We start from the raw sequence: 127,426 nt of genomic DNA, 5'->3' as shown, positions 1-127,426 counted from the left end.
TCTTTGGAGGTGTCTAAAGGAAAACACGAAGTGTGTTGAGCGTACGCGGTAGTGTCACAGTGTGCACTAAATCGCAAGTTACAAAAAAAAAATACAAGGTGGAGAAACATCACGGCGATAAATGAGAGCGTGCAATGTCGCGCGCGTGCGCCTCTACCGAGACGTCACAATCATCAGAATTTATGCTATCGCATATTAAGGCTGCTAACGGTGCTGTGTTCTTGCCAAGTTATCCTTTTTTCCAACACTATGTTGGGTCCGCATCTTCCTTTCGAATTGCTTTGCTAGCCTTTCTTTTCATCGTGTCATTACTAAAGTGCATTCATATATCGGCATGGTGTCCGTGACATTCTCTTCGTTTCGTAGATTTTGGGAAGTGGGGAGATCAACATTCATTCCGGCTGCTTCTCCAACAAAAAAAAAAGAAAAGAGAGCACAACACTTCCAACGGCTTTCTTCTCTTCTTTATTTATGCCCGCCGCGGGTATTCGTGCTCGACAATATGAGGCGTACTGTCTCTATTACGCCACGCCCGGCGAACTGAATATACTGCCTCTCGCTTGCCTAAACCATCTCGCCGTTTCACTTCCGCCTAAATATCGCGGGGGTTACGGTTACTGCCTGGCCGACTGACTGCCGCCTGACGACCTCCGCCACATCTTTAAGCCGTCCCGGCACCGCTGTCTAGGGGCAAAATGCACTCAACGGGACATTCATGAGCCCTTTCTGGTTCCTGTTGGAATCATATTGCCTTACGAGGAATATATGACTGCAGTTACGTGGTAACTTGGGTCGGTTGGTACATGTCTGAAAAGAACCACTAACAGCGCAAACAACGGCATGTGACTTGAGACAGACGAAGAAGCGCTTCGTCTGCCTCAGTCACGTCCCGTCGTCTGCGCCGTTAATCCTTCTCTTCAAAATATATTGCACTTATTCACGGTCCGCGACTGGGGTACTGCGTAGGAAGAAGAAACAAGAACGAACAGAGCGCTAAGTCAAAGCTTAGCGCCTGTCCGGTCTCTCGCATTTGTGATGCTGAACATGGATAGAACAGAAAAAACGATGACGCACGGTGTTGTCGTTGATTAGTTTCTCTTTGCGGTTTTTTTATTATCTTAGTACTCGCGCCCAGCTAGCCGAACAGCATGTACGATACTGTCAACATTCCCCCTCTTTAGTATGGGGTAGTTAACTAGAAATATCATCTGGTTAACGTTTCCATTTTTCCTATCTTCACCTTTCTTTAATTTAATCTCTCTCTCTCTCTCTCTCTCTCTCTATCTACCTCGTTTCGTTTGCGTAAGGTGGCTGTAGTAAATCCGGGCCGCGCAGTCAACACGTTCACGTCCCCGCTAACGTAAGGCTATGCCACTTCGTTATCCTTGTCACGCCGCTACGAGACGCGGAACACTAACGTGCTCCTGCGAGATTAGTATACATATAAAAAAAGGGCACAAGCGTGAAACTACCAGATAAGTACAGTTTGGTGTCGGAAGCATGCGCAGGAAATGGGCAATATTTATGAGCCATAGAAATGGCGCCCGTTTCCGCTTTGCTCCAGGACGATATGACTGATAAACCGTGGCCTTTCTTGTTGTTGTCGTTGTTGTTGCCTCAAAACATGGCTCGTGCCGACGAGAGGCATCGGCCACACTATGTAGAATGAAACATTTCTTGTGAATAATGTCAACGTGACGGAAACTAAGAAGAAGAAAAACCGTCCTGCCAAAAGATGAAATGAAAATCGCTAAAGTAAACAGCACTGGCAAAGAAAAAAAGAACCCTGTCTTTTCTGCATTTTTTTTTTACTCTCTCAACGTCATTTACCGTTCTTATCGTGCATATGGGATATGAGGCAACAACATCCTCTTCTTGTGTTTTAATTTTGTACTGCGAAAGCAGTTTATAGCTCGAAACTGGAATGGGTTTGTTCAACCATAAGTTCGACCATAACGTTATAACCGCACTCGAGCAGTCGACGTTGCTCTGCACATCGACGTCGTCGCCGCGCCGTCGCTTAAGTTGTCATTGAACAGAGTCGAGGTCCTTGCGCAGGGTCGCTCCAGCTTTGCGCAAAGATTGGAACGTTGGGGAAAGACGAGGGAGTAAATTCTGTCGGCAGTAAATGTGTTCGGAATCAGGCACGTCGACGAAACCTCTTTGTTTGATTTATTTCTTCCTTTCTTCCTTCCTTTCCTTCTTTTCTCTTTCCTTTCTTCCTTCCTTCTTTCCTTCTTTCTTTCCTTCCTTCTTTCCTTCCTTCCTTCATTCCTTCCTTCCTTTCTTCCATTCTTCCCTCCTTCCTTTCTTCCTTCCTTCCTTTCTTCCTTTCTTTCTTTATTTCTTTCTTTCTTTCTTATTCTTCTTCTTCTTCTTCTTCTTCTTCTTTGTTTTTGTTTTTGCTCGTTTGGCTGCACGAATGGTGAACTGAAAGGACGGCAGGATTCTTTTTGCTAACAGATTCCGTTTATGCAACAAAAGCACGTCACCACAACCTGAAATTTCAATTTTCGTTTGCAGTATTCCTCTTCTCTAATGGGGACCTAGGAGCTAGTTGCCTGAACCGCTTGGGGGAAATTTGCATTCGTTTTATCTTCAAGAAACTTCACTCAATTCTGCGCGCTGGTTTACGAACATAAAGCGTTTGTGCGTTTATACAGATTGTATACAAAAGTTGAATGGAAATTGATTCCCACATGACACTTTTTGAATTATTTTTTACACGAGAAAGCACTTAGCAGACAGCAAGAAAAAAACAACGATCATGATTCCAAGTGCAGAACAATTAGGGGATTTACACCCGTGTGCTTAGATTTAGGCGCATGTTAAAGAACCCCAGGTGGACGAAATTTCCGGAGTCCCCCACTACGGCGTGCCTCATAATCAGAAAGTGGTTTTTGCACGTAAAACCCCATAATTTAATTTAAATTTTACTTAGGGGATTTGATCAGTGCAAGAAGTCTAATGAAAGTGCCAAAATGCAAGGACGCCCGCAGGCCAAATATAATAAATTATGATCAGTACCGTATATTCACGGAAGTTTTGATATATTACCATAAGTTGACCTATCGTGACTTCTACCTGCCACTATACGAAGCCAGTACCATGCGGAATTCAGCTCGTGCGACAAGCCTCTTTGCATACTGATTGCGTAGCAACTCCTGCGTCGGCTACTTCTGGTATGCGCTTCATTAACGGGGCGCCGAGGTGAATCTGATTACTTCGGCAGTTTTAAGTATGCTTGAGTGGCTCGAGTATCAACAACGCCCTCGGCTACGCAAATTTTCCGCGCAGGAGTGTGTATGTCTCTGAGCAACACTCCCAAAACGCGTTAGGAGAAACTGAAAGAAATTCTGAATTTAAAATAAAATTGCATGCGTTTAAAGGGCATGTTCTTGTGTGCAGAGATTGTAACCGGTAAAAAAAACGGAGACCTACTTACGAATATTACAAGCTATGCGGTCAATACAATTTGTGTGGTCTCTAACACAAATTAATCTGTTGAACGGGCAGTTTGCGCATCGAAGTTAGAATGTAGATTTGATGCCGCATCTTGTTCAGTGAACCGTATAGGCGCCAATTAATTATGTATGTGTAAATATTGTTTCAACATAGAGTGATCGTATATTCAGCATATCCAAATACATGAAGCAGCACAACAGATTTGGGATCTTGTGTTTTTCCTCGAGTTTTATTGCGTCCCCAGATGTTGACTTCCCGCCTGAACTCTCAAAGATGTTTGAGGTGCGGAAGCGATATATCAGCTATTTCAGGTCAAGTCAAGTCGAGACGTGCAGAAAGTAGTGTTGAAGACCACCCTCGGAAACAAAAGTTCTAAGAATACAGTAGGTAAGCTATAATGGAAAGATAGAGGTTGTAGAGCCTGCGCGATTTTATGAAACTGAAAATTCTACCATTACCACAAAGTAAAAACAACGAAACTTCAATGTTGGTTAAATAATAGGGGGCTAAAAATTTTGTATTCGGAGTTTAAATCTCATTGAGCCTCACAGAAAATCCTGGTTAGCAGCGCTAACCTTCCCGTCGCAATGCCTAAGTGTAGAGGCACCCAAAGAAAGCACACATTGAATGGTTAAATCTAATCCAAGACTGCGGAGTGGTGTTTCTAGGGTTCGTTTTCTCAAGCTAATTAGTAGTTTCTCAGACGTGTTCTATCTAAGGACGAAGAAGGAGCACGCGCTGCCACATCACCGACCACGCACCGTCACGGGGGAACTATCTCGCCCCGCTTTCACCAGGTGGCAGCGCCCACAACAGCGTCAATTAAGGCACTCGAACCCAACACCTTTGGTGGGAGAAAACAAGTATTAAGAAGTAGCATTACATTCGAACGAGAATGTCAAGTAGTTAGTATCTCTTAAGCCCGCAGGCTTTCGCCTTCCCCCTCTTTTGCGTGTGCTAAAGGTTGTGTCAACATTTTTTCGGGACAGTTCTCACCCTATATGCAGTTCGAGATTTCTTGCAGATCAGTATGGTTCGTATTTTACCTAACCTTGTGGTTTCATCAAGTTTTCCTTTGCGACCATGTCTTTGGGGATTTACGCGTGAAGTGTATTTCTCGGTTCGTTTTATAACAGTAAGGTTTTCAAATTAATATTTGCCCTGTGTATTAAGAACCAAAATAACCTTTGCAGAACTTTCATATCGATGTTGCTCCCTCCACCACTTTACCGCGCAAAATACATCGGCCTGCCATTACAGGATGCACTAGCTTGTGAGCGTAATATGCGTCTGCCTCCATCTTCAAAAATGTTCTTCTTTTAAGTTATGTTCTGAAGTCTTGCCTCTCAGGACTTGGGGCACTCTAAAGCAAAACTGTTCCATTCTGTTTCTATTCTGTCTGCACCTACCTCTCCACGATTGCTGAAAAAATGTTTGGGGTTAGCCCCACTTGTCTGTCTACCACGCGACGTCAGAAAAACCGACGATATCCGCGATCTGATATGACGTGTGCAAACCGGTTATACGTGATTAGGCTGAAGAAAAGAAATTATTCATTTCCGATTTTGCACCTCTTCCTCTGTTAGCTATTGGTCAAACATTTTCAGACTTCGCCAACTTCGCCCGTCTGTCGCTCGACGCCACAAAGCCGCAAAAGCTCACACCTCGAAGTGAGGTGTATGCGCTAAAGATGCATTAATATGAGGAACAGAACTGAATTTTTTGTTTTCGAGATCGACGAGGAGTGTCCCGTTTCGAAAAGAGTAAAACGTGACTGTCCGCCGATCGCTCTGGCACTGGCTACTCGAAGCTGTTGGACAGAATGGATTTCTCTGCGTATAATAAAAATGCCAGCGTAGAAATATAACGTCGTCGAGCCCTTTCGGCACACATGACAACTTTTCTTCACTGAGAATCCGCCTCGGCAACATTTCTTTAATCTTTTCCTTGCGCGCCGCCGCGATTTTCGGCCAAGCAGCCCAAGCTAAGCAAGAGAAAGCGGACCAATCGTTGATGACGACGCCGAGCATGAGCGGATGTCTGTCTGCGGCGGTTGCAGTGAATCGCGCCCACGCGTCAATCACGTGTCACCCTCGCGCCGCCTCTCGCGATCTCTCAATTAGCGAGACAGTCACACCACACATCGTTCCGTTTGCAACGTGCCGTACGCGACACATTGTCCGCGTCAGCCAATATATCGCGAAATGTAAACACGTTTACAGCTGCGCTCAAATTGCGCATTAGCAAGCATCGCAATGGTCGGTGAATTTTTTCTCTCTCGCTCCCTCTTTGTTAATAGGTGAAATGTGCACTGGCTTTTGAAAGCAAATGCATAGTGAACCGGTGGATAGGAGCCTGTACATTTGTTTCTTTCTTTTTTGACCTTCTGGTGACATTTTCTTTTTTTTTCACGTCACTGGTCAAAGCTGTTGCAATATTTATTTGTCCATTGAGAATTTCCTCTTTTGCTTTTATCTGCGTTTCTGTTCATCTGACTCGTTTCATTGTACAATTACGCATTAGTGACAAATTTATTGGCGCTTTTCATGATATCATTTTATTAACTCCTCCTATTCTCTCAAGTGAAAGCAGCAGTATTGAAAATAAATTTAAATTATGGAGTTTTACGTGCCAAAACCACTTTCTGATTATGAGGCGCGCCGTAGTGGGGGACTCCGGAAATTTCAACCACCTGGGGTTCTTTAACGTGCACCTAAATCTAAGTGCACGGATGTTTTCGCATTTCGCCCCCATCGAAATGCGGCCGCCGTGGCCGGGATTCGATTTCGCGACCTCGTTCTTAGCAGCCCAACACCATAGGAAAATAAATAAATAAAGGGTTTATTCCACATCACTCCGTTGACAAAGCTATATGTGATCGCATACTGGTACGCCTGGCCTGCGCAGGGGTATTAACTAGTAGCACTGCAGACTTACCAAGTTTGAGACACAACAGTATTCTCCTCGCCACCAGATCATGGATAGTGCAAAGAAATCACGAAAACAAAATTTCCATATGCAAAATCTTTCCCAATTTTGTAGTAGAGTAATTCTTATTTCGTCAAATTAGGTTTGGGAAAGGGATGTATGATGCTTGTGACTGTTTCTCTTGTATGAAGTACGAGAATAATAAAAACCGAGAGGCTCAGCTTTTTTTCTTTTTTTTTAATTACCAACTACCTCAAACCAACCGGCTCCCAACAGCGACAAGTTATCTTTTCGCCCACTTCTTTAAGCCTAGTAAACTTCCTGTATGATTGGTTTACTGTGAGCCGAATTCATGTATTCGCCTCTGATGTCAAGACAATTCGGTAGCGTCGTACGGGCTTAGTCGATTATTTTTTACATCTGATAAAGCAAACCAGTCGGGAGCGGCGACGCTAGTTTAGTTGCTTTGTGTCACCTAAACAAACACCACCTAAACTCAGCGACGATCCCTATGCCTTTCCGTATCACCACGTTCATCGCAACAACGATGGCTGAAACTGAAGTGCGCCCTTTTATTCTTTTGAAAGCTTGCACGTGGCACAACTCGGTGCGGCAACAACGCGGCATAGGTATTCGCAATGTTGCAGGCTTTTTCTGATCGCTGCCATCACTAGTACGCAAAAAAAAAAAACGTGAACGAAAAGGAAGCTCGGAAATGCCGTGACAGCCCGGCTCCGCCACTGCAGAGTGAGCTCCTCGCCCAACGAGAAATGAAATACGTGTGCGATAAGGGTTTAAAAAGAAAGTAAGGCGGCGGGCGAGTAAGGCCCTGAGGTTCACTCCAAACGAGCGCCGTTCACTGACGCGAGGAATTTAGGGGGTCGTTAAGTCGACAGCTTGAAGACCTATATAGGTCAGGCAGGCTAGCTCCTGCGAAGACGCGCTCTGAGCGCGTACCCACGTGCCACAGCAATTGGTCATTAGGCCACCACGGTCTCCCTAAGGAGGAAGGCATGACGCGAGGAATCCCGAGAGCCACGTGACGTGAGGAATACCCTACGCCGGCTAACGCTCGAGGAGGTCGACTCTCGGCACCATTGATGTACAAAGTATTTTATTTATTTATTTATTTATTTATTTATTGATACATACTGCAGCGCAATTTGCGCTATAGCAGGAGTGGGTTAAGAAAATGTACAGAAAATGCATTGGAGTATACAGCGGTAAACACAAGTGAACACTATTAAAGAGCACAGATGAAAAGGAAAATACACAAAAATACAAGTGAACACTTTTACAAAAGAGCACTGGTGAAAGAATACACAAGTTATACAAATGCTGCCAGGCATACCCATGCCTGATTATGCCCATACCCATACCCATGATTATGCATCTGGGATAGCGGTTGCAAAGGAGGGGAAAAGTAGCGAAGCGCAAGAGTAGCACGGCTGGAAGGTCTAACTTGGGCATGGCACGTGCCTTTAAAGGTCGTCCTCTAAACGCTCTTCTTCCTGACAAGCTGCATGGAAGCTACAACGTCATGTAAAAGAGCAAATACTGTTAGAAACTCACTTTTCGAAAGTTCGCGCAGGTAAAAAGCCCGCGGAGGAAGGCAACGCGCTATTTCGCAAGCTGGTAGGGCGCCGTAACCGCGAGCGAAATTCTAGCTGACCCAACTGAGGCAGTCGGGAACGACTAATGCTTGTTCGCTAAACCTGGAATTATAGGCTGCCGACGATCATTCGGCTCCTTCGTCATTTTATAAAACGCAGAATCGCTGCGTGACCAGCTCAATAACTGGGTTTTGTTTGCGAAGCCCGGTTTCCCTCAATAGCGCTTACAAACCCATCCCCCTCAAAGCATAGACTCAGTCTAATTACCTTATGTTGCAGAAGCATCTCTCATAGTTTTTGAAATAAAAACAATTCGTTCAATCAGTTACACACGCAATAAATCGCTCACTGAATTAATGAAACGTGAGAGTAATTTACAACAGTATCTCGCGTTATATTGCGCAATGCGCAAATATGTTTTATTTTTCTTTCAATGTCAATAATAGTAAACTTGAAAGTGTTTAATAAGTTTCGCTACTTCGAAGAAGTTTAGATCAAATACCTTGTGCTGGTGAGTATTTTTATGAATTGACTAGACGTGTTAACTAATACGCGTTCGCTAATTAATAGCAAGTCCTACGTAAGCCACTTTCATCAATTTATACCTGAGGAAGGTCTTGGCGCTTTTATTTAAATACGAATATACTCCACAGGGCAAGCTGATCGAAAAAATAAGACTGCTCTTACCTGCAATACTTAGGTGAAGTATGTTGTGGTTGTCGAACGAAAGCACTGAAAATTGTGCCGGCTGTTCAAATTAGTTTTTTTTTTTTCAGCGTCATCACCCTTGCTTTGCTTTGTTTTAGAGAAAACTTCTCTACCGCAGCGGTAGGGTTACGACACATTCTGTTTAATGAGTGTGCATGTTAGTGTATTCTCTCTATCTATCTATCTATCTATCTATCTATCTATCTATCTATCTATCTATCTATCTATCTATCTATCTATCTATCTATCTATCTATCTATCTATCTATCTATCTATCTATCTATCTATCTATCTAACTCTCTATCTATCTCCCTCTCCCTCTCTCTCTCTCTCTCTCTCTCTGTGCGCCTGCTTTCCCCTTCTTTCTTTTTTTTCTTTTCTTACCCTTTCCCCAGTGCAGGGTAGAAAACTGGATGTTTGTCCTCCGAATAACCTGCCAGCCTTTTGTGGTTCATTTCTCTCTCTCTCTCTCTCTCTCTCTCTCTCTCTCTCTCTCTCTCTCTCTCTCTCTCTCTCTCTGTACGACACGTGGAACACGCACCACCGGTTTCTACGTGATTAGAAAAGCTAGCAGCCAAATGTATTCGCGAAACACACCTACATCCATCGAGTACAAGCGGGAAGGTCATGCTAAAAGCAAGGCGAGAAGCACCTCGTCATCAACATCGCCGCCGTTTCACGTTTCGGCAACCCACCGAGAGCAAGAGAAACGGGCGACGCAGCCGAATTGAGATGCACCGGACTCGCCGACTTGGCCCGACTCTCGTTAGTCCGGACGGAGACCACGCGTGCAGCAACGGTACAGAGGGTTTATATTTAGACAGCGCCGATCAATACTGCTCTATAGGCGACAGTGATGGAGACCCCCATGCTGGAAAGATGATAAGCTGATTTGCAACACGTCCCTTCGAAATACCGAGCACATGTTTATTTATTTCCTTTTTGCTTCTTTTAGGTGGCACGAGGTAATCCGAGCTGAACACGACGAAGACTTACTCGACAGAAATGAGGATGGAAATAACGAACTATACGAGCTAAAACAACCGCCGAAAGCTTGCTTTTCCACTGTTTCTTTCTCTTCGTTCGCGAAACACGCACTCTGCTATACAAAAGCGCGCCCGCTTCCCTCATCGCGCAGCGAACGAAGCTTCAGGAACTGCTGGTTGGTGTAGCAGTATAACGACATGTGTCAGCAATCTTTACCCAGCGAAAAAGGGAACCTTCAAAGAAACATTTTTGACCGGCGCATTGTTTACTTTCGTATCGCCGCTGACGTGTACCGGCACGTGGAATTAGAGCGGCTGTGACCTGCGGTGCTCAATACCCGCGAAAGTTTCCCGTATTGAACACGGCACGGCGCATTAAATTGAATTTAACTATCGTGTTTAACGTCAACACCGTATACAGTATAGGTGGATGGGGTAGCGGAGCGGGCTTAACCCTAATTTTGGCTGCCTTAATGGTCAGGTATGTAACAAGAATTCCTATTGCCCGATTCAATTCTTTCTTACCATCCGCCGTTCCTTGTCGGCCGATCTCAGCGGTAATATATCCAGAGGGGCGCTCGAACCACTGACCTCATTTCATCGTCGTCGCTGCGTCGACGTCATACGATCGTAGTCATGTCCCTACTCTCATGACAAACCCTGGCCAGCAAGTGCCGTAGCAAAGCGGGAACGGTGCCGAAGCAAAATAGAAGTCTCACAATGATCACGCCAGACGTTAAATAAACGTTAATTCAGAAATACGCTGTGTCGCTACATTGCTCGAATGCTAATCGCACTACCATTGGCAGTCATCACGAGATGGCTTATTCTGTATTTTATTTCTTTTTTGCTTCTATTTATTTATTTATTTTTTTCTGTTATGCAACCGCCGTGGCCGGGAATCGAACCAGTGACATTGCGTTGCCGTGGCAACTGATCTACTGAGGCTGGTCTAGTACAGACGCTCACATCGCGAAATCAATAAACTTCGGGGTACTTTCCTTGTGTTAATTAGGTTTGAAAAACGGCAAAACGCAGTATATGTATATATACGGTATACCACAATAGTCTGCGTAGGTAACTGCCCTTTACCACCGCAGGCGGTGGAAACTACTATAGCTGGCTTCGCACGTGGAGCCGGTTAAACACGACATCAGAAACACAGATTACAAATTGCTGGCTAAAAAAAAAAATAATAATAAACCGCGCAAAGAATGTGCTTTGTGTTCCTGTGAAAAGTACGCAAGGTAACTTTTATTCATAGTCAATTATAATTACCATTATTTAAAGCAAAAATTGGGAACTCCGACTTATAAGCTGCGTTGCTGATTTTTACCTGGCGCTCCACCAGCATACGAGTATATACATGCCGCCGCACGAAAATAATGGCTGCGGAACTGTCAATAACAGCTTCGCTTTCAAAGAAAGAAAACAAAAGCCATGTGTATATAAAGGAACACGTGTTCCATTGAGGTTTATCGCCGCAAGTGACCACGTAATTTTGTTGAATTCACGGCGATTCTCACTTGTGAATACAGCGCTGTATTCCATACCTACAACTTGTTGCTCCAGGCCGCCTTGTAGTTAGATTAAGCGGGCGTACGATCGTACACTCTACTCTACATATGAGCATCGACGTTTAATAAAGCCAACGTCGTGCACCGCATGTTCATGCGAAATGATTAGTCATACATAATTTAGGCTGCACGTCGCAGTTTCAAGTACCGCACTCTGATTTTTTTTATTTGTCTTACCTTCATTTCGGCTTAGACAAGAAAATTTAACCGTGTAAAAACCCCCAAAAAAGAATATCGCATTATTTGTGACCATCACATGTGTTCATCACAGCCTACCATGTTCAGCCTATTGCCTCCAAAAGATAACCTCAAACCAGCAGTTTTGCCTATATATACTTTCAGCTTTTAAAGGCTAAAGAATGTGCACATACATAAACACGTCAGTCTGGTCAGAGCTGAGCGCGCATGGTTGATGTTTCTTTGTTGGTCATTTCCATTTCAATTTCTAAAGTTCTGTTGCACGTGCTATACCTGGCTAAATTTTTATTGTTGTTCTCTTCCTAAGTCTCATTGAACTGTTATTATTCAGCGGTTTGTCATGTACAAGCACGTATTCTCTGTACTTTGAACGTGTGTATTACGTGTATATGTACTTTGAACGTGTGTATTACGCGTGTATATTACGTGAACGTGTATGTAACTGCGCCCGCATGTTAGTGGTATTTGATAGACAACCCCCACGCAGAAATTCACAATTTCTTTTTTCTTTTTTAACCGCGCACGCCCAACTGCCTTTATTTGAGGTGCCGCTAGGGGCGTTCGTCTGTCATCCTGCAAATACGTCCGATCTTGCACGGGGCTGATAAGACTAACTCGACAGCGTATCGCGAACCCATCTTTTTTCAGCCCGTGAGAGGTGATGTGTACATATGGGACAACTGGCGCACGTTTCTTCTTTTCTAACCCCTTTTTTTTTTTGGTCCCGCTCTTTACCTATTTGCAGCAACTTTTCGCATACTAATGAAGTGGCAAACCTCGGGAATCCCACGCTCGTGTTTGTCCTTCTCCTGCAATTCCTTCGTTCTTTTTCACCTTTCTCTCCGCACTTAGAGGCTTCGCGCTGCAGAAATCACACCATGCCTCATCGGGTATTCATCTGTGGAGTCTCGACGCGACGCTTTCGTACACTTTTCGCATTTGCTTCATTTTAACATTTTTCTTTTCGAGCAACATAGCCAGCTACAAGATAAGTGCGGTGGGAGTCGTTGCGTTTTTTGTGTGTTTGCCCATAATATGTGTGCGTTTAACCGTAACAAATCGACAAAGTCTAGTCGCAAAGTTTGGCCACAACAGAAACTGGAAGGAAAGGAAAAACAAGGAACACAACCCAACGCTCGCCGCCGTTGCTCCAATACACAGCGGCGGGCGCCTTACGGCGAACGTGCTGGCAGTGTTACCATCAGCGCTGACCTCTGGGCAGGAGCTAGGGGCGCGTAAAGAATAAAACACTTTGGCGTTTGGTTCTGAAAGGGTGTGCTTGTCGTCTCGCATGCTCCACTCCTTCGTGGCCTGCCAGCGCGTCCTGACAGGAACGCCACGCGACAACGTCCAAGCTGCTACGTGCATTCAACCTCGCGCAGTCATGAAAACTGCTCCACGCGGCACGTTCTCTGTCCCCCGCGTTGCTCCAACCTCAAAGTTCGATAGTCAAATCATATATCTGTCAGTCATTACTCGCGGCAAAAGTTCGAAACTCGCGACTGCCATCTCGCCTTTCCTGCCTTTGCCCTCGCACTTATTTTTCTCCTTCTTTTTATCCGCTAGTTCAATGTCTTTAAGTATTACGAATGCGAAAGTTTGACTGCGTTCATTGACGCTTGCGATATCGAAATTCAGCAATGAAGGCACTCAGCGAAAACTGCCCGCATGCGGGTACAATCTATGTGTAACTAATTAATGGAATAGTATTGATCTCTTCGCGTATTCGTCTCTTTGCGCGATACTACAAGACGTCATGCCAACTTGATCTATCTATCTATCTATCTATCTATCTATCTATCTATCTATCTATCTATCTATCTATCTATCTATCTATCTATCTATCTATCTATCTATCTATCTATCTATCTATCTATCTATCTGTCTGTCTGTCTGTCTGTCTGTCTGTCTGTCTGTCTGTCTGTCTGTCTGTCTGTCTGTCTGTCTGTCTGTCTGTCTGTCTGTCTCTCTGTCTGTCTGTCTGTCTGTCTGTCTGTCTGTCTGTCTGTCTGTCTGTCTGTCTGTCTGTCTGTCTGTCTGTCTGTCTGTCTGTCTGTCTGTCTGTCTGTCTGTCTGTCTGTCTGTCTATCTATCTATCTATCTATCTATCTATCTATCTATCTATCTATCTATCTATCTATCTATCTATCTATCTATCTCCTTCACGCAATTCTGGATCCAAATTCGTTTGTAACTGTTCGTCGTCATCGGCCGGCAACGCTTGCGACTAATATAGCCTACATCCCGATTGGCTAGCACGCGCTCTTACGAACAGCACCAGCGCAAGAACCTTCTTGTGAATGCGTGGCAACACTTATTGCGCTTTCAGCGAGAACTGATTCACCGTATTGGTGGGGTTGCCTTTCTTAGCTCTTGGACAAAGACATGAGGCTCTTGCATAAAACACAATGATCCCCCTTTAAATGGTCTGATTTAGGCACCCACTCTGTTGGTCCAAGCGAACGAGAGCGAAAGCTACCACATATATGTGAGAACTCTCGCGTAGGAGCCCCTGCCTCTCGATAAAGAACTATAGTTCTTTAGCGAGAGGCAGGGACTATAAGTTCTTTAGCCAAAAGGAAACAATGTGACGCCGGTGAATGTGAAATTTATGCGCATGTTACGAAATAAGAAACACTGCAGAAAGCCAAGTTGAAGTGGCTAGACGCAGTGGAACGCTTTGCGGAACTCTCCAAGAAATACAGCTCTTTTTTTTTCTTTAACCTTGCTCGCTCAATCGCCTCACCGTTTTCACGCGCATAGCGGCCAGTATTTTCTCCCCGCACCATTTCTTGATTTTTTTTTTGCACGCTAGCGTAAGGTAAAAAGGGAACCCGGCAATCATTGCGGAAAAAAAAGTAACTAAGAGATGGCAAAACGTGGGTGACTATTGCATCGTCTGAAAGAAACTGCCCTGCTTTTCAGGACGCCGTTCCTGGCTCTACTGGGCCTGCAGAGCGGTTCTTAAGAAATGGGGAAAAGGAGACTTTCTCTCTCTTAATGAAGTTACATATGCTTTCGTTCGAATTTTGTCGTGCTTTAGGAGTCAAGTGTCGCCGCCAGGGACACATGGTACCTTTTTCTATGCCTTGAGCCATCGATCCGAATAGCGATGTAAATGCGTGCAGCGTTGAAAATCCTGCAGAGTCGACTCACTCGCACGCAGTGAGGCACCAAGCATAAGCACTCTATCTTCTCCATTGCGTGCAGCACGGCGAAAGCTACGAGTCGCTTCAACCGACCACAAAAAAGAACAAAAAAATGGCTGATGGTTTTGGCTCTGGCTGAACGAACTACGAACGTACTGAACGAAATCATTAAAGCTATAGTTAGCGTTAACCCTGGCGTTGTCGCCGTTCGGGAGTTTGGTTAGCCCGCGCGTTTCTCGTGGCCTTGGCATCAGCGTCGAAACGACTTCACCGAGCGCACCTGCTCTGACAGCATTAGGTATAGTTCCATAAATAAGACCTTGCAACCACCACCACTTTTCTCCGAACTTCACCGTAAGAACCAAGCCTTTCCGAAGCACTATAGTAAATGATTCTACTCTCCCCGAATTCGCTTCCTGTTAGGCATTAAAAATGTATTTCTACATTCCCGAAACGAACGTTTCGCGTGGGCGCGGGGCTGTTTGAAGAGGCTTCGTACAGGCAGAGGCGAAATACAAGTTGGTAGGCGACTCTGTCTCGTGCGATGCACTGCAAACGGAACGAAGAGTGGCGCGACTACCTCGCTAATCGGGAGGTTGCGAGAGGCGGCGCGTGGGTGAGGCGTGGGCGCGATTCACAGCAGCCGTTGCCGACAGACCTCAGCTCATACAGTGCTTTGTTACCATGTATGGTATCGGTGGCCACGCTTGCCGCTTGCCATCGGTGAACAGACGACGACAGTGCGCTACTCTGGCGCCATCTCGTAGCGCTCGTCGCCGCAGAGCCCATCTTGCGCGGCATTATGCTTTTCTTTTTTACCCTCTCGCCATACTCTCCTCCTCCACTTTTCTCCTCGCGCCCTTTTAGCTATCGCCGCCTTTCATGCTCCGCGTTCGCTCCTTCTTCTTTCGCTATGCTCGTTCCGTCGCTTACCAGGAGTGCCGAGGCACACCGACTGTAAATGCAGCAACGAGCGCCTAAGAGCTACGCTCTAAAAACGGGCTTCTCCATAATCCCCCTCAGATCACCGTCCACGTCAATTTTTAGTAAAATATTGACGGACCAAATCAAGAATTCGAAACCAACAGTCACTAGATGTTATGTTTTCCTTTTAAATGCATCAAACGTCGTCAAATTTGGTGCAGTGGTTCCCAAGAAAAACGAATTCTCCTCTTACATGTATTTTGATAGGAGCACCCGAGCTGAAGCTTCCTCTTAACACTGCCTCTTCTCATGACCATCCTTGGAAGCCACATAATCCCCACAATAGATCCATTGCTGAGCTGATGATGGAAGGTGAAAACATGTAACAAGGACATCGGAGGAATACCTGCTGGACGTCCTATTACAAACAACGTCCGTTTTGGCGTGTAGCTATCACAAGCTAAAAAAAAAGTAAAAAATAAAAGCCAATGGTCTTCAATACCTTTGTTATAGAACAGCAACCTGCAAAAAAAGAGATGACACAAGTTTTAACAACCTTTATTTTACGTTCTTCACATTAATCTAAACGAAGTACTTTCCGATAGAATGTCTAATAATGTAGCAGAAAGCAAGCAAGGAAGATTCGAGCTCTCACGTCCTTATCATTCCATTACAGAGTTTAAGCGACGGCTGTATTCTCGCAATTTACTGTTACTCACATTCCTTCTGCCTGCAGAAAGTAGTGATTTTATTTAAAGTCGCGAGAGCTAATCTTCCACCGCCAACTCGTCTCATAATAGCTCGCCTATAAACGACCACACGGGCCGAATGCTTTCCCGCGCATTTCCTATGAGCGTAGTCTAAGCGAACGACCGTACACCCCTACTTCAGCATCCACAGCCAATCTCATCAGCCCCTTGCAGCACGGAGAAATCTATGGGTTGCGTCAGCCAACCAGAAAAGAGAACTATAGAAGCAGGGCTTCCTTTCCACTGTCCGTCGCTGATCGCCCTCCTCGCCAGGGCGGCTGAATGGAAGCGTCACGGCAGGATTAGTAGCGTACAATGGGCGAGTTCTCCTACGTTCCCTGGAACTCGCAGTCTCGACTCTCACTAGTGACGGGCTGACACGAGGCCTACAGTCTCTGCTGCACTGCACAACGCCATGGTGTCGGTGAGAGGGCGCACATATAACCGTTCTGGCTCGTTCGCGGAAGCCATTTCTGCGGCGCAATTAAACGCGTCGTAATTCACGCCATTCCACCGGCGCGTCGACGCTTTCATCACGCCGATTCTGATAGTTCCAATGTCAGTACCCGGCTTTTTCCGCCACGCTCCGTTCGCAATGATTGCTATAGCACCGCCAACTCTATCCAGAAAAAAAAAGAAAGACATTGTTCCGTTGTTATCGCGAACTGCTGGCTTCAATGATTTCGACGAAATCGTTCTAGCAACCCTTCCTTTCACTGCTTAATACTAGACTGCTTAGACGTGTCGCATTCCTATTACGGGAGAAATGAAATTTCTTCGGAGCTAGTAAATTTCCTCTAAAGCGCTGTCGGTCCGAGTAGACTGGAGCAATCTAAGAGACACTGTAAATAAAGCTTGGCTGGGTCCGCAGACAATGTCATCAAAGGAGACATGGTGGGTCGATGACACTACCACTGCACGATATGCCTCCTTGGAAGTGTTCTATGTGGTTTGTAGTGCGGGCCAGCACTACAGGCAGTGAAGCGTCGCAGACCCCACACGCCTCATATCATTTAGCCAGTAGAGCTAGCCAACAAGTATCCCCAGCAGCATATCTCAGCAGGTTAGCGGGGAGCTATCGCTTGACTTTGATAATCATCCTCCGAAGGTTACATGCTGCGCAGGTTTTCTTTTTACCCATACTACACTGGGAAGTGACAGCGTCATTTGCTGTAGTGTACACATAGATGTATGTATGTATGTATGTATGTATGTATGTATGTATGTATGTATGTATGTATGTATGTATGTATGTATGTATGTATGTATGTATGTATGTATGTATGTATGTATGTATGTATGTATGTATGTATGCATGCATGCATGCATGCATGCATGCATGCATGTATGTATGTATGTATGTATGTATGTATGTATGTATGTATGTATGTATGTATGTATGTATGTATGTATGTATGTATGTATGTATGTATGTATGTATGTATGTGTAGATACGTACCTATACGTACTTATGTATGTATGTACATAGAGAGCAGAGAAGTTGTTAAGAAGTGGGCAACACTACAATGATTGCATGATACCATCAAACGCAGGGAGACGATTTGGAACTTAAGGTAACTTAATTTCTCCTGAAGACGCTTAGCTCTCGTGGCTTTCTAATGGATGCCAGGTATGTCTGTAAGGCATGCCAGGCAAACGTAGTCAGCATCTCACAAGGGGTATTTCTTTCTCTTTTTTTTATGGGTCTAGATAAACGGCTCTTCATCTCATAGAAAGACACGTCGTAGTATTTTTTCCCTTGATAATTTCTCTTTCACTGCGCAAGCCTGCCGTTGTAGCATGGCCGAGACAACTTTCCTCTCGAAGTAATTACCGCTTTAACAAGAAACGAACACGCGCGAGCGAAGCAGAATTCGTGTTGGGCGTCTCCCAGAACAAATGCGGCCAGCGCGAAGGAACTGAAATGGCCGTGTTCAACCATCGACGCACCGAGCTTATAGCGCAATCCTTTCCGGGTCTGTCAGATCAATAAACGTCCCTGGCACATTTGCTGCCCACGAGGCTTCGAGCTAAACTTAAAGAGTGGGAGGCTTGTAAGTGGAATACATTTGCGCGTGTGCGTAAGTGGCAAGGGGACTGGGTGGTGCCTCTAATGCATTTTTCATTTAAGCTTTATGGTAGCCATTTGCGGGTATACTCTCAGCGTGCGGTCGCGAAGAGTGGTAATCGTGTTGAGCCCAGGCGCTAAAGTAGGAGGCGCCGTTACCACAGAGGCCAAGCCCACTTCGAGAGTCGAGGAGATGAAAAAAAAATCAGGCCCTTCATTCTCACATTTATCACACACGTGCCGATTCCTTTTGCTTCTTTGCCGATGCGGTTAGAGAGAGCAAATGGGAAGGGCGAATTTTGACTTTTGGTTTAGGTTGATCATTCAAGACGGCAAAAATCGCAACCATGGATAGTGTACGCGACAACGCCTGATTGTTTAGCGCTTCGATGTGTGCTGATGGAGTTGGCGCTTTGTTTGATCAATGTTCTTCATAAATAGCACTAGCCATACAAGCTCTTTCATTTCGTTTATTTTCGGTGGTAAAATTTTATTAAGTGTACTTTATTAAGTTTATTAAGTGTACTATTAAGTCTTTCTTTTAACTACATACGAAAATCATCATTATAAGTTAGCCAGGCAGGAAAAGACCCGTAACCACTTTATATTTAAAGAGTAAGAAAAAGCAGAAGATGGGATGCATGCCTGGTACATAGCGCAACAAAGCAGCGCTCCCCAGTAATTCTCGGCGATATTTAAATTTTCCAATAAGCTTGCCTAGTTTCACGGAGCCAATGGGGTGTAGCTGAATATTAAGACACCGTACGCAGACCTCCAAAGTTTCAGTGATCGATGTAGCACCTTTTCGAAGTGTGTCTAACTGAGCATGGTCTTCGACTTCGGAGGCCTCGGCCCGAACCTCCAGCGTCCTGCCACGTAGGCTGTCACAATATAGCTAGATTTCGGGGGCAAATTTTTAAGGCCCATCTACTCATGAACAGTTCGACACAGCATGAAATCCTTCTTGAAAGTGCTCAGCTTACCTGTACGTGTCTTTGTGGATGGACTGCAATGTGACATCATCAGAATAGATTAAGGACTTCCCGTGCGAGTGCCGCTGTACTTGGCAAGCTACGGGGCCATGAACGTAAGGTTGACGCGGAGCCGAAAGCGAATTTTGGGGTACTCCTTTTATTGGGTATGAGACAGCCTTCTTGTTTCCCGTCTATTCGAATCGCAAAAGTTATGCTACAAAAAATGTTGTTATTGTTGTTGTTGTTGTTGTTGTTGTCGTCGTCGTCGTCGTCGTTGTAACTTGGTAATGCCAGTAAACCAGCTTGCTGTATTGCTGTTGCTAACGGGTGAGCAACACTTTAGCTTGCTGCTTCGGAAGAAGCTTTGTGCGGTACCCGAGCATCAATCACTTCCGACGTCTGCATGGAACTGCCTGGCCTGGCACCGAACTCACAGAAGGCTTATGCGAGAACAAATCTCACACATGAAAAACTGACTATTTCGAACACAATAAAAGCAAAAATTCGGGAAACCGGAGAACGCGAGAAACAAAAGTGGCTCCGGCACATGGCAGTTGCAGACGTTCCCACGCAACCTATGTGACGCTTAGAGTAGGCTATAACGCGTTTCTCGTGTTTTCGCCGGTGCTTAGAGCTCAAGGGTTTGTATGCAGATTGTTGTGTATAGCTGCCAGCAGGATCCTTCTTTTTCTGTTATTAATATAGTTTTGATCGGCATCTTCATCACAGCTCCCTCTCATTTCGCTCACTCTTGCCGATCGATATCGCTTTCGAGTGAACGGCGCGAAGACGCCGATACCTCGTTCTAATGCTATTTTCAAAATTCCGTCGTTCCTTTCTTCCTTTCTGCGCGCGTTTATGTAATAGGTGTCGTCAAGTTGCCCACGTTTCTCTGCTCCGCTCAGCACGATGAAAAGAATCAGCCGGCAGCCTTCAGCGATTCCTCCAGCGCTAAAATTATTTTCTGCGATAGCGGCACTGTGAACACGGCCATTTTCTCAGGAACAACATTTTGGCGCAGTCACCGTCACCGGCGCGAAAAACATAGAACCGCAAATAGACCGACACACACAAAGCGCCACGTCCTACAAGTTCATTGGGAGAAAACAAAAACGGAATCTATTTGTTGAAGAGGAGCTGCCACAGCGCGTTGGAAGTGGCCTTCGTGTGCGTGTCGGTGTGCCTACGCGTCGTCGTTATCGTGCATTTTACCTAAAGATGCAAAACTAATGTACAACTAGAATGTCCCTCCTTGCGTCTACTTCGTATTCTGTGGCCTCCGAGATGCATGTACAGACGCCACGACTCAAGAGCCAATCTCTAAAGCGCGTAGTTTGTGCTTGGGAAAACTTTCTGAAACTATGAAACATGAGCCCCACAGCTCCCAATCTCCTGATGCTGTGCGGCTGCGTACTGTGCGTATAGGTGGTGTCCAAAGCCATACTTCATAAGGTGGCGCCCTCTGGATCTTAAGTGAGGATCTCAAAGGTTATGCTTTTGCTAGTTGAATGCGTCGGAAGCGATTCCGAGAGCCGGAAACACGTCATAGACGTCGGGTTTCGGACACCACCCATTGAAACCTTGTCCAAATTGAGCGTGTTCAAACTTAAACTATTTCGTTCTTCGACCACACACAGCTAGGGAACTTGACAAATTTCTACGGTGATCAGCTAATGCGTTTCCATGAAACACGCGTGTTCGAACTCGAAAGCTGAAACTGTTTGTACCCTACAAATTGCATCTGCTTCATTTTAATTTCAGTCTTCATAAGTGTATGTTATTTGGTTAAACGTAATCTTGTCTACATTTAATCCTATAGCTAAGAAGAGGGAACTAGCCGGCAGACAAGATTCTTCTATTCTAGCATGCACGTTTAACAAGGGGATGAAGAGCACACCATCAAGTCACTCCTGGAGTGCGCTCACCTACTACGTCACGAGAACCGCTAGGCCTAACGTGAGCCCCGTGGAAGGATCTATTCATAATTATTGCTGCTTTTTGTCGGAACTTTACAATACATTTAATTTTTAGTCGCTTTAATTTCGCTGCCGTTGCACACATCAGTCTACCATCACTGCGTCTCCTGATTTTCTTCTTGTTCGGCTAATTAAATCCTGGCTAATTCACGAGACGAGATTAAATGCCCCGCGACGACTAATTAGGCACGCTCCAATAAACCGAACTCCTAATTTTAATCCATTTGACTTCGTGCGACGTCGCTCTCTTTTCATTATAAAAAACGCATCCAAGACTGATTAGAGCACGTAATTAAATGCTGCCTGCACACTTCCTCGTTGCTAATTAGCCTAGCAAGTTAGACTATATTATTAGGCATACCCCTAAATACGGTGGGAGCTTGAAAACTTCAAAAACGTCCTTATATTACCTTTTTTTGTTTTTTGTTTTTCTGAACAAGGGAGTGAAAGCAATAATTTTGGTTGTGATAGAAGCTCTAAGTATACATACACCGCTATTTCTAGCTGCTATATAGACATCTCACACTGTATAATTAGCCGCGTTACACGGACTTCTTTAGGGTGGAAGTAAAGCTGGATATAAAAATATATGTGGGAGCAGATGAGATGCCCAATGCCTTCCTAAAACGGTATGCAGAATGGCGTGCAAAATATTTTTTTTTTGTATTACACACTAGATCTCTGAACGAAGGCACGTTAGCCGAGGACTGGAGGATTGCCAGGATTAATCCCCTACACAAAGCAGGTTAGAAAAGACAAATTGAAAATTACCAACCTTGTTTCGCTAACCTCAATAACCCGCAAAATGTTAGAACATATATTTCACAAACACATTGCTTCATTTATTGAAGGACACACCGTACTAACAAGTTCACAGCATGAGTTTCGACGTGGATATACAATCAGCTTGCTGAAACCATCCACGATTTTGCTACAGCATTGAATGAAGAAAAGCAGGTAGATGCCATTTTTATGGACATTGAAAAGGCTTTTGATAAAGTTTCGCACATATACTTGATCAACTGGAATACTTTCTAAAATATTCAAAAATGCCATCATGGATACGCGCCTACCTTGATAATCGACAATGTGTTTCCCTAAATGAAAACCGTTCTCGTGAAATCCCTGTTTATTCCGGCATCCCCCAGGGCTCCGTCCTCGGACCGCTATTGTTTCTGTTACTTATTAATGATATTGTCACCGACCTTTTTCTAAATGTGAAGCTGTATGCTGACGACTGTGTATTGTACACGAAAATATCCTCAGCTGAGAATCAGATAAGGCTCAATAATCAATTTGGCAAGGTCATTACTTGCTGAAAGGAACGGCAAATGGAAATTAATCACCATAGAACAATTTACATGAAAAAATACACTGAAAAGAAACATTCTATGTTATCAGCACAACATTAATAACGTCTCTCTAACAGAAACTACAGAATACAAATATCTTGAATCACTGATAACAAATGACCTAACTTGGAACACGCGTATTGACATAATTACGGGAAACTATTATCGTACACTTCGTAAGCGTATGCGTAAAACACTTATTCATCCAAGTTTATATATGCAGTGGTATAATGGGATACTTTCATTAAGCGTAACATTAAGAAGGAAAAGAAAAGTACAAAAGAAAGCCTTCCTATTTATCTATATACCTCTTGCCGCCGGACGTTAGTAGCTGAGCTGTTGACAAGTAGAGGCCGGCAATCTATTATGGATAGAAACCGTATTTATCGCCTAAAGTTTTCCTTCCAATTATTGAATGGACATTTACGTGTTAACACCTCGGGTATTCTTGCGTATTCTTCGGGTTGCGGCACTCGCAAGCGAGACAGTAAGATGATAACTCATCTGACTTCACAGATTAAGTGTTATAAGCGCTTTTTATTCCCCGAACTGTTATTGACTAGAATAATCTTTCTAATAGTGTTGTATCACATAGCACATCGTCATTCTTTGAAAGCAGCCTCACTTGACCCTCACTAAACATTTCACTGCATAATACGTTACACTGTAGTTATTGTATATAGTATTATTGTAGTTTCCTTCTTATCTATTCTTCCATTTCCCCCTCCCCAAGTGTAGGATAGCCAACCGGGCACGTCATTGGTTAATCTCCCCATCTTCCCCTCTTAGTTTCTCTCTCTCAAGTTTTTTTAACTTTCTGTCATTTGTGTTATTGTATATTGCATTGTAATTAAAGTTTTATTGTATCTTCCTCCTTCCTTTATGCTTGCATCTTTCGTAGTTTTCTGTACCCACCCTGTCATGATTAAGAAAGATCGCAGTATTCACCAAATAAATAAAATATAAAATAAATGTTTAAGAAAAGTTGTAAGGTGCCTAAATGCGCGCTACTGCGGCAATGGCTTCCTCTGCGCCTTCGACCTGCATTATTGCGCACTTTTACTTTCCCACTCTCACAACTAGAGAATTTCAACACATATGAAATTTCAAACCACCACGTCAGTTCAGTGGCTACAATATTGGCGTGGCGCGGTCGAGCTGGAGGTCGGGGGTTCAATCCTGATCGTGGACGCCACACTCCGATGGAAGTAGACAGCAAACGCTCCCGTGTACCGTGCTCGTGGGTGCACGCTATAGAAACCCAGGGGACCAATTATTCCATAGCTCCCACTACGGCGCGCCACATATTCAGACCTTGGTTATGGGACGTAAAATCCCAGAATTTACATTTTTGTGATTTTATTTATTTATTTATTTTGTTGCAAGATTTTTGACAATGGTCTTATTTATCCTAGATATAAGCAGAATACCATAAGTGACGAACGCATTCGTGCGAGCCAACAAGAAGATCTCAGTCGTCACCAATTCTTCACACAAACCATGTGGGCTAATGAAACGTTTGTTTCACAACCATTCCCGTTTCTGTATATGCTTCCCAGAACGGGAAGCATATAGCTTTCTACGAAGCAAATAGGGGTTTTAATAAACACGAGGAAACACGAGTTCGAGTGTCCGGCCCAGGGAATTTTGTTCTAACGAAGGTCGATAGTTGATATTGGACAAATTCTCGCCAATGGTTTACTCTCTTCCAACAACCATTCCCCCTTTCTTCAGTGCTGAGTAGCCGGTCAGAACTTCGATTCACCGAGAACGAGCTTCGGTGTTATATTGAATTAAACACGAGCAAAATGCAAAAATAAAACTCTCGTGTAACTTGGAGTTAGGTGCACGATAAAGAAAGAAACCGAGAAGGCCAAAATTAATCCATTGCCCTCCACTACTGCGTCGCTCTTAACTCACTTTGTAGTTAGAGTTAGGGAACGTTAATTATTCACACCAAAAGGAAAATTAATTTAGAACTTCGGATTGAGTCCCTTTCCGTCATAACAAACACCTCCCCCTTTTTTTTCGCCGTGTCTCTCACTCTGCTCCGCGTACGTTCTGCATCCGTCACGATCGTGGACACGTGATAAACCGCGAATTTTCCACACACCTTTATTATTCGAGAGCAGTCAGACGTTACGGGATTCAACGATGCCGTAACTAAACTCGCAGTACGGCTTTCCGCGTTTTCTCTCCAGCCTAGCGCAATGCTAACTCGACGTCCCATTTCCGCATCCCACGCGCCGAACGGGCCGCATTATTTTAACGATGTGCTTTGTTACGAAAGCCCGTCGCATCTTTGTCTGGCGGAAGTTGTGCCGTTAACCAGCGCGATTGCCCATCGGCCATAATCTAAGATCTAAAACGGTGAGTCTGCGAAGCAACGAACAACCAAGAAACTCAAAGGTAGTCAGGGTGTCGCGACAGGGGATTCTGCAACGTCGTGCCTAATTTATTAGAATGAGGTAATAACTGCGACATCACCGAAGTTTGTCCCCTGTACCGGTTCAAAAGATATCTGCCTCCAGTGCTTCCGTTCGACGCGCCAGACTTTGAGAAATTTATCCACGCATTACCGGCAGCCTTTATATTACACGTTTGTGAAAGTGCAAAAAACATAACTAGACTGCCAAGTTAGTCTTCGCTAACTACTTCCTGCACAACGCTGTCTAACTATTAGCGTGGTAACTCAAAGCTGGTGTATACAAAGCGATCGGAGCTCGAAGTTTCACTGGTTCATGCTTGCGCTGACGAACGTGTGCTAATATGGGTTTTGGAGGTTCGCGCTTTTCACTGATTACAGATATTACTTATCAGCAGGCTAACCCAGTAGCAGCACTTCTCTTTTTTTTCAAAAGTATAGAAAGAAACTTCCTCATTTTTAGTTAGGCTAGTTGGTCCGTAACTAAAGCGAGTTTAGAGAAAAAGACTCTAGTGGGAACTCCATGCAGACACTAGCTTAACCATATATGCATTGCGCAGTACTCAAGAAAAGTTAAATAGCAGAAATTAGAAATTAGGCTGTTAAATGAGCTTCTCTTATACATTTTTTATTGCGATTGCTTAAAATACATGTTCCGGGCCTGCTTCCAAGCCGTATTGCCGGGAACCCGAAGGAAAAAGAAATAAACAAATGTTCTATTCCACTGAGCACGAATTGTTGGCATGAGAATTTCAAACGTCTGTTCCTTTGTGTCGTTGCGAGCTGGCAGGGATTAGTGCTAAGTTTGCTTACTCCGCAGTCTTGTGGGAATCTCGCGCAAAGCACAACCATTTAGTAATTTACATATACGCGTGCAGAACTTTCGTATAGAACCCTGTCTAGGAGAAGCGGAAGAATGGCCGGCACTGTAGTCACTAAACAAAAGCATCGCGCGGACCAATCGTTACACTCACTAAGCCCTCAAAAAGTACCGGAGCAAAGCGATGGAAATGGCAGCGTTCACCTATCAGAGAACCGAGCAAACAGCGATCATAGCTTGTCCGATCAAACCACAGTTTGCGTTCTTTGGCCAGCTTATGTCTGTGCGCCCTATAAGCAACACGACGCAAATGGTCATACGTAAAGGCGTTTCGTTGCGAAAGCATTCACCGACTCTTTGAGAGGCACTTAGCGAATATAATTGCTGGAGCTTTCAGTCACCTAAGAGTGTGAGAGAATGTGGTCTTATTCCGTGCGGACATAGATAGCGACGACATGCTCAAAACTGCGGGATCACAGTTCTCGCGCATGAATTGTTGCATTTTTTTCCGTTTCACGTTTCCACGGGCAACAATCGACAGTAAATAATCTGAAGGTTTGGTTTACCTCTCGCGTTGAAAATGACTACAATCGCGACCACACATGCTAGTACGGAGGTGTGACGTCTTACTTTCAGAAAAGAGCCGATACGACTGGCGAAATATATCTCCACATCTCTTTACTTCACGATTGTTGTTTTCTTGTGCTGTTATAGGAGCATCTTCGTCTGCACAATGTTTGAAATGCGACAACAACTATTGTGAGACTCATGTCGAAATCCGTTGGAAATCTCATGCGTCAACAAAAAATAATGCGCATAATAAAAGTTACGTTATACCGAACTTGGACAACACGAGACGACTGTCAACTGAATCAATGTTTCAAGCGTGAAATTAAGTTAGGCGACAATTACACTTGTTTGTTTACAGCCTGAACAAGCATGTTTCTTAAACCGTACGAGAGTAAAGGGTGGAGAAGGCGCACTCTGCACAGTTCTGATGAGCAAGAAACAAGAAACCGTTAAATTGATCAACGAAAAGCAGGCGCGCATATAACACTGCTGCCAAGAGCGGCCTCCCATTTGCAGACGTTCCCACGCGGGTTGTCTTTCCTAACAGAGTGGAACAAAGTACTGTCCCGTGTTTGCATCTCGCTTGAAGGACGAGTGAATCAACATCTGTCCTGTCACACCATTGTTTTCTTTTTTCTTGTTTATTTCGTTTCATCCGTTCTAACTGGGACAACTAGTATTTTCTGTGCATTTTTCTCTATTTACTTCTTGCACAATTTTGTACAAATGCTATTATAGCGGCTATGCACACAATCTCAATAGAAACTCAGAGTGGATTTTGAGAGTGCACTCAGATTGTCTGTTGACCTGAAATTTGTGCCTTCTTTTTTTACCACATTCCTGCATATATATTTGTACTTCAGCAGGGAGAGTTCATGGTAAATATTCTTTCTAAAACATACTGGGTGCATAAGTAGCCCTCGAGTTGCCTACGACAACAGTTCCAACCAACTAATACTTCAGTAACGACAACTGGCACCCTTTATTATAAATACCATATCTTTTCATTAGGAGGCCACGCTATAACAGAACACTGCGCATAACTCGTTGTTCCAGCCTCAGAATATCAAAAAGACTATAATTAAACATTTTAGCCTCCTAAAACAATGCACAGCTTGTGTTTAAAAGAATAGAAATAACGGGAATGGCTTGCAACTTACTAACCGAGAAAAAGCAACTCCAAAAAATGATTAAAGCACGGAATAATGGAGTAAGTGAAGGTGCCTGCGTCGCTCCGAATTTTTCCAGTGCTAACTATGGAGTGATTTTTTATATATTTTTTTAGCTGAACGTCTACAGTGTTCTTAGCTAAGACTGCTGTACGCTAGCGATGCGCGTACAACCGCTTAACGTGAACGCTAGTGCTCAGGCGCACAACGCTTACAACGCTTACGTCGGTACATAGAACGCTTTACGCGGTCGAACGACCGGAGGGGGAGGGTTTCGTCCAACTTGGCATCCTGGTCATTGTGCAGCCAAGTTAGGCCAAGCCTAAGACGCTCCTACTAAAATAATGCAAAATCAGCGCACTTCCGCGCAGGACCTTCGAGCGCGTGAAATCTGAGCACAGCGCGAGCTACGCTCGATCTGCTAAGACTGTCTGTCAACAAACTATTTGCTGAGGAAACTCCGCGTCTCGTGGAAAATGTGTGGCGAACGAAACGAAACGAAACGTACGGCGACTACTCTGTCAGACGAGACGCAAGACACATGGCCACTCGCCATTTTCAGACTTCAATTACTTCACATAGCAGGGAGCACAAACGTTCAAGCTAGTGTGAATTTACTAAATGCAAGCCACTTGAAAACCAAACTTCATATGAGAACGTGCATGCATACGGGCATAGCGTCGGAAAATGCACATAAAAAAAATTCTATGTGAATATAAAAACGCTATTAAAAGGTTCTCCGAGTAATATATTCGAGAGCTGGGCCTTAATTGAAGCATTCGTTTCGTTTCACTCTGCGGAGATCTTACCGCGCAAATTGCGATGCGTTATGAGAATGAGCATATATCTGCGCCTGGAGAGCTCGGAGGCTGTAATTGGATATTAAACGAGCTGGAAGCACTGCTGAGCAAATGCGGCTCGCACGAGAAGTAATTCTAGAAGATAAAATCCGCCTCGGAGCTCGAGCGACACGTTGAAAAGCGATCCAGACAGCAGGTTCATTTTTGCGTTTTTACCGGCTGTGCGAGCTTTCCTTGACATTTGCAGTGCGATGCCAGCGGGGTTGCAATTAGAAAGGGCGGTTAGCGCCTCCCCCCCCCCCTCCCTCCTTTCACGCCCCCGACGTACCCGACACATGGTCCGACAAAATGGCAAAGAAAAAGGTAATGAATTTTCTGAAATCATATGAATCAGACGAATAAAAATATCTCCTCAGTTATTTGTGGTGCCTTTGTAAACATGAACCATTCTCTTCAATCCCTTATACCTTTCGATATGGTCGAACCACCAGTCTAACTCATCTCTGTTCCTACAAATTTTTCTTTGCTGCTTACCGCCTCGGTAACTTAGCGGCTGTGGCTTTGCGTTGCTGAGCTTAAGATCACGGGTTCGATCCTGGCCGCGGCGACCGCATTTCGATGTGGGAGAAATGCAGGAATGCTCGTGTTCTCCGAGTTAGGTGCACGTAAAGAGCCGCAAGGGATCCAAATTAATCGGGAGTCCCCCACAATTGCATGCGTCATAATCATATTGTAAATTTGGCGTGTAAAACTCCATAATCTATATTTAATCGTTGTTTGTTTCTTGATCAATCGTATTTTCAAACTACATATATATATATATATATATATATATATATATATAGCATGAGAAGAAAGAGGGTTAAACAGGGGGGGGGGCGATTTTTTTTTAATCATGTCATTAGAAGCCAACAAACAGACGCCCAAGACAATACAGGGGAAATTACTTGCGCTTACAGATTGAATTAAAGAAATGAAAAAGTAATGAAATTAAAAGTGGCTGAAACAACAGCTTGCCGCAGGTGAGGAACGGTTACGCGTGTTTGCATTACGCGTGCGATGCTCTACCAATTGAGCCACCGCGGCGCCGTTTTCCCAACTACTTTTCTGGGGTATTTATGTGTCACTACAAGAACTAGCCCCAGGGCTAGCTATACGCACCATCTTACATGCCAGTTGGAATTTCCTAGCAGTTTTTACTCTGCGAGTTGGGGTCAAAGCGTTGCAAACTTTGGTTCCGTACGATAGAAAAATTTCTCGCTGCACCCTTTCCAACAATTTAAAAAAGAAGCTTACGTCTATGTATAACTGCTCATTCTAATACTCTGTGCGTGTTTGAGCGGGAATCCTTAAAGGTGAGCCCGCATGACAATGCGGGTTCCTTACGAAATCCTTATTTCCAATTCAATGGATGAAAGTAAAAAGAAATGGGAGTTATGTTGTGCTCCCAAATATACAGCTTAACCTGCGCGCGGTGTGTAATGGTGTGATACCGGCTCTTACTAACATTGTCTTTCTTTTTTCTTTAAGCACAGGGCGAAACATATTGAACTCGGATCGCGTTTAGAAAGTATCTCTCGTGCTTTGTTTTGCATGTTCACTAGCGTACTACATTACCTTAGCAATCAAATAGAGCGCCCTTAGGACGCTACGAACCGCCACTGAAAGGAGCACGACTCCGGTCTGCTTTAAAGAGGAGAAGGTAGGCACTGCATAAAGAGGAAGCGTGGAAGTAAGCACTGTGATCAGTTTATTCGTTCAAAGCATGCAGTGTGGCTTCTCCGTAATAGGGGTCCTTGCAGGGTGAAGCCAGCTTCACTCGTTCAGTCACATCTACGTGCGTTCGACGTCCCGAATATCAGAGGCACGGTTTTCATCTAATAACGCTGAACCGATGTTCAAACATTCAACCTTGCACATAAGCCTAATAAGCGAGCTGCAAAACAATGAACTGGCACACAAACAAACGCGGAACTGACACACAGAGACAGTGTATGAGACCACTGTCCATTAAGTCGACGAAATGCCCTGACGGCAAGGGAGGCCTCTGCTTCTCAGGGCGGCTATCACTGATAGGAGGCTAACAGGAAACAACAACAACAACAACCACTACTACTACTACTGCCACTGCTACTACTACTATTACTACTACTGCAGCTACTACTACTACTGCAGCTACTACTACTGCTGCTACTACTACTGCTGCTACTGCTGCTGCTGCTACTACTACTACTACTACTACTATTACTACTACTACTACTACTACTACTACTACTACTACCACTACTACTACTACTACTACTACTACTACTACTACTACTACTACTACTACTACTTATGTTTAAAAAAAACTGCAACGCAGACGAGCATCAAACGTAGAATGGTCAAATGTGCACCGACAGCGATTGCGCATGACATGTCTGTTTCTTTCGGGAAACGTTTCGGGAACCTGGCCGCTTTTAGTCAAAGTAGCCGTGCGATAAAACCGTATTTCCTACGGCGTTACTACGGTTGGCGCGCTCGCCATGGTAGGGCTTTGCGGGCAGCTTCAGGTCGCAGAAGCTCCGTCGTAAAATCGAGCTCTTAGCCTCGAGAGAAAGTCGTTGCGTAAAAAACCCACTTTCCTCCAAACGCACCCTACTTCGCTCTGAGTTAGGAAACGAAACGAGGTATTGAACCTAACGTGAACCTCGAGAGCCTCTCTCCTGCCTCGGCCCTTCTGTCCTCGAGAATTCCCACTCAACTTATGCATGCAGCACGCAAAATAGCGAGACCCTGTTGGGTCGCATACGAAATGTTCTCGTGTAGCGTATAAGGGTGCGCACCTTTTCGCTGAAAGGTGGAAAGTTCAAATTTCCGGACAGTATAAGCATGCTATTACGTTAGTTTTTCTGGCTTACATGTGACGAGCCTTCTTTCTCGAAGCAAACAAACAGCCGTGTAGAAATATATTACGATCTTGCAAGCAGATTGGACGAGCAGCGGCAAGGCATACCGTGTTGCAGCTGCATAGAACTATCTGACCACCGTACTAGCACGTCAGACGCAGCTTCTCGTCCTTCTGCCCAGATTGAAGTGTGCAGGGGGAAACCGAAGTCATTCGACTTTCGAACTTTGCAGCGAAATAAAGTATAATTGTGCATGTACTTGACATTTCAAGTACGGGCGGGCTTCGTTTCTAGAAACATCGCGCACCACTTTCTGCGTGAGAGCTTTTTAAAAAGTCATGCTTGCCTGAATTTACCTGGGCTTGCGTGCGTGGCCCTACAGACACGATAAAGAACGTGCTCTCAATGTTAAAGCGATGCCATCAAAATACGCAAAAGAGGAAAAAAAGAAAACAGGGCAGCATTCGCAAAGCGTTTCGTTCGTAAGTGTTGTTTGCCATTGGCTGGCCTTCTGCGCTAATAATATGTCGGGCATCATGATTGGCTGACGCTTGCTCTCTCGAACAATTTCAGCGTAAGACCTTAGTGAGTACGTGCTCAGAAACTTGAATTTTCAAATTTCAAGGAAACTGTAACCGCACCGTTATTTATACATCCTACATCAACATCGATCAACATAACGGAGACCTTGAGATTGCTACCTGTTACTGTTGGATTATGTACGCGCTTTGCGTTTGTTCGAGAGCTTCTGTTCTCTTTCTGTCCCTTTATCCCGTTTTCCCATCAGATTACTCAACTAGGACTCTCCGGTTAACCTACCTGCCTTCCTACACCGATGCTGCTCTCTGTGATCGCATGCGCTGACACCAGATGCACACGTTTGTCATCACCCTTCTGACACCGCACCTCGTAATGTTAACGTGTATTGCGAGTCCAGAAGAGGCAGCCGAATAATTGCGTTGTAGTTATCTTCAACACAAACAGGTTTTCTTGCTGGAAGATACATGATTACGGTCCTTTCATTAAGCACTCCTGTACGAAATGCAATAAGTGGCAATAAAGGACGCGGTCAATACCAAGCGGCCTTGCTCGTAAATACAGTGTAAATGGTTCTCATTACTTTGATCGATCATGCATAATTGTCGCTATCAGTGTGCTACTAATGAAAAACAACTCCTCTACGTACCTTTCTTAGGAAAACTATACTGTCGTGTGACCGACATAAATTGTTTTCGGAGCTGCATGGGGTGGTCTAGTGTACATAAAACGACGCGGTTGAAGTGAACATGTGAATAATGTGGTGACGCAGTCGAACTATCCAGAAAGCCTTCGCGCGATCATTTCTGCACATCAATTTTATTGGAGCGCTTCCTTTATCTATTTGTCTTCTCCTGAAACAGCACCATTTCATCGCTTTAGACGCTTCGTATTCCGCATTTTATTGAAGTGACACTGGACGGATCATAAATACAGGCTGTCTGATAGACTGTTGCATTTCACGCGTGTTATGTAGTAGGACATTTTACATACACTCCCGCACCTCCTTCCTGCAACCGTGTTTTCGGCTCTATTTTTTCGCTGTGTGCCCTGTGCCGCGCTAGAAATTGTGCATTTATGAATAATGCTCTAGTTTTTGTTCGACTTACAGACGCCTCGTGATTCGCAGATGTTCGGCGTTGCTCATTTACATCAAAAGTGAAAAATGGGCGAGCTGGCGTGGAAGCATGGTTAAATTTACAGCGCGAACTTCTGGAACATATCCTGTCTTTTCTTGTGCCTTAGGTTGTGTCCCAGTAGTGCGCGCTCTGAATTTAGTCATTTACATCGCATGACCGGCAACACAGACTGACTTCTTCGCACAAAAGTTTTCTCTTCTTCTTTTTTGCATATTATTATAATTATTATTATTTACTCAAAGGCCCCGGTGTGGGGTATTACAAGAGAGATGGACGATCACTTCGGTGAAATGTGCATTCCATGGCAGCTTTGAAATGATGTGGACTGGAGTGGTGCACGGCGTCGGTGGAAAGGTCATTCCAGTCCCGGGCAGTCTTCACAAAAAAAAGCGAATGAAGGTGCGCAGTGGTTCGGGCAGGCGGAGGGTACACAGATTTTTCGTGACGTAATCGGCAAGATTGACGGTGCGTTGTAATGATGGCTTAAGTACTAGGAGCAGAGTGATAAAATTTGTGGTAAAGACACAGTCTAAAAACATGACGCCTTATATCTAGGTTTGGAAATTCCTGCTTTTAACTTTAGCTGAGAGATACTAGTGTGGTATGAACAATCGGATTAAATAAAACGATCTGTAGGATTTTTAACTGCTTCTATAGAGTGTTAGAAAGGGCTGTTTGGTGTGGGTCTCAAACAGCGCATGCGTATTCTAGCTTAGGCCTGACAAAAGTTAGATAAGTTAGTATTTTTAAGGATTGGGATACTAAGCGCAAGGTGCGGCGGAAGTAACCAAGCGTTCGACTGGCTTCGTTAGAGATGTTCGTAATATGAGAAGACCAGGAAAGGTAACTTGAAAGTGCAAGGCCAAGGTACTTGCATGACTCCATGGATGATATTTCCGAGCTGCAGAGAACGTACTTCGGAGTATGGTGATGCTTCAGCCGATGGAAAGGCACTAGCAAAGTCTTCGTAGTGTTCAGTGACAATAGCCACATGTTGCCCCAAATGCTAACTTTGACAAGATTATCTTGCAATGTGCGGTTGTCGGTACTAGTAAGGATCGGGCGATGTATGACACAATCGTCAGCAAAAAGGCGAATGTTAGAAGAAAGTTTAGCGGGTAAATCATTAATATATACAAGGAAGAGAAGGGGCCCAAGGACCATGCCTGGGCTACTCCGGAAAGAACGGGGCTTTTAGAGGAGGAATGGTTGTTAGCATACACAAACTGTTGTCTGTTAATTAAGAAATTACGTATCCAGACTAAAACAAGAGGATTAAGGTGCAAGCGAGAAAGTTTTAGGAGAAGCCGTCGATGCGGAACTTTGTCAAGCGCCTTTTCGAAATCTAAAAAGAGGGCATCAACTGGGATGTTTTAATCAAGGTTACAGCTTATGTCATATGCAAATAGAGCTAAATGGCTATCACAAGATAGACCTTTGTAGAAGCTATGTTGGTTAGGGTTGAAGAAATTGACAGACGTTAGGAATGTAGCTAAGTGAGAGTAAAGTACATCTTGCATTAATTTCGAACAGACGCTGGTTAGAGAAATTGGGCGCTAACTACTACGTAATGATCAAGGACCTTTTTTGGGGGGGACTGGTATAACCTTACCCATTTTCCAGTCATCCGGCACCACTCCTGATAACAAAGACTGCTGAAAAGTATGACATATGACATAAGATCTCGCTAGTTATATAATTAGTATTTTTTCAGACTTTGGAATTATTACCATCGATGCCAGGTGAATATGACAGCTTCAAGAAATCAATACATTTCCTGATGCCATGAGAACTAAAGGTGATGGCGGGCATGGTATGGTAATTTGAATATGGTAGTTTAAGAAGTTCACCTTTAGGTTCATTAGTAAACGCGGAAGAAAAAACACGATTGAGTACTTCGACGGTTTCATGAGCAGGAATGTGCTTATTTTGCTCGTCACATAGTGCAAGTGATTGCGAACGCTTTGTCTTTATAATATTCCAGAATTGTTTAGAGATATCTTGCAGCATGTTTGGTAACGCAGTAAAAAAAAAAGAGCGTTTTGTTTGACCAGCAAGCGATAGGTACGTTTTTGCAGCGGTGCAGTATTTATTCCATGCGCACTCAGAGTCAGAATGCCTCCTAGCAGCGCGGTAAAGCCTTTTCCTTTTATTGTTGAGTCGATTTCATGCCGTGTTGAACCACAGTGATGGATGCTTTTCGGTTATGGTAATAGTAGGTATGTAAGCTTTTATCAGTTCACGTCTTTTTTTTTTTTTTGAGAATGAGCCAGTCAGTTTCAACGGAACGTTCTGAGAAACCGTGGAGAGCGAGCTGGCAAATTCTGCAAGTTTAATATTCATGTTAGTATAGCTGCCTTTGTCGTGAAGCCAAATAATTTTCTAGTTTTAGTGAAGGAAGGGATGCCACATTGGAATGAGGTATGTTGCACTGAATGATCGCTAAGGCCAGGAAAATGTGTTATAGTGGCGAAACATTATCGGAGTGCGAAGTGAGCATAAGGTATGCTATGTTAGAAGACTTATCATTGCGCCGCGTGGTGTTACTGACGATTTGTGTTAAGCCAAACATAAGACATGTATTATTGAAATGACTTTCAACAGTGTTTTTGAGGCTGTTTCTGCTATGTTGGACCAATAGATGGCAGGGAAGTTAAAATCGCCGAACAGCATTATAGGAGATTGGAAATAAAGCCCTGTTACCAAGTGAATGACGTCATGAAAGTCAGCTACGAAAGAGCGGTCTGTGACGGGTGGACGATAGCGTATACCGATAACAACAGCTGGGCGGGAAACGTTGCTTATCACAAAGACAAATTCTAAAGATGTTGTTATTGTTCAGCACACTGAAGACTTTTGTGTGCACATATCAGCATGCCGCCACCACTTTTATGGGTTCTGTCTCGACGAAATATAGAAAAATTTGGCAAATGTGAAAGAGTTTCCGCATTTTTAGTGGACGGATTAAGCCAAGTTTCAGCAAGAATGGCGATGTTCAATGACGTTGTACTGAGCAGACTTTGGAGGGCATCAAGTTCGGGAAGAATACTGCGGATATTGGCGTAAAGAAATGAAAGGTAGTGGTTGGGATGGTTATTGGGACATTCTGATGCTAGAAGCCCGGTGATCGAGCTACTAATACCTTATCAGAACTATGGTCGTATGTGTAAGTTGTAGTTCCGATCAGTAATTTGTCGTGGCGCAGTTTGAAGGGTCTTTGTTGTTCTTTGGCAAACTGAACTAGGTGCCTTCTAGCAGTTAGCGAATTAGGAGAACAGTCTTCCGAGATCCGGTATTCAGTTTCCTTTAGTTTTTTTAGCGCATGGCAATACGCGCTCTTTTACTTTAAAATAGGCGAATTTAACACTTATAAGTCTATTTCTGTTACTGTTAAAGCGACCTAATCTGTGGGTTCTTTCTATGTCTAAATGTTCAATGGGGCTGTTGTGTACTGCAGTGCTGAATTACTAGGGTTTCGGACGGAGCCCACGTTTCGTTTTCAGTGTCTTTCAAACCAAAGAAGACTAGATTTGATCTCCGCGCCCTATCTTCGGAATCGTCAAGTTTAGCCTGAATGGACGCAATCTTATTTGCACTCTGTTCGGCGAGCGTCCTGAGCTCGTCGACATCATTTTTTACTGCGACAAGTGCTGAGCAGACGTCTCCTATAATAGTCGTTTTTTTTTTTTTGATGTCATCAAAACATTTGTCGCTTTGAGATAATTTTTGCTTGATCGACTTCATGTGATTTAGTAATGATGCTTGGCCTTTACGGATTTCATTAAGTGCTTCCATTATATCAATTGGTGCTTCATTGCTGCGGGCGCAGGGCCGGAGTTAAGCTCGATGTTACCGGATAAAATTAGTACTTGCCGAAGAAAACGAAAACGGTCGAACAAAATTGCGAAACAACAGCTTGGCAGCACCAATAAAGCAGCATAGCGAGTACGTCGAGGCGTAAGAGAGAGAGAGAATGAAGAGGAAAGGCAGGGAGGTTAACCAGATATGAGTCTCCGGTTTGCTACCCTACACTGGGGATGGGGGATAGGGGTTAGAAAGATGAGAGAGAGGAAAACGCTAAAAAAAAGGAAAAAAAACGCACACATGGAGGCACAATCACAAAAGGCGTTCCAGTTAAAGTCGTTCACTCAGGCCGGTAGATCGCAAAAAGCGCAATAGCGCTTGCACGGCCTTCTTCTGTGATGGTACGTCCTTTCGACGTTGTAGAATTCTTTTTTCGGATAGCGCTTGGTCGTCCAGTTTGTCAAGTTCGTGGCGAAGGCATGCCCTCTGTAAATAGGCCCTCGGGGCGTAAATAAGGAATAGTGGTAGTTTACCTGCGTGACAAACAAGCGTCGTAGGTTAGCGTTTGTCACTAAAGCTGTGGCGCTGCCGAATTCATGCAAGGCCACGCAGGATTCGATCGGCTTTATAAGGCAGAGGCGCGGAAAGGGCGAAGATGCCCCTACATTAGATGCGGCCGGTACCACGAGGACATGCGCGTTCCAGGGTGGGAACAGGCTTAGTGCAGCCGTGCACTGGGATTGCTGGGAAGTCACGATGAAGCTGGAGTGCGAGTGTTCTGTCTGTACAGGCGGTGGCGCACCAGGAATAGTCGACTGGGCAAGGGGCATAAGGTTTTTTTCCCGGATCGTTGACGGCACAACCATCTCTTGGTTCGCGCGCCGGCAATACTGACCAGGAGCACAGCCGGGCTGAGTACATCGCGCTAAACGGTGAACGGCACGGCCATTTGGCGAAGAGCATTTCGTCGGTGGGGGACCAGGACGTGGGGCCGGCGGTTCCTTCGGCGCCACCAGGAATTTCTTCACTGTGTTGCAGGAGGTAAGACAGCAGGAGCACCTGCGTGACAAACAAGCTTCGTAGGTTAGCGTTTGTCGCCATAGCTGTGGTGCTTCCGAACCCAAGGAGGCTCCCAGAGGCTTCCTTAACCCTACAAAGCCCAATAACCGTTCCACATATGTGGAAATTAAAGCAAAGTCATTATCTTTATTTCTGGCCATGGAGAGATCATTCGTCAAACAGAAATCAACAAAATGTTAAGAAAAGTATTGCGCTGCATATAGTTAATTAGTGATTGCTTTCCTGAGCTACCCACTACACACTACCGATAACACGCTCAATCGAAACTCAAAACGCTAAACTACGGCTTTGCGTTAAGCCTCACTCGCTCAGATCGGAATTTTGAGACCTTAAACACGACGTGACAAAAGTCATAATTTGGGCTTTCTGAGTTGAGGATGTCATCGTAAGGACGCCAACGTGTACCAGCGAAGCATTCCATCCCCTGCCTCTCGAACAAGGCAAAAGCAAGCCACCGTTGTAAGAAAATAGGCCAGCGAGAAAGCTTTACAGAAAAGTCACGTAAGAAGAAACCGAAGGAATGCGTACGTTTGCGCAAGAATTGAGGGCGACAGGGCAAGCGTGAGAGTATTAGGTGTACAAGATGGCAGCGTCGGCAGAGGAATCTTTCTTCCACGTATTAGGGAAATCGGTGTGAGTGCTTCGAGGATGCAATAGTGGTTCGGGCAAGGTTTCAAAATAATAATAGTAAAGTAAGGCGGGACACGGTGCAATGCGACCAGCGGCAAGTTTGCAATCTTGTGACTTCGGAACGCTTGCGAAAGCTAAACCTGTCGTCTCCAGGGTAGCAATTATTCCTAAACTTTGTTTGGACATCGCTCCTTCTGCTGAGATCCGAACACTTGCGAAATGTTCTGGGCAATATTTATCCATTCAGAAAACATTCCCCCCTGTGAAACATACGTAACACCACAAAAAACTTTCCATCTTTCATCACTGATGCACCAGCGCTCGAAGCGGAGCCGCGATGCGAGTCTAGCCATTTGCACGATAAATACGGGCCTCGGGCTCTGATTTTCACCTTCGGGAAAAAAAAAATATATCGGGCGTTGAACGAAGAGAAATTACACCGTTTCCTCAAGATCACGACAAAACAAAAGCGAAGTATATGTTGAACGCTACGTTTGTGTTTTATAACGCTCGCTGTCGAGGCCTAAATTTGCAATTACGAAAATGCAGGGAGCAGTTTTCTCTTTCACATGCCGTTGAGCAAACAGCGCAACTCATTCCTTTTTAAATCTTACGTAACCACTAAAAGAGCTTACCTTCCGTAGGTTCTTTCGTTGCACTTGATGTTCGCGCTCGCCGCTCGCGCTCATGAGCTGAACACGTTACCTTTATTTTTTAATCACTTGTAACTAAGTCATTTATTGCTTAGAACGACAGAAAGGCCGAGCTAGTTGGTAAGGATTGATAATGCAAAAAGTGGGTAAGGCCTGCAGACACGGACACAAGAGGAGTGTACAACCCGAACGCCGTGTGTTGTCCACTTCTCTTGTCTTGTGTCCGTGTCTGCACTCCTCAGCCACTTTTCTGCATTATCAATTATTGTATGCCGGAAGGCGCAGTGTAACCTTAGCTTGGTGGGTCTGCACCAACGTCGACGAAACGCAATCTTGGGCGAATTGGTCTATAGAAGCACGTCGTCACGCTTTTTACCACGTGACAAGGTGCTTGTACAGCTATCGGGTACAGGCTGCGTCGTTTCCTGCACGAACACCTAGAAAATACGTCGTAATGTGGCAGCATTGCGCGCTAACAACATGGCCGCAAGACACTGCGCTTTACGGCGATAACACCTGCATGCGCGCGATTACCGCGCAACTTCTAGAACTTCTATCGGTGGAGGCAGCGGACGGTATACAGCTATATATGCCACGCTATGCAACAATGTAGGAAGCTAACTATACGCAAAGCTATAGGAACGTGTATAGATTTACTGTCGTACAAGGAACTACGACACAACGCGGCAATTATTCGCGATGCAAAGTGTTTAAAAGTCTGGAGCAACTGTCCTGCCGTTCATTAACGCGAAAGCGTTAAGGAGCTCGTGTCGCAGAAGAGCCGGTGTAGTCGGCGTCGGCGGCGTTGGCGCTGAGGGAAAAATCCCGGAATGCAATTCATAAATAAAAATAACTTGAAGATGGGCTGGGTGGGAATCGAATCAGGGTCTCCGGAGTGTGACACGGAGAAGCTACCACTCAGCCATGAGTTCGATGGTTCAAATCGTGACAAAAGCGCCTCTAGTCAATGCGCTGTTGCCTTAGAAACGTGCCGTGGGAAGTTATACTGTGGCGTATATCGGTAATTATGAGCATTTATTTATTTATTTATTTATTCATACTGCAGCCCGTTAGGGTATGGCAGGAGTGGGTGTACATGCGAGGAAAACTGATTATGATATGCATAAACAAGAACATAGAAATATAAAAATGTGAAGGAACTATAAATCAGCAATAGTATTTAAGAATTGAGAAATGGGTAACAAACGAACTTCGGCAGGTAACAAATTTTACTGCTCAATCATGCGGGGAAAAAAACTGTATTTGAAAGTGTTAGTGCGTGGATGAAGTGGTCTGATTACAGTGGTCTGATTGGTCTGATCTGATTGGTCTGATTTGTCTGATGTGATATTACAGAAGTCGCAGTTACACGAGTAGCGAAGTACGTTTCCGCTACATTTCTTCTGCGCTTGGCGCACACGCAGAGCCATCTTGCGGCAAACACAGAAGACCCCCTCCACACAATGTACGGCGCTGTCCCGACAGGTGGCGCGCCACTCGCCCGCTTCTCCCTTTCGTCTCGTTTGAGCGCATTGGGGCCGTGCGGGGACCGGTACGAGGATGCCCCAAAGTTGTGCTGTGGACTTGGAAGTGTTGTATATGAAAACTATGTGTTTGTGTGACTCAAGAGCATGCCGAGCGAATGAGTGGGCGGTGCGAACGGGGTGCGATAACGCTATCGCGTTCCACTCTTGAAGGCGAAGCTTAAGCGTCCTCCATTTTTTTTACCTTACTTCCGCTGCCTCTCGCACGCCCTCTACATTAGACGCGCGCAAGCAGAGCCTGGTGCTGACACCTAACGCCCCCTGAACTCGACGACGTGCAACAGCCAGTCGCAGTTGTCAAACGAACCTGCAACAACAAAAGTAAACGAAGAGAATCACACGCAGAGAAGAGAAGATATAAAGAAAAACAAAAAACGGCGGCAAAAATACGTGGTAGAGCTGCCCTCGGTTCGGTCAAAATAGAACCGTGATGTGCACGAAAACGCCATTTGCTTCCTGGCGCCTTTTAACTTTTTGTCCCTTTTTCTTCCCCTTGAATAGAAGTGTATTAGCAGTAACAAATGGATAATATAGTACGCATACGTACGCTCTTCGGTGTACATCGGAGGACATAGGCGGAGCATCAAAGCCGAGGTATCGATTATCCATTAGTTAAGTGACGCAAGCCCCTCACAATGCAAAGGTGGATCTTTGCAGCTCAAGGAAGGGGCTTGCTGTCTCAATTACCCATAAATTAAATGATAGTAGGAGCGAATTTTCGCGCCTACTTCTGTCCTTCTGCTAAAAACCTGCACCTGATTTGTTGGCCAAAGTAAGGAGCGAAGCATCTGGAACAGAGAAATAATCGAAGGCGCCAAGACCGCCGAGCCGCCGAGTGCGACCTTCCTTTCATCATTTTCAATATCTACGCAGCATGGAAGGTTTTCGCCTAATCAAATTAGAAATTTAGAAATGTCACCGCATATTCAGGAAATGAAGTTGTGTATCGAGACAGCGCGAAGAAAAAGTCCGCTTACGCATATTTTCATTACATCAGAGATGCTTTTGATTCATTTGCTGTTTTGGTCCTTTTAAGTGTTTTCTGTGCGTTCTTTTTGATCCGGCGGGTGTTTCACGCGGTCTTCTACGTGTATAGGTGGTGAAAGGCCTTATAGTTCGGCTTTCCAATACATATGAAATTTTTGGTAAATGCAGTGTTGGGCTCATGTCTCCAATGTGGTCGTCTAGCTTAATAGCGATTTCCTTCTTTTCGCTTCTGTTTTTCTTTTTTTCGTTATAGCTCCCTTTGCCGTGGTGAACAAATAAGTCCATAGGGCAAGTCTCGCGTTGTTTTCATTGTTTTTGTTTTTTGTTTTGTTTTGTTTTGTTTTGTTTTGTTTTGTTGCCGACCTTATTTCGGTGCCTCCTCAACAGGTATACCAGAACAAGTACCGTCGAGTCACAGGTGCCTCGACTTTCGATCTCCGGAGTGCTATATGGGAGGTCAAGATCACAAGCTCTAAACCACTATGTATCAGAGCAAACTACAAGACGAGACCAAGAGAAATCGACCTATAGGGACGTCTCTTTCCAGCGTTTCTCTGCGTTCTTAAAGCTCGTTGCGTTTCCTCTCTCCGGTTTGAGCGAAACTGCCTGTGAAAGGCAGTTTCACATTTCGCCGCTTCTTCTTGGAACTCGGCTTTAGAAGCGCGCGAGAGTTCCGCGGGCTGCACTGGGAGGAAAACCCGGAAGGAGAAAGGCCGCGCGCGCACTGCACGCTCGATTTGCCGCAGCAGCTGCAGCAGCGAGCTCACGCAGCCGGCAAATGCCGAGGCGCCTTCGCTGAAAGGCGGCAATCGTGCGCATTTTGCGCTGCTGCCGTATTTCGCGCCGCGTAGACTCCGAAAGCTATCGGCAGCCTCGAAATTGCGCGCCGGCCGATGTGAGCTAATAAAAGTTTAGAGGGGAAAAACACACATGCCGCATGCATCGTTCAAAACGCGCGCGTGCGTCATTCGTGTCTCATTTACGGGATGGTTGCCTTCTTTTTTATCGCAATTTCGGGTTAGGCTTGCTATCCAAGAAACGAATCATCGTAATGTGCGTCACAGCAAAGTGCGTATAACGTCTCACACAGTGACCCGCATTTTCTTAAAGCGAAGCTTTCTTTGCCTCTTCCTTCGACTTTCCGCTGCTGCTGCTGCTGCGTTTTGTGGTTACTCAAACAATAATGAGTGACACGACACTTACTCCTTCTCGATTTGAATGCAGCAGCTGTAGCTGGTGTTGGATCCTGTGACCTCGTGTTCACTAACACGTCGGCACGTTTAGTGATCCACCACCGCGAGTGGAAGGACTGAGGAAGTCGAAGCGTGGAAAATGTACAAGAACGAAAATTTAATTCTGGAGTTTAACGTGGCAAAACCAGGTCTGATTATGAGGCACGCCGTATGGGGAAACTCCGGATGCACTTTGACTACCTGCTGTAGCGCGCACCTAAATCTCAGTACACGACCTTTCTTGTTGCGTTAAGTCGCCCCCCTCGAAATGCGACCGCCGTGCGCGGGATACGAACCCGCGACTTCGTTCTCAACTGCTTAGCGCCATAGCCACTAAGCTGCAGCGGCGGGTCAGAAGGGCAGGAATCTTTTATATTCGCATGTTTTTTTACTGTAACTATTAGCTACGACATACATTATATACGTACAAGTTAGCCTTTGATTTCACAATATTCAGCTGCTAACTTGGTTTCAATTCATTTTCCTCAACAATTTATTCTTTCGAACCAATATATACCGGCCGGTTCGCGGTAGACCCCCAGAGTGGGTTGCGCCATTTCATTGAAGCACAACTAACCATCCAACCAGCCAAGAAACCGGCCAACTATAGCCAGAGTTATCCGCCTAGCTGAATAGACTGCGCACAACATCACATAGTACAGCTGAAGTCTGAACCAGCTCTCGCGGAGCACAGAGCTCTCGCGTCGTTTGCTTACTTTCATATAGCCCCTCGGTCGTCGTGTTTACGGTGCACTTACGTCGCGCACCTAATCAGCGAGCGATGCTTCATTTCGCAGCTGTGGATCATCGTTGAAGCCTCACGCCCTTATTTTCACGTCACCACAAGGAAGCGCCTCATCGCCGTCGCTGACGTTCAATTGCACAAGGCCTGTCGTGGTAGACGTATTGATAACGCCATCGCCATAATCTTCGCTGATCGTGGGCCTCGTGGCGACCAGATTATTTTACCATTGCTCAGTTTGTTCACTGCTCATCTAGTGTAACTATTGCCTGTCCTGTTTTTTTTTTCACTTTCCCACATGGAAAGTAACCTTGTCTGTATCTAATGCTGATTAGTTCACCTTGTTTTCCTGCTCGCATGATACCATATATAGGTAAACATGTTCAGAGATAAGGAACGGGTGAAGCTGCCGCAGTGGCTTAAGGGCTTAGACGTTCAGCTGCTGGTAACGACAACGAGGGTTCTATTCCATGCAGCAGCGACTAGGTTCGTTAAACGTAAAAAATTCATTTTCTAAGGCTACCGACTGCAGAAACGAGATTTTTTTTGTATGCCAACAATGCCTTTTCACAAATTCTCGAATGTGGATCAATTTCCTAAAGCTCCGATATCACAATTTTGTGAACTTCGCCTATTAATAATCTTAACTGGGCAAACTCGATGCTTTATACGACGCTCTGAGACAACCCATAAATATATAAGTAGGACTTTTTGCAAAGCCCCTGTAACCATTCTTAACATACGACGCCAGCTGCAAACATTGGTCCGCTTTATAGATGGTGCAACAGACGAAGTTTACAAAATCGTGAGATCTGCTATCGGTGCACAGTTACGGATTTAGAATGTCTGTCAGGTGGGCATGCTGGCGTGTTGCTAAGTCTCCGCTTTCGTAGCGCATTTTTCCATCATGAAAGTCGCGGATTCGTAGCCTTGGCTTTTCATCTTCTCTGAAACGTACCATTTTTCGACAATTTTTGTAAAAGGTACGGGTTCCTAAATCAATAATCCGCTGCCCACAATCGACATAATTCCCTTTTTATCCTAAAGGCGACAAATTTCATTGAAGTCAGCTCAGAAATTATCCATAGCTGCATTTTACACGTATTTGAATAAAGAAATTTCACTGATGAGTTTTACGAACTGATGCCTCCTATTAATACAGGCTGCCAGGAAGGCGACTAAATTTCCACAGGTAGACAAAATGTTTTAGGCATTTTCTCGTGCTGCTTGAGCCCTCATTAGGCCATCTAAGCTAAACAGCGCTGTGCTTTGTCATTTCATGGAATGGAAACTAGCTCGTAACATGGAGTGCTAATGGGTGTCGTGCTCCGTCAGAATAGTTTAGCTGGCCGCCTTCATCTAGACGGCTAGAATATCCGCCGATAAATATCACTATCCGGCAACCCCTAACAACCACTTCTCCTGCGTACATTTCCGTTAAAATTACTGGTACCACCTCACCTCGTTAAACTGTTCTGTAAGTTCTTGTGCCCGCGGGCAGGAACTCAGCATGCAGTGAGCAAATAAGAGAAGGGGTGCCATAATAGGAGAGATAGGCAGGCTGCGACGCCTCCGAGATCCCCTCTCGAGTGACCAATCACCCACCGGCTGCCACCATAGATCTACTGAAAGAGGTTTCGTTATCGAACCTAACTGCCACGCTCAGGGGCTCTTGCCCTAATGCACACACCTTCCGGTGTAGGGACGGTGGCAAAAGACCAGAAATAGGGTGAAATGGGGTGGAGGGGGAGGGAACGGGGGCAAAAGGGGAAGATAATGGAGGCAATAGAGGCAATAGAGGAAATAGAGGCACACATGGTGGTTATGACCCGGAAGGTATAGTGCACCCAAAATAAAAACAAGCAGAGATACGTAGAGACGTATTTGAGCGCAGGGCGCTACAGGCAACGGCTTATTCCGAGAGAACCGAAGGCCTCAATCAGCGCAACTGACTTGTCTACTTTTCTTTTGTGCTGCATCGATAACTCTCGCGCTATTGGTCCGTGCGAGCCGGAAAGCAAACAAAGAGAAACAGCAAACGAACGGGTAATAAAATAAATGGTGGCAAGATTGCGCGCGTTATCGTACTGGAATAGGGCGACGACAGCCAAAGGAGAGGCACCTTCGTGATCATTCTTTCTTGCTGTGGACCTATGACTGCAGTGGCGGCCCTCGCTCGTGCCTTTGCGTCTTGCCTATATTATGCTGCTGTTCACGTTCAGCATTAGCAGTCAGTTTTTTTTTTCGATCTCCTATTGCCTTAGCAATAACGATATGTGGAGTTTGTGCCCCAGTACGTGCGCACAGGCACGTACGCAGGATTTTTTTCGGGGGGAGGGGGGGGGGGGCGCCAACCCAAGGTAACTTTTCTATGAAAATAAGGGGAGGGTACTTTTACTAGTACAAATGTGAATAATCCCACCATTCACCATAAATACCAGTAAACCGGCAAAAGAGAATTGAAATAACGTGTATCTCACAAGTACGCCTGTGAGATACACATCTTCTTTACACCCCCCCCCCCCCTCCCCCGGATTCGTGCCGGCGTGCACAGCATACGAGGCTATCAGAGCCGTGAAACCAAAACGCACTGTTGATGATGATGCTCCTTTAAAAGACGCTCCACACAATGAGCGATGAACCATGAAACGGGTGGTTGTACGCTCAGTTAATATATTTAAAAAAGAGAACATAAAAATTTGTAACTATTACGTGTACTTCATTTTCATGCTGCGGTTAAGAATACCTTACGATGTTCATGACGATGCTAATGTTCCCATCACGCACTTTCAATTTACGGCAGTTAATCTTTCTCGCACCCTAATGAGCTGCAGTCTCAGCCATATTAATACCGGATCCCTGGCATATGCTCACTATTTGTCAAGGTTGCGAATGTTGCAGGTCCTACACAAAGGACAACCGTTAGCACTCTGATAATCTCAGCTGAAGTTGTTGTTGTCGCCTTGAACATATGGCGCGTACTAGATCTCAGTGTTCGTACATAAACACGAAACTTCTTCGTAAGTGCCTTCCACGATAAACTTCTCCTGCAGTACGTCACACCGCGTCGGCGACGTCGCAGCGTGACGTCACCGGTGGACGTGCAATGACCCTGGTTGACAAAACACAGTCGCCGCCGGCTCTCTGAGTGTTACAGTTGCGCAGTGCTTGGTGTACGTGGGCGCCACGTGGACGCGTGTTTTCCTTTATTTTTTACATGAATACCCAAAATTCTCTCGCCAGCCAGATTAGCGGTATTTTCTGCCGGAGAACATCGACGTGTGGTAAAGTGCGTGACGAAAATCTGGTGACGCGGGCCTCTTTTACTTGCGAACGTGAACCACGTGGTGGTCTTTGATGGGGTGTGCGCAGAATTTAGGTTTTTTTCATGGAAGTGTGCCATGTTCGTTGTGGTATGGTAAAGTGCGCGGCGAAAGATAACGCCGTTATCGGCTAATTTTTGCGTAGGGAAATGGACCGCAGTATGAGTGCGTGTGTGTGTTATCGTAAATTTCTGTTGGGCCCCCTATTCGAGACGTGAACCCCTACGAGAACCGACCACGAGGTGAGGGCCACCACTGCGGCGTGCGTGCGTGCGTGCGTGCGTGCGTGCGTGCGTGCTATGTTACCCGATTAGCAATACGGCTGAGAATTCTAGAGCGGGTGAGAATGAAGGAGACGCGATGATTAATGAGCGCACGTTTTTCGGTGCCATCTACTCTGTACGCAGAAAACAAAAAGCATAATGTATCCACTGAAATGTATTGCTATAAATGAGCTCCTATAGCATGCTTCCACTACTGCCAAAGCTGCGTGTATACATTTCACCACTAAGAATGCCCAAAAGGAAGGGAAACTACTGAAATCATCGCGTTTTCCCGCAGATCTCACTGGTCTTGAGTAAAACTGAACTTTTTTTTTTTTTGCTGTTATACTCACATTTACCGCACGAAATATTCATGCTGTCACGGTGCACATAAACATGCAGAAGTTGGGTCTTGAAAAGTTGAGAGCCGCAAAGGGAAGCGGCGGAGAAGCGAAGTTACCACGCGACGGATTATGCACTTATGTACGCTCGCTCTTCTTTAATTCGCATGACCATGACCGCTAATTAAAAGTAAATAATTGTGTTTAGCATCCCGAGGCTGCACAGCGCCTTATGGGAGACACTGTAAGGAAAGGCTCCGGATTAAAGTTGACCATCTGGGGTTTCTCACCTGGTCCTAAAGCACAGCAACAAGTATTTCTGCATTCCTCCGTCACCTCAATTTAGGCACCCCCAAATATGGCAAGGCACCACTAAGCCGCCGTGATGGGTATGGCTGATAGCTGCAGGCGATATGATAGGTGCAGGTGAGGAGACAGGTGATAAGTGCATCGTTTTAAACCACACTGCGAATGGGGCGCAAATTATTACTTTCCCGACAATGCAGTACAAATTTTTGTCCGAAGACCAGTCATTTAAACAACGTGTAATTTCGGCACCGTCAGAATGTGCGTCATCTGTAACAAAACGTTCGCTTTCGAATAGGAGGAGGAGGAAATAACTTTATTGTATGCCCTGCTAGTTGGTAGGGAGGGCTCCAAAAGGACAATGTCATAACGTTGTCGTGGCGAAAGATGGACGCCTCGGAGAATGAATGCGTCGCGCTGCGTCTCGCTTCAATGCGTCTCCGACACTCGATATTGCGCGACCCCCAACACCAGGCGCGAGGGAGGACAGCGCAAATGAACCGATCAGCCATCTCGGCTCGCCAAACATTGTACCCGCCACTGATTACCTCCAAAACAAGGCGACACGGACAGACATGGCTGGGTTAGAGAAGGAGACCTGCGCTCCCCTACAACTCGCCCCCCCCCCCCCCCCCATCCTCAGCGCTTCCTTGCTCACACTACCACGTACGCTCAACACACCCGCCCCTCTATTTGCCACCGCTTGCTCATGTGATCCCAAATATTAGGCGCGTGGCAGGACGGTGCGCATCAAGCCACCATCCGTCTCGGCTTACGCTCGCACGCTTTCCCTCACACCCACAGCACACGGTGCGCGGGACATGATCTTATCGCATTTCGACTTTATACAAAACATAAGGGTGGTGGCGAAAATTTGCCGGGAGTTGAATTGCTATTGCTATAAAAGCCCTCTGCAACATCCACAGCGATCAGCAGACGCAAAGTAATCACAGAACGGTACCGGTACCCGGTAACAGATTTCTTTTTTGCGCATTCTGCCCACCCTTCGCTACGCAGTTTGGCACTTAATCTCCGCTGTATACTTAGCCATTTGATGTCGTCGAATGTCATTTTTAAGTGAATTTGTAACTAAATATTTTTTTTTCAGAACTCTCGCATCCTCGCGCTCATTTCGTAGACACGCCTTCCATAACTCATGACTATAACCGGAAAGATAAATGCCAGTATCGGCCAAGATACAGATTGCTGTTTGTTGCAGCACGCGCCGATGGCCAATACCTCGGAACGGAGCAAGCTTTACGGAGAAAAAAGCTGCCATCAACGCTAATGGCCAGGATGAAAGCCGGGAGACATCGCAATTTTCTCCACGCGTGATAGGAAACCGAAGCACCGTAAATCATCCGACCACTGCCGTCGGAGAAGTGAGGCGTTTCAATGGAGCGAATCGCCAGCGTCTCGCTTTCTCAGGAAAATAAACGTTGTGCGCGGAAAATTGCCTCCGCTCAGATTTTCCAGAAACTGGGGCGGAGAATGAACACGACCTTCATTGAGCTTCTATGTGCCCCCGTGTCTGCTTCTCGTAAACTGTTGACAGTAAAGGAGAGCGTCTTCTTTTGTTAACTTCAAAGAGGGAATACATGCCCCATCGGACATCACAGCACCCATGCAATAAATCTTCATACTTACGCGTCTTGTATTTGCTTTTCTTGTAGCATTTTTATTAACAGAGATCGTCAATGAGCGCGCTACATGGTACAACAGATATTGACGTTGTTACGATTGTCTCTCTTTCAGGCTTCGTAAATATTTACAGCCCAGTCACTGCAGAAAGTCACGAAGTCAAGTAAATTCCGTAGTTAGTAAATGAAAAACAGGTGAAAAGTGATTTAGATTTTGTGCGATGATGGCACAGTGTTGAAGCGTGTTTCAGCAGAAAATTTTACATTTTCAATCTTGATTTGACATCTTGTATAGAGGTCAGGACCCTTAGCCAGGTGCCCTAAGCCGCTTCAGCCTAGACCCTTTGGAGTTCGTTTAATGTAGGAAAACCAAGAATATTAAAAAATTAAAAAAAATTACGAATCCTTCCCCTACAGGAAAATGGGAGTGAGCGAAGTTTGTCCTGCATGCACCTAACCTTCGCCACGGTTAAGTAATCCATGTGTAACGGTGTAGGATTTCTTCGGCCTCCCGCTCCCTTACCTCGGGATCTCGTTGCTGTCGGATTGCCTGGGCTCGAGCGGCTCTAAAGGTGATTTTATAGTCCGACTTCATCGGCGCGTGGGCGAGCGTCGTTAGAGCCGGACGCGTCCAATAGCGTTAGCCACGTCCTGTTACGTTGGCGGTGCAAATGCTCCGAACCATCGGTCGAACTATATACGCTCTCGTTCTCGCCAACGTGACGTAACGTTTGCGCGCGTTCATGCTACGTGGGACTATATTTAAGCCTTAACGGCTGGATAGGCGTGCCGACGGCGAGCCCTTTCACAGAGGAGTTCTCGCTGTCGCTCGTCGAACGCTGCCAGTTCCTAGGGGGAACCCACAACGTGTGGCTGTCCCATCCATTTTCCGAAAATGAACTGAACGGAAACGAAGACGGCGCAGCGCACGCGAAACATTTTCCTGCCCTTTGCCTCCCCGGCGGAAGCGAAACGGGTCTGATTGGTAGGGCGCGCGGCGTGAACGCGCGCCTATGCAGCTGGAATCCTTGCTAATGACTCACGCTCCGGCGCCGGCGCAGCTGTCAACTCATCAAACTGCCCTTTCACGCAGCTGCTCAGCTCTGGGAGCAACTGGATTTTTGCATTACCAAACGGCCACCGAAACTTGTGAGCCAATCCAGGCTTCGCTTGAAATGAAGGAACTTTTCGTACAAAAAGCGCAAGGCACAAAAATAATTTCATCCCAGTCACTCCAATCTCGCTGTTATATAATATAACCTAATTTTTGAACGGGCGGATCAAGTCGATATGAAATAGCTTAAAGCTTTCATAGTCAATGCGTTTAAATGCCGGTTATGTTTTCCCGACAACTCCATGCTATGAAGTGCTGCTGTGCGATGAATTTCGACTGAAGCGAACGGATAAAACCAAGATTACGCGGACAAATAACATAAATTCCATGCCTAGGAAAGCATCGATCGGCGTAGCTCAAGTTACATGCATGAACAGGGCAAAGGATCATCACCCTGACTAGGCAGCCACATTTGCCCAACCCGTCTCGCCTCGCGCTGAAGAGCTATTGCATAAATCGTTCGTACACGAAAGCATTGCACGTCACCGATAAAGCCTGCCGGATGCCGGATGTTCCAAGCGAATGAACGCTTGGAACGGCAGGTAATGAATGCTGTGCGTCACCTCTGCGAAGAGAGAAAGTGCGTTCTACAGGACGGCATTTTGTAACAATCTATTTTACTTTAAGTTCTTCCCTTCTTATCATTGGTCGTGCCGTGTGACATATACCAGCGCTAACTACGGCGCTGAGGTGTCAGTGAAGGACAACAAGCGAAAAAAAATGAAAAATTAACTATTTTTACAACCTGCAACCCATTAAGTGCAAGTCGTTGAAAAAGAGCATTAGCGTGCGCCAGCTCATGCTGAGTGTGTGTTTTCTATTTTGATAGCAATAAGTACCTTTCGCGTACAACTGTAGTTGCATGTTCTCAGGCCCACCCCTTCCGCAGCTACTTTTTTCTCATTCATGACGTAACGTAGGGCGTGGCGCTTCTTAGAAGCGAACCACTTACTGCAAGTACACTCAACTTTATGTGACGTGAATCTAACGTAGTTGGATCGGCGTGACATTCATTTCATTCATCCAGTTAACTATACGTTCACTCTAACTATAGTTTCATCACATCTGCTTCCTCTGGTTTAGTCAGGCAACGATCTCGGACCGAATGTGGTATCCGCGAAAAAGAGCTGAATACAGATTGCTGCCATTACACCCGAGAGCACTGACAATCGCTTCGCTTTCTCTCTTCCTTCATTTTTTTTTCTTCAGCTTCTTCTCTTGAAGCATCGCGTACGAGAGATTACGAATTCGGCCAACGAAGATTTCAGTTCGGAAATCTGGGGCCTCTTCCGGTGCTTTGTGATCACCGATTCGATCTAACAAACGAGTAGAACGCGCGTTCTCCGCCCGTGGCGTCCACCATTGCACTATAGCCCGGGGATGAAAAGAAAAATAAATAACAAATACCAAAGTTCTATTTCTTCCCTCATTAGCTGGCGCTGCTGGCAGAGGCAGCAAAAGAACTCCCTGCCTCCATCCTGATGAGCCAAGCCGCGCTCACAATAACCGATGACCTGGAGAAGAGAAATCAATTATTAGTCGCTGACAGTGCACTTCGTCTTCTAACTAGCACAGGAGTCCTTCCTTTCTTTCCTTCGCTTTCTGTTTATCCCTTCTGTTCTTTACGTACAAAGCTGCCTCAACATATTCTTTAGGTTAAATTGCTGTGGCTCGGCGACATGCTTATTACATACCGATACGTCAAGCCGAGAGAGAGAGAGAAAAAAAAACTTTATTTGGTTCCTTCAAGGATTTAGCGTCTCGAGGTCTCGGTCGACGTCAAGCCGAAGAAATCTCGGCTTTTTTTCCGGCTCTCCCTTTCAGTGGTGAAAATAAAAATCATGATGATGAAGATTATGATAGAACCGTGTATTATGAACTGTCCATTAAATGCCGACACGTAATGCTCACTATTTTGTTTTCATTCCCATTCTTTTAGAGCACTTTAAGCTATAAAAATAAAGAGAAAAAGAATCATTAGCGTAAATATTTTAATAAGTGGGGTAGAGGATATACGCTAGTCCAAATCGTTCATCTACATAAAGCACCATCTTTGTGCCAACAGTATATGCACTGAATTTCACGATTGCGCCCTTCATGAATGCTCACTTACTCAACTGTAACTTTGGCGCTTTCTAAGGGAAGAAAAAGTTCTGGAGCCGAAGTCACAAGGCTTGTTGTTCGTAAGCGTTCATAAGAGTCTCTCTCATTTGTGGTTTAATAAGTTCGCTGTCGCCTCTGAGACGCGAACTTCTGGACACTACCGTGCTATGCTGTCTGTTCATTAGGTGGGCAAGCTGGGCCACCAGTAATACCTCTATACCCAAAGATCAACTTTTTTCAAAAAATCAAGAAGCGGAAGTAATGTACCTCAGAACCATCGTAATACTACCGCCCGCGTGGTGTCGTAAGTTGAAAACATGAACAAACCCGTGTCCTGGGCACGCGCCAGCTAAGAGGGCAAAGAAGATCAGTCATTTAGAACACAGGGCATCAGTGGCAACTAAGCGAGCTCTTAATTCATTACACTATGCATTTCGGCTCACAATTTAGCGCATTGATCCTTTTCGAAATTGCTCGTTTTTTATCACGTATATTCAAATATGTATTGTTTCTCTCTCTCTCTCCGCGCCTTCTTCTTGGCCAATACCGCTGTAGTGGGGAAATGTCACTGATTAGAGAACGAGATCAAGAACAAGGACACTATTGCCAGCACGTCTGCCTGTGAAGGCGCCTCAACAGAAAACAATGGTAAGTGTTGACACAGTATAAATAGCTGAGGTCATACTCCGTACACTAACTAAAGTTTTACCACTACCCTGCTTAATGTTTAGAGTGGCCCCGAAACAGTTTTTGGACATAGTAAAAAACATTGCCGATCTGTAAACAAGACTCCTATGAACATGTAATCCAAATATTATTGCACTACATGCCGCAGCAAATTTACAACATCGTGTCAAAATCAGTGAAGAGACGCTCTTTCTCGCATCCGCAATGTCGCCATGGAAAGTTGATCGAAAGCAATTAGCCGAGCAACGTTACTGGCTGATTTCGTGATCGCGAGAACGTTCCCAGTAATAATAACTGCTAATCTTAAGTTAAATTTGAGCGCAGCTGTGCACGTGTTTTCATTTCGCTCGGTTAGCGACGTGCTGCACGAACTATCCGTCTCATGCAGCACGTTGCAAACGAAGCGAAGTGTGGCGCAACTTCCTCGCTAATCGAGAGATCGCGAGAAGCAGCGCATAGGCGACGCGTGGACGTCAATCAAAGCAGCCGCGCTCGCTAATCTGGCGCCATCTCGTAGCCATCATCGCCGCAGTACGCGTCAGGCGCACTGCGGCGAATGACTGCGGCGATGAAAAACAACTTGCCGTAGGTTGCCGCGAAATGCGAAGGTTGTGGGGTCGTTCCCCATCTGCAGCAAGTTGTTTCTTCATCCACCTTCATTTCCATTAATTTATCGTTTCTTCATTTCATTTATTAAGCACAAGTGATTTCCCCTATGTTGTCCTTGGTGTCAGTGATTGTTGGCTTCTTATAGATATGACAAATAAAAAATCGGGCCCCTCGGTTAACCCCCTTTCTTCTCGTTCAAGTGCTCTTATAGTTGGATATAACCACTGCTGCATCAGAGCATATGCCGAGTTACGCGCACGTTTCCGTGAGTGCAACGACCAAAACTCAAAAGTCGACTTTTTTTCCCCGCGTATTGCATGTGTGCAGGAGCGTTACACGAAGCACAAAAATCTTAAAACCAAAGGGAGTATTATTTCAAGGGGAACATGGGTTTACGCCGAGTGGATCTTAGTATAGGTTGCTTCAGGAACTTGCAGGAAGGGGATACTTGTTGGCGCAGTCGTAAGTATCGTACACTCTTTAAAAAAAGGTCGCCATTTTCACTAACTAATTACTAACACGTTACTTTTCCCAAGAAGCACCACCTTCTTAGTAAGTGCAAGTAGTAAAATGATGGCTAGTACTTTCACTACCTCCCGAAGCTAGCATAAAGCACTAACTTAATACTACCTAAATACTACCTCGGTATTGCAGTTACTAACGGAACTGAAATATAATTACCGACAATACAATGGGGCCTATTCGATTCAGAAGTGCCGCTTCCATTGGCATACGAAGTCGATGGTATTGTAAACGCATAAGAAAGTAAAATAATAAATTTATATGAAAAGAAAAGATCTGCGTCCTTTTGCAGACATTAAGGGTAAGAATGTACTCCATATCTCCAAGAAGCAACGATACGCATGAACACACATACAGAACGGCAAATCTACTACGCGGCACTTACTCGGAGATGAACTTCAAGAGTATTTATAAACCTAATTTTAGGGAGCACATGTTGCACCGGTGAGCACCTATGTATTTGATTAAGTAATCAAAGCTTTGTGAACAAATTTCTAAAGCCTACTGTCTTCATATATGTGTGCGACGTCGTCGCACATAACTTTTAGTCCAACATAATGGACAACACTACAGTTTATCTCAGTTTTGCATAAGACTGTCACAATCACGGCATAGTAGGCCATGGCCAGACAAGGTAGTAGCCGCTTAGTTGTTAGTAAAAATTACTGAATAGCCTTTCAGGCTAGTAAAGGCAGCACTTACTAGCTTTACTAGCCACTGGCTAGTACAGAACTGGTGAGAAGGTAATAAAATACATAGTAACCTAGTAAACTCGTGCATTTACTAGCTGTTTACTAACTTTATTTTTAAGAGTGTAATAACTAACAGTCGACTTGTTTCGCAGAGCACGTCCCATTCTCGGCTATGGGACACAGCGGCCGTGATGGCTGAGGAGGTCTACCACTTCGCGATGACAGCGTTGTGCGCCTACGAACTGGTGTTGGACACCTACTACGGCGTCAAGCCGAAACGCGAAATCAGCACCGTCGCGCTCTCCATGGCGCTCTTCGTCTTTCACTCGGTGTTCCTGGGGTAAGCACCCGCCGTGGTTGCTCAGTGGCTATGGTGTTGGGCTGCTGAGCACGAGGTCGCGGGATCGAATCCCGGCCACGGCGGCCGCATTTCGATGGGGGCGAAATGCGAAAACACCCGTGTACTTAGATTTAGGTGCACGTTAAAGAACCCCAGGCGGTCGAAATTTCCGGAGCCCTCCACTGCCTCATAATCAGAAGGTGGTTTTGGCACGTAAAACCCCATTATTTAATTTTAAATTTTTTCCTGGGGTAAGTCGTATTCTCTTTTACGGAAAGCTTTCCTGTCCCACATTGAGAACAGTTCTATGTACGATTCCATAGCTACCTTACTTCGAAACAAGGAAAGCAGAAAGTTACCTCTCAAGAAAGGGGTAATTAAGGCAAGGATACACAACATTGCTAATGCTATTCACTGCATGCCTTCAAGTATTCAAGCTATTATACTGGGAAGGCTTAGGAGTGAGGATCAACGCCGAATATCTAAACAGCGTTCGGTTTGCAGATGACATTTTCCTGTTCAACAACACTGGGGCTGAATAGCAACTAATAAATGAGGTCTTTAACCGAGAAAGTTTGAGAGTAAGGTTAAAGAATGATATGCAGAAGACATGGGTAATGTTCAATAGCCTGGCAAGGGAGCAAGAATTCATGATCGCCAGTCAGTCTCTAGAGTTTGTCCAGGAGTTCGTTTGTCTCGGCCAATCACTCACAGGGGACCCTGATTTTCAGAAGGAAAATTACAGAAAAATAAAAATGAGTTGGAGTGCATTGGAGGCAGGCATTTCAAAATCCTGCCTGGGAGATTACTAGTGTCGATAGAAAGAAAAGTGTATAATCATTGCATTCTACCGGCGCTAACATATGGGGTAGCAAGTTGTAGGTTAACAATGAAGCTCTAGAACAAGTTACGGACCACAAGTAGAGAAATGGAACGAAAATTGTCAAGCGCAACGTTAAGAGACAGGAAGATAGCGGTCTAGATCACCGAGAAAACAGGAACAGCCTATATTCTAGTCGGCATTAGGAGAAAAAATAATGGACCTGGGCAGGCCATGTAACGCGTAGGCCAGATAACCGGTGCACCATTATTGTTACAGGATGAGTGCCAAGGGAAGGGAAGCGCAGTCGAGGACGGCAGTAAATTATGTGGGGTGATGAAATTAGCAAGTTTGCAGGCGCAAGTTGGAATCGGCTAGCCAGGACAGGGGTAATTCGAGATCGCTGGGATGCCTTCGAGATGCCTTCATAGTGCAGTAGACATAAAAATAGGCTAATGATAATGATGACGTTTTTTGGTCACTGAAATAAGGTGATTGAATGAAAGTGAGCGTTTCCGAGTAAACAAAGCAATCGTGAAATTACAAAATTACTGTAAAACGTAGTTGATTTCAAGTCAATAATTACATGTAATTCGTTACGTACAAGTGTGACAAAAGCAGCCAGTCCTATCGCTTTTGAGAGCGAACGTGTTGTAAATGCGATAGCCGAGAGGAACCCACGTTTTCTTTAATAAATGAGTGAAGACAGGCGCTTAATAGCACTATTATGTCATTTACAACGCGTTGACACCTGCCTTATCGCAGTCGCGCATAACGTTCCTACACTTAGAAAGCATGGCTGTAGTCCTTGTCTTTTCACTGTCGCGCTAGCGTTCCAACGCTTGCGATGCCAGACCCAGTGCCCCGTGAAGACAATTCAATCCGACATATGACCTATAGGAAACCTCTTGTATGAAACTCAGCCTCTCGTAACTTCTTAGGATATGTTGAAAACTTTCCGGAAATGGTTTCTGACACTATGCTCGCTTCACCAGCTTCTTGCATTGCACCGAGAGCTATGTATCGTCTCAGACAAACGGAAAAGAGAAACAGATGTGTGGATCTTCTGTTGTCCCTTCGCGCAACGCCGAATGAATGGAAACATCAAGGAAGGACTAGTGAGCACACAATGGGCGGGTCCTAATCCTTTTTCTAGAACACGCAACCGGCCCTCTTCGTTGATTTGATGGCACGAGCCCTGACGTCAAGGGAATTTGTGAGACAGATACAGCACAGTCGTATGTCGGGACACGTGCTTTTTTTTTACTTTGCATTATTCGGCGCAGACGCAGTCAGCACTCCAGCAAGCTGCCCGCGAAGCTGGTCTACCTGCTGGACATGCTGTTCCACGTGGGAAGTTTCACCGCAGAAGCCACGCTCGTGATCTCCCTGCTGCATAGTCCACCTGTGGCGCTCGGCCTCGAGACGGGTGGCACGAGAGGGGGCGCGGTCTGCAACTCAAACTCCATATTGGTCGATCTCGTTGGCATCGCCTACCACATCGGCATACTCGTGTTAGTATGCGGCTTATCGTAAGCCGCCAAGAAAGGTTTTATATATTTAGCTATAGCCTTACACGTGCAGCTATCAGCATCGGCACAGTAACGAGTGAGAAGAATAGCAAGAAGATTAATTAACCTTTCGACACATTCTGTCTTGGCACACCACGCTACGGTTAAGCCTGGAGCACTTCTTGCTTACCACACCAGCTGCCGCGCTGACTGAGGTCTGGAGATCTTATGCAAGGTCTGGGGACCTAGTGACGGCTTTGGCATCCGCATTTCGATGCAAAAACGTAAAAACGCTAGCATACATTCATTCAGGTGCGCTTTAAGTAATCCCAAGCGTGGCACTTGTATGTGCTATAAGCTAGCACGTGTCAGAGGAAAGCCATGCGACAGCTCACAGCCTTACCTTTTAAGGAGCGATACAATTCACGTACCTACGCGCCTCGCCGGAAACTTCACAGGCGATGCCTATCATATACATGTATATTGTAACTGCCCTATTCCTCTAAAGGAGCGTCGATGAAGAAGACGCTTTTGATCGGGCGCGCTCTCGCCATATGGTTCGGCGCTTCTTGATCGCCTTGCAGATACATCGCAAAATATATATATATATATGTATTTATATATATATATATATATATATATATATAGAGAGAGAGAGAGAGAGAGAGAGAGAGAGAGCTGTGCGGCCTGTGAGATAACTGAAAGATCCCGGAATAGTTTTTACCCCTTATGAAGGTTTTGTTTGCAAGCACATACGTTTGTTTACACACTGTCGATTTAGTTTTTCGCTAAATGGGACAATTACTATATAAGGCCCACCCTTTACTCACGATCCAAAGTGTAGTTTCACAAACTTAAACACCAGCAATTCTTCACTTTGCATCTCGCCATGCCTCTCAAGACGTTACGCCAACCATCGCAGTCGTTTATTCCGCCGTTCCTCAACCGCTATCTTCACGGCTCTTCGCACTATGCACAATGCCCCGCAATATCTTGCCCATTTGCCAAAAAAGTTGAGCCGTCCTAGTCGCTGGTGGACAATCCACTCGGACAAACGGAAGTTTTAGGTTGGCAGCGATGCTACATCCGGTATTGTCGGAAGACGGGGAAAAAAACTTAATTTTTGAACCAATCTAGGGGTATTGCTGTGGACATTTATCAATTCTGCCATATTGTCGAATTTGCCACCTCGTCAACTCTGATTGGCCCACGGGGCTGGTGTACGGCCCCTCCGATCAGCTCAAAGCGTCCCCATTACAGAATTTGACAAACTGGAGGAACTTGACAACGTCCAAGATAACAGCGTAGGTTGCGGTGGAAGTTCCGGCCGCTGAGTGCCATATGAACAACGGAAGTAGTCGCAAACAGGTTCGGAATTAAGTGTATGACACTGAAACGTGCCCATGTAACAAGAGTACACTTCTGCTAGATAACAGCCTAGGTTGCTGTAGAGGCTCCGACCACTGAGTGCAATATGAACAACGAAAATAGTCGCAAACAGGTTCGCAAGTGTATGACACTGAAACGTGCCCATGTAAGAATGGCACACTTCGGCTCACCTCGAAAAGAGACGCGCCGCGGACTTCGGAGACATACGCGGCCTGGCACGTACCGAAAGCCGAAGCGCTGTGGAGAAGCGCGACACAACGTCGCCACGGCATCTAGACTTTCAAACGCCACAAAGCTCTGGAGCGAAAGCACGTGCATCTCAAAGAGCTACGACAGACGTACGGCGAGGAACGCACGCCGCAACTCGAACGAGCGAGAGCAAATCCTCTCAGTGGAGAAAGTGCGAGTCCGAAAACAGGCTAAAGAGCCAAAGCGAACTTTTCACTATAACATGGGAGAAAGAGTAAAGTAATTCGGCTTATAAAAGTAATCATGCGCTTGACGGCATACTTTTCTTGCACTAAGAATATTTATGTGGCGTTTTTTTTTCTTTTTCTGTGTAATTTCGTACATAACGGAGTCGGTGACCGGCGCTAGCGTACGTAACTATAGCGTACGCTACACGCTATGAAATACCGTACGCTAAGCAGCGCAGGTTTTCTACACCGGTGATATGTTCGGACCTCAGAGGCCATATGCCGTCGTTGCGGCTATTTCGCGCCTGTAGCGATAGGTGGCGCTGACATCTCGAACGTTTCTTTCGTTAGGCTTCGACTCGTTCGAAACGAAAAGCGATCTGGAAAACACCACGAGGTTATCCATAATACTCTGTCGTCGAAGCGGCCTGAGACTAAGCGAAAGCCGTTTACACAGACATTTGCTACGAACGAAGTGCGTTTTACAAAAGCAACGCCAAATTCAATTCGAAGCGGGCAGCCGGGACCGCCGCCATGTTTCTCGCAAACTCCACAAAACCCCCCAAAACGCTAACGCTAACTCGTTTGCGTTGCGTACGCCCGCTATACCCGCTATTTCGTTTAGCGTTCAGCGCATGAGCAGTGACGACCCGCTATTTTTTAGCGTACGCAATGGTATAGCGTACGCTATACTAAAACTGTCTAAAAATACCCCTGTCCGTTATACGGGCGCTGTCTTGTGTTGAACCCTGTCGGACAATGACGTAGCTTCCGTGAGACGGAAGGCTGCGGGATACCTCGAGGAAAATGTCAAACTTATGTGGCAAAAGAATAAACATAACGTTGAAATCGTAGCGACAATTAACCGATCGAGGCGCACGCCACACTCGCTGTTCGACGTCCATGCGCAGCACGTACTACCGCTGGGTTCAGCTCAGGCCGGCCACGACCGCCTCGTGTGGCGTCTCCGACTGCCTGTCCTGGATCAGCGAGTCGGTGCGCACCAGACTGCACCGCCGACCGGTAGCCACGCTGGACCCCCCGCCGCTGCTGGGTGACGCGTTCGAACGGGAGCTGCCACTGGACGCACAGCAGGTAGGCTATACGTGGGCATTTTTCTGCATGACTTGACCCCTTTTGCGCGACAGGATTCAACGGCAGCGGTCGGTAGAAGAAAAAAACGCCACAAGAAAAACTAACAGCCTGTAGAAGCTACTGACACCGATAACTTAAAGCGAGAGATTTAAACCAATTTAGACCGTGTTTAGTCCATCAGGTGCACCGATCAATACGATGCACTTCAGCCAGGTGTCGGTCTTGCGGTTTTTACTGTGTGGTCAAAACTTTGGAGTGCGCTTAAGCTTCGCCTTTAAGATTGGAACGCGATGGCATTAAAAGGTCCCTCATTGCTTCTCACGCTTCCCGGCATCTACAGCTTATGCAACCGTAATGTTTTCTTCGAAACGCTGACGGCGAAGCACGAACGGGAGCTTTCTGATTATTTTCTTTGTTTGCCTCCCACGGCGGGCGCTGCCGTTGCCACGGATGCGCGGAAGCGAGCGCCATCTCGATGGTGTTGCAAGGAACCGAGTGAGACGCACCACTCCTATAGCACAGACCTCAAACGACAGCTGGAAAATGGCGTTTGTGCTTGAGCTTCCGCGTAACAGAACTATGTTTTCTGGTATATATATTCAAATTACAATCCGACGCTATCATGTTTGTTGGTTGTGCACTGTAAGCTGTACTCTATAAGTTTTCTGACGTATTTTACTTTCAGAAATGTAATTATTTCAGTAACGCCTATGCGCCACGCCGAGGGCCTGCGTGGATCGGGATGAGTGGTTCAGGAATTGGGGATAAGAGTTAGTGGAGAATACCTCAGTAACTTGCGATTTGCTGATGATATTGCCTTGCTCAGTAACTCAGGGGACCAATTGCAATGCATGCTCACTGACCTGGAGAGGCAAAGCAGAAGGGTGGGTCTAAAAATTAATCTGCAGAAAAATAAAGTAATGTTTAACAGAACGGAAGAGAACAGCAGTTTACGATAGGTAACGAGGCACTATAAGTGGTAAGGGAATACATCTACTTAGGGCAGGTAGTGACCGCGGATCCGGATCATGAGAGTGAAATAATCAGAAGAATAAGAATGAGCTGCGGTGCGTTTGGCAGGCATTCTCAGATCGTGAACAGCAGGTTGCCATTATCCCTCAAGAGAAAAGTGTATGACAGCTGTGTCTAACCAGTACTCACGTACGGGGCAGAAACCTGGAGGCTTACAAAAAGGGTTCTACTTAAATTGAGCACGTCGCAACGAGCTATGGAAAAAAGAATAATGGGTGTAACGTTAAGGGATAAGAAAAGAGCAGGTTGGGTGAGGGAACAAACGCGAGTTAATGACATCTTAGTTGAAACAAAGAAAAACAAATGCGCATAGACAGGGCATGTAATGAGGAGGGAAGATAACCGACGGTTATTATGGGTTACAGACTGGATTCCAAGAGAAGCAAAGCGTAGCAGGGGCGGCAAAAAGTTAGGCAGACGGATGAGATTAAGAAGTTTACAGGGACAACATGGCTACAATTAGCACATGACCGGGGTAGTTGGAGAAAAATGGGAGAAGTCTTTGCCCTGCAGTGGGCGTAGCCAGGCTGCTGCTGCTGATGATTAATTCTGCGGCAGCGCGATCAAATGGCGTGCGGCAGACCTTAACTAGATCAGTCCCTAATACGGGTAAGCTTCATCCTGCAGCGATCGAGGCGCCCATCGCCCGGTCACCATAACTTTGCGCCATGAAACGCCATTTTGAGTACTGAAGAATTTTGCCGTTTTTGCTTTTTCGGGCCAATCAGGACGTAGGTAATCGCTCCGTCGGCCAACCAGAGCTGGCAAGATGGTGAAATTTAAATGTGACAATATGGCGGAATGCAGCAATGATCAACAGCAAGCAATCGGACAACTAGCATCTGCAAGCCAACCTCCTCTGACGCCATTCCTCTTTCTCTATGGGGATCTATCGGCGCGTTGCCTTTAGGGAAGTAGTCCCTGCATAGTTGCCGGACCTTTCAAGACAATATTTGGTTCGTTGTATAAGTCGGATACAACTCAAGTCTGCAGTGAAGCCCCGCTCACGAACCGCCAACCACTGTTCCTCCGCGAGGCTGCAAATAGTTCGTACTTCTAACTTTCCCTGTTACCTCAATAAGGCGGTGACCACAAAAATAAAATTATAAGCGCATAATACTGTACGTTCTCACTCGTCTATTATAGTGGAACGGTGAAAGCTTAATTCTTCATTGAACTGAAATAAAACGCTTGCTTCACTGCAACTATTGTCACGTTTCACTTCAGTTGGCAGTGAAGTTTCACGAGTAAAATGGGGTAAGCAGTGAAACAAATTGTACTGCGGACTTTTGAAGGGTGAAATGCTCAGACTCCATACACTTTGTCAATGCCTGTTGCACACCTCATCGCTTCCGCCGATGAAAAGACTCTTGAAGCATAGCAGACGCTCCGGAGGTATCAAGTGTGACACCATATTGAAATGGTCGCATGACGACCATTTTGTTTGCTTCTGTGATTGGCTGGCGGAGTAACAACCCCGCACGGTCCGTGTGCCTTGGTTGCCAACTACTGTTTTTTCAAGTTGTATCCCATTACAGCTTCTTATAGTGAGGCCTTTATCACACTGAGTCATCACCCCCCACTTTACTCTATGCCATACTCTCCGCGTGCATTACTAGTTGCATGTCACGTGGTGAGGGCCGGCTCATTTCCTACGAGCATTTCCTTTTTATAACGTATACATCTTAAAGTGAAAAGCATCCTTAGCCTCTTTCGCCCATCGTGGTTGGCGACAGTTGATAGTCGGTGATCGTACTTGCGATGCAGAGGCACTAAGGAAAAGAGCTCGTGCTCATACAAACGAGTTGCAAAGAGGGGGACTGCTACGTGTAGCTTTGTGAACTGCTCGGCAAGGAAAACATTCGTTGGCTCGCTCGTTCGGGTTATTCGCTTACACTGACAATAATCAATTTCTTTTTATCACTAGGCTTCAAGATTGTCCCTTCAAGTACCCATCCTAAGTCTTTTTATTGCGACAGCAGTTATATGGGCACTCCAGGCGAATTTGCGTTGTCATCGCAGTCATCAGCATCGACCTGACGTTTCGCATAAAGCCCAACTGCTATAACATAGCAGATTTTTAAGGTTAATTTGTTCGCAAGTCTGTCTACTGAAGTCTGAGGCGAAATGGAAAGATAGTACCACAATGCTACAAATATAATCTTTGCACTAAGTATATGTAGCAGGAATTGCGCTTGAACTTAACTTCTTTCACCTTGCAAATTTCCACAGAAATTAATTACTGCGATATATGAAACAGTATCCTTTCATCTATGCTGTGCCCTAACACTCGCGTCGCTTTCAGATACGCCTACCATCGTTCGAACTCCCACACCATCCAGCATCCGGCGCAGTCACCAAGAGGCGACCTGCAGTTCAGGTCAGCGAGAACCGGGAAGGCAAAGACGAATGACTGCCGTCGACACACCACTTTGACCAAGAGGCCTAAATGTACGACGCTCAAATCTGGCCCGCGTCTTCATAGGCACCCGAGCTGAAGTTCCTAAAGTTCATTTATATAAAATTTAGTTTTTGGCACAACAATTACTCAGTTTTGCCTGCTCCTTCTAGTATTTTTTGGTTGGCACAGAACCTTGGCATGGGTACCTCTGCATGAGCCTGGACAGCTCCATAAGTGCGCCATGGTGGCATCAACAGTGCACCTCCAGCAAATGCCCTGATGCAGATGGCAAATGTTGCCCAACAGATTTCCGACATTTGGCCAGCAACCAAAACCTGTCACCATTGTTTGAATATGTGTCTGCGCCTCTTTGCTGAAGCCTCGCGGCATGGGTAGAAATGAAGCCTTTATAATGCAGGGCTTAGTAGCCATTTTGTGGTAGCTTATACGTCAGCTTTAAGGTAGGTGTGAAGTGTGCAGCACTGTTCAGTGTTCTAACAAACCCTAACAAAACATTACAAGGCTCTGTATGGATATCAGTGCATGTGCTTCCTTTCCTATTCAGAAAGCATAAAGTCAAAGTACCCAAATACGTAAATTCCATGCGCCAGCTTCCACAATATTTCTTACAAAAAATGCTCTACCATAGCAGACATTTTGACTGCAAAAATGATGTCGGCGAGCAGCAAGTCAAAAGTGCACTGGTGCAAGTCACAAAGCATATGCAGGCAAGTAAACATAACTTTAAGGGGACACTAAAGTGAAAAATGATTTCTTCTGCATCAGTAAATTACCATTCTACAACACCAAAAACACCACTCTTAAAACGACAAGACGTTTGGCAAGCCAGAAAAAGCGCAACAACGAAATACGGCTGGCGACGCCTACTTAAGTTCCTGCACCTGGGGCTGTGACGTCTTGGATTTTGATGGCATCTTTTAGGGCCTACTAATTATATATAGCGGTACAGATTGACTACATTGTGTTCTAAGGGAACCAACTATTAAACATGGCAAGTTTCCGGAACCTTTATTCAGCCAACGCGACCCAAATGCGAAAACATACTTTGGAATCCCTGACGTCGCGCTGACGTAACGGCGCTGGGGTTTCGGCGCGAAATTCAAATACTGATACTTGGACCTTCATTTTCTCATGTAATAATCAAACTATTTTTCTGAAATGACTGCCTACAGGATTCTCAAATAATGCTTCATTAGTCTAAACTGATTTATTGTTTCGCTTTAGTGTCCCTTTAAGCTTGAGTCATGAATTTAAAGGAACGGTGGAAGACACTCAGATTCAAAATTATACACACACATAATACAGACTTACAGGAGCCGTAGGAAATGTAACGATAAGCGGAGGATGAGTCAATGCATGAAGTGGAGGGGTATTGAATTGAAAATTTGGCATTCACATCAGAGCAGCAGAGTGCTACAAAAAGAGCCAAATTGGTTTCCACAGTAAATAATTTTTTTTCCCAGCTATGAAGTTTGCCCGTTAAATACCCATAGGCGTTTTTCTGTGTATAATAGCGCAGTACTAGGCAAACAGCTAACTTTCTCATCACTAAAGACCCCTGTATTTTACTTTCTAATGTAACAAGCCACCGAGTGATACTGGCTCGCGAGCACACTTGTCATCAAAATGGCTGCTACCCGACACAATTGTCTATGTTCTTTGCTCTGTCATCCAAATACAATAGCGCTGTCCCAATATATAACAGCTGTGAAATAAAAAAAATGTGTGCCATTCATACCCCAGTGCTGGGCCTCAAATCTGGTGCAGCCTTATTAAGAGAGGCCCACCATGCTAGTCTAGCTGTAATGGTATAACTGAAGCTCCAAGCAACCATCGCTTTCATGGAATTCTCCCCTTAAGCAGACAACAAAACCACTTTTTATGGATAAATTTATTCCTTTGTTTTGGGCTGTCATGGCCTGCTTCACAGATGAGTATCATGGTGAAGTGATGCTACATCTTAAAAGAAAAATGTGTGGCACTGTGTACACACAGTAAATGTATTAGGAGGTGGCACATAGCTTTCACACGGCAGCAATAGCAGAGCTAACAATCAGTAGAAGCAATAATTTGTTTCAGCAAACACCAAATAAAGCTGGTCAATCAGGCTGCCACAATTATATCACTCATTTAGTTTAAGCTTACTTAGAAATAAAAGCAAAGCGTCATTCACGGTATAGTTCAATTATAAGCACTATACATGCACAAAAAGAAATGACATCAACTAAGCAGAAAACCGTAGAGAAAGGGCAAGGAACAAGAAATTGTATCAGTAATGCGATACAAACACACTGCCAAATGCATTTATTACTCATAGAAAAATTTTTGTGCAGCAAATCACTTGTGCTGTAGATGAGACCGCAATACTGGCGAGTGTTTACTGCACTAGATGAATTCCACAAGGCATTTTATCAAACGCTCAACCGATTTAAAAGTGCCCTGAAGCAGTTATTGATGGCAAAATGATGAATGGTTGGGCAAATTGTTTGCCATTCATACTTGGAGATAATTACAAGGGCAGGACAGTGAAAGAAACACATTATAGAGCATCTGGAATCACTATACACATGCACATAAGACAATACCATAGCAGACATTTTGACTGCAAAAATGATGACCCTTTACAAAGCTTTGTCAAGGAACAGTGAATGGCAAACACGGGGGAAACAAGCCGAGAGCTACAAAACTGTAGTAGCAGTACGGTCAAAAAACTGTCATAAAGTCTCTTCCATCATATTAATAAACTTAGTTGCAAATCAGAGCTGTTGTTTCTTTTTCTGCCCTGTAACTGGAACATAAGTAATTATTTATGGTGCTGTAGTTGCTCTTCACGTTCACCGTATTGCCCGTTATATCGGCCAATAATAAGCGACCACAGTGTACTTTCTTATTGTGTCTGTTTCAGAAATGAGAAAGTGAATGAGAGTTGACAAATTACACCGTTGGTGATGCAATGAAAATGCAAAGAAGAATGCTTCAGGGTCACTTTATGCGCTTCAGCATAGGCACGAGCAAAGTTCCTAATTAGCTACAAAATTATGTGCACAAAACTTAGTGCAGACTAAGAAAATTTAATTTTGGACCCTATTTCCACCTTCTGTAAGGAGTACATGGACCTTACATCAAGTGTCAGAGACATGAAGCTCGTTGCAGGATTTGACTGGTTTCATAGTTGGGTTTATTTGCATCTGTTGTGAGAGCATTGAATGAAATTTGCTCATACTAAATTGATGAGGTGCCAATAACTTTTATTAAATGCAACAGGACTTTGCATATTTGTATATCAACCACCATGAAATAATTTAAAACTTTGCTGCCAAATTTTAACTTTTCCTGCTCTTTCCTCTCCTAAAGAAGTGGCATAACAGTACCTACGTCAGACCAGCAATACTGTCATTACTACATAATTTAGCATAAAGTGTCACAAAATATAGAAAGACCTTTATTATTTCAGCAACCTCTGAAAGAGGACAGACATGATATGACATACTCTGATGTATTTCTGTTCGAGTGTTCTTGTCACCACTGACATAACATATGCATTGCAAATCACACATTTAGTCATTCAAATGGCACAGTGGTTGTCATATCTTAAATGTCCCTATTTTTGTAATTATCGTTGCACTATGCAATTCTATAAGCACATTTATAAGTAAGCTGGCTCACAAAAAAAAAATTTTTTTTTCATGTCAGTGGCAAAAGGTAGGTATTATTCAGCTGTCAAGATGTCCCTGCTGCGAGCGACAAAATGTAAAGTAGGGCCCAACATAATAAAAAGCCCTCGAGATGTCAAAAGTGATATAACAGGAAAGGCACCTCACATGATCCAGCACTCACCTAGAAGCATTGCATTATTCAAAGGTGTGCTGTACTTGCATAATGTCATTTGAACTATGAAACTGCGCCTGTCAACAAGCATGACTTGGCGACAGCAACTGACAAGTCAAGAACGCAGCAGCAAGTGCCCTTCACAGAGAACACGCACAAATGCACCAGCTATTACTTTGCCAAATTCTCTACTATGGTCCATCTTCATTGCCATCCCTGGCCCTACCTTTTCCTTACAAAGGGTCTGCCATAACATAAACCTTCTGACTCTTGTGGGGGACTACCATTGTTATTTAGGGGCTTTAACATCCAAAAGCATCACAGAGATGTAAGAGATGCCACGGCAGAACGCTACTTATTTTCACCTCAAGGGTTCTTAAGGGCCTATGAAACACCTTTTCAACACGGTGAGGAAAATATTTAATTGAATTCGGTGGTTTTATGTGCCAGAACCACAATCTGATTATGAGGCATGCTGTAGTGGGAGACTCTGGATAAATTTTGACCCCCTGGGGTTCTTTCGTGTGTACCTAATGCACTTGTGCACAGAGGTTTTTTATTTCACCCTCATCGAAATGCAGCCATCGCGACTGGAATTTGATCCCGCAACCTCATGCCTGTAACGCAGGAGATTTAACTGCGATCGTCGGCACACCTTGGACGTGGTCGTGCAATACGCAGTTGCTGTCAGAGTACAACACCGCCATCCGTTCCCCCTCCCCAGGGCCTTTAGTGCGACGAAAGACCGTGCGCGAGATTGAGCCGTGCTTGTCAGCTCCCCTCTCACACCTACACAGTGCGGCGCTCGGCGGCGACAGCAAAAATGCACCTGGAGCATCCATATAATTGCTATTGCAATAAAAGTAGGAGCCACGGTACGATTTGGCATTCGACAAGGTGTCGAACACAATTGCACCCACCAGATCGTACCGTGTGTCTCCTACTTCACGGCAGCAAGTTCAGGGTGCGATCATTATGCAGGGAAAAGAAAAAACACCCTTCTTCATTGGAAAAGTAGGGGCAGCGTTCACTGTGCGAGAGCATTCATTATGCAAGTAAATACGGTATTTCGCTGCATGAAGCAGGGAACCTCCAAGTAAGCACTGCACTCTATCCCTCCACTCATATTACGTTTCAGAAAAAAAAAAATCCCAAATATGCTTCTTGAAAAGCACTGCTCACACTCCCGCATGTTGCTCACTTTTTAAGTAAAGGTGTTTCAGGGCTTCTTTAACATTGTATCCACAGCTTGATACTCGAGCATTTTCGGATTTCATCACCTTTGGGCTCTGGCTGCCAAGATCAACCCTGGTGTGAGGGGAGGAGGTTTCCTTGCTTTAGGTGCAAGGAGTATTCACGCCTGTAAACAGGTTAAGCTTGGGCCCTGCACCTTCCTTGATGCATTTCATTTAGCCAAAGCATGCAGATGTTCGCACTCTTGAGGAGATTGGCAAGGAGGACTTTATTTACCGGAGTACAGGATAATCACTCTCAGAGTCTCTTACAACAGTTTTCAATGTCCTCCATGTTATCTGCATATAGTTTGTGCAGTGTGCTGTCTTTGTCCCTACATCTCCTAATGCTAGATCTTTGTGCAATTGGAGCACGATTGTGAAATGTCAACTGTTGCTGAGCAACCTATTCTTCACGCCTGCATGATCTGCAAGAGAACTGCATTTTCCGGAAGCATGCAGAGGCGCAGAGACACACCTTGTTGTATAGGCCTCACCTTCATTAAATAATAATTATAGGGTTTACGTGCCAAAACCACTTTCTGATTATGAGGCACGCCGTACTGGAGGACTCCGGAAATTTCGACCACCTGGAGTTCTTTAACATGCACCTAAATCTAAGTACATGTACACGGGTGTTTTCGCATTTCGCCCCCATCGAAATGCGGCCGCCGTGGCCGGGATTCGATCCCGCGAGACCTTCATTCTTGACTTGTCAGGGGCTACAGTAAATTTTTTAACTTTATGTCATGTCTCAATAAACACTTGTGAACACTACCTGAAAGCAAATTAGTGCAATGACTATAGGTTCTTGTCACATGGACAGTGTAGATCAAGCTCGAGTTATTATACATGGATCAAACTTCAATCTGTAGGAGAGATGCCCGCACAGTCTCGGACTATGGGTCCTCTTGTATGTGACACCCATCCAAATATGTATAAACTTATCGCATCAATAAAATCTGAATCTGAATTCCACACTAGTGGAACATTGCTATGCGTCATTTTCAAGCGCGCTTGGCTTCCCATCTGTTGCACCAGTGCACACATTATGCTTTAGTTAAACTCAACGAGAACAGTGCCAAGTGACTGCAATAAGGATCGAAACTGCCCATGTGACAAAGACATATAACATTCTAGAGAAAGCAGCTATGCATTTTCTTTTCAAATTTTCTCCCATAATAGCTTTCAATAAAGCACTTATGAAAAGAAGGCACATCCAACAAGAAGCATGTTAATCCCTGCCTATCTGGTGTGTTGACGCAGGTGCATCAATTCGAAACATACACTCGGCAACGTTAAAGTAGCCCAAGTATTCAACATCTTCAGGTGTAGTGTCGTAATGGTAGTGTCCACCTTGCTTGTGGTCGCTAAAGCAGTGAGTGTGCTCAATTCGAAGATCCCAGCCCTGCACATGACAGCAAACACAACCAAAAACAGATGAGCAAAGCACAACATAAACAGAAGTATGCCGCACAGCAAAAAACACACAATAGCAGTTTGGTAATAATGGTGTTCCAGAATATGCATCCAAAGGTTCTTAAAATATAGAGAAGATGCAAAAATTCATTAACTTCTTTCAGAGTGCTTTCACCAAAAAGGCACACATCTTAAAATGACTTGAGGTAGCAATCAGACTAGCAATTACAAAAATTGAGCTAATAGACTTTTTAACCAAAAGAGCCTGACAACTGACCCTAATGCAAACAAGCAAGAAGACAATGCTGCAAATTTTTTCAGCCTAATTTTTTATTCTCAAACGAGTTAAGAGGACATCAGCTTCCCGCAATTTCATTGTTGATGGCCAAATGCCTAACTCTGGTTTAATTAAGTGAAGATTTTTAGAATTTTTAATGTACGAAAGGTGTTACCAATACTTTCTCAGTCTCCTCCACAGGAAAGGTTACAAATTTATAGCTGTGACAGCTATGGGATTGTTGCGAGTTCTAGTTGCTGTGACTTGTAGCAAGTTCATTGGCAAGCATACTATCCTCAACGGCTCTGTAGCCAGGAACTGAGCATATTATGATATGTAGTTCAGCTGCATAAATGGCACACAGAAACGAATATAGTTCAATTATTACAGGATTTCAGTGCTTTTGTAGCGACATTAAAGCTTTAACTACAATTAATGAGGTTGTGAATATAATTGCCTGCTCTAAATTTATTTGCATAATTTGCTTTATAGCTGACAATGACACGTAGGCTTCAGCCATAAAAATGCTGGTTAGTGGGTGCAGAATGTCTGATTCTAAAATTGATGGTCCAACCGCAGCATAGGACATGCCCGATACGTCTTTAATGCATCCATGTAAAATTCCGTGCACGAATATTTCGCTTGCAGTTTTATAATGTGCATACAAATGTATTATCGTGGAGCGTGCTTCAAGACGTCTACGAATGATGTGTCATAGTCTACGATAGCCCAGTCCCATGGCACTAATGTCCTTGCTGGGGTCTTCGGACGGTGTTGTAGAACAAAAACACCCATTTCTTCACTAAGTCTCCTAACACGCAGCGAGAAGGATTTTCTGAATGTCGGGCGATTACAAAGGAGCATAGCACATCTCATGTCATTTACATTTGCATAGCAAGGACGTTCAGGGTTCGAATGCACTTTCAGGAAATGCATAAAACTAGAGTATGATCTTTGAAGGTCAAGTGACCACTCAAATTCTTGACCCAGACATGATCGATTTGCGGGGCCGGTGGCACGAAGATGTAGACGCCGTGACCACTGTTTAATTAGGCCGGCCAGCCATGGTGCCGTGGGATCCCGGGAGCGGCCGATACCACAGCCACTCAGGTCGAGCACACCAGCGTGTTCTTTTCTCGAGCACTATGCTCCTGAGCCCACTTCTCCTTTGCCGGCTCTGAAGGTGATAGCCGTGCTGCTACAAGTTAAAAAAAAACTAAACTGTTCAGTCAGGCAGCATATTAAAGTTATCTTGCGTTTCGAAACCAATATTATGGTTTCCTTGTTCACATTCTGAACAACAAACCCGTACAGGTTGCGGAACGTCAATTAGCTTTAGACTTGGTCACTGATTAGAAGCCTTTTCTTTTTCTAAAAATATATGTGCTCTGATTACTTGCACCACCAATGCAAAGGAGACAGAGCTCATCTCAAGAAAAAGATTTGGTTTGCCTGAAGCGGTTTGCACAATTCTGTTTAACGAACTTGAATGCATGTTGATACCGATTTTTGTTTGTTCTTTATAATGAATATTGGATAAACAAACAGAATTTTGCTCCAAATGTGACTTCACTATATCAATGTTTGACTGTGTGAGCAGGAGAAATTGTTGCTGATTGGAGTGACATTTCTTGATCCGTCCATGCACTTCATGCAGTGATTACAAACCGCAAATCTTGCATAAAGAAGACACTTACCGGGTCATGGGAGACAAACACACTGAGGCATACCAAGGGGGCCTCCATCTCAAAGAATTTGAGCCAGCAGTTCATGGCTTCATTCGTTAGCAGCGGCGCTGTGGAAAACTTTGGCTGAAAAGTGAACAGGAGGAGATTAAGGGGATGCTGAGTATAAACAAAAACACTAAACTCTTTCTACTTTTACACATACAGAAGAAGAAAGGTTATTAGCGGACAAAATGCCAAGTGACTGAATGCAGAACTTTCCATTTTTCCGTTTCCCCAATGCCCAAGTTGCAGCATAAGTCAAACCCCTGCACAGCTTCATAGTCATCCTTAAGCATGAGATGCCCACAGAGCATTTGTCGTGTCCATTTTATCCTCACATTCATGCGCTCGAACTTATGAATGGAACACAACTAGCCCAACACGCTGCACATCCAGCTCAGACAGCATCAGCAAAGTTTCAATCCCGGTTTTGTTGAGCCGCGCAGTCTCTACTATTCTCAAAGGGCCTGGTTTGACCTTTCAAGGTCTTGCGAAGTCTCGCCAAACAGAGGTCTTCGCCAGTCACAATGTTGCAAACTGCAGAAAAGCAATGTCGCGAAAACGCTGCACCATCGGTCAAACCTGGAACTGAACCCAGGACCACTGCAACTCAAGTCCAGTGCTCTATGGAATAGGCTATGTGCACCATTATACATTGGATGAGTTCTTCCAACTTGCATAGCATTCGGCGCATGACACAAGAGAGAGAAGCCAAGGGTCACCCAACAGTTCAAAAGGCAAATGCTTTCATTTGGGAAGAAAGTTTGCAGTAGTGACAAAATTCATGCAGGTCCCACGCACTGCGGGAACGCGTGTAAGCAAAGTTCTGGCGATACAGCAAGATGACATGGCGCAACACGACATTAAATGAACGATGTGATTATAGGGCACAAGGTAGCGGGGGACTTCGGATTCATTTTGATAACTTGGAGTTCTTTAACATGCACCTAAATCTAAGTACACAAGCATATTACAGCAAAGTTGTTTATGCAGACCCTGTGTCGTTGTTGGACTTCACTGAAAAGGGGCCATCTGACCTAGCGGTAGAGGAAACGAAGAGCTCAACAGAAGAAACGGGGTTGGAGTGACCCCTTTACGCCCGTGTGAGTGCCATCTTACATGCGAATCTTATACGGTTGTCACACGGTGCATTTTCGGTGATCAAGCCAGATCAGCATCGAATTTGTCGACGATTGATTCCACCGTGCCGCGAAAGAAATAAATGTTATGCTGGCGGTGCGCGGCCAACGAACAGTGCCCAGCAATTGAAATGCGATACTAGGAGCGCAAGGCTATCGGCACTTCTTGCCAATCCAACCAATCGTCTAAACAATTGCAGTGCCTACATCTCCAGCTGTGGGCCTTGCGCCCAATATACGGAACTTTGGATTAGTGGTTCCACACATTCCATTTCAGCTACAACTATGGGAAGACCACGAGTAGTGCATACTCATGAGGAAGATGCTGCCTACTGCGAGTGCCAGCTAGAGTTGGCTTGTGAACGGTCTCATTGTCGTAGGGCCGACCCCAAGCTGCATGCCAAAGATGCCGAGTTTAAACGGCAGCGCTCCTAAAGCATGCAAAAGCGAAAATTAGGTGAAATAATTGTGAAACAAAAGATTTACAATATAAACTGCTGGATAAGTTATACTTTCATGGTGTAACACTTCGTGTAACTAACACGACTTCGCTGTTCGACCATCTTCATGGACTGGAAGTGGCAGTGATCTTTTTTTCATATTTCGTCCCCATCAGGATCGAACTCACGGCCTTGAGCTCAGAGGCGCAATATGACAGCCACTGAGCTACCACAGTGGGTGTCAGTGATCCTTCATACTCTCCCATTTTATCTCTCTTGTTACGCACTGCCTAGAGCTTTAGAACCAGCCAAGGTGCCTTAAAGGAATTGTGAGCCACCCGTCGAGCTAGGCGAAGAAACAGATTCCGCAAATAGCATACATTGCTATAGACATCTCAGGCTAATTTCACACTCGTGCACAGCGCGTGAGGTGGGGCTTACAAGTAGAGCATGAAGCCATCTTTTTCTCAAACACTCTCTTTTCAATAGAAGCCTTCTCCTCGTATTTTTTGGGACTGCCACATTTAGTCATATAACAGCTTCCCGTACACGACTGCTATTGGCCAATAGCTGACATCAATCAAAATGCGTGAGCCGACTATTGCATGCTCATGCACGGCCGCGCGTGCCGATGTAGCGATGCAACTTTGGCCACACTGTTTGTGAGGGTGTCGTAGCCATTGGTTCACGCTAATTTTGATTAGTCTGGAACACTCAACTAGCCTTAAACTACGCTAAACAATCCTACACCACATGTGCGCTTTGCCTACTGTGATTCTCAATGAATAGCAGTTAGCATCTACAAGGTATGTGCGCCAGTGCGTACTCACTCCCAGTCAATCCTGGTCAAGAAAAGAATGGTGCAAAAAACAGGGACAAGAAAGAAAAACACAAATGAGTGCAATTTGTGTTTGTCTTTCTCGTCCCCGTTTTTTCGTGCCAATCTTTTCTTGAGCGTGGAATACTAACACATCCAGCATTCAGTAACTCTAAGAAGATCCTGGCTAGATGTGCTTTGTATTGAACTTCGTATTGAATGCAACAAAGTGCACAATCTGTGTTTGCCTACCATTCATGCAGGACAAAGCCGGTGCACGTCACGTAGCACAGTCAGGTCAGAGCCCACTTTTGCTCTAATTTTGCAATCTCGTAGGCCTCCACCATCTCCCTTGTCATCCTACTATGAGCCTTATACAGAATAGAAGAGCTTTCAAACATGGGCTTGCAGGAACAATCTCGGCAGTGAATACCCAAATGACCTGAGATTACCCTAGTGATGTTATATCGATTCTCTTTTCATCTCTCATTGATGCATCTGCTGGTTTGATCAACATACGTTCTTCCGGACGAAAGTGAAATGGCATAGACAACGTTATGAGTACAGGCTACAAATTGTTTGCGATGTTGGGTAGAACATGCAAAAATGCGTAAGCAAGCCTTCGGTGTCGCTATCTGAAAAGGAGATACAATTCCTCGGTTTATCGTTGTGACCATTGCAGTACATGTTTTCCCCATGCCTTGCACACGTGTACGGTTCGTCGAAATGCACCGCTGAATGTTCTTTTTTGCTGTTACGTTTGTTTCCGCTCGCATGTTATATAGTTATCGATGCGTGTGAAAATAAAATCTATGGTTGAAAGTGAAGCACTGTGTCTGTTTCTTTCTACGTCCTCATTCAGTCGCGCTTATACATTCTACCGTGGATTCTAACCAACTAGCCCGCCAACGTGTTTTAACCAAGCCCAATAATGCGCTGGTTTGAAAAAGGCACAAGCAATGCTAAAGTAACAAAACAGGCTTACCATGATGTGGAGCTTTGCTTTTCCTTTTGCAAGCACGAAAGCACCACCGAGTCCCACTGGCTTGGTGCCGTAGTGAGCAGCAAGTGCTTTCCTCATGGCAGTCACAAAGTTGTCAGCACCTGTGCGCTTTTTGGCACTCACACGGATTACCTGAGGGCGGAGCACAGGCAAACATACATTAAACAGTAAAAAAAAGCAGCAAAAGGCTGAGTCATTTCTGTAAGGAATCGTCTGCTTAAGAAGGCTCACATAAAATGTGGACACAAGGGAATCCTTAAGGGCAACACAACTGCCAACCGCCAAATTCCAAGTTACTACGCTAGCGTTGACCAAATAAGTCCTGAGGAAACCCGGAGAAAGACTCATTCAAGGAAAAGTTGTTGGCATCTACCTGAAAGTATCATAAGTTCACGAAAGAAATGCTTACACATACTTTAGAAAGAAAGTGAGCCATAGCAGAAGAAAAATTTCCCTCTGATTTCGGTGTGGAACCCAAACCTAAGGTCATTTTGGGTAGTCGCTCTTGCAACTCAGCTAATCACAAGGTTAGGGTTAGGAGATTTTCGCAGAAGGAAAGCTAGCCAATTGAAGAAAAGTTTGTCCTGGTCAAAGAATCGAACTCAGCAATGCTATCCCCTTCCAGGGCAGAAGCTCTACAACTGACCTAACCAATTGGCTATGGTTAAGAGATGATAAATTAAAGGTAGAAAAGTTAACAACTTAAGGCGCACGAACAATGAATCTCCTAATGAGTTCTGTCGCAATACACAAGGAGGAAGAAGCTCCTACAGAATTTTGCATTCCTTCAGCTGGATAGCCCCTTGCAGGGCATTTCTGCCGAGAGTCAGCATTACACGTTAACATCTGGGTCCATGTCTTGAAACACTGGCTTTAAAAATAATAAATTTATAAACACATTATTTTCTACAGGAATTATCTACACTGTGGTCAATGGATGAACCTGAATGAGGATGTGGGCAGCTAACAGAGAAAAGATGGTGCAAAACCACACTTATTGGCTCATTGATGATCACATGCTTTCACGCTCATTTCAGCACAGTCAGCACTTTTGGTGTGACTGGGTGAACATCCAGTCTAATGACCAGCAGTCCGCTCCAGCATGAACTAACAACATTTCTTTCAAATTAGGAAGATTTCTATTTGTTGGTGCTCGGGAATGTGGTCTAATTAGTGGGACATATATATATATATATATTAACCAACTTGCAATTAATACATAGGTGACTGTACCATGATTTGGCTGCAATTCATTAAGAAAATAAATCAAGTGAGTGTATTCCTGATACTGCATTCTTTCCTAAAGTAGCTGCTTCCAGGTACATGTGCCCTTTGTTTCAATTCAGAAAGGTATTTAACATGTATTGGTGACCTAATTGATTGTTTATGACACAGTTAAAGCATCACACCTGAAAAACTTTAAGTGGAAAGTTGGGCGAGTTGGTATACATTCAAATGGGAACAGCGTGAACAAGATGACGATGGAGTGAAATGACACAAGATGAGTGCTGACTCAGAACTATATGTTTACTGAAACACACATCAGGTATATAAGCGACACAAGCGATCACATGGTCAATCGAAGAACGCACAACCAGGCCACGTGTATATAGTGCATCTATTACTGTATCGAGCTATCTAGGTACATTAATTCTTGCTGAGAAAGCGCTATCGAAGACTGGCTAATGCACCACGTGCCCTTTCGCTGAATGTGGGCTGCTTCCATGACTAATCTGGTGGATGCATCAGTATGTTTAAACAAAATTGTTGTCTCTTTGAGCAGAAGCTTACACTTACATTGCCGGCAATGGGCAGAGACATGCGCATAATCATTCTTGTCCAGGGACAATTCATGTTCCCTAAGTCTTACATTTATGCACTGGCCGGTTTGCCCTATGTACACTCGCCCACACTTGAGCGGGAAAGAGTATACCGCATTGGTAGTGCAGCCTACATACTTGTTAACATGTTTCACTTTGCACCTTGCGTTAGGAATATTTTCTGCTCCACTTTCTCGCCTTTCGATTGCCGGACAAATAGCACTCAATTTTCGAGGAGTCGAAAAGACAACCTGCACCCCACAACGACCTGCAACGTTCTTCAGGCAGGTCAGACAGGTGAACTTACATGCACAAAATAAGGATGGATACAAAGACCTGAACTACAACTGCACATCTGTACAGTGTACAGTACTCTAAAACAAAGCCAGAATGGTTTGCCCGATCAAGGCTGTTACCTGGGTTGAATGCATGACCTTTCAGATATCTTATGAAGGCAAGCAAGCAAACAATTAAAAAGAGAAACAAACAAGGAGACACCTTTCCTGGCTTGCCTTCCGAGATCAGCAGATTAGCCATTAGGCCAAATTCGCAGCAGGTAGTTGTGAATCGGCCCAGTTCATAGGAACCATCCTGCGAAAGAAACCAATAGCATTGGTATGTTAGCCATTCATATTGGAAATAAACTTTTGTGTCAAAGCTGGAAGTACTTCTTCATGGGTACACTTGGTCAAAGAACTGCATATCTCTAAGATAACCCTCTGTCCTCAAATTTTTACTTAAACATTTAAAAAATGTAGCTGCTTCTGCCACAAAACAGATTTGACTGCCAAGAAAGCTCTACACAACAGCATAGGTAAACTGACATTCTGGTTGTAGTGCTGGCCCTGTTGGCAAGTGGTTAGTATTAGGTCTAAATAAACAAGCAGCAGTACTATATCACGCATATGGGGTGCAGATCGATGTGCCTTCCCATGCCTCATCCCCAGCCTGTGTGTGAAGATGGCCATTTACCAAGCTTGACCGCTCCGATGGCAACACGGTGGATATGGCTAGTGCACCAGAGCTATTTTCCCGCACAAACCGCACTTCCCCCGTCCCAGAGTTGCATCACATGCTCAAGCATGCATCACCAGGGTGTGCCTTGAATGGCTGCTGCCCCATGACCCCAAAGCACCCTCTCCCCATGAGCTCGGGACCACTGAGTGCTTCTTCACCGAGCACACGCTTTACACACCTGCTCAGAGATGGGACCTTTCCTCCTACGACTTCCTGCGCTTGGTATACACGTTACTCGGGGAGCCTAGCGCAGCGACTGTGCATGCTCAATTAGTCTTGCAGTTAACCTGCAGTTAACCTGCAGTTAACCTGCAGCCGTGACTGCCACACTGTGGTGTATCCTGGGTTAATAAACCTGCATTTATTGGCCATCTGACCCTGAAGCCTTCTCTACCCCATGTCCGAGAGTTGATAAACTGAGCTTCCTTTGTTGGAATGGAAAAGCATCGTGCTCTCTACTGAGCGTCACTTGCTGGGTAAGCCTCATGCAAATTCATCTCCACAATGGCTAGCAAAAATTGCAAGATAGCAATTTGTGATCATGTGCATATTGCTTTCCAATGACTAGGCAACAGATGTTCAATAACTACTACTACTCAAAAAATCATGAGTCATTCCATTTTGTGAAGGTGGATGACCAGCGAAGCTGTTTAAAACACGACACAGAGGTGACATAGAGTTTTGAACAAAGGCACGAACATATTTATTGTCCTGATCGAGGGTCATCATGACGATAGGTATACACACACTTTCTCATATCACCTCGGTTATTAAATGGGTCCGTCACCTAAGACAATCAATGCCTCATAATCCCTTAAGCAATGGTTCATACCCCGTAAATAAAAAAAAATTTTATGTGGCCTCCCCGTTACAACTACAGAAGTGAAAGGAAATTCTATGCTGGAATGATGAGCGGCAAACGAGTCAGCTGTGAAAGAAGACAACGATGCTCGAGCCATTGCTGATAACGATAGTTGTTGTTGATGATGATGATGACAATGATAGTTTCGTGTAGCCAACGAATGGCTCATACCCTCTAAAGCAATGAGTGGCAATGGAGCCAGCTGTGGGAGGAGATGACGACGACGAATACGTGAGCAGTGGCGCAAGCGTGCCCAAACGGCTGTGCCGAGGGGTGCCAACGAGTAGCTTACATATGACGGAAATGCCCTAGCCGTATACAGCTTCACTATAAAACATTTCGAAAAAGGCTTATCACCACTCACCTCAGTAATCTTTGCAAAGTGACTATTGTTGAAAGGCTTATCACCGTACTTCATGTTATGCATCATCTGCATGATCAAAAGAAGGATATATGAGATCATGCAGCACAATTAAGATGTGCATTTTACTCACACTGCATGACTAGCACACTACAATGATGATGCTTCTGCTATAAATGCATCAAGCAGCAATAAAAACACTTCATTCGCCCTACTTTTAACACTGTATTTTTGCCACTAATGTGCTGTCCTGGTGCAGTGCCTTCAATAAAGAAGTTGTAGCCATTAGAAGTGAGGAGAAGACTTAGCATCTCCCCATGCCAGCACAAAAAGCACAAAGGGTTTCAAGGTACGACTTTAAAGGGACAGGATCGACACCAAGTGTAGCAAAGACAGCTCTTTCTAATGTTACATTCGACTACTTCCTGCAGTGCACCAACTCGGTTTGCAGCAATGCAGAGCCCTTTCATGATTCGAGCCGGAGAAAGTTTGCCCCAGACGTCCAGCTGCTCTTAGGGCAGTCTGAGGAGCCATGCGATCAGTATTCTGTCGGAACTCATTTACACTCCCAGCTTGAAAGTGAGAGCACGTCCAAGCGCTCTGAGGTGGAACACAGGGCTCTAAAAGAACCAGGCAAATGTATTCCGAGCACTCAATATCGAACAGCCAAATGTAAACCACACTGCAAGAGTGCTCTTGAGCACTCAAGAGCAATTAGTCTAATGTTCCATACAAGATAGAAATTTCGTTATGGCACCAATTGTGCTCACCATTCTCCTCCCCTCAATTCAATCACTTCATTTCCTTAACACTTCAGCAACCACATAACAGTTAGTAGATGAATTTCTCACTACCAAACTATAAGACAAGTTCTCCTAGCTGAAATCATTTATAAAAAATACATGGAGATGCTTGTGTTCGACATCGAAGTACTGAACAAGAGAACACCAGTAGTGTTATACAGTCGAACTATGTTACAACTACTTCACATACAACATGAAAATAACTTTATAATATATCCTATATTTGTTTTAGGCATAGTTATATGCTATCATGCTGGAAATGTGTTTTCATGTTCGTTATATCTAAGTTCTGCTGTATCTGATCCAACTTTTCATATTCCATGACAACAGAAGACGCACTCAAAGAGAAAAATAATAAAGCAGTTGAAGTGTACAGTACCTCACTGTTGACGCCGACCACATTGAATGGACCAGCACCAGCGCCAATGACAAGAGCGTCAGAAATGTTTGTCTGCTTCACGACTTGTTCTAAACTGTAGATCTGGAAAGCGGAGATCAACTAATATGAGTGCCTCACAAAAGCAAGAGCACAGTGATGCATTACGGCAAGTTGTAAGCATGCATACGGTGACAGTCACACACACTGCAGTAGAATTGATAAGTGGGGACATCCGACATTAGTCATTGCATTTTAACAGCGAGACAGAAGACATGCTGAGGGCAAACAGAACATAAAATGAGCAGAGCACTGACTCATGAGACACAACCCTAATACACCGATTTGCTTATCCTAAATCCATGAAAAGAAGAACTTGAGTGAGCATAGCTTATGTTAGCTGACTAGAAATTATGAACACTTGCAAGGATATGATGTAAGCAAGAGAAGGATCATCGCTCTGTCCGTAAAACTTTACTCATAATATACAGACATCACGGGGATGGTTCCTAAGGGAGTCTTATATTTTCTTCAATGTCTTTTTGCTAGTTATATGTGCTCTTAACAAAGGAAGGATTTTTGTTTCTCTTCTATTAAAACATTACAATCCTTTTAATGCTTTCTCTCATTTAATTAATTAGTTGATGTGGTCTCAAGTCCCAAAGCTGCACAGTGTTGTGATGGGCACCATGGCAGTAAGTCCAGAAGTAATTTCACCCGCTTGGTCTTCTTTAATGTTCGCTCAAATCAATCAGCTGTTTTACACTCCCATACCATTAAATGGGGCTGTAAAAGCCAGGGAATTAAACTTACAACCTCATGCTCGAGTTTCAGATTAAACTGTGGGGTTTAACGACCAGAACCTGCACAGTGGGCTATGAGGAATGCTGTGGTGGAGGACTCCAGATTAATTTTGACCACCCGGATTTCTTTTTAACATACCCCCAAAGCACAGCGCACAAGGGTTTTTGCATTTTGCTCCCATGTGGTCACTGCAGCCTAGGATCAAATCCTCATGATCAGCAGCGCAAAGAGAACATGATTTCCCATGTTTCCAAGTGCAAGTATCTTGACATCAACCTCACCCCAGGCCTCAACCTCGCCCCAAGTCTGTGCTAACGCATCTAGATCATTAGGACATTATTTCGTAATCTCCATACCTCGACTACTGAAATACACAAGTTAGCTTACATGAGCTTTGTCCAACCTCAAATCGAGTTTACTTTATCTGTTTGATCTTCCCATCAAAAATGCTTACTTAATAAATTGGAAACAATTAGAAACAGGGCTGCGCAATTTCTCTCTTCTTCATACAATTATAACTCAAGCATAACACAGATCAGACATGACCTATCAGTATAACAATTATGTACGTGCTGCGACATCGCTGTTTGACCCTACTACATAAATATGTGCACAATAGGAAGCCTTCACCTTTGCATCTTGATGTCCCCCTATCTATGTCTAGAAGGCCATATACCATACTTATTCAAATTTAGGCCAATAGTTTTTTTCAAATGCATAATCATATTCCAAACTCTAGGGTTGGCTTAGATTCGAGGATCTTAAAAAATGCGCCAGTTTTTCATTGAAACTGCTAAATATGGTGCATAGCTAGCACCATCTAGAAAAGTCAGTATCGCAGCCGCTACTAGCCGTGCCAGTAGCCAACTGTACACAAGCGAGGTCGCCATTTTGACATGTGTCGTGTCGGCCGTATCGATGTGTCGCGTGGTGTTATCGCAATGGCACCGAGCAGGAGATGCCACTACATTGCCGCTTTCAAGTTAAAAGTTGTGATAGCCGCAGAGGCATTGTCGAAACTTCAAGCCAGGCGGAATTGTGGCATCGACGACAAAAACGTCCGTCATTGGAGGGGATCGACAACGACAGCAGTTTTTTGCATATGCCGCAACGAGGATGGCATTTAGTGGACCAAAGAAAGGCCGTCGCCACGAAGTGGAGACAGTTTTGGCCGACTTTGTTCGGGCGCAGAGAGCAGCTGCCCGTCGAGTGACAACAGAAGTGCTCCAAGCGAAAGCTAGGGAACTTTCGAGGGAGCGAGGCCTAACGCCAAAGGATTTCAAAGCCATACGGGGCTGGCTTCAGAGATTCATGAATGCTTTGACTTCAGCCTCCAACGTCGCACTTCAATCACCCAGAAGCTGCCAAGCGATTCAGAAGAAAAGCTGACAGCTTTTCAGCGCTATGTGCTGTGAAAGAGAGAAGCGGCAGGCTACAACCTTGAGCAAATGAGCAACGCCGACCAGACGGCTGTGTATTTTGATATGCCAGTGGCGTACACCGTGAATGAAAAGGGTGCCAAGGAGGTGAAGGGGCCCGGCACGGCACGGCCGGGCCCCTTTCACGGCACGGCTTCTTTGCGGGCTACGAGAAGCAGCGTGCAACTGTGATGCTGTGCTGCACAGCTGATGGACATAAACTCCCTCCTTATAAGATATTTAAAAGGAAGACATTACCTGCTCGAGAAACTTTCCCAGAAATGTCATTGTGCGGGCAAATGAGAACGGGTGGATGACGGGTGCGATAGTGGAAGAGTGGGTTAAGATTGTGCAGGGACGACGTCCAGGAGCCTTTTTGACAAAGAACTTGCTCCTTGTCATTGACTCTTACCGTGGGCGATTGGCCGACAATGTGAAGGCTGCGCTTGCCAAGGCTACAACCTTGGGCAAATCGGCAACGCCGACCAGACGGCTGCGTATTCTGATATGCCAGTGGCGTACACCGTGAATGAAAAGGGTGCCAAGGAGGTGAAGGTGCGCTCTGCGGGCTACAGGAAGCAGCGTACAACTGTGATGCTGTGCTGCACAGCTGATGGACATAAACTCCCTCCTTATATGATATTTAAAAGGAAGACATTACCTGCTCGAGAAACTTTCCCAAGAAATGTCATTGTGCGGGCAAATGAGAATGGGTGGATGACAGGTGCGATGGTGGAAGAGTGGGTTAAGATTGTGCAGGGACGGCGTCCAGGAGCCTTTTTGACAAAGAACTTGCTCCTTGTCATCGACTCTTACCGTGGGCACTTGACCGACAATGTGAAGGTTGCGCTCACCCAAGCAAACAAGGACCTTGCTGCCATACTGGGCGGCATGACGGGCCAGTTGCAGCCACTTGATGTCTGCATCAACAAACCTTTCAAGGATTGTCTGTGGAAATATTACACGGACTGGTTGACTGACAAAGACCACATGCTAACGGCAACGGGCCGCATCAAACGTGCATCGCTATCGCAGCTGGCAGGCTGGGTAGCTGCAGCGTGGGACGACATTCCAGGTACATAGATCGTGCGCACCTTTAAAAAGTGCAGTCCATCTAATGCGCTTGACGGTGCCGAAGATAGTGCACTGTTTGAAAGTGACAGTGACAAGGAACACAGCGAAGAGTCTAGCAGCGACTACGATGTTGAATGAGCTCTGCACGTTCAGATTATATAAATACTGTTTGCATTTTGTGAACGCCGTCCTCGTTTATTTTGTTCGGCCTACATTTGAGGTAATATATATATATTTTTTGTTGTTGGCTTCGGACTTTAGGGGGTCGGCTTAGAATCGGGGTCGACCTAGATTCGAGTAAATGCGGTACATGTCTCAGTTTCATTCGTATCCATTGTGGGACACTTTCATTTTTTTCTTGGCTCTTCCACGAGCCATATGGATGTGAAATGACCTTCCTGACACAACTGTTCAATTGACCGACTATGATACTTTTCGGTGTCTTTTGGACGTGCATTTCTTTCCTGATAACACCATGTGATGTCACATAATGCTGTTGCGTAGTGATGTCCCACAGCAGTTCATGTCCTATGACCCTTTCAAAAACATGCAAAATAATTTTATTTTTTGTGAGCGGCAGTACGAATATAAATTACCCTTACCTTGTCCTTTTGCACAATAGGAACTAAGTAAGGAACCCCACCGACGTCTGCTAGGCAGGGCTTGCCGCATATACCTGAAGGACAAAAGAATGCAACAATGTACCAATGCTGCAATAAGTTCATGCTGTGGTCAGAGCCCACACATATGCAATTCTGTGCAAGTTGAATTGATTGATCGATTTGATTGTTTAATTGATTGATTGAGTGAGTTCAACATCTCAAAGTAACACTGGGGCTCTGAGATGCACAATAATGAAGGGCTATGGATAAATTTTGAACACCTGGGGTTCTTTAAGGGGCACCTAAATTTGATCACAAAAAGAATTCTGTGTTTTTCTTCATCAAAGTATGGCTGACACTACACCCCTTGAACTGAGGCATCTGCTATGCAAATTACATAATTCAGGTGGCAGCTTTAAGGGTGCCCATGACACAACGAAATGAAAAAGCCTCTATACTAGACTGTTTCTGTCACTGCACTGCAGCATATAATTTGTTGTGTTATCATAATTCATATCTATACTTCCATCAATATTTGGCCTTTAATGCATGCAATGACATCAATTCAATAGAATTTTCGGTAACAGAGTTCAAGTTCTGGTTTAGTTCAGATATATAAATGAAAATTTCACACACGGAAAGTACATAACTATGTACTTTTCTTGTATGTGTGAAATATTGGAACTTCTTACTATATACTAGTATATAGCAGGGAGTTCCAATTTTTAGTTCGACATAATTGTACATGCATATCTTGCACATTTCATGTATTTGTATTCTCAAACCCCTTCCCCTCTGTGGTGCTTCAGATTAAACCCTGCGGGTTTAATAAACAGACAAATAAAACTACGAGGACTGGAACTCATAGGCAGGTTAAGCAATAAGCACAGCAGTAGTTGTGGCAAAGATTTCGCGCAAATGAAAAATTAATGGAAATAATTACAGGATAAACTGATCTCACAAATAAAAATTCTGATCAAACATATTATTACAATGACACTATTATAATACAGATAAATAAATGCACAAATAATGACATACAGTAAACTTAACTAAATAAGTTTAGCTTAACTGAAATATTTGCAAGCACATTGCGCGAGTTTCTTTCTACTTTTCTCAGTAAATAGCTTTGTCAGCTTATCTCTATAAATAAAGTTTATTCCTCCTCCTCGTCGTAAGTAATCTTGAAGTAAATTATGCAGCCAGCGGGTAGTCGGTACATTTTACGTTATGTACACTAATGTCGATGACTAAAGGCATCAAAAAGAAATGAAACATACCTATTTACAATATTCCCCACGAGTAAAATATAATCTTAATATAACTAGTGAATAGATGAATTTTACCTTAATTACAATACAATTTACAAATTTACAATTTACAATATTCCCCACGAGTAAAATATAATCTTAATATAACTAGTGAATAGATGAATTTTACCTTAATTACAAGTGTCTGTATCACTAATTATTCAATTGATAGTTTAATACAACTAGACTGTCTTAAAATACTGAAAAGTTCCCGTGCTTAGAAAATAACTCTCTGGGAAGTGTGCAAGAGCTGAACAGACTGCCATTGCTAGTTGTGTTACACTTGCAAAATAATTTATTGTCTTACAAGTTATCAGTCAACATCTTAACACAAAGTTTTCATGAAAATAGTAATTGCACAGTAACACAGCATAAATTCTCACTGCAAAAGGTAACAGAACATTAAATGAATGCTAAAAAACTTAAAGCTACAATGAAAGCAGAACTGGCTGCTCACAAAAGCTGTGTGCAAAGCACAATGGACAAAGCAAGAGACAGAGACGAACACAACTTCATTGTCTCTCGTCTACTGCATCTTGCAATCTTGTCTTGTCTTTTTTTTTCATTGTGAGTACACTCACATTCCAATCGATTGACAAAAACTTCACAGGCACGCAGCAGGAGATTCAGGTGTGATTAAAGCTAATGTAGCTGATTCATATATCACACAATGGGTGTCTCCTAGCACAGCATACATTCAGGCCAAACACACCTTTGTTCTCTCGCTTAGATTCATAGAAATACCGTTGGTGACAGTGGAGCACAAGATTCTCGAACCTGCACTGAATTGTTTTGAAGGCACGGCACACTAGATACGAACACCAAATCAGTTTAGATTGATGAAGTGTTCATTCAGAAATCTGCTTTCATTAATTTCACAGTAACAGGTTGATCATTAATGAGAAAATGAAGCTCAATGTTTCATTTCTAAATTTCCTTGAGAAAACCGAGGCGCCGGCACGTCAGTATGACATCACGGATTTCAAAGTATTCTTTTGCATTTTGGCCAATGTGGCGCCGTAAATGTCCTCAAAGCCTTTAAAAATTCATTCTTTTGACTCTTTTAGAATACAGTGTGGTCCGTCTGTACTGACAAAAGGTCACCTGGGCCTAAGCAGACACTGTCAAAATGCATAATGTCATAGAAACCCGGCGTAGGAAATTCTAAGGTGGCATCACCACTGGTCTTTTGTTTTTGCGTCTTTTCTTGTTTACCAAGCCTCCTGTTGCAGTAAGTGCGGCTTTATTGATATTGTAAAAGCGCAAATTACTAATACAACTCAAATAACTTCACTCTTGACTGTCCCTTTGACACAAGAAGCTTCCTCTACTTGACAGCTTTAATTTCTCAGAGCTAGGCATCTCACATGGCTCGATAGTGCAGTTAGACCAAAAACGGCAATGTTGTAAGGTAAAAATGGAAATTCTACACAAGTAGAAACAGACATAAAGAAAACGCATATACTACAGGCACAAAGCACTGTGCATTCGTGTCTCGTTGTATCCGTTTTCCTGCTTTCACTGCTAGAACATTTTTGTGCACACATTTATAATAACCTACCACATTACCAACAATCCCACATTACAACTGTGCAGAAATTCTGTTGCACATTATGCTGAAGCATTGATGCGTGCTGTCCCCCTCCTCCCAAGGCATGTTGCATTTTATTTTAGCCAAGCCTGACATGATCCCCTTCCTGCACACTATAATGTGTCTACCCTGTTTGTTGTATAATATTGTGCTTCTTCACTGTAGTATATATATCTGTAAATGTCAAATTGAAGACATTAGGTAAAGACTATACTAAGATCAATTCTTCAGTGGCAGTCAACTGTGTGATGCATCTGTGATGCAGCAATCTAGGTAAGGAAACGTGTGAAATTTTCATACCTCTATACTCAAATTAAACACATCTTAGATAATACGAACATAATGCGCATTCTGTCGTGACCAGAACGATTCACAGAAATATTGTTTGGTGACTGCACAGTTTACACTTGAAGCTCTTTAACTCTCCACTAGATGATTCTGCACCTTCAACCAAAAAAGAATTAATTGTTTCACTTCAGCAAGTGAATTTGACTGACTAAAAGACAGGAGGTTCATGACTAAATTCAGCTTTGTTCTCATTGCAAGATCTTCCTGAAAGTGTTGCAGCTGTAGTGATACAGACTACTCACGATTGTGGGCATTTCTTTCCAATAAGTCACCCTCACAAATCCGCATAGCTTCTTAAATGTTGCATTTTCTTTTATTCTTATCAGTTTGAAAGCCTTGGTTTTAAAGGTTAACTGTTCCAATTTGCTCTAGTATATTTATTCTTACTTTGTGGTCGTATTAGAGATGTGGTTGCTACTTGTAGAACTTAGGTCGCATACCAATATGATTTCCAGGTATAATGTTTTTGCCCAGCAGGGATATTAAAAAAAATTAAATTATGGGGTTTTACATGCCAAAACCACGATCTGATTATGAGGCACATTGTAGTGGGGGACTACAGAAATTTGGACCACCTGGGGTTCTTTAACGTGTATCTAAACCTATAAGTACACAGGTGTTTTCGCATTTCGCCCTCATCGAAATGTGGCTGCGGCAGCCAGGATTCGATCCCATGACAGCGATCCCACAACACCATAGCCACTAAGCAACCACGGCAGGTTTGCCCAACAGGGATGTTTTCCATCAACAAAAACAGCAGGCACATGTCCTTGTGTCTTTAGTGCCATGCAGCTTCTCTACCTGGTTTTTCGTTGAGCTTCTCCCAAGGAGGAAGAAGTGTTGTGAGTGCATAATGGTCATGATCCCGGACAACCTTTCTGATGGCTCTTATCCTTTCACATAGCAGTTGACAACAGTGCAAGAAGACGTGCAGACAGGCTGCTGTCAACGTCGTGTTACTTTCATTCTCCGTCCTCACGTCCATTTTACCTCCTCTGACAGCTAGCTGCCTTGGAATGATGCCAGCTTCATCCTCATTAGCGTGAGTCACTGGTAATGGAAAGCTCACGAAGCACCTTGTCATAGGAACACTTGAGTGAAAATACTTGTATGAATAAAGAAACCTTGTTATTGATTCACAGCAGCTATTTATAGATGACAGCTTTAGAGTTTAATACTTGTTCATTATATTCATAGAGCCTGTTGCAGTAGTTCTAATTAGTCTGCCTTAACTAGGAGATAATTGCGTGCGAGAATATTTAATGAGCATGCAAGAAGTGAGGAAGCACTTATTAAGGAGTGCAAAAGTATATGATATTGCTTGTAGCACATATGCCATCTCACCTTCAGAGAGAGAGAGAGAGAGAGAATTTATTTACGGAAAATCTCACCTTCAGAAGCAAGCATGAAGGGCTTTTCCTTCAGGTCCGGGCAGTCGACCACAGACACTTCAACATGCTCGAATGTGCCCTTAAGTCCATCGTTCAAAACTGCACAGCATCAAAGAAGCGGGAGTTACATATTTATTACGACAACGTCAGCTCTCCAATTACATACACTGCCGGTCTCAAAAACTTGCACTGCATCGACCCCCAGCAGCTCGTCTAGCTTCATTAAACGGCATAACTGCAGCGCATGCTTCGCACGCGCTCTGGCGCACTGTAAGTAGATGTAGGCGCGTGACCTTAAACACGAATATCCAGCTGCAGACATGCATATTTCTCTAGCTCCTCATATTCATTACAACAGCTAGCATATGCATCACTCATCGATCGGTTTCTTCTCAGACAGCTAGGCAGTCCAATTAGTCAAATTCCTATTCGGCAGATAGATTGTGCCTAGCTAAATTAATCTACCTGACGTAAACTATGAACAATGATTTCATCGTTAGCAATCTGCACCATGCTCGGAACTATATCGCCTCCCAAGGGCACCGTTACACATGTACTTCTCTCTTCCGTGTGAACACGATGAACGAGCCCAAATTTAGCGCGACGATCGATATGCTTCGGCCGTCAAGGAACCACGTATGCCCGTCGCTCACCTTTGGCGACGTCGTCCAGGCTCGGACAGTGAAGCGGGTGCTTCTGGACCTTTGATGCCGGCATCTTGTAGCGACGGCAGTCGAGTGCACGGCGCCGTTTTCCGAAGAGGTCGCGTTTCCTAACGCCCTTAGCACTGCGGCTCTCTCGTGTCGCTACAAGGCCAACGTCCAAGCAGCTGCGGTGCGACCGGCGTGTGCAAAATGCACGCAAACGCTCGCTGCCTTTCCGGCGACAGAGCAATCGCCGGCACAACGAACGGCGTGGGTCGTCGATAAAACGCCTGTTATCGTCCTCCGATCATGCCATGGCCAGTTATCACCAAATGAAGCGGCGACGCCTTTCGCTTCAGAGGAAAGCGGGCGGCTGAATGCAACACAAACTGAGAACACGAGCGCAACAACTTGTTGCACGGCTCCGGTTTTCGCGCTGACGTGCGGCGAGCGGCTCGAAATCGTTCTATCAAATGCCAAACAGCGAGAGAGCCAAACCCACCTCAATGCGAAACTGGACGGCCTCGAAGCTTTGTGTACGGCAATGATGATGACAGCGGCGCCTGTTTATATTCGGTTTCGGAACGACGACAGTGGCAACGTGCAACTGCAAGCGCGTGCTCCTCGTTTGTTCTGGGCGCAACAGGCAGGTATCGTAGACACGTATGGTATTAAACAATACTCATCCTTGAATTTCGAAATGTGAGCGTAATTTAGCAGTGTAGCGAAGGTTTAAAAGGAATGGCTATTTATACACGGATCCCTTGTCCGTGCTTAATTTGATGTACTGTACGTACTTGTAACGTTTGCGCCACAACTCGCTCCTTCAACCGTAGTCATTCAGAACCAGGAGAAATTCGCTGTTTGCGATTTCTGAGCAACAGAGGCTTGTGCCAACCTTTCTTTTTGTAGCAGGGACGCTTTTTAAGCATCATTCAGTGTGTGCATTAACTTCTACTTCACTCAGAACAGCTGTTAGACTTGTGTTTGGGCTAATGACTCCTGCTTTCATGGAAGTGCAAAGTTCCCTCCACATTATCATGTCAAAACTAACCCAAATGCCCTCAGGTCAATGTAGTTTGTGTTTAAACATATAACAGCTGCATGCGATGTGTCCATATTTAGGAACTTCACACCTTCCAGGCATACTTTTGCCATTATTTTAACTAAGTTCTGTGATTATTCTGGTAAATGTTTTCTTGGTGTGGGTACATCACTGCTTTTATACCAAAGCTTCTATGAAAGAACTAAGCATTTCCTGAGCATTCTGACAAGAAAGCACCACACATGGTAATATATAAAGGATGTGCCTGCTATAATGGTGACAGCGTGATTTAGAAGAGTATGCACTCTTAACGCAGTTGCGTTTCTTTTCTTGAAAACACCGTATTTTCCTGTCAAGAATGCTGTCACGCTGATAACGCGCATGCGGTTCGCGACTTGGAAGTACTGGGCTCGCAGAAAGAAAATGCGGGCAAGACATATGACGATTATTGTTGTGGGACAAGATACGCCCTAAAGGGTGCAAATATTTTAAAGAGTGTAGACCCCAAGAAGTACAAAATGTCTTTAAATGTGTGGTTTACTTGCAGTGTATTCTATTGGAATATTCAAGTGACAACTTTGTATATTAAATTAACTTCAATACTCCATTACAGTAAAAAAATACAGCTTACATTACTTGCATATACTACTGTACGTGTATATATACTGCCAGTTCAAGGACATGCAGTACTCCTAACAGCTCATCCTCTATGGTATGCAATCTTTACATTTAAACCACAGTGGCAGACATTTGCTTTTGAATGAAAGAAAAAAGTAAATACAGGTACTATATGGACGAAAATGCTAAAGAAGCTAAATGAACAACGCTGGCAACAAAAATCCTAAAGCAGCTTTTGTTCAACGTTCGAAAGCTGGTGAACACAGCCCGCCAACACAAGAAAGTGCTTATAGTACTTTGAAAATCTAGTTTATTTACAAGCACACATACAAATTTGCAATCACCTTTACAAAAATATTAAGCAGCATTCCATACAACTGCTTCATTAGCATTCTTGTGGGTCCTCTCGGTTTGGAGTGCACTGTAAGGACAAGATAATGAAACACAGGAGCTATGTACAGATGAATTCAAGTGCACATGAACTTGGAGGATGTGAACGACTATGTGACGGGTATAATGCGCGAGAATCGCATTGCATGTATTTTCATTCAATTGCAACTTGTGTGGAAAACAACGTCCATAATCTCAAAGGCCAACTGAAATGAAATTTCACTTTGACTAAACTACTAGTTATGAATGAGTGATATATACTATTGAAGCAACTCTAGCAAATCTGCAGAGCTAGGAAAGGTCTAATTTTCTTATTAGCAGCCTTTTAACAGCACCTAAGCACAAGACAATAGTTCCTGGTGGATGGCATATATGACATCATTTCCAGCACGTTGCCTCAGAGATTTTTCGGCGTGTCATGAGCAGCTGCGGGCAGTGTCCAATCTCGGAGGTCATGTCGTAGAGCCGAGTGTGCTGGGTGATGCATCACTTCAGTCTAGCAGTAATGGTAGTGTTTGTTTAGGTGTCAAAATGTCTACTTTTGCAAGTCTTTTGTGATGCATGTACTCGTATGCTTTACAACTAAACAATTTCAAACTAGGCTTCTTACTTGACACGAAAATTTTGTTGCAGCTAGCCTTTAATATTGTCGATAAGCATTTCATGCTTAAATCTAACTAAACTTCGCATAAATTGTCAACAAGCATCTCTGTAGAATTCTCCCGAAAATCGCGCATACAAATCATTGGGAAACAGTGAATAGCAAAAAAAAATCTGCCATAACGTCAATTACAGAATCAAACCTTGAAGCTCATTGCTCCAAGTTTAGCACTGTCCAGCTAGGCTAAATGCCTTATCAGCACAAGAGGACAACTCTGCAAGTTTTTGTTATCAATTCACAGAAATGGCTGTTATAAATTTATGAGCCTCTTATCATGTGTCACATAGTCCAATTTGTAAAACATACAACAATAACTTTAAGAAAGAACCACTAAGTTGAGGCCAAAACTGTACCAGCATCATCAGAAAGCTGCCTTTTATGATTTTAGTGGAGACATTAGAACAGGCATACATTAGGAATATGAGTGCCAGTAGCAACATCTTAGGACAATGTGCTCAACCACAGCAACATTCCTGTGTTGAATAGCTCCTTCTTGGTGAAAGAAAAGCAAAAAAGAATAGATCCAAACGATTCCCTTATAAAGGTTAAGCTGATGATGAAACCCTTAGGCCAGCAGATAGATGAATACAGACAGCTTTACTAGATGTTGGGTTCCTGCGCTGCTTCTCCCACGTTCTACATCATGAGCAACAAGCTTACAGTGGTCAGTAGAAGTTATGCTTCAGAGGAGTGTGCATGCCAATTTTTATGATTCGACCACTTTGTGGAAAAAACTACACTGCTGTCAGCTGCTCCATTTGGCGCACATGAGCAAGATGGCCAGGAAAATGCAATTTACAAACTTTGTTGACATTTGTATACCTAAAGATATTGCTGGAGTTTGTTTTTAAAGGAGTTTCTATTGCTGCTTGTCAAATTGTGTGGGGCACCTGCTGAAGTGCAAACAATTATTGCGACGACTAGAGAAAAAAAATATGAGAGAGACTGTTTTTCAAAACCAGAATCACATGCCAACATTTTACCATGCACAGGTAAGCATAACTAAGAAGAGCGAGTGAAAAAGAGATATGGATGCTCGTGATCTAACAAGCAGCTGGCAAATTCCAGCATACAGAATGGGCAATATATTGTTTTTCTTCCTTGAACAAGAGAGCAATTGTGGGCAAGTACTCACATAATACTCAACAAAGGTGGCAGTGCCTTCTTCTGTGCGTATGAGAAACTGGAAGCATATGAGCCCAAGCTGGTCTGTACGGATGGCCACTTTGCTGGACAGATTGAGGGCTTTGATGCATTGCTTCATGAGATTTATTTTGTACCTGAATATAGGGACAGACCGTGGCAAATTCTCAAATGGTCATTGCAGCAAAACAAAGACAGACAAAAATAACAGTGGTCATAAAGACACGTCATGTATAGATGCTAAATAAATATGTACTACAGTATCAGCTGACCTCAGTGATTCCTCTGGTTCTGAATGCATTTAATGCAACAGCAGCGGGCTGTCACTGTGAACAGCTCCATCTACTCGAGAACAACTTCTTTGCTACGCCCACAACATCGTCTTTGGCTGCTACAGTGGTGCCCACTACCTATATCCTACAAGATACATTTACATACACCACCACTCTTACAATTTGCATGGCGCACTAAACCCCGCACATATTGCCAAGCAGTAAAGCTTATCATAAGAAGCCAACAAACATTGATGCCAAGGGCAGCATAGGGGAAATTACTTGTGCTTAATGAATGAAATAAAGAAACGATGAATAAATGGAAATGAAAGTGGATGAAAAAAGCAACTTGCCGCAGGTGGGGAACGATCCCACAACCTTCACATTTCGCGTAGAGCATTGCACGCGCGAAATGATTGATGTGGAACACACAGTGTGTTCATAGACCTGATTATGTATGTTCCTCATAACAGTCTGCACTAGTTGGCGCAAATGGCAGACAGAGGGGAGGAGTGGAAAAAAGCTTTAAGGCACTCACGAGTTCCTTTGCTCCTTTTTGCACTGAAAAGACTCCATGAATTCTGATTCTTTGGAGTAAGACACCTGCATTATGTTCGAGAAACTCAGTCAGGCATCAGTAAAGTTTGTATTCATAACATACATGCTAAGAACAACCGCAGACGAAGGTGCAACATGAGGATTGAGATATAAATTGACCAACCGTGGCCTCGTCTTTGAGTTAGTGTTTTGATAAGGTGGCTTGTCTTTGCTATGGTGAAGACAAGCCTCTCGGTTGAAACGTTACTTCGGGTTGAGGCTTCCCTTGTTTAACCGTTGCTGATGCTAAAGCTGCTACTAATTTGCGAATAACTTACTCCGCTTGACACAACTCCCAGGAACTTGTAGTTTAGGAATACGGTCCAACACCTTTCACTGAAGTGCTTGGGGCATTCAAAATAATTAATCATACAGGTCACTTTGTTGTAAGGTTGCACAGAGCTTAATAGAACTGGGACACAAACATGCCTTCGTTATACAGGTCACTTCACTGTAGAGGCCTTCATTGCAGAGTCACTCAACTGTATTTGAGCTTCGTAAATTTTTGCTTCCTGTGTAGGTAAATGGCTAAATATGTGAAGAAAATATGTCTGTTCACAGAATAAGATGTAAAAAAAAAGGAAGGAGAAAAAGATTCAGGTGTGAGAGCAACTTTGGTGGAGTTACCAGCTTCTCACTGCAGTTTATTAGTGAAAAATTTTGATTGGTCCATCTAAATTTCTAGGTCTCATGCTGGTATATATGAACACATGCAGTTGTACATTGTATGTAATGTACATGTAATCTGTACATGAACATATTCTGCTAAGAGTTCAATTTTTATTATCAGTTTTCCTGTCAGAGCTCACGACTGGGTGTCAACACACCCATAATAAAGAGACTTAGATGGGCTGGTTGTTGCTGGCTTGATGAAACATGGTTATAATGGCACATTTTGAGGATGCCATCATAACCATGTTTCATTACCCGTAATAAATCCAGCCAAAGTAATACATCCGTAAGGAATAACAAACTGTTGAGTAAGAAAAGGAAGGGACAGTACATTCACACAACAGTTATTCACATGCTATAAATGAATGCAAGACAAACATAATGGGCAGCATGAACAATACAATGTCCTCCAGAACTTGCCTCAACAGTGCCTGCAGCTCCAAATGTGCTCAACCTGAAGTAAGGGTCATTTGGAGATATGAAAACTTCCATGTCTTCACTGGAAATGTCAAGCTCGGACCAGACTTCCTTGATACTTTCAGACTTCAATATGACGACATTAATCACGTTGTCCCTTGACAGGTCAAAATTGACAACACCTTCTGACTCCAGCGTCCGTATCTTGCAGTCAGTTACAACTCCAGATTCCTCGAGGCTGCAGGCATGAATGGTCGTTAAATTTTGTTTTACCACTTCAAGCAATGCAAGCAGAATGATCAAAAAGTCATGAAACACCATATTGGCCCAGTAAAACTAGGCCACAGTCCATTCCTTAATATTAACACTACTATAGTCAGCAACAAGCCAAGAATATGAGAATGCGTGCAATGGGGAAGTACCATGCGCACAACATCATCTAGCTCGCAACCAGAGTGGCTCTCTCAAGAATGAAAGTGTGTGGGCTATTATTTGATTTTGAACAGTTTTCAGCAGCATACATTGGTGTATAGCTTGCAGACACAGCTATTGCCACACGTATTATGCACCTTGATTGTTTGCTATGCCCAAACCTGGTGAAGGGCCCTTCAAACTCCTTCAGTAAATGGTGGGAGGGGACAACGGAAAAGACAATCTCGTTTTGAAAGATGTTCAAAGCGTCACTTTCGCTGAAAAGAGAAACCAGTTGTCAGCGAGAAGATGACATAGAACTACTATGATAAGATTGTCACTTGCCATCTATTATGTGTTGGGGCCATAAAGGTTTACATGGCATGCCACTATTCACTTGATCAAACAATTGTTCAAATTTCTGTGCTGTCAGCTAGGACAACAGTGGAAACTCACAACATGACCAGAGGGTTGCCTTGACCTCCATAGCACAGTCGCGTTGAGACAGGTCCACCCATGGCACCAAACATTGTGAGGCATTCCTAAATATGCCACAAAAGAGAGTGCAAAAGTCAACTGTGTCACCAATGAATGTGCAATGCAGCAGACGAAAATTTGTCACTAATGAAGACGACATACACAGAAGACTTACACATTATCTTTGTTTGTAATTAACAGATAGAAGAAGATGCATCAGTATGTTTCTTCTTCATGGCACCAATGAAGTTGCTATTTTCCTATTGCCAACTATCTTTGATTAAATAAATTTACCTTTGGCAACCCAGGTAGCATTGCTTACAGTCCACTTAGCATTAAAAAATCTCATTTATATAGAAAGCAAGAAACAAATATAGAAGGAGAGAGAGAAAGACAGAAGAGGAACAAAGAAGTTTTACTAATCCCAATGGTGCTAAATTGTTAAAATGAAAAAGCTTCCTTGCTAGAGTCAGGCAAGTGGCATCACTGTGACCAAAACTTACAATAGTTTACTTTGATTAATTTAAGATGAGCACTTACCAAACATTACATAAGTGTAATAAATAACGTCCTAATTCTAGCTTTATTTTTATTCAAGTTTTGCCTACGACATATAATCTTTTCATCATGATTCAGCCTGAAATGTCAGGCATTCAGGTTTAATGTACACCATGATGGCACAATTTCTATCTGTCAGTGTGGCTATAATTAAAAACGCACTAATCCCAATATGGCAAAACACCTTTTTGTTGCCTACAGCAAAGACGTAGTCTTCTCAAATTAATCTTTTTTCCTAATTGAAATGGCTTGCTCCCCATTGAATGACTATTACAGGTGTGAATAAAAAATCGAGCGACTCCTTTGCCACTGCCCTCAGTCCCATGCCAAACATCAGTCAATAGAGCACATCATGCCAACAGGACACCCTACTTTTCTCGAAAGCACAAGTCCTGGGTGCATGCCACGCTCCACTGTCAGCCAAGAAAGTTGTACCCACTCCAACATTGTTCGTGAAATCAATGCACCCGATAGCACAGTATGCTATATATTATTGTACATGTGAACTGCACGTGACATGCGAACTGTGCATTTGAAGTGGAGTATTAGTTGAGGTTGTTTAATGTGTCAATCATCTGTACTGCCTGTACTGTTTCTCGAACACAGGTGTCATACTTCGGTAAAGTGGAGCCTACAAGCAGCCACGAGGGCTTCTTTTTAATTCTTTTATTTACGAACCCTCTTTATTTCTTTATATTTTTGTACCCAATGAAGATTCAAGCATTTTATGGAACTAGCTGTATTTATCTCCTTAAACAAACGTAAGGAATATAAACGCCTTACCAGCCATATAGACAGACTGATGTCGAACGAGAGTGTCGGTTCCTTTAGAGCATAGCTGTCAAACAGTTCTCGTTGGACGAACGCGATGGCTTGAACGCATTTGCCCTCTTGAGCGATCACTCGGATACCCATGTCGTTGATCTCCACCGTGGCTACCTGGTAGAAGAAACAACAGCAGAACGACTGACAAGCTTTTTAATAAGAAGCGTAATGACAAGGGGTACGCCAAAAATAAAAGATACGCAAGTTCTTTAAGTATACGAGGTGTTACGCACTTCTCTAATGCTGATTGCTCTCAGAAGTTGCGAGAGGTCCTTGGCGTTGTCGAGCTTGGCAATAAACGAGTACTCAACCTCGGCCAGACTGGTCTGATCTTGGCTCATGTTGTACTTACGCCGGCGACTCGCTCATAGAAACGACGAACTATGCGAATCACAGTCAAAGTTTACCTGGAGGTTTCAAGCATTGCCGAACATTGCAATCATTTGCCGCCACTCAGTCAAGTTAAAAATGGTTGGATTGGCCCGGCTAGAACACTCTTTATCTAGCCAACGAGAACCTAAAGCTATCTTAAACAAAAAATGTCATAGCTTGAGAAGCTGTAACCAAATATAACAAAAATAATAAACCTAACAGAAGTTTCATATACGCATATAATTTTAAAAATGCTTATTACTGAAACTAACAAAATGTTTGTACTAGGTATCGCGAGATGGCGGCACCAACGTTATTTGTTGGTAGGCGCGCAATATTTAAAAGCACATTTATGAACGCACACGATTACCCATTCTAATAAGCTTAATCTGCAGGCAGGCAGGCAGTAAGCCTAGACTCACACGCTTACCTGTTCTAATAAGCTTAATCTGCAGGCAGGCAGTAAGCCTAGGCTACCCCTGTGTTTCAAAAACCATAATGGCAATAACTCTAGGGCCGTAGGCCACACGGGCAATACAGGAGCCGAAAGAAAAATTGGACGACGCTTAAGACGCTTCGATCTGCAGAAGGTTTTTCTACGGACAGTGATGTGGCCTGACAACCAGTGACAGTCGAACAGGTTGCGTCTACGAGAAGGGTGGCACGAAGACATGTTTGACGTTCCGAAGGATACAGCCTTCAGGAAGCAATGAGAAAATCTACATCAAGCGGACAAAGCTATGGACACCACCTGTGCGGTATGTGAACTGCAAATGAAAAGGGCGGGTGGGGGGTTGCCTCACGGTAAACATCTAATTATTGTTCTTGGCCACGATGACGTAACAGACCCCTGCGGCGCCAGGAGATTCGACCTGAGGGTGATCAGCTGTCAGGTTACCCGAAGTGTTGATGTTCGGTCGCGACCTCGGGGATCGTTCTAGCAGTCACGGCTGATGTCACACTGCAGCTTGAGGGCCCAGCCCGCGCTTCGTTGAGGCCTTCTCCCTGAGAAATCACAAGCACATGCACTCTCTGATCGGCCTACCCGAGCGACACGCCTACTGGTCGCTTTGCTCCCCGCATCACTTTAGAAAGTTCTAGCTCTCTCTTTCTCTATCTGACACTCTCTTTTTTGTCGTGACGAACTCTCAGCTAAAGACAAGTGAGTTGCCTATGTCAATAATATCGCTAGCGATACATACAAGACATGTTCTAAAATATACCCCGAGTTTGTTGCCCCAAATCCCCGGCTCAGACCGTCTGCATTCTCATTCTGACTCCGTTTCCTATACTTGCCCTCGAAGTGGCATTCCTGCAAAATGAGACTCCATCTCAGCAGTCTCCTGTCTATTTCTAACATTTCCAACAGCCATGGAAGAGGGCAATCGTCGCTCTCAACCTTGAGTTTGGTGCTTTGAATATAGCATCCTGGCTTTTGAATGGCACATACTATGCTCAAACACTTTTTTTCCGAGGTGCTAAAAGCCTCTTCTTGCGGTGTCAAGTTTTCAACTGAGGTACACCACGGGGCTCTTCACCGCGTTCGTTAAGTTGGGCTGCATACCTGCATAACTGCATACAACACTCAAATATATTTGCAAAAACAGTCCATTCACAAATGCATGACCCATCCACATCGTATCCTCAGCCAGCGAGCCTGCTCCACCCCTCTTTGGTGATGCTTATAAGCAGAAAGAAAAATAATCAGCACCATACTCGACAACATTGACAACTGTCCCCTTACGGAAGCCAGAATTCTTAGACCTTGGTCCCAGCCGACCATGGCACTAATTGCTTTAAAAGCACCAGTGCAATTTTTAAAAGAAACGGGAATCACTGAAGAATTATAGAATGTGAGAACTAATGCTTTCCTTTTTTTTTTAAAGTCCTATCTTGCTTTATTTATTTTCCCACCTTACCGAATCCCCCGGACACAGTAGCCAGCCGGACACTTGATCTGTTTAACCTGTTTGCCTTTCACCTCGTTTTCCTTCCCCTTCCTAAGCATGCACAAGCACACACCCCTGAATTTCAAGTTAGCCCATTCCTACTATAGGCTTCCTTGTGCATTTTCTATGGAGCACAATGGGTATACATAAATGTGATGACACAGGTATTCCCTCTGATAATCTTTTTGTTTCAATTGTTCCTTACCACTCGCAAAGCTAACGTTATTTACATTTACATTATTATAATGGTTAACTGTCTTAATTATGCACTTTTGTGCAGATACATGCCACACCTTTCGCGTGATGGACAGTTTGCTGGGGTACTCGCCAAAATTTGGTTAACGTGGCTTCTATAGAGAAACTATTTTCTAACACACTTGTTAACTTAAACAGATTCATCGTGCCTGCCCACCTATCCCAAACGTCCTGCAAAGATGCATTGTTGTTCCACTTACATAGTCGTTGACTGTACACCGCGAACTCCTCCAGCCAACAACACGGCGTCAAAGATGATTCCTTATGATTCCTCTCTGTTACTCGAGCCAGCATTACCGTGACTGTCGTTCCATTCAATAAGATTGTATCTAAGTTTAACTGATAGAAGCACGAATTCCGTGAGTTAAATTTCCCCTAGTATTTCCAGACTTCAATATCCCTGGGAATTCCCGGTTTTCTAACTTGGCAGACGCCCTGCAGTCATGTCATGACAGGACAAGTTAGTAGTCCCTATGGGGCGAACAAGAGCAGTAGTCACTATGGAACACAAAAGAGCAGACACCACCAATTTTTAATTATGCAAAAAAGTGTAAAAACAAAAAAAGGTAGAGAGAGGGAGATAAGAGAGAGAGAGAGAATTTTGTCGTTGGCAGCTAGATAGTTCCATCCAGCTTTTCACAACTGTGTGGATACTTTCAGTGGGGTCCACACCACCTGGAAAGAAAGAAAGAGAAAGTATAAGTGAGGCCACACGACGCAATCTGGAAAAAAAAGAAAGAAAAAAAAAGAGAATTAATATCATGTTGCATTCATTTACAACCATCAGATGCTGTGATCTGTGAGAAAGGCTGCTGACACACTGTCTACTATCGTCCTTTCCATCAATCAGTATTCTGTGCGGAACTTGACCTTTCGCAATATCTTGCTAGCCACCTGTCGTCTTGTGCCCGTCCGCCTAGCAGACGAACTTTTTCAGCTTTCCACAGCAATCTTTCAGTAACGTTGCTCCCAAACATAGTAATGGCCGCTCTCTTGTTCGCAGTTACGTTGAGTCCCGGAATATGCAGAAATATCGACATTAAATGTATTCTTTTTTTTTCAGTATTGCACAGATTGTGGAGCGGGAAAAAGACTGATTTCTGAGCCAAAGGTAGGTTTACTGCAGAAAGTGCGCCAGTTGACTCCCACAGGAACAGTGAAAATAGTCACGCATAGGTTTGCAAGTGTAATGTCACTGAAATGTTTATTATACATGGAAGTAAAGCACGGATGAGAAGCCATGTACATTATGATGCATTAAGGAGCAATGAGGCATGATCAAGGAAAGCATACATGCTGACGTATGCTACGTCATTCACTTTTGCCAAGGCTGTCTAAGCCACTGTCCCTTCATGTGGCACTACCGCGAGGGAACGCTAAATAACAAGACTGTTAAAGTTATTTCGACGCGCGCTGCTTGCAACCTTTCGCCAACCTGATTGAGAATCACCGCTGCTTTGAATTCTATGTTGGGACTATTTTCCCCGGGCACAACAATCACCGTGTCACCTGCACAAGCTTGAATGAACGCTCCGGCCAGCATTTCTACATCCAGCCGCCCCATGACCCCTACATTCCGCAGCAGTGAACTGATGGGCGACCCCTGTGGGCTGAATGACACAGAAAAGGAATTGCGCCTGAACAATACTGGAACAAGGCTGAGCAGAAAATACCGAACTACACGGTAACCAGATGGGATGGCACGCCAATAATGCTAATCAATAAATCGGTCATTAAAAGCAAGCCCAGTGGAAAGTGACGTACTTGGCATAGAACAGTTGGGCATTTTTCGTTTGTTTTGGAGACGAATCTAGTTTGCTACAGTAAAATCTCGATATAACAAATCACACGGGACCGCCGAAAATCTTTCGTTATTTTGAAATATCGTTGTAATGAAAAACTTGCGGTTATAAGCCAGTCGACAAACCTAGGAATAAAAATGATGTACCTTGGCAGTAGGCGTGTATGCAGACACCCATACTCTCACATAAACATGTTTCACTCACATCAAAGCTGCTTATGTGAAGAAATCAGTTATTTTCTTCCGGCGCGTGCAGCACGCACGCCCGATTAGCAATGCGTCTACGTCGTTCCCTTTGTGTACTACCTCCTTGGGCACGTCATTGCACCGAGTGATGAATGTGCAGACTTTGTTTGTGTGCACTAAAACATCAATGTTCGACGCAATCTCATCTTCTGTGTTTGGTGACTTACAGTGTTCCTTTGGGTCATCATCGTCACTGGAGACATCACGAACGCAGTTAACAATCTCTTCGGTTGTCAAGGCGGCTGCCGTTAGTGCTGCACTGTCACTCGCCACGTAGGCATCAAAGAAAAAGACGGCGGGCAGCATTTCCGCAACCTTGGTCCACAGGTCTCCTGGGTTGTGGGTCACCTCCAAGTCTTATTCAGGCTGCAGAAGCGCTTTGACAAGCCCTGCTTTTCACCAGCAGTTGCTAATGGTAGACGCCTTCAAGTTACACCAAGCTCCTGTGAGCATTTCTGCTGCCTGACAAATATTGATTGCAGTTGGCTGCTTTAGGCGGAGGCTGATAATGAACCGCTGCACCAGGCGCCTACGAAATTATGCTTTCACACTCTTCATAATACCCTGGTCTAGGGGTTACAGCAAGGATGTGCTGTCTGGCGGCAGAAACTCCAAGCGAACATTCACAATGTAAGCAGAGCAGTTGAAGAATGACCAGTTGTAGAATGACCTGTAGAATTCTTTGGTCATCCCTCCTCATTTTGTCGTCGAGTTTGATGAGCCACTCGGAAAAGAGTTCTCCAGTCATCCAGGCTCGTTTGTTGGCGCGGTAGTCGTATGGTAATAACATTACGTTTTTCATGCAGCGAGGATTCACGTACTTGCCGATGACGAGCGGTTTAATTTTTGTCGTGCCTGTTGCATTAAAGCAGAGCAGGACTGCCACGTGACGATGCAACTTCTTCCCTCCTTTGCACTGCTACCCTTTGAAGTGCATCGTCCGGCCTGGCAGGAGCTGATAAAAACATGCGGTCTCATCCGTGTTGAAAATATCGTTTTCAGAGTACGATTCAGTCACCTCTTGAAAACGATAATTGCGCCACGAAATCCACGCCTTCTCTGTCAGCAGCTTTGTCTTCGCACAAGACTACCTGCCAAGTTAATCTGTGCCTTTTGAGGAAACGAAAAATCCAACCCGCACTGACGTTGAACCCAGTTGTTTCAAGTGTATCAGCAAATTCGCAGGCTTTTTCTTGGAGCATTGAGCCAGACACTGAAACGTTTTGCATCTTTGCGTCTGGCATCTTTGAACCACGTGGGAACAGCTTGGTCCACATTTTGAAGGTTTCCCAGTCGCAAGCGTGGCAGTTTGGGCGAGTTGGTATGTCACGACTTTTTTAGGCTAGTAGCGCAACTCAGAAAGAGTAGACTCAGAAAGAGCTCACTCTGTTCTCCGTTCCTTTTTATTACCCCTTCCAACTTCCTTTTTGCTCTTTCTGAGCTGCGCTACAAGCCTAAAAAAAATTCCTAGTCGTAGCCGTTTCCTCCTAGGAGCGAGTCAGGATTCTCGGTGAAGCTTGACAATCTTGTCTCAGTCATTCAAAATGGTCGCGATGGTCGATGGGGCAATGCCACACTGTCTGCACACGTCTATTTGCTTTTCCCTCCGTTGATTTCCTGCAATATGTCCAATATGTCCTGCATCGAAAACTGCTTTAGCTTCTTCACACCGCTGCTAGCTGCATTCTTCGTTGGATCTCGCGCAAACATGCCAAACCTTTGTTATGAAGTTCTTGGTCAAGTTTGTGGTGAAGCTGTTGGCACTCGACATGTTGGTGATGATAGCTTCTGCCATCGCGATTTCTGTTTCACGCGACAGTTGCGGTGCTGTTACTTTTAGCCGAATTCGTAATATCAATGTTCCTCGGTTATAACGGGGAAAATAAAGTATGTGCGTTATTCAGAAATATGCGTTACATTGAAATTCGTAGTTCTGAAATATTTTTTCATTGAATATATTGACAATCTGGCGGGGATAGTTAAAATATTCGTAAATTTGAGAAATTCATTAATTTGGGGTTCATAGTAACAAGATTTTACTGCATATCCATCGACAGGGCAATTTCACTTCGTTAAAACAAGGTTTTAAATAGATAGATCTTTGTGGGTTAAGGGGAATTTTGTTTGCTTTGTTATATCATTTCGCTGTATCCTGCTTCGTCATAATGAGCCTCTAGTATACGCAATTTATTGCACAACTTTGAAAACAATTGTAAGGCTGATTAGCTCTCAGAAACAAAATACACAACAAACTGGACTACAGGTGTATTAGCATATACTCGTGTTTGGCATTGTGGTTATATTTACTTAACATCTTTAAGGGACACTAAAGACAAATACTAAGTCGACGTGGACAGTTTAAATATAACTCCAGAAACTTCGCAATGCTTGCTTCGTGCGAAGATTTAGTTTACGAGAAAATTGCATCTGAAGGGTTCGACTGCATTTTTTGAAATTCAAATTGACTGTCACCCAACCGGGGGAGTGGTGGTGTTGCATATCCCACCACTACCCTTTGCCGTCGTTGGCGAGTAAGACCCCTCCCAACAGACGGCGCTACCGAGCCAAGACAGAGTGGTCGATTCGCCACTGCAGCTGCTTTTTGGTCAAGTATGACATAGGCCATTCGGGCATCCCACGACATCACATGTAAGCTGAATTCTCGGCAACTTGCAGTTTCTGCAAGTTTCGTGAAACAGCAAAACCAGTACAGCACTACACGATAACCAATCTAGTGAAATGCGGCAGCGTGGGAAGCCCGGAGTCGAGTAAAAATGAAACCTTTCAACCGCCCGCGTCATTGTAAGGGTGATTTCAACGAGTTATTTTTTTCTTTTCGAAACGATGAAATAGAACTGGTCAAGTTGCATATTATTTTGCCTTATGACACAATACAAGGATGTTCTTTTGCAACGATTGGTTGAGTACTAGTGACAGAATTTAACTGAGGAGTGCTTTGGTCATCGGGCAAGTGCTTGAATGTCCCGGGGGAGTCTAACATTGTCCTGCATTTACCTGAATTTCTCTATTATTAAGGCTGTACTCGTGATAATATTGATGCCTTGGAGACTCTGGAGCACTAATGTATCATTTTCGCTTGACTTCATATTTCCCTTTAGTGTCCCTTTAAGGAGGAGACGAATGCGTAGAAAAAATTGAAATATGCAAAACACATCAATAATAATAATAATAATAATAATAATAATAATAATAACAACAACAATAATAATAATAGGAGGAGGAACACAGGCAGGAAACTGGAAAAGGGCTTCGTCCCAAGCTACCTAAGGCTTTGTTTTTAATTTGTATAGACAGCTGTCATCATATGTTAACCACAGGTGTACATTTAATTTGCTTTACATCACGTGTGATACTGCTCCAGCTGGATATCTTGCATCGGCATGTATCCTCCGATTTTGCTTTCAAAAGACAGTGAGTTGCACATCAAACTTCTTTCTAGTCCTGTGTCCTGCTTTAGAGCAACAAATTGCACTCGCTGCCTGTCATTCAGTGTTGGCCGAAGGTACTAAGCTAGAAACTTCGTATTCAGTACTGAAACTTGGCCGGAAGCAAATGTTTTTCTGGTATGTTGTCTGTAGACAACAGGCATAAATAAAGGGTTAATTATCAATTTACACAATTATAAGTATAAGCTTACTTTTTCATGTGAAGTCCGTCACAAATTTCAATACCACTTGTGATAGTGGAGTCAAAATTGCGAGTATGATTTCCAGTATTACAAAGCATGTTGAACCTGAAATAAAACAAAAAAAGATATGAGCATTTTTTCAAGAAAGTATCTCATTCACACATGTTCATTGCCATGTAATGCTACTGCATGCATGCTCTGCACCAAGAACACATATTGCAGTTCTGTAAGCTGAATCCCTTACAACATTCAAAGCGGGCAAATTTGATGCATCCATTAAAATTTTATGTGAATAGTTTGGATTGTTTATAAGCATTTTGCAATGGTTTTACTTGCGTATTAGTGGCCTATTTGAAAGCCTTGTGTATTACATCAACTTTCTCCGCTTTAGACGAACTATTAGATTCAATATAGAGAATGGTGACATAGGTGAATAGTTTGGATTGTTTATAAGCATTTTGCAAAGGTTTTACTTGCGTATTAGTGGCCTATTTGAAAGCCTTGTGTATTACATCAACTTTCTCCGCTTTAGACGAACTATTAGATTCAATATACAGAATGGTGACATAGTTTTTTCGTAGCCGAGTTGTAAACTTGATGGTTTGTTTATGAAAATGTGTGATTTTCAACAATTCTTACATAAAATATTGAGAGCATAAATGAGAAATTTGCTACGAACGATGCCTAGATTCTAATTTGTTCTTTTAAATGTGAAAACCTCATGAAATTTAGTGCAGTTACGGCGACGAGAAACAGTTTCTCTTTTCCGATGTATTCAGATTGGAGCCCCAGAGTTAACACTTCCTTTTAAAAACATGGAGCCACTTCATCGTATAAAATGACGGGCTTGAACACAGCGGATCAAGTTGTTCTTATAAATGCATTAGCTTGAGGATTGTCAAAGTAAAAAAAAATTAAGTGTACGAAGTCGGACAAGTTGTAGAGTGGTGTGTGTTTATGTGCGTGTGTGTGTGTGTGTACACGTGCATGTGTGCGTGCGTGTGTCAACAAGAAACCGAGGGGCCCAATCGTTATTAGTCATATCTTGAGAAGCCAACAAACAAGGACACCAGGGATAGCATACAGGAAATTACTTATGCTTATTAGTTGAATTGAAGAAATAAATTGATGGCAACGAAAATGGATGAATGAACAGCTTGCCACAGCTGGGGCCCGAAACCACATTTTCACATTACACATGCGTATATATATATATATATATATATATATATATATATATATATATATATATATATATATATATATATATATATATATATATATAAGAGAAATAAATACAGGTGGCAGTGCAAAAGCACACTGGCTCCATTAGTATAGCATAAACGCATAAACACGACGTTACTCTTAACATTTCGACCAGTAGGCCAGCCTTCATTGGCATTTGTGAAGAAAAAAACAGCGTAAGACGTTCCGTTTTTTTCTTCTGTGCTGTGTGTGTGTGTGTGCACGTGTGCGTGTATAAAAGCATTCTGATGCTATACTCAACCAACTTCTTTGTTTCACTAACGATTTGTTTGCTGCCTTCAGACAAGGATTTCATATAGACTATTTTTAGATTTTGCAAGAGCTTTCGACTTTGTATGTCATGATCTACTTATCCATTAACTTAATCAGCTCAGTACTGATTGAAATGTGTTGTCTTGGATTAAGGGGTTTCTTTTCAATCATGGTCAATATGTGACACCAATAACTATCCATCTACTTTGTCACATTACATCAGGAGTGCCACAAAAACACATTTTGGGGCCTTTGCTCTCCGTGATTTATAATAATGATCTCCCTAACTGTATAACCTCATCATCAATTAATCTGTTAGCAAATGATTGTGTAATATACTGCAAGATCACCAACCATGTTTCATATAAGTTGAAAGGGGATCTCTGTCTAACAAATGGCTTATGAAATTTGATGCTAGCAAGTGTAAATCGATGCGCATATTGTGCAGGGTCAGCAGTGGCAATAACTGTAGATATATACTTTGAATGACACTTTGATAGCATCAGTTAACACTCACAAGTATCTTGGCCTTCACATAACTAATGATCTGTCTTGAAATATGCAAGTTAATTATAGTACTGGTAATGCTAATCACATGTTATGATGTCTTTGTTTTCTATGGTTCCTACTCCTGTAAAACTAACTCTACAAAATCCTAGTTCGGTCAAAACTAGAGAATACAAATCTGCCATTTGGGATAACAATCGAGCAGCTCGCTTTAATTTTTCCAGCTATTCCCGCCATCTCAGTGTAACATGACAAAGAAAGATGAACATGAATTGTTTTTCATACAGCGTAACATGTACGTAACATGTCACATGTACGAAACATTTTTTCAAAAGTGTAACACGTTTTTCATGCAGTGTAACCTGTATGAAAAAATAACAACGGATTTGGCGGAACTTTCATTATGCCGCAAATGTGCCTGCCTTTGTTGATTCTGCAATGTTTATCACTCCAACTATGTGCTGAAGAACCAACTTATCACCCCACCTTTCTATGTTTCGTACCAATTTAACCACAGATATAAAGCTGCAGTCTCATCCTACCAAACAAACAAGTACCATGATTCTTTTTTATCCCCCCCCCCCCCAAGTGTCGGCTGTAACTACCTTCCTGCTTACATCACTCAGATGTATCAATCATCGATGAAGATGTATCACAGATACATCTTCATTCAAAACAGCAGTCCACCACCACTATCACTCTACATTCTTTATATAATTGCCTGCATCAGGCATGTACCGAGAATATTTTTCGGGAGGGGGGCCCACCCCAAGGTAACTTTTATAGTTCCTTGGGATAACTCGAGTTAATCGCGCGGGCGCCGAATCGATGAGAAAACTGGCCTTCATACCCCAGGAGATGCCGATAAATACCATCATCCAGAAGGAGTTAAAAAGGCAGCAGAACGTTGACCACCGAGTAGCTGTCAAGTCTCAACATTGATTTGGTGGCGCTTTATGAATGTGTGTGAGGATTGGTGGCGTGGGCGGGGAAGTGGGCTTCACGAGGGTTGCAATGTGGGCTTGTTGGTAATGCATCTTCAAGGGGAGTATGGTAGCGCGATTCAAAGACGGGACAAGAGAAGACACAAAGGGACACACACAGCGCTATGTCCCTTTGTGTCTTCTCTTGTCCCGTCTTTGAATCGCGCTACCATACTCCCCTTGAGGTGGGGGGAGGGAGGTATGCCGTTTAATTTCTGGTACGCGGCTGGCCTGCACATTATTTTGCTTTGTTCCCATTCGATTCTGCAGCGCCTTTGGGCATTGAAAGTGTGAATAATAAATAAATTATGAACAAATAAGGACGTGGCCCCTTTTCATCAATTCATCTTTAAATAAATGCACCCCATCGTAACAGTTTTAGTGGCCGGTGCGGGGCAAAACAATGGCATCCCCAAAGAATGACCAGGAAAACGCAATCCATGGACAAAAGCGCAATCCATGGAGCGTCACCGAAGTCTCTGAATTGCCGGTCTGCCACTACAAATAGCTTCCGATGGCGACAACCCACCACCTTCTTCCGCCTACCCATGGCAGCCCTACATTGAACCACCAACTTTCGCCAGGAAAGCCGGGAAGACTTGGACGGATGGCTCCGCATTTACCAACGGGCAAGCCGGTTCAATGGCTGGAATGCCACCGCCCAGCTTAATAACGTTGCCTTCTTCCTCAAGGGAACTGTGTCTGTGTGGCTTGAAAACGACGAAGAAAGCATGACGATGTGGGAAAAGTGCGTAGACGAAATCAGCAAGTACTTCAGAGATCCGATAACTAAAAAGAAGCGTGCAGCTAGCAAACCTTAATGCAGCAAGCCCAAGTTCCTGGCCAAATCTGCACGACGTACATCGAGAAGTGCTGAAGTTGTGCAAGGCCTTGGACCCTCAGATGACAGAAGAGGACAAAGTTGGTCATCTTTTAAAAGGGATCGCCGAGGACGTGTACCAGTTTCTCATCGGAGAAGTTAGTCTGGACTCCATAAGTGACGTCATTCGGCACTACCATGGATTTGAAGCCTTGAAAGCTTGGCGTATCACACCGAAGTTCGGCCGCATGGTCAACGTAAGTAACGTTGCCAGTGTTGACGTGGTCCCAGCTCCATCCGACCTTGCGTCAGTTATTCGGCAAGTGGTGCGCGAAGAGCTTGACCTACGTGAGGTGGCTTGTCTCTCAACCCCGCGGGCTTGAGAGCCTTTTTCTCACTGAGACTTCCGTGAGACGTCCATCAACGCCGCCTCCGTAGACGCCTACAACTTTGCTCCTTGTCCAAGAGCGCCAAACTCTACCATGAGCGCGGATCCCAGTTATCAGTTCCATGACGCGGTTACTCCCAGTCCACTTGCAGTTTCCCAAGACCAGTCCACTTGCAGTTTCCCAAGAGTGGGACGGCCGTGCGAGTTATCCTGCTACTGACAATTTCAGTGCGTCCTGTGAGCGCTCCATCTGCTTCCAATGCAGTATTCGCGGTCATGTCACCAGATTTTGTTCTCATCGCCGTCGCACTCACCACGGTCCCATGAAGTGTGTGAAGTGATTTTAAGAGATAAGTGCAGTGCCGTAACTGTCTCTCACAGGAGGACACCTAAACAGCACTGCACAGGGAAAGGGGTGTGGGGAGAAAGAGATGGAGAGGAAAGGCCAACCCTTGTGTGCTCGAGTACGTGGTGTCGCAACGCACCAAATGCCTGCTGACGCAGACGCCCCTAAGGGGCAGTCCCGTGCACTTTTTATCGGCGTAGCAATTCATCGGCACGGCGACGTGACACGCTGGTCTTTTGGCTCCGACAGCAGGACAAACCACCAGGCGAATTACAGTAGCGACTCACCAGCTTCTGTGAGAAGCTTGACTCCGCCGCCTTCATGCCAGCGCATGTCTCTATCTCCACGACGAAGTCTCACGTCACCGCCGCCGGGAAACTAGGTGGAGGCCCAATGAAGGGGAGGTCGCCAGTCATCATCAACTATACGCCCCTATGCCTCCGCCAGTCACCATGTGTCATAACAAGATTCATGTTTCAGTGGACAATGTTGCTACGTTGGCCTTAGTGGACACAGCAGCGAGTGTCTCCGTTATCAGCCTGGATTTCAAAACCCGACTGGGCTCTAAAGTGACGTTTCGCTGGGATAACGCTAATGCATTTCGTTCTGTGGGTGGAGAGTTGCTTCGACCTATTAGAGTGTGCACTGCGTACATCTATTTCTCCCAGAACGTGTATCAAACCGAATTTGCAGTGCTTCCTCAATCCACTCACAACGTAATTCTTGGCTTCGATTTCCTACAATAGTGTGGTGCCACTGTTGACTGCAGTACTGGCGAGCTTTTCCTGTTTCCTCTTGCTGACCAACGTGCTACCCATTCACACACTCTCGGCGTAAGATGCTGTTAACGGCATGTTCCTAATCCAGAGTTCGAGTTGCTGCTTGTGGTGTCGATACATTTGATGCAATTGTTGAGCCTGTGCCTTCGATGGTTGTGAAGAAAAGTGTGCTCGTACCTCGATGCGTCCTCTCTGTGGCCTGCGAAACAGCTACATTGTGGGTGTCAAATTTAGCTTCCCAATCTGTTGTGCTACCCAGTGGTATGCGGCTTGCCTCTTTTGAAGTGGATACCAGTCTCAGCATAGGCGCTTGAACTGATGACACTCCACACGAATCTCGAGAGCATGGGGCTGATGACGGTGTCCCTGAAGACTCGTCGTCTTTTTTAAAAATGATCAACAAGTCACTGTCTCAGAGAAGCGCCAAGCCCCAGTCAGTATCCTTAGCAAGCTTGCATCATTATTTGATTTCGCGCAGAACGCTAACAAAGTTCGTGTTCCAAATATGCGGGCTCGGCACAGGATCGACACGGGATCTGCGCAACCTATCAGGCAGAAGCCCTACCGCGTGTCCGCGTTAGAGTGCAAGACCATCGCTAAACAGGTCGACGTCATGCTAGCCAAGGGCGTCATCCAAGATTCCTCTAACCCTTGGGCTGCGCCGGTCTCAATTCTGTGACGAAAAAGGGTGTGTATCCACTTCTCCGGATCGGTGACGTTATCAACTGCCTTCACTTCGCATCCTACTTTCCATCTGTAGACCTCTGATCGGGCTACTGGCAGATACCCATGCATTCAGCTGACAAAGAAAACCGCTTTTGTGACCCCAGATGGCTTATTTGAATTCAATGTCATGCCGTTTGGTTTATGCGGTGTGCCTGCAACATTTGAGGTTTATAGACATGATACTGCGTGGCCTGAAATGGGAGGTTTGTTTGCGTTATCTAAACGATGTCGTCATTTTCGCCGCACTTTTGCTGAGCACAACCATCGACTGGACGTTGTTCTGATGTGCCTTGCCCTCAACTCCAAGAAATGTCACTTTGGCCAACGAGAGGCGCTAGTACTTGGACATTTAGAGGACAAGCAGGGGGTGCGCCAAGACCCACAGAAGGTCACTGCAGTTAGCAGCTTTAAACAATTGCAGTCACAACACGAGCTGGGGAGCTTCTTGGGTCTTTACTCGTACATCCGACGTTTTGTGCCCAACTATGCCAATACTGCCTACCCTCTGACTTCATTGCTAAGCAAGGATAACCCTTTCACCTAGACAGCAGATTGCGATTCCTCGTTTCGTCAACTGAAGTTTCTGCTGTCTTCGGGACCCATACTTCGCCATTTTGACCCTTCTTGCCACAACAGAATTGCACACCAACGCGAGTGGAATTGGCCTCGGCACCGTCCTATGCCAGCCGTTCGTTGAGCAAGGCCGAACAGAATTACACTGTCAATGAGCAAGAGTCTCACGGTCGTCTTTGCAGTCCAGAAGTTCTGCCCGTATCTCTGCAGGCGCCGCTTCACGATCGTTACTGATCACCATTCACAATGTTGGTTGGTTGGTCTCCACGACCCGTCTGGCCGCCTTGCTCGATGGGCGCTATGTTTGCAGGAATTTGACTTCGCAGTCCGTTGTAATAAGGCCCGACATCACGTGGACATCGACTGTCTTTCGAGGCTCCCTCTACCAACAAGTGCACGTGACGCCGACAATTTCGATGAGTTTCTGGCCGCCATCGACGACATGCTTTTTCCCGACCTGGCCACTTTCCGGCAACAGCAGCATGGCTGCATCCTGGATGCCCTCTTTGCCTCAACTGCTCAACCAACAGGTAAAAATGGCTTTGTCATCCAAAATGGCTGCTCTACAAAAATAATTATGCGGCTGGTGGCGCCCGCCTCTTGTTAGTGGTCCCTAAGAATTGGAGAACCAACGTGCTCCGTGTTATGCACGATGACTCGACCACTGGGCACCTAAGTTTCACCAGAACATACCACCGCATTCAGGGCCGATTCTACTGGACTAGTATGCAACGGGATATAGAAAAGTATGTGGCCAGTTGTAACAAGTGCCAGCACCCTAATACTGCTCCGGTAGGCCTCCTTCACCCTGTGGTGCCACCATCATCTCCTTTCGAAAAGGTTGGAGTGGACCTTCTCGGGGCCCATTCCCTCACTTAACAAACAACAACCATTGGATTATAGTCTGCTTCGACCATCTGACATGTTACGCTGAAACTGCAGCGATGCCAATGGCCACAGCTCGATGTTTCAAGATTCCTGCTGTCGTCTGTTATACTGCATCATGGACCCCCTCGTGTTATTGTGAGTGATCGCGATCCCCAATTTGTGGCCGACGTAGCCAAAGAGCTGTTGCGTCTCTGCACTTGCCAGTTTCGCCATGCGACCTCATATCACCCGCAGACAAATCCTGTCGTCGAGCGCACAAACAGAATTTTGACCAACATGCTTTCGATGTTTGTCGATTGCAGGCACAAAAATTGGAATGATATCTTGCATCACATATGCCTACAACACTGCAAAACATGATACTACCGGCTACAGTCCTTTCTATGTTCTTTATGTCAGACCATTCCGCAGATTCCTTGACACCGTTGTACCTTTTACTCCTCATGTGGACTCTTCTATTGCCCAGACCCGCCGCGGTTGCTCAGTGGCTATGGTGTTAGGCTGCTGAGCACAAGGTCGCGGGATCGAATGCGAAAATATCCATGTACTTAGATTTAGGTGCACGTTAAAGAACCCCAGGTGGTCGAAATTTCCGGAGTCCTCCACTACGGCAGGCCTCATAATCAGAAAGTGGTTTTGGCACGTAAAACCCCATAATTTTTTTTCTATTGCCCAGACTCTCTGCCACGCTGAGGAAGCAAACCGCATAGCTCAGCTCCATATGTTGGCATCCCAGGACCACTCCAAAATCAGCTACGATTCACACCATAAGAATGTGTCATACAACAAAGGGGACACAGTATGGCTTTGGACACCATTTTACAAGCGCAGTCTGTGTCAGAAGTTCCTGGCTCGTTACACCGGGCTTTTCGTCATCACCAGTTGCCTAAGTGATGTGACCTATTTGGTTGCTCGTCTCATTTCTAATGCTACAGGTCTAAGAAGATGCAACTTGTTCACGTCGCCCGCTTGAAATGCTGTCATCCCTGCGACTCCGAGTGGGCGTAACAGTTATTCACCCAGCAGGCTTTGGCTGTGAATGGAGGAGTGTTACGCTAAAGCTACAGGAAGAATGGAGGAAGAGAACGAAGTGCGGTTGTCTTTTCAGCGCCTTGGTGTCGGCACAGCCCCTTTTCATCAATTCATGTTTAAATAAACACACCCCATCGTAACAATATATAAAAAAGGAATTCATTAATTATTGTAATAGAAACAGACAGCTGGCCATCCGCCAGAAGGCCTGTTTTACCATCGGTTTTTCTTCTGTTCTTGCGCTCGCTGTGAGAGTGTCGAAAGCCAACTGCACTTCGTCTTCACACTCGGCCACGCTGCAAGTTTGCAGTACGGCTTGCAACCAGGACACTTAACAAGGAGGCAACTTAACCAGGGAGTGAAGTTGCCATCAATGGGGCATGTAACCAGCTCCTCTTCTGGGTGGCACTGGATGTTTTGCCTTGGTCGCAGATCTCGCCAACAATTATCCCATCAGAACGGGGCATGTACAGCCGGAGATCCTGTACACTGTACAGCCACTTTGCACACACGTCGCATACTTCTTCGCAGTGTTGCTGCTGATGGATCGATGCTCACAGATGCACTTGAATCAGTCGAGCTGGATGAAATACCGCGTGCCTTGAGTGTCTGGTCTCTTGTGCGTCTGTCATACATGGGGAGGTCTTTGATGAGAATGAGCTCAGTCATCTTATAGTCGCCTTTGCTACCTTCACTGAGGCCTTCCTCAGGGTGAGGTTAACAGCAGCGAATTCGGCCAATGGCTGCACTGGCACCCAAGGATATGGCTGCGACGGGTCAGAAACATCTCCTGCTAGGATCCGCGGGCAGATTGGGCTCCTGGAGCGGTAGAGCCAATGCCTCAATGCATTAAGAGGAAGCTTTAGCTTGGGTGCTCCTATCTAAATACACGTAAAAGGAGAATTCATTTTACTCGGCAACCACTACACCAAACTTGACGAGGTGTGTTGCATTTAAAAAAAAAACTTAAAATGTAGTGACTTGGTTTCGGATTTTAGATTTACATTGGACATTTTTTACTATAAATTGGCAAATCGCAAATTTTCAGAAACCGAAACTATCAGAGTTTGCAACTCCGCAACTCAGGAATGAAAAAATGATATCCCAATTCTGTGAATTGCATCTCATAGTACATCTAAGGCGGATAAAATTGATACGTTACACATGAACCTCAAAATTTAGTTATGTGTATATACAGCTTTTGCAGAAACCTTGTAAATAGTGTAACAAATTCATGGAAGATATAACCTGACATTTGAATTTGTCCGCTTTGAATGGTCTAATAGATGCCGTTTACAGAACCGCAATATCTTCTTGATGCAGAGCTATTAATTTTAAACTACACGCTTCTATTTTTTTCGAACTTTCGAGTTTCTGAAAATGATTTCATCAAAATTCAGACACTAAATCGAAATTCCACTTCCAACAGTCACTAGAAATTACCTTTCTCAAATGGCACAAATTTCATTAAAATCGGTTTATGGGTTATCTCAGAAAAGCATTTTTGCATTTTACATGTATTTGAATAGCCTGCGTAGGAGTTGGGCCCAAGCTAAAGCTTCCTCTTAATGAATTTGGGAGCCGCGTCACCAGCCACAGTGGACGAAAAATGATCTCAATCTATTAATGTGATGTAATGTGCAGCACGTGCAGGTGCAGCTACAGCGGCAAAATGGTGCTGCTCCCAACTTTTGCAGGGTTTTTATCGTGCTTTGGCACCACCTAGAAGCCACTCTACCGCAACCAGCCATATCATGTTGTTTGGCCAGGCAGGTCGAGCACCAAGTGTGTTGAGTGCTTGCAACCATAGAATGGAACGATTCTGGAATCCATAGTTTCAGGACCAGCAATGGTTGTAAGGCTACAGGTAGGAAACCGAAGGTGGCGGAAATGATGTGGCCCGGCTGTTTCAACGGCAGCAAGATGGATAGCACAATATTCGTCAAGCTGCCTACTGAACCGCCCGTTGAGCGAGGAGGGTAATCTGCGCACAATGAGGCTGCAGCACTCACGCCAGCTGGACCCATAGCCAAAGGAGCGTGAACGGCTGGAAGTACGACTATGGGAGCACGAACAGCATCCCTTGCTGGCTGAGAGGCCGATGGTGTGATGGGAAGCATGGACGGCCTTCCCTGGGAGCAGAAGACAAGATGGTTTGGTCCCATAAGGACTGCCCTTAGGCCTGGCCGGCCCTAGGCTGCGTTTTCGTCGAATAGCCATTGTAAAAAACCAGACAGCCAGCACGCAACCTCAGAGAAAAGCGACTGTTCAGTGTACAGGACTACCTGCCGTACGTGCCCAGCTGCTACCGGACAATCGTCGGAGAGACCTGTGACCAGTGCAAGGCATCCAGTGCCACCTGCCAGAGGAGCTGGTTGCACGCTGAGCAGCTTATCAATGACGACTTCACTCCTTGGACAAGTTGCCTCCATGTTAAGTCACGTGGTTGCAAGACATGCCACAAATTTTGCCAAGTGTGAAGACGCAATGCACATGGCCTCGGGTGCTCGCATAGCGAGCGCAATAAAAGAAAAGCATTTAATTTCTATGTGCCGGCCACAGTCCGGCCTTCATTAAGAGTGCAATTGCAAGCACACAGAGCTTAACCTATACATTTTCTCTATAAGAGTGACAAAAAGAAAACGAAAACGTAGGAAGCCTTGACTACAAGAACGCATGCATTCATTGGCGTTATGAATAAGAACACGCATACATTCACTCAAGTAAAAAAACAAGAAAGAAACAAAAAGCGTATGCAGTTTATGAATACGAACTCACACATATGTTCAGTGGCATTATGAACGAAAAAACACTTAGACAGCCTACGCACACAAACAAGTGCAGGTTCAGTGGCATCCACAAGAGAGAATGACGCAGAGAGTGGAACGTAGGAGAGAGGTGCCGCATGCTATCACAGAGCATGCGAGGGATTGCAGCTGCCTGGATGGAGAGTTTCTTTTGTTCCTTGCTTGAAGTTACTGCAACTTTTGTGGGACCAGGAAGATGGTCAATACAACCCCTATTGGTTATACAATACCCGTACAGTGGCCTCCCTTGACCTAGAGTTCCACGAACTGCATTCCATTGCATTCATTGAACAGGTGGTATGTTTTGCATATGCAGGCAAACCGTTTTTTATACAAAGTCTTTGCATGCATGAAAAAAAAAGATAAAAGATAAATTATATCATGAAGTTATATGACAAAGCATATGACAACACAACAGAAGGGTGAGAAGAATCTCGAATAAATGCTGCGAAAATTGAGATAGAATCAGTGCAACTGATCTTTTTTTATGTGAATGGCTTTCGTTGCCCCTTTTACCCGTATTTGCAGCAGTCAATGGTTGATGGTTGGCGGTCGAACGCTCACTGCCGCCAAAAGGCACCGATGAAAAGGTAGTGTGCACTCACACAAGAGAGTTGTGGCACCGAACATTTTCCCTTTATTCGTAAACTAATAGAGCTCTGTGTGACCCGCCCACTGCACTCCAACAGCTCGGGGTGCCTGATGGTTTCGATACTTTTCGTGGAGTGCTCGAGAATGACTGCCCTCATCACCTTCGAATTGAAGAGAATAGCTCACTAGAAGCACTCGGCTATTCGGTCCCATTGTCTATCATCATCGTTTTACGAGCACTCATACCCTTCTCTTCAATGCTTATATTTTTAGAGATTCAAGGAGACTTAGCAAACAAGAAGTACTGAAAACAGTAACATCCACATTCACTTACACAATGTTATCAGCTCCGGGTACCATGCCCAAGAATGGCATAAGAGCTTGATCACACCCTTTATGAGACCAACGAAAATAAGGGCTTTTCTGGCAGTGGAACATAAAAGAAATGTTTGAGACAGCCATGTCATCGCCTGTAATAGAAAACAAGAGGTAAATTTGGTGAATGTCATTACTTCACTATAAAAGATGTTTATTATTAGCTTGTATGTCTGCAAGTTACATTTGTGCTTCAATGCAAAACACGACATTTGTTAAGAAAATAACTGGAATGCCAACGCATATCTCCACAAAGTTTGGGAATTAATATATCAAAACTGGTGTCATCCTGAGAATTCGTTTCAGGTGGACCCACCTCACAAACTCCATGGCTAGGATTTGTAAGCTGTAGTATAGGTCATAAGGTAATTAATTTGAAACATAATTATGAATTTTTGTGAATTAGTCGATTATGCATTTCAATTTTTTGTGAAAGTAATGTTCGCCTCTTCGAATAGACCAGCTGATGAACTAGAATTGTGGCTTCTGCCACAGGCAACCTTTGAAACTTTTTGGAAGTGTTCGCTGAAACACCCTGTATGTGCCTATGTGTAATATGGGTATGCCCCCCCCCCCACACACATACACGTATGTATTCCTAGTTCTGGCGTTGAATTCACAGAGGAGCGGGCAAAATAAATGGGGTGGGGAAAAGGATGATGCTTTTAGCTGAATGCCCTACATGTTGGTCTCAGCTCTAGATCAAGGGAGCGCCATAGTGTCACGGTTGTCATCGAAGCACCAGTTAAGGACGACGCCGAGGGTCTGGATCTCGCAGAGAACGTCCACAGTTTGATATTGGTGAAATGCGGAATGCCTGTAGAGCAACATTTGTAAGCACTTCAAAGAGCACCAGGTAGCAACTCATGTTATATCTCCTCTGCTGCACCCATCAACAGCACTAGGGATTCCAAGTATAATCTCAACTTATGGTAGAATTTAGGAAGGTTGCGTCACTCCTTTACCTGTCTTCCTACAAACTCTTTTGTGAACCTCTGAGTATTCCTGCGCCTACTGTGCCATCAACGACACCACCCCTTATCGACGTAAGGTCGGACTCCACTTTTTCGTGAGCCATTAAATCACAAGAATCTGCCATAGCATCATACTTTGCCTCTGCTGACCTGCCACCTATGGCCCCACAGGTAACTACCAATATGCAAGTTTTGTCTCTATATTCCTGGAATTTTCAAAAAAGAAATCATGAATATCTACTGGGCCTCGAACATATAACACTTGACTACATTATTTTCGCAATTCTAAGCACCCCCCGATTCTAAGCACCCCCCCCCCTCTATTTTCGCGAAAAGGTTAGGAAAAAAGTTTGCATTCGATTCTAAGCACCCCCCTATTTCTTAGGAAGAGCACGTAGCCAAGGTCGCCCAACGCGCTTGCTCACTCTGGAATCATTGCTCGGCGGACCTGCAGGCACACGGTCGATGCTTCTGTTGGACGCGTGTCGCGGCCATCTGACCCCGGAGGTAAAGACAAAGCTTCGGAACATCAATGGCGACGTGGTTGTGATTCCGGGTCGCATGGCGCCAGTGCTGCAACCCCTTGACGTTTCAGTCAACAAGCCCTTCAAAGCCAATCTCCGACAGGAGTACGAAGAGTGGGTGCGAAACCCTGACCGGAAGAAGACACCGACGGGAAAGCTGCAGAAAGCGTCCCTATCAACCATCGCAAAGTAGATTTCGGACGCGTGGAAGAGGGTCCAAGAGGACGTTGTGGTCAAATCATTTAAGAAGTACTTGATCACAAACAACTTCGACGGAACGGAAGACGACCTTCTGTGGGAAACCGAGAGCAGCGATTCAAGCGGTGCGACGAACTCGAGTGGCACTGATGGTGACTGAGCATCCTGCACAAGCGGTGGGCTCACTGTCTGGACCAATCTTTCTTTTGGATGTTTGCAACATAAAATGTTATTTCTCGCACCTATCTCGTCGTGATGTTGCAGCGACAAGAGGGAGGGGGGGGGGTCATTCTAGATTTTTCGAATCTAAGCACCCCCCTCACTTTGGGCATTGCGATCGTGAAAAAAGGGGTGCTTAGAATCGAGTAAATACGGTATAAGTAGAAAGAACATGGCTCCTCGGTGAATGTGCATACATAGACGGATCAGTCTCGTCGTATGCGTCAGGTGCAGCTTTCACCGCACCTGTCATCCGACAGCTTCTTCTGCACAACAAGATGACACTAACATCTATGAAACTAGTGGCAATCAGACAGGCAGTTCACTATATTTCACACCAAATTCTTGAAGTATCAACTGTTTTCAGCAATGCGAAATTGGCTCTACAGCTGCTTAGAGTTACTATGAAGGAAAGCTCTTAGAGTGTTGGCTCTTCAAACTGCTGAGCTATACACTCTAGTGAAAAGGAACGGCCACCACATTACATTTCAATAGTTTCCCAGTGAATGTGGTGTACATGGCAAAGAACTGGCTGATGCTGAAGCAAGGACACTTGAAGAACCAGAGCTATTGCTTGCAATTCTTTTTCAAGAGCGGACGCCAACTCCCTTCACTCAAGCACCGTGAGCGGACGCCAACTCCCTTCACTCAAGCACCGTCCCAAAAGTGACAGAAGAGCACTGGGATAATCTGATTAATCCCCACAGACGCTTCCCAAGATTGGACTATGCTGAAATTTAAGCTACCACCAAAAATTCAATGCAGCTGTGCCAGCCTTTTGCACAGCCTAAGGCCGGGGGTGGCGTTTACACGCAGGTACGTGCACGACACGCTATGCACCCAAATCGCCAGATTGTAAGCTGTGCAATATGAATGAGACTATAGGTCATGTGCTGTGCGACTGCCTTCAGTATGTGGAAGAGTGACAAAATTGAACAATGACTTTGTGTGCCTCAAGAGCCCAGCGCTATCGGAGGACGGTATTTTAGGCCCTTACATAGACAGGCCTTACTTTTTTAAAAAGTCTGGGCCTGAACTATGGGCTTTGAGTAGACCAAATTTCTTGCTTTATGTTTTACGCTCTCCTTCTCTTGTGACCATCACCCATCATACACCTCTTCCCTCTTTTCCTCTTCCCCTACACTGAGCACAAAGTACCTGGCTAGAGGAATGCATCTCAGGCCGCCTTCTCTGCATATCGTATCATTAAACTTTCTGTCTTCAACAATGCTGGCGTATGTCTGGCACATATCTGTTGCACTACTATACCCACACTGCCTCCTATTTCTCACTAAACTGCCAAGGTATGCAGCTACCCTGTTTGCAAACTGCAACACACGGACCGGGTTTTATTAGAAATAGTCGAGCATGGAGTCATTACAGTATTTTACTTGTGTGTTTCAATGAAAGCATGAGCTACGAACTCAGTTTACAAGTCCCTTGGGGAGCAATATTTGCTAGCCTGTCGAGTGTCCATTGCGCATGTCTCTACCTCCTCGTCAAGAATTCGCCCAGCAGCAAGATATTACGACGCCCAATCATTTTCCTCCACATGACAATCTTTTCTTCTAACACATGTGCACTAGTCTACTTAACCTACTTAACTACATTACTAACTATATAATCAACATAACTACTTAACCAAGTTTGAATAGTAAGGAGTAGTTTATTTTATTCCAAAAGAAAACAGAAGGGAGGGTTTCGTAAAATGCACAGTAAATAAAATACTTTCGAAAATAATGGTAAAACCCATTGCGAATCAAATGTCCAAAAATTGGGCAGTTTGAAAAAATTAATGCATGTCTTTTACTGCCTTCAAGGGCTCATATCGCCACAGACACTACAAAAAAAGCTCTGAAGGCATGCCAGTACACTTATTAGGCATATCAGTGTTCGTACTGTGACAGGAGATGGCGGGTGCATGCGTGTGTAGTTAAGGAATACATACTGTGCCCCTTAACGAATGACCGTTCTCATGCTTGTTATGCTTCACCGCAATACTTTTGTGTATGCTTCACAGTGTAACAGTTGTATTGAGGCGAAACTGCCTTTCGGGAACCGGCATTATGCAACGCTCTGTGCTTTCTGAGCTTCAAAGCCAATCGCGAGGACCACAAAGGCAGAGTCAGTGCCATTGCTGACAGCGGCGAATTCTTTCAATAAAAAACACAGCACCAAATGGCAAGAAGCTTAAGAGTGAACGTCAAAGCAACTAGGCTTAGTGTTGCCGCGGTAGTGGCTATGGCTGTCAGTGGATCTGCATGTGTGAGCACCGGTTTGAGGCGGTCAGGTAATCAAAATGGCGGGAGTGGTGGCTTTGATCTGTTTCGGACCTGCGGTCACGGCAAAAAATCCGGAAAATTACACTGTGAAGGGTTCTTGTGTTCGGAATTTCAGACGTTGTTATATATTAACTCTATGGTGTACGTGGTAGTGCCGTGAATCCATCCGAATTATCGGGCATCCATAAAGTCGGTCGTTGACTATACACTGGCAGCTCCTCCAGCCGATGACACGGTGTCAAAAACGATTCGTTACGATTCCTCTGTTACCCGAGCTAGCATTACGTGACTTTCATCCCCATTCAATAAAATTACAGCTAATTTTCCCTGATAGAAGCACAAATTCCCTGAGGTTTCCATGAATATTTCCAGACTACTCAACATGCCTGAGAATTCTTGGTTTTCCCGGTTGGTAGACACCCTGTCAACGTTATACACAAGCTTATTGTGAAAATACTTACCAGGCTGTTTGGTGGATGAATTCGTCCCAACAGGTGTCGGGACATCATGTCGTTTTCATTGCTCCGTACTATATACCACAGTAGTAGCAGCCCGTGAGGTGCCAACCATCTTTCTGTGTCAAGCAGGGGTAAAAAACTAAAAATAAATTCAGTTTTCAATGCATCCCGGCTGAGTGTCTTGGCACTATTCAGAAAAATCTGTCTGTCTTGATGTGGCAGAAGAATGGCGTTGGAAAACAGGTGATCATACAATTCAATGTCTAGTTGAATTTTGATGATAGTTTGGGTTAACATTAATGTTGTCCATTCGGACCTTGCAACATCCGGGCAGAATGAGAGCGTAGCGCTCACTGTAGGCAGGCTGGGTTTCATCTGGAAATGAAAAGCAAGGAAAAGATAAGAGCAATGAAATAAAGGCACTTATTAAATACTCAATCATGCAAATTGTCGGTGTAATGCACTAGCTTTACATGGCAGGCGTAACCATGATGAAAAAATAAAGCGTTGCATAACACTCTGGGCACGTTCTATCGCAACGCGCGATCGTTGCAATGGTACGGAACGGTTCTATTGCCCTGTTTCGCATGGTGGCACACAAGAAGCATATGTATTGTGCAGGAAGAATGACTTGCAGGTAGCAATCGATCCACGCCAGCGTGCTACGCACTTGCGGCCGAAACCGCGCACGTCGCGAGAAATAAAACCCCAGGGGTTTTGCGTCGCGTTTCAAAAAAATTCGCTAGGCAGAGAAAGGCACAGCAAACACTTTGCCTCGTTGCAGTGACCGCGCGCAGCTACAGAATGCGCCCAGAGTGTTATGCAACGCATCTTAGTTTCAGAAAAACGTGTATTGCGAGCAGCATAAGCGCCAGGAAATTCTCTGTGCAAAGCAAGGCAATGCAACTGCTTCAGCCCGTTGCCGCGATCGCGCGCCCCTATAGAATGCGCCCCGGGTGTTATGCAACGCGTCTCAGTTTCAGAAAAGTTTGTACTGAGAGCAGCATAAGCCCCGGAAGGTTGTCTACGCAAATCAAGGCAATGCAACTGTTTTCTACCGTTGCAGCGATTGCGCGCGGCAATAGAACGCGCCCCGTGTGTTATGCAACACGTCTCACTTTCAGATCCAGCGAAAGCCTCATGCCGTGCGGACCAGGCACAGCGCGCACAGCGAAAGAAAGTGCTTCGTACCGCCTGAGAACAGGGCCCGCAACCAGCAAGCAATAGGAAAGCGCGCAGGTTATGCGGCCACATTACGGTACCATGGGGAGCTGGGAGGGTTCGCGCGTTGCACTACTGATCTGGTAACTCTGTGCGCTTCGAAAACGGCGTCATTGCATTTGCTACATTTGACGGTGTTTTTCCCTGCAAAATTTGGCAGGCAGCCTGGCAACATTGACCCGCAAATCCGACAACAGACTTCTACCACATCAGTCGGAACTCTGCCCATGACCAATGACGGCAATAACGAGGCAATAAAACTCATCGCTACTGATCACATCATCAATTCTGAAAATTCTGGAGGAGTGGCATTCAATATCACAAACAAGCACTCATGCAAACTTGCCTGCGATATACATTGAACACACAGAATTTGCGTGCGACGATCGAATATTCTTCATTTCAGCGTGCATTGAATGTGTATCGTGCCTAGGATGCACGTGTAAGTAATGGACTTCTCGTTTATAATGACACAACAAGCACGGCACAAAAGACACGAAGACGGCGACATCAACTAGTGCTCCTGACGCTCGCGTAACCTAACGTACTTTCTGTCGACGATCGCACGCACTGTCTCGTTAAACTGATATGGAACCGTAGAAGGAGATGCTACGCACATGAACCATGCACACTAAGAAAAAAAAAAGAGCATCCCTTACTCTTTTCGGACAGTCTAGACTCGCCACATATACGACACACTTTGTGGGAGACACCCAAACTCTCTTTCGGCAGAGAGTCCCGAGACTATCTGTGCTCGATACAAGGTGGTTATGCGACTCTACACACCATAGTCATGCACACTCTGTTGTAGTAGTCTCCTAACCCTCTCATAAGGGTCACAAGACTAGTGCTGAGGGAGTGCGTTAACTATTCTATATGAATCAGACGACTCAAGATAAAGGGTCACATGACCACTGCTGAAGGATTCGAGTAACTGTTCTTGATGAGTCTAATGACTCCAGCAGTGTGTGTCAAGTTACCCTTAGTGCGTGGTGCAGGACTCTTGCAAATAAAGTAAAATAACTAATCCATGTAGGTAAGTCGTTTAACTCTCGGATGGCAGTGTCGAGCCGCTTTTCAAAATGTGTCACCAACTTTTGCTGTAAGTACACACGACTACGGCTAGTTCTCAAGATGACTACTGTGAAAAGACAACTTATGATATGAAAGAATCCATAGCAAGCTTGCCAAAAAGGACATGGCAAGCTAGCAACAAAAAGTTAATATTTCATCACCCTTTGTTATTGTCTTCTGTAAAATTCGAATGTGTCAGTCAGCAGAGAATCACTATGAAAGCAAGACAGTTCTCATTACTATTAAACTGGAATCAATAGCCAAGCAAGCAAAACAGTCTTAAATAAACATCCAATATGTAGCCTGCAGCTGCATATGCATGACCCTGCAATGCCACTCGGAACCATAACGAGACCCCAAAATATTATGTAACTGATGTAGAAGTTCAATTCACCACTGCACAAGTCTCTTATAATATGTCAAAAGATTTATAAGTTAAACCGATTTCACTGTTCTCTGAGACGTATTTAGAACTTACAATTTAACATCCTGGGCAAGTAAAGCTACACATAACAAATAAAAAAGGCTGCACTTATGTACAAAGGAGAACCAAATAATTAAGTGCAAAAATAAAATTCCAACTTAGATTGCATAATCTATGCATTATACTCTAACCTTAATCTAACCTATAATCCAATCTAACAGTAAAAACAACTGTCTTACCTTATGGTACTCTTGTTGGCACTTTTCCCACACAACTTGTGTGTGTTAGCGCAAGTTGAAAATTGATCTGAAAAATACCACATTAAAAAGTTGTGCATCAATTTTATTCTGTCATACAACATGCAGCAGTGTATAAAAACTTCATAACTGACAATATTACAAAAATAAATACAGCAACATTTATACTAATCGTTTATTTACATTGATAAACATACTTTTCCAAGACGAAGTATAATAGCTGACACAAACAATTTCACAGATTGCAATAACCACTAATACGAAACTTGCCATAATGCAAACACGCTGACAAAATATGTAGCATAGATAGGTGTATTTTGTTACGGCAAAGATAGCACATGAATGATGAGGACAAGGGAGGAAGCAGAACACACGAACTATAACCAGCTTCATGCACGCAGCTGTAACAAGACATGGTACACCAAGATCCAAAAGAAACAAAGAGGAAGATGTGAGGAAGGCTTCTTTTACTCATCACAAGTCATCCTG

The 127,426-nt window shown here is 44.5% G+C and overlaps 3 protein-coding genes across 6 annotated transcripts; 1 reads left to right on the top strand and 2 right to left on the bottom strand.

The window, feature by feature from the left end:
- Positions 1–37,490: 37,490 nt before the first annotated feature.
- On the top strand, positions 37,491–64,434 carry LOC135900914 (uncharacterized). The gene is made up of 6 exons (XM_065430526.1): positions 37,491–37,860; positions 53,333–53,425; positions 55,440–55,627; positions 57,734–57,961; positions 60,675–60,858; positions 64,196–64,434. The coding sequence occupies exons 2-6, from the start codon at positions 53,423–53,425 to the stop codon at positions 64,301–64,303; spliced, it is 711 nt and encodes a 236-aa protein (XP_065286598.1). The 5' UTR covers positions 37,491–37,860; positions 53,333–53,422; the 3' UTR covers positions 64,304–64,434.
- Positions 64,435–66,185: 1,751 nt separating this feature from the next.
- LOC135900877 (ester hydrolase C11orf54 homolog) lies at positions 66,186–91,160 on the bottom strand. Of its 2 annotated transcripts, XR_010563966.1 has the most exons (10): positions 90,625–91,160; positions 89,972–90,070; positions 85,332–85,405; positions 81,437–81,538; positions 80,258–80,323; positions 78,513–78,605; positions 76,177–76,326; positions 72,766–72,879; positions 70,072–70,780; positions 66,186–69,869 (listed from the first exon to the last, which is right to left on the bottom strand). XR_010563966.1 is itself a non-coding variant. In XM_065430471.1 (9 exons), the coding sequence occupies exons 1-9, from the start codon at positions 90,686–90,688 to the stop codon at positions 70,607–70,609; spliced, it is 936 nt and encodes a 311-aa protein (XP_065286543.1). In that variant the 5' UTR covers positions 90,689–91,160; the 3' UTR covers positions 66,186–70,606. The 2 variants fall into 2 exon arrangements, 1 of the variants encoding a protein (XP_065286543.1); XM_065430471.1 differs by having other exon boundaries at positions 66,186–70,780.
- Positions 91,161–92,571: 1,411 nt separating this feature from the next.
- On the bottom strand, positions 92,572–99,203 carry Rad1 (Radiation insensitive 1). 3 transcript variants are annotated; one of them, XM_065430470.1, is made up of 7 exons: positions 99,109–99,203; positions 98,660–98,815; positions 97,298–97,383; positions 96,434–96,668; positions 95,283–95,347; positions 94,465–94,609; positions 92,572–92,699 (listed from the first exon to the last, which is right to left on the bottom strand). In XM_065430470.1, exons 2-7 carry the CDS (start codon positions 98,789–98,791, stop codon positions 92,664–92,666), a joined length of 699 nt encoding a protein of 232 aa, XP_065286542.1. In that variant the 5' UTR covers positions 98,792–98,815; positions 99,109–99,203; the 3' UTR covers positions 92,572–92,663. The 3 variants fall into 3 exon arrangements, with proteins under 3 accessions (XP_065286542.1, XP_065286540.1, XP_065286541.1); XM_065430468.1 differs by having other exon boundaries at positions 98,660–98,842; positions 98,935–99,196; XM_065430469.1 differs by having other exon boundaries at positions 98,935–99,195.
- Positions 99,204–127,426: the final 28,223 nt, after the last annotated feature.

The sequence above is a fragment of the Dermacentor albipictus genome, chromosome 2 (genome assembly GCF_038994185.2).
Source record: "Dermacentor albipictus isolate Rhodes 1998 colony chromosome 2, USDA_Dalb.pri_finalv2, whole genome shotgun sequence".
Classification (NCBI taxonomy): Eukaryota; Metazoa; Arthropoda; class Arachnida; order Ixodida; family Ixodidae; genus Dermacentor; species Dermacentor albipictus.
This window is presented reverse-complemented; position numbering and strand designations above follow the sequence as displayed.

What these genes read in the sequence shown, in the direction of transcription:
- LOC135900877 (XM_065430471.1), bottom strand. Translation starts at nt 90,688, where the DNA reads ATGCCGGCATCAAAGGTCCAGAAGCACCCGCTTCACTGTCCGAGCCTG. An exon ending in ACTTTGCAAAGATTACTGAG is followed by an intron (nt 78,606 to 80,257) that starts GTGAGTGGTGAT and finishes TTTCTTTCGCAG; the next exon opens with GATGGTTCCTATGAACTGGG. An exon ending in CGGAAGGCAAGCCAGGAAAG is followed by an intron (nt 76,327 to 78,512) that starts GTGTCTCCTTGT and finishes CTCCGCCCTCAG; the next exon opens with GTAATCCGTGTGAGTGCCAA.
- Rad1 (XM_065430468.1), bottom strand. Translation starts at nt 99,042, where the DNA reads ATGAGCCAAGATCAGACCAGTCTGGCCGAGGTTGAGTACTCGTTTATT. An exon ending in GAGCAATCAGCATTAGAGAA is followed by an intron (nt 98,843 to 98,934) that starts GTGCGTAACACC and finishes AAAGCTTGTCAG; the next exon opens with TCGTTCTGCTGTTGTTTCTT. An exon ending in GAGCTGCAGGCACTGTTGAG is followed by an intron (nt 95,348 to 96,433) that starts GCAAGTTCTGGA and finishes AACATAATGCAG; the next exon opens with GTGTCTTACTCCAAAGAATC.
- LOC135900914 (XM_065430526.1), top strand. An exon ending in TACCACATCGGCATACTCGT is followed by an intron (nt 57,962 to 60,674) that starts GTTAGTATGCGG and finishes GTCCATGCGCAG; the next exon opens with CACGTACTACCGCTGGGTTC. An exon ending in TGCCACTGGACGCACAGCAG is followed by an intron (nt 60,859 to 64,195) that starts GTAGGCTATACG and finishes CGTCGCTTTCAG; the next exon opens with ATACGCCTACCATCGTTCGA.